The sequence below is a fragment of the Musa acuminata genome, chromosome BXJ1-8 (genome assembly GCF_036884655.1).
Source record: "Musa acuminata AAA Group cultivar baxijiao chromosome BXJ1-8, Cavendish_Baxijiao_AAA, whole genome shotgun sequence".
Lineage (NCBI taxonomy): Eukaryota > Viridiplantae > Streptophyta > Magnoliopsida > Zingiberales > Musaceae > Musa > Musa acuminata.
The window spans coordinates 729696-838249 of NC_088334.1; the positions used below are offsets into that span (position 1 = coordinate 729696).

The window sequence follows — 108554 nt, forward strand, 5'->3', positions numbered from 1 at the left end:
ATGGTCAGTAAAGGAGGAGGACAAGTGGTCCAGTGCAGGCAAGTAAGTTCAGCTGAATGATATGATGCTTCTCTCACGGTCTCATGTATCCTTGTCACAGAATGATGACACATTACAGTCCCCTCGTCATGAAAAGAAAGGCCTAAGCAACAACGCCACCACTGCCTATTCTTGGCGAACCTATGCATCTAAAGCAAGCTCAATAATGGAACAATGTAGAGAGTATGGGCAAAGCCAAGTGGAAGCCAGAGGGGGAGTTCAGTGCTTCCCCTCCAAACAAGTCCTCGAGCCTTCCTCTCCGTGGTGGCACTCTTCTATGGCCGTCAGGACGTCTCTTACACAACAGCCACGTATCATAAGTCCAGCCTTTTCTCTCTCAAGAAAAAAAGAAAAGAAAAGAACGTGTGTACGCCAATCGCTAATCCGTGTCATTAATGGCATGCTAAGTAAGCACGATCAACTCGAGAAACTTCACGACTCAAAAAGCATGTGTCGTCCATCGATTACCAAACAAAGCTTTTCCGCTTGCCACGGTTAGTGGTTTGATATGTGAGAAGAAACACAATTCTCAGCCTCCGAGGCTGACAAGGCTGCCAGCCGGAGTCACTAAGAAGTCGTAGTTTCGCTCAAGTATGGGTGGAAAGGCAATTATAATTCGAGAGTTGAATCTGCTACCTGCAGCATTCCATGAATTGTGCTACATGGAAACCTTAAGCAAGCTTCGTTCCACCAGGTCGTCAAATCAGATGATCTGCTAGCTTTCGTGCTAAACGCTTAAGATGGAGCACGAAGAATGCTTTTTTAGAGATTCCGAACGCTACTTGACATTTTTGTACTTCTTTTAGACAGCCATCCAACAGTAAGATATACCTCAGGAGAACACAAAAGCCATCTTCCAACATCTCCTGATTTGATCATGGCGCCTTGCTGTGACTGGGAGAACAAAAATTCTATACCCTTTCGATCCCCCTCTAATGGAAGGTGGCCATTAACTTCTGGTCCGTGGCGAAGCCGAATTTGTTCATGGATTATCACTTCACAGAGTAAAATGCCAAGCTGGAATCGCAGTGCCTGCCTTCAACTGGCAAGTCTGTTTCACAGGTTCACCGCGGAGAATATCAACGGAAGTTCTTATTGTCTAAGAGCCAGCAAATTGTTTTGGACTCGGCGCGGCATCTTTTGTTGGTGACAAAGAGAATGATGTCAGTAATAGGAAAGATGAGATGGGATTTGCGGGAATATGCAGGTCCTTTTCACATGAAATTGTGAGGACCAAAATCACAAGAATCTTCCCAGTTGTGAGGACTAATGCCTGTTGCCACAATATATGGAAGTCTACAACTGCATGCTTTCGAAAGAAACAAAAGCAGCAGAAGGGATAAAAGAAAAAAAAAATAAAGAATGACTTACTGCTTCCTTGGTTTTGATCCTACAAATGGTTTCATGGTTATTGGCTAGTGAGCAAAGCTTCCTCCCAACTGAAGATCTCGATAGGAGACCTTCCGATCCTATCTTTCTTTTCTTAGTTTTGCAAGGAAGCTATCCCATTTTCCTCGAGATCTCATCCTCCTCATTTCCTAGCGAAAGTTAGCCGCGTTTAATTAGCTTGTATGTGAGATCCTGCAATTAAGAAAGAACGTAGATAATTTTGGAAGACCTTAGATTCTAGACTAAAACCAGTGAAAAAGATAAGATAGCTTTATGGATGAGAATATGATGGGACTATATACCATTATAGCCAAAACAAATCTCCATCATCTTCCTACTCCAATTAATCTTTCTAAATAAATGACTCGATGCTTGCTTTCATACTAATCAAGCAAACACTAAGGTGTAGAGGAGAGAACAAAAGGAACAAGTCTGTGCTTCTTGTCCCGCACCACGTCGAAATAGCATAGTGTATATGGCTTCGAGGATAAGAAAGTAAACACCAAAGAGATAAGAGGGCACACCACCAGGTTTTGGCGGCAGGAAGAAAAAGGCTCGCAATTCTCCTGGCAAATTCTGGTAAGATTAATGCCGTGGGTAAATGGGATGGACAAGTATCATGTCCGAACCAAACTCGCACAGGAATTGAAGAAAGTTCAAGCATTAGACACTGGCTAAAAAGTATTTGACAGTGACCTTTTCCAGTTACATTTTTGGGCTTAATATGAGAACAGTATTTGTCTGTTTATGATAATGACAGTATCAGTATGGTCTCAACTCAAATCTGATTATGTCTTCAATGTCTGTTTACTGTTTAAACATATCAGAATTTTGAATTTCCTTTTTAAAACATCAATATGATGATATCTTTCTTCACACCTCATGGTTCTTGTGGTTTGTTTAGCCTCACATACAACAACAACCATCGTTTTCCTTCTTTGTTTCCATCTCCTTTTTCCTTCTCATCTGAACTCACTTGTGGACCAAGCTTAGAAACTCTCTACGTACGAGCTACAGTAAGAAAAAATGTGTTAGCAATTGATTCCGACACAAGTGCAGCCTTCTATGACTTGCACAACATGTTTTCCTTGGCTTCGTTATTGTCATGGTTGATGGTAGCGTTGCTTCACGACGACTGAGCTAACAACTAAAAATAGACTGCTTCCCTAGTATTAATTTCATTTAGTTGAGACACTATTCGAATTCACTTCTCTAACTGTTCATTTCTATGATTATATATATTTTAAGTATGATTTGTCTAATATCTTTATGATAGAATTAAACATGTCCAGATATCATAAAGAGATTCATTATATCAAGAGGTCAAATGCATTAGACTTTCTGATAGAAGAATAAATCAAATTTACCATTGATTCTTGAAAGAGAGACCTCTGTGTGAAGAGTGATTCATACTAAATGTAATGAATATAATGTACTATATAAGCTCCATGTGTTAGATCATGAAACATATAGTTGTCTAAGATTTTTGAGTGAAACATGAAATATTTTCATCTTGTCATGTTCTTCCTCGCATTTCCAACACAAAAATGTCCTTTTTTTGACGTTGACAGTGACATCAAGTTGTGACATTCGATCTTGTTTCTGCTTGCTGTTTACAAGTTTTATACGTGCGATGCCACGACTAACTGCAGTTCTAGACAGTGACAACCTGTGCCTTCCCACTCACATGTGTGAAATACCAATGCTCATCGCCCCCCCAGCTCTCCTATAAAATGGGCCTTCGACCTCATGTTCGGAGCCAACATACACACAGCAATTGAGAAGGAGAGGAAGTGGAAGACGGTTCTTGTCTTTCTTCTTCTTAGTAAGGGGGGGAGAGGGAAAACCCTTGCTCGTGCTTCATTTCTAGAGCTCTCCTCGACGAGAAGATGGCTGGCCTATCATTGCAGCACCCTTTGCCTTTCGCCTTCGGCATGTTAGGTGATCGCCCTTTAGATCTTCTCACCCCCCTTCACTCTCATCATATCATGCTTCTAGTGAAGTCCTCCGAAACAATATCCGAGTCACCCATCTACCAATCATTTCTCTCTTGCCTTTTTTTTCTTATGCTGTTCATGTAGATCGTCATTAAGTTTCCTCGTTCTTGGTCGCTCGGCTGTTGTTTGCCTCGCTTCAGTGGGAAGTCAGTATCGGGTTCTATTCATTCGGCTCTGTCTTCTTTCTGAATGTAGCTACATAAAGTTAGGATCGTGTGATGCAGTGAGGCAGCCACAGTAGAAGTTCTGGAAGGGGAATTTGGTGCATGCACTCTTGTGAACTACCTACTCTTCACAGTGCTGCATGTGGCATCCGGCAGTGATGCAATGCTCCCGTCATTCTCTATTTCATTCAGTAAAAATAAATATTCGCAAGCCAACCACAACTAGATTTACTTTTGCTATTGCTTCTCTATATCATGCTTTTGACCTATTTCCCTTGCCAAAATCCTAGTGAGTCTATGCATGCGGATCATCATATTTATTCTGCTGCTCCTTCATGCATACATAGCAGCCTTTTGTTTCATGGCATATTACTGACAGCTACGAGATTTGCAGGCAATCTCATCTCGTTCATGGTGTTTCTTGCCCCGATGTAAGCATCACCTCTCGAGTTCTCTTATGTTTCTGTGTGCTGATTCATTTGTGTGTGCTTGCTTGTAATCTGACGCCATCCTCACCCGTTATACGCAGTCCTACGTTCTATCGGGTTTACCGGAAGAAATCGACGGAAGGGTTCCACTCGGTGCCTTACGTTGTTGCGCTCTTCAGTTGCATGCTGTGGATCTACTATGCGTTTGTCAAGACCAATTCGATGCTCCTCATCACCATTAACTCCTTTGGGCTGTTCATCGAGACAATCTACATCACCATCTACCTCATCTATGCCCCCAAGAAGGCTAGGGTTCGTGATCACGAACACATACATCTCTATATATAAATTCTGAAGGCTCTAGAAATTTAATCTTGCGCTACTCGATCTTGAGTTGCAGATCTTTTGCATCCAAATATTCGTCCTCTTGGATGTGGTGGCGTTCGCTGCGATCGTTCTCTTGACTCAGCTAGTCTTTAAAGGCTCCAATCGCGTGACAGTTCTCGGATGGATCTGCGTTGGCTTCTCCATAAGCGTCTTTGCTGCTCCATTGAGCGTCATCGTAAGATCTGAATCAGTATCTCGTTCGACCTATTGCCTCGGTGCAGTCTTTCTTTTCGACTGACGTTCGAAGCTGAATCCAATGTGCAGAGGCTCGTTATCCGCACCAAGAGCGTGGAGTTCATGCCATTCTTCTTGTCCTTCTTCCTCACCTTGAGCGCGATCGCCTGGTTTGGCTACGGTCTCTTCACCAAGGACATATACGTTCAGGTAACAATGAAGCCGGACGTCGCTCTTGTTTCTCTTCGTTCTTGCTTGAACACTTGGTTCTCTCGGCAAATGCAGCTTCCAAATGTCTTGGGGTTCGTATTTGGGATTGCACAAATGCTGCTCTACATCATCTACAAGAAGAAGAAGAACGTCGTGGTGGAGCCAACGGTGCCTGAGCACATACTCAAGATCGCGGAGCTGATCACGACCCCAGCATCGGAGTTGCAGGTCAGCATCGAGGAGAACGATCGCAAGAAGAAGGCCAACGAGGACGGTGAAGGCGTAGACAACGGAAAGACGGCAGCAGCAGCAGCAGCAGCAGAGGAGGGGATTGAGATCAACGCAGTGTGAGGCATGCAGGCCGGTCTCGAACGAAGATACAAAGAACATTGAAGATGTCATATTGCATCACCCCCACTCCTTCCTTTTACCGATTCCTCTACTTCATAGGCGCCTTAGTTCTTGCTTCTAAAGATTATGTGTCCGACTACTTATATCCCCAGAAGAAAAACAAACCAAGTGTAGTGTGTCCATGTATCATCATCGCAATAATAAAGTGCCTGCCTTTTCTTTCTGCCATTAACCGGATTGATACCAGCGCTATCTATCTTAACTCCACCTTCTGTGAACGACGACATCTTCTACCGCTTTCTTGGAAGAACAAAGAAGCTGATGCAAGAGGCAACGAGGCCTGCCCAAATCATCAGCTTATCTAGCTGAAAATTAGCATGCATCGAGTTGGCAGATGAAGGTGACAAGTGCTTAGTAGCACTCTCTCAGTGCTGACATGATCTAACTATGTGTCCCATCCCCCGCTTGTCATGGTTCTCACCAAGCACTGTCCTAATATAAACTACGATACGACTGTAGTAGTTTATATTCACCCCAACTAAGACTACACCAATGTGGACACGAACACAGTCGTACTCTTCTCGTCGGTGTCATCTTTAGTTTGGTCCAAACGACAGGTTGACCTTGGAACTTCTCAACGAAACGAACGGAGCTGAGAAGTCTACGGCAGGCACATGACCTTGCGTTTTGACTTGTGACCTCGCCACATAATTACAACACATCAAGACGGACGCGTGCACTCAACCTTTAAGAGGGCTTCATGCATGAAAGGTTGACTCCGAAATCCCCACTCGCCTGCAGTTTCACGTAGTGCTTCCAATTTGAATTGGTTTCCTGTCGTGTCTAATATGTTTCGCATGACAAAAACTTTTGCCATATGATTTGTCAAGTAGTAAATTATTACTCGCATCGTTTCATGCGCGATTTGATGAGAACTTCCTGCAAGTATTGCTCGATAAGTTTGAAATGATCAAGTCGAAGTTGATACATTAAACCGTGCAAGTTGAAGACCACCTTCTTTTATTGCTTGATACGTTTGAAATTATCAAGTTGAAGTTGATGCATTAAACTGTGCAAGTTGAAGATCACCTTCTTTTATTGCTTGATAGGTTTGAAACGTGAGACCAATAATGCCACTTGTGTTGTCGGAAATGGCCAATTCCTCGTTGAACTTGTGGCTGACTTTAAGGAGAGAGTGTTAAACTCGGCTGGCAAATTGCGGCTGTTCTTTGAGTGTTGAGGCTTCTTCTACATTCTAATCCTTCTGTCACCGGACATTTTTCCTGTACGAGATTTGGACGAAGACTATCGAGGAGTATATTCCTTTTTCTTTCTACACGAATTATTGAGAAAATTATTTTATTTTATTACTTTTTATTCTCCTCAAATAAATGCTCTGTCTTTCTGTTTTTCCTACATATTTGTTGTCTCCAAAATGTTGGTAGCAATAAGAATATTATGTTTTGTACTTTCATAGAAACGCTGCAATCATATTAAACGATAATACAATTGATGCAGATGTCAATTTGCATTTTTATTTCTAAACTAATAAGAATATCTATTAGAGACTAAGATTAGTTTATATTAGATTTTCAATCAATTAAAATATCTTCATAGATATGCCATAAATAATGTAACCATATTTTTTTAGAAATATTTAAATAAATGAAAAATGAAACTTTAATTGTAAAAATGATAGTGTGAACCAGCATTACAATCATAAACTTTTTATCTTGATCAAACAGGGTGTGAAGATATCTAAAAGGTAAATTACATTAAATCCAATACAAAAATAAATTATTTAAATATAAAAAATAATTAATTTATCTGACATAATTGTCCTGATGCATATAAAATTTTTTGGAGATAAAAAAGAATCCTTTTTTATTCATCAAAATATCATTAGGTAGTTCTATCCTAAGGAGTTTTTGTATCCTATTATGAATTTTAAGCTCAGTTTTTGATGAATAGGAAAAGAAGGAAGTAAAGAAAAGATACATGAGAGGGGTGGAGAGAGAACGAAGAGTGTGAGCCTTAGGAAGAGTGAGCACCACCCAAAAGAGAGAGAGAGAGAGAACAAAGATCAATGGACATAAACTCTCTCTTAGATAAATAATTAAAGCTTAAATTAAAGATATTCAAGTAAAATTAACTATATTTATAAAATCGAATTGATTTTATTTTAATCCAAAAAATCATGTGATCAATTCGATTTTTTTTTATAATAATAATTAATCCAACAAGTGAATCAGACCTATTTGTGATTTGGATTGGAGTTTCAGTCAAAGAACAAGCCAATCAACAAGCAAACCCAACAAGCATTGATCGATCCTTGTGCTTTGATGTTATACAAACTCTTAAAAAGAAACAAATAAAAGTTGATTAAACCTAATATAGTCTTGGATCTTAGATCATAATTCATAGAGGGAACTTGCATTTTCCTTCCTCATCACGTCTTTCAACTAAAATCCAGATTACTCGGATAGACTACATTTCTTTAGAGACTCCAAGCTAACACACTCATTATCCATATAATTAATTATTGCAGGCTATATGGATTTATGTTATGTTTATACAATTTTATGCTATTTGTCAAATGCCTAAATCATTTTGCCAACAGATAACAATTCCAACCATCACACCTCTTTAATGTTGTGCTCTATCCATAGTTCTTCATAAGCACAATTATCAACTTGCATGACGCCTTACAAGTTAAAAAAAAACAACAGATACTAAGATCTCATACGAAATTTAGACAAAAAGGAATTGTTGACAAAGTTGCAGATGCCGAGGTCACAGAAAGCGTTACCATTTGGAAATAACAATAAATGTCATGCCATCAAATTATGTTATAAAAATAAGAAAATTTTAATGGTAAAAAAACAGTGTATCAAATTATATAGGTAGCAACAAATTCAATTTCACTGTATCGACCGGTATTTACCAACATGCAGATCGATATTCCAGTACGGACCGACCGAAATCGAAATGAATGATTACAGTACCTAAAATTGAAAACTTCAGGGGCTATCCACCGTAGAAAGCTCTGTAGCAATCAAATTTCTTGGGTTATCCACTGTTATTGACGGTTGAGAAAAAGACTAGACGGGTCTGTTGGTCAGCTTAGTTTTTCTGTTGACTTAGTAGCTTTACCAACCTCTAAGAAATAGAAAAGCAATTCCACAATAATGAAGAAATTATTTGCTATGAACTGGACAGCACTAGTCTATGTGAAGTAATCTAATATCAGAACTTTGCAGTGCAACATTCCAAGCAATGAGCTGACACAAGTATACACCAAAAAAGCCAAACAAGTCATCTACTGCAGCATTCTTTCTCGTGTACTAGAAAGGTCAACTATGGAAGAAAGAGTCAGGTTACACGGATGAGTAAAACCATCACATTATGATGAAGACACAAGTCATCATGAAGATCACAAGCCATGCCAAAGCAGGTGGTCTTCAAACTTTCTGAATACACCTCCATGGCATGGGCGGTGCTCGCCAAGCAGTGCTCGACGGCACTCGATGGAATCGTAAATCTATTAAGACATGACACACATTGTTTGGAAGCTGCATTGGTCTAAGCAGAAGAATCAACCGACAAGATGATAAACTCATAAATGCAATTCATAATATTATCATCATTTTTTTAGGTAATTATAGTCTTGAGTTGGTAAGGTATGAGTTGTAGGATAAAGTTAAATAAGCAAGAGGATGAAGATCATCTAAATGGCCGAAATTTCTAGGAAATTAATTACAGTTTAGGTCAGTTGAAGGATAAAATGATCATAAATAAGTTCTTGATCAGTGGTGTTAGCATCTATTTGAGTGCATTAGCAAGAAGTTCTCCCGGACCTGATTTTTGTGACATGCTTCGCATTGATTACAGCTATAGAGACACAAAAACATGAGACTAAAATAAGAGATGATTACGAAAATTCTCAATACCTTCTCCGTGTCTTGCAAAGATTGGACCATTAAGAGACTGCTTTCCTTCAGCTGTCGTGCTAAGCCAACCATATCGTCTGTCAAATCTTCTTGAAGCTTTCTGTTCTATGAGAAAATGACAACAAAAGGTTCAAAAGAAATTTTCTATTATTAGACAAAAATATCAATTTTAAATCTGGCTGTTAAGTGACTGGAAAAGGTAGTCAAAACAAGTGAATGGGCCCCTGGCAACAAAATGACACTAGGAAAACACGAGCCTACTCTGTACCATCATCTACTGACAACCAGGAAATTTACCAAGAAGTTCAAATTTTCCTACAGAAAAACCGAAACATAGACGCACCTTCCCACTCTAATCAAAGACTACAGTTGTTGAGGTATAAATTATATACAGCACTCATCGAAAAGTAATATTTGCTCAACAGACAATTTTTGATAAGGTAATCATGTTCTCCATAATATCACAAAAGGATAAATTGAAGGCCAAATCTAATTTTCACTCAAGATGTATAGTTCTCACTAGCATGCATGCATTGCCACAATGAAATTTATCACTCAAGATAGCAGAAACCAAAACACAACATATGTATAAACAAGCACATAATACACCTATTTTTCTCAATGCGAGTCAGTGCTCCTGCATCCAACTTTACTGGCATCGTCGAATCCCTGCAGCATTGTCGAATCCCTGCAGTAATTATTTTTATTTAAATTTTTAAATTTTAATTCAACTAGGAATCTTATTCTGAGTCATGCTCAGAATCAAAATTCAGAGGTAATCCATGAAACATTGTCTTAAATTTGTTTTGTAGTAATATAGATAGTAACAAGAGGAACTATATATATTTTAATTTATGACTTAAATACATATTTACTGTTTTGTTCTTGTTGTTGTATGACTTTTATATATTAAATATTTTTTTCTCTTCTCTTGTCTACTTTTCATTTCTTTATTTACCTCTCTCTCTCTCTCTCTCACAGAAGCAGTGGTAGTCTTCTTCTAATGACTACTCTCCTTATTCTACTTCATTTGTTTGCTTCTTTATTAAAAATAACATTGGTGGAATAAGCCAAACCTACCAGAATCAACCAAAATTGGCTGATTTCAGCCTGAAGTGTCAAGTTTAGTCAATCTCATCTTATTCTCACCCTGTCTATAAAAGTATAGCCAAGTCAAGACTCAAAACTTGAACCAGCAGCTATGTTGTATCTAGTAGACATGGCAGTGGGGGAACAAAGTGCCAAGTCCAAGCATCAGTAAGGCTCCTAAATTTAGATAGAAGGTGCCTCTTGGGTTAGCAAATGTGAAAGAAAGAAAATTATCATTAAAAAAAGATAAGCAAGATAGGATAAGCACATGGTCTATATGGCATACGAGACTAGTGTTGGATGGCTATGGTACGTTGGGTAAAAAGAAGCTTAACATGCCAATATTACATTGGTATGATCGATATACAGCATACTGGTACAAGGTTGACTAAAAATGCACATTCAGTTACAACCTTAAAAAATTATGAAAGTCTAATGGGATAATATGAACATATTTGAAAAATAGCTGTTTAACAGAATTTGATAGTGAAGTGTTAATGCAAACTAATTTATGTAGCTATATGTGGAAATTGTCAGCACAAAGGATAAAAACTAATGGATGAATTCAAATTTTTATTAGCTTAAGAAGAACCAAAAGAAAGGTGTAATATATAGTAGTTCGCTGTCAGTAACACAAAATACCTAGAAATGATTGGTGAAATAAAAAAAACATTTTCTATAACAGGAACAATGTAAGCAACTTTGCAACATTTTAGATGACATGCATTATGTTGGTGCTAAGATTTGTACAGACATAGCATGCTATAGAGCCATATCTATGCGTTCATACATCATATCATACATGGGTTTCAACATGCAAATATGCAATAAATCTTCAATCTGAAACTGAATCAATCAACATACTTCAAGGAATTTTTAGGAACTAATCCAGGTATGCCTTTGGGCTTTGACAATAAGGGTTTGAGATCTCCCATCGAGCTTGATCTGTTGAAAACCTTAATTTTGCACATAAGTTGAGCTTGATTTCTGTTGTAAGGTCAAAAATTGCTGTTGAATGAAGATGTGAAGCTTTATGCAACTTACGCTACCTAGTTTAGCAAACTGGAGAAAATTTAAAAGAGATATTGGTATCTGGTTTTATGTTGCAAGTACAATAAAAATTTAATGCAACCTTTTCAATAATGCTCTCCCTAATGAGCTCTCTTTATGCTATCATTTGCCCTGCACGACTTTCCCTCTTCTTATATTTCTGATTGATGACTTCTTCTTTCTTTTTGAAAATACTATGCTTACTCCTTTCAGCCTCTGGATCCTATAGTGACCATCTTGGTGTACTTATTCCTGCAACTCTATGGTACAATTGATGCCTCAGTTTGCATCTCAGTATTTGCACATCTCGGTTGATAAATATACTTAAATTTCCTCTCCAATCCATGCTATATTGAAGGCACTAACTTCTTCATGAAAGGCCTACAAACAGCCTGGCATTTGACTTAGTTTTCGTATGCAGTGAAGTCCAAGAAAAAAACTTATCAATAAAAAATCTAGAAATGTCTGCTTAGATGGTAAATATGAAGTAGAAAAGGAAGCCATTAAGAACAGCTAAATATACCTCGATGCTGCTTATGGTGGAGTCTCAACAGCTAATTGCTCTAATTGTACCCTTAGTGTGATAATATACTGCCAAAGTTAATGAATTTGGAGATTTAACCAACACAAAACAGAAAAAAAAGATTGCTATAAGGTTGTTGAATTGTTAAACCATATGCAAATTTAAAATCTTAGGAACACCAGGAGAGAGATATTAGTTGTTCTCTAGAGGTAGCCTCTTTCTAGAGAGTGATTAATATTCCTAGTGTGCAATAGCATGGCTCTAGCGTACATCTAAATATGATGGATGAATTATCATGACAACTATAGAAGTTGGTCTGTCTGAGAACAACTTTGGCGCATGAATCAACCGCCTCACCAGGCTGGACGAAATACTTACATGTACGAGCTTTGTTTGATTCTGTTGTCTACGAGCAGCTTCCAACAATCTTATCAAATCGATTTCAGTCTTGCTGAGACCCATCGCGAATACCTAAGAGCAAAGAAACACATCATAAAGAAAGGGTTGGTACCAAACTATTTAACAAGAACGATGCAAAACTGAACTTTGACGAAGGAAAAGAACTTTTTTTCTCTTGAAATCCTGCATAAAATGAGGAAAATAGCATCAATATCTCTGATCCAAGATCGACGGAACAATTACCCAATGAAGGGTTTCAAATAGCAATAGAGGAAGGCTCTCAACTGAGCAGCAGACGGATGCAACTGACAGCAACCAGAGAAGTTTTGGTAGGAGAAACCCAAAGGTTTTCGCTTAGGGTATTCTTCGCACAGTACAAAAGCAATTGGTGGAATCGCTCTCGACTGAGGTCTTCTCGCCGATGCGAGAGCAAATCCCGCAGATGTTACCTTTGATGGGACGCTTGCTCAGTCCATTTAATTTAATAATTTGGTAACTTATTTATTTATCATCGTGTAAAATCATTATTTCTATAAAATTAGAGTAAAATCTATTTTAGTTCCTATAATTTTTATCGTGGATCTCTTATACTCTTATTTTTTACTCGTATCTAAAATAATATTTATATTTTTAAAATATAATTTATGTCAAATTTAAATTAACAAACGTTAGAATTTATTTACGTAGCATGTTCACTCACAATAAATCATTAACTTATATAAGTCTAAGTTAACAGACGGGAGGAGGTGTCATCATGGAAGCGACTATCAACAGTAACATCGAGCCGTTATTGCCTAACAAGGTGTCGTACGCACGTAATCTCTCCCATGTTGACGACAAGCTTAAGAGTTTTCAGTGCTACCTCAGGTGGATGTGTGTCAATGAGTTCGATACTAAGTATACAGTGGTCTCCTAGTCTATCTTCCTTCTCCTAGCCGTCTTCATCCCCACCACCTCTCACTTCGTCCTCTCCTGCACCCCAACCTGTCGTGCATATAATATGGTGATCCAACTCCTTCTCACCTCTACCTCTGGTCGCTTCTACCTTTATCTCTTCGCGGGAGAGATGACTTACAAGATATTATAGTTTATATATATAATTTTTTAAACTTAAATTATATATAATTATATTAATAATTTATTATGAGTTAGCATATTACAGATTTTAACGTCTGTTAACTATTTAAATCAACTATTTTGATTTAAATATTATGAGTCAGTATACCACGTAAACAAATCATAATGTCTGTTAACTATTGTGAGTCAGCATACCACGTGAACAGATTCTAACATAAAAATTATCAACAATAATCACTATAATATTATCAAAATATTTAAATCAATCTCGATAAAATTACAAAAGATCATGATAAACTTGCATTAGGTTTAGTGTACGGTATGAAACCCAATCCAATTTAAGCATGAGGGGAGATGTTAGAATGATTGTAAGATTGATCATAAGAGAAGCTTACGGCTGCGAGACGTAGAAAACTTTTACGATTTCTTGCACCAAACCCTTATAAGAAAAGAAATATTTAAATACTATTTTTAGAACAGTTTTGTATTTTCTTGTAAAGGTAATATACCTTTAAAAAAAAAGAAAAAGAAGGAAACCATAAAGCATGCTTTGAAAGCAATCTTCAGTGTCTAAGCTTCGAATGCCGGTCATAACTGGTCAAACCCAAGAACCACATCAAGCCGGATCGGCCGACGCAACACGGTCCGGTCCAAAATAGTCACCTTACCCTCCTCACGTGACAGGTGAAATGACCCCCTTTTGTACCTTCCTTTCGAACAGCTTCCCGTGAATCTTTTGGGGATCCAAAGTCGAGCATCCTCAAAAGAAAAGAGAGCAATTCCTTCAGTGGCTTGAGTCCACTAAAACACTGTGATCTCTGCCTCCCTACCTTTGAGGGAAGAGAGAAGAGAGAAGAGATAGGGGAAAGAGAAAACAAGCAAAGAGAGGCAGAGAGAGAGAGAGACACGAGATGTTCCTGTGCTAAAGACAGCAGCTGCACGTACAATATATCTTCTGATTCAAATTCTTTATCAGCGCCCCGCAGGACGCAGAAAAGCTACTGTCAACATGTGACCCGCAGCAAGCTTCCAAATCAATCACAAGCCCCCGTGAAGCAACACCCCTCACATGTCCTTGTTTCCTTCGCTTGGCAATCCTCGGCTGGCTTCTCCGATCATATGAACCGGAGTGGTAGATCTCGAAGAACAAGAAACCTCTTGCTTTGTCCATCACACCCCCCGTTCGCCATGAATCCAGCGACCCTGGTGCTCTTGTTTGCGGCTCTTTGCACCGATTCCCTCTCCGCTGAAGCTCTTCCTCATCGCATTCCTCACATCACCGTGCTGGGTGCAGTCTACTGCGATACCTGCGCCTACAACAACTTCTCCAAGAACAGCTACTTCCTGCGAGGTAAAACTTGCAGTTAATCCGATGCCATGTCTCGTTCCCTCCTGCGTACGTCATGTGCCAGCTTCGTTCTCTTCTGGATCCCACCACCAGGTGCCGAGGTGCAGATAGACTGCAAGTTCGTCGCCAACTCCACGTCGAGAGAAGCGATGTCGATCACGGCTGACAGAACAACCGACAGATTCGGAGTGTACAAGCTGGAAATCCCCCCGGTGGACGGATTCGAGTGCCGAGAAGGGCGGGAGATCAAGTCCATGTGCCGAGCCAGCCTGAGCAGGAGCTCGTCTCGGCGCTGCGACGTCGCGGGCTTCAGGAGTTCGACTGCGCACGTCGCCGTCAAAGACAGGGAGAGCAACGTCTGCTACTTCAACCTGAACGCATTGAGCTATAGACCAGCCCGGAGAAACGTGCCGCGGTGCGGGGCTAAGGAGGCGGCCATGTCGAGTTTCGCAACTTCGTCCTTCATCTTTTGGCCGATTTTTCCACCATTTGGAATTCCTTGGCCAAGTCTCCCGTTCCCCTTCTCTCCGCTGCCGTTTCTGATCCCACCATCGCTTCCCTTCCCCTTCCCTCACATTTCGTTGCCCGATCCATCCTCTCTTCCTTTCCCCATCCCATCTTGGCTTCTTCCTTTTCTGAAGCCACCGTACTTTCCCTTCCAGTTTCCTCCCATACCTTTTCTAACTCCTACTCCAACTCCAACTCCGACTCCCCCTTATTCCTCCGGATTTCAGCCTCCAGCTCTCGTTCCATCATCAAAACCTTGACGCACCTTGTCCTCCTCAGAGAGGTGTCGCAATCCGGGAGAAACCAAGCACTAGTTAGAGACATTTTTGGAGGTTAATTAGCAGCTTCTTGACGAATTTCTTTCTACTTTTTTTTATCCGAGGACAATGTGTGAGGTAGCTGATCATTTGGGATCAGTAAATGAAGTCACTGGGTGTTGTTGAAAGAACGTCTGTGGTCTTGCGATCAGCTTTGCTTCTCGGTTGACACCGCCAATATCTCAACTCTCACATTAACCAAGAAAGTATGTAATGAATGCTCAGTGAGAACCCCATAATGAATTAGAACTGAAAGCATAATACGACTATAAACTTATGATAAGATTTAGAACGACAATGAACTAAAATCTACAGCCGATAGACAACGATAATGAATTTACAAGTATGCTTTGTGAACTGAGAGTATAAAATACAACTCAAAAAGGATAAACAGATTACCTACTAGTGTTATGCAATGTACACAGACTTCTCATGAAGAATGAGAGGAGGTGAAGATAGATAGAAATGAGCTTTTCTAACCTTCAAGTCTGATGACCTTCCCTTTAGGCATCTGGTTGACATGGAATGCGGGATTTGATCTAATCCTTTTCCTTGCATCCAGAATGTGGTGTTAATAGAACACGGTTTAAAGGACGCGTCGTTTGGGAAACGCTTTTAAGCTTGAGAACAGAGGATGCGTGGGGAATGAGTCAGATGCTTCTTTGTTGGGCAGATGGCCCATTATTCAGCCATATGGGCCTTTAATTATCCACAGCCCATTTTAGTTTTCTCTCTTTTCATTTAATTTAAATCCTAATTCATTTAACTAATAGATATGACGGTTAGAAAAAAAAAAAAGGACAACAATGACTATAAAAAAATAAGAGAAGAAGGAAAGGAAATAAGATAAGGATAATACAGAGGTCGTTCTCAATCATTTAGGCATTGTTCTCAATATCATATTTGTAGTGAATTCTTACTGTGATTACTTGGGAAGATTTTTGATATTGTGCATAGTTACGTAATCTTTATATCCCAGTTATTCTCTTGTGATTGTTGCTTGAGTTTTGGGCAAAGATTTGTATATTTATTATTTTTATAGTGGATTTTTTTTCTGATTTATCCTTGGTTTTTACCATTGGAGAAATTTTTCACATAAATATTGATGTTCTATTTTATTATGATTTTTATTTAATTCTGTTACGATCTCCTTATATTTATTCATATATAATTTTTTTTATTTATCACATCATCTTCTTCTTTCTCACTTCCGTATTCGAATCAAACTTTAGTAGACAAGTTCATGAATCTTTTATCATTCGTATATTAAGTAATCAAATTGGAGTCTTTAGTGTATCGTACCGATTCGACAAATTTGAATCGAATTAATGACGAGCAATTCGAGTTTGGGTTTCGACAGCAATGTTCCTTACTTCTCTTCCCCAATTTATCATCTGTCAATCTGACTTTTTCGTCAAAATCTGTGACATAATTAGCTGGCTTCATTTAAGGTATATTGTCGTAGACAACCCTATTAATATGATGAACAAGCATTTATCTATCTATCTATCTGTTCCAGCTCAACAAGTGTCAATGAGCATTAAAAACCACCAGCATGACATGTTTTTTTATATACTTTTGCATGACCTTTTTTTCTCACGAAAGAAAACAAATAAATACATGGCGGTGTTTATAGCCACGCCAACCATGGTTTATGGTTGGTAACCGAGTGCGTGTGAGTTGACAAAATATCATATTCATAAAAAATATAATCATATTTTTATCATATAAAAATTTTTAATACTAAGAATTAAAATCAAATAATCATAAATTATCTATATGTAATTTATGATTATTTGATTTTAGTTTTTAATATTATATATATATATATATATCTTTATCTTTTGATGTCATTTAGAATATATTTATTTGATCCGTAAGCATATATTCGAAAGTTATTAGGTAAAAGTTGTGTAAGGACTTGAGCCTGATGGGCTAATTAATCTATCAACTTTGTTTAATCTAAACCATTGACCAAAATGCTTAAGCTAAAGTTGATAATAGTATACTCATCGTATCCTTATAAGTCAATCTTAATCTTACCCACTTTCAACGTAGGATTAATCGAGGGTGTTACAAGTTGGGTTCTAAGAGCCTTGAAAAAAAATAAAAAATCATTTTTTATAGTTAAAATCATACTTTATAGTATTCAAAAAAAATAAAAAAAAAATATCAAGGGCTTGAGAAATTAAAAAAATTATAGGGTGATAATAATAAATAGAAGTTTTTTTAAAAAAAAATAATAAAAATAATGATAGATAGTTATTTAGATTTTATATAAGTAAAATATGTTAATTTTTTAATCATTTAAAGGTATTTTTTTTGTTTTTTTGGGGGGTACAATCTTCGTGACACTGTCTTGGCGTGTTCCCACACATCTGCCACCCGCTCGGCATTAAAAGCCTCACGCAGCGCCTCATCAATATCCCACCTCTCAAACCACCCTCGCGTCTCTACATATCCATCTCCTCCTCACCAGTTGCTCTCTCACATTAAACGGCAGGCCCATCATGGCTGGGATCTACTCTTCCTCCCTCCTCTCCTGCCTCCTCCTCCTCCTCCTCTTGTGCATACTTGGTCCGTCCGCCTCAGACGACTCACTGCAGGACAAGTGCGCATCGGACATCACCAAGTTGCTTCCCTGCCAGGACTACGCTAGTGGCAGCAAGGAAGAGCCAACGAGCGACTGCTGCAGCTCGGTGAAGGATATCCGCGGCTCCCAACCTGTTTGCCTCTGCTATGTCATCCAACAGACGCACTCCGGCTCCTCCGCCTTCAAATCCCTCGGCCTCAAGGTTGACAGGCTCGTGCAACTCCCCACCGCTTGCAAGCTTGCCAACTCCAGCGTCAGCGACTGCCCCAGTAAGCCACACTATACCATTTACGAATCCTGTCCGTGATACGATCTTGCTATGTATTTATTATTAGCATGATCAGTTCCTCAGAGCATGATTCCTGCCTTGTGATGATATGTTTAAGAGTATCGGAAAACCCTCAACTTATCCGAAACATATTTAAGTCGAGTGGCAAGATCTATCATCTTCTTTAGGGTTTTAGTGCTTCTGGATGCAGGTACAAGTGTCGTTCCTTTGGTTGGGACTGCTTTCAGGCTTGATCTACTTGCCCTAAATTTAACATCCGACTTCCAAATTAATCAAACTATTCCCTTTCATATAGTTCTTTATTTGCACAAATGATAAGTGGTAAAGATGGATTTTAATGCTAATGGTCTTTGAGGTGATCTTCTCTTTACCGATTAATGTGAGTTAGCCCAGGTAATTTGACAACCAAAAAATAATAATAAAGTAAAAAAAAATAAAAGCAACAAGAACATCAGATTTACATTTATGGATATGGACGAAGGAGGAACAAATCAGTACTATAAAAGAGGGACTATTACAATGCTTTAGGAAGAAGTTCCTAGGTTATAAAACACAAAACTATTAAACAAGAAAAGCCTAAAACAAACAATTAGATTTTCTTATGATGTATCTGATTTTAAAACAGGAGATACCAAACTTGATTTTTCTGATGTGAGACTATTTGAGACTTGCCAAACTAACAATTAAGCTAAATAATATCTCCTCCTCGATTATTAGATATGGTTTTGTATTATCAATTTTATTAAATGAGTTTGATAGAAAAATTTTCGAAGAAGATTCTTTATATGTAAAAATTATTAGACAAGATTTACAATTTTTAACCTGTGATAAGTGTGTCTATTTTAGTCAATATTTTAGATAATTTGTGGCACTTGGAAAACACGAAATCAAGGAATCACACAACTATGTTGCAAAGATCTTTAAGACTTCATTGGAATATTATTTAGTTAACGCATCAATCGAGGATTTTGCTACCAATAATGACAACAACAGTTGTTGACATGGATGTTAATTTTGCTCCAGTCTTGCAGCATCGTGTATGTTTGGTCTGCATCTTCCTTCTCACTCACTCTCTTGTGGTCCTCTTTTTTGCCAGAGCTTCTCAACTTGTCTCGGAGCTCACCGGATTACTCTATCTTCACAAACATTACGACAGGTTGGGTCTCATAAGATCTACACACCTTTAAGGCTAATCCCAGCAGTGGCTTCAGATCAACTGCATCAACTAAACTTCCTTCTCTTTCATGTTTGTCACATCGCAGCTAATACCACCTCCAGTGGATCAGCAGATGCGGCACCTTCAAAAGCATTCATCCACAGCATCTGCCTCTATGGAACCTTTGCGATTGGATTAGTCACAGCTACCTTCTTATCTATTTTATCTTAGCAGCTGAATCAGTTCCAAAGATCTTCTTAGTCGTTCATGTTGTTGTTGTTGTCGTCATTCAGTTGTTGACGTTTCAGCCAGAGCAAAACAATCCGTATTTGTTCAGATTCGGACTTGGATTATGACTTTTAGGAAAAAAGACTCTTCGCAGCAGTTGATTATATATTCTTACAGCATATGTTTTCATGTTTCAAGTTGTGTGCAATGAATGCATGAGCATCAGAAGCTTGTTTATCTTCCTCATATTTCCTTTAAGGCACAATTCCATGTTGCAGAGATGTTATGAATCAAACAAGAGCAAGTTTTTTGCTTCTTTCTTTGGGTTTCAATAGTTTTCTCGATGCTATACTATTACTCTCCTAGCTTTCTTGATGCTATATACTATTTGGCATGTCTTGTAAAACATAAATCCCTTAAAACGCTTATCACATTTGTATGCTTCGATACAACAAGCATGTGAACTTTAAATGATCATAAATCATATACTTTGGAATACTTGGTGGGTAGTTTGTGAATCCTTACCGTGAGGAAGTCGTTTAGATGTTGAATCTTGATAATGTGCTCTTGTCACTTGACAATACTCTGTAAAACATTATGAGATGTTTCTTTCTCCAATAATATGTTTGTTAGTTACATTCACTATTGACACTTATAATGATATATACTTCTGTGCACCAAATAAATGTCAAAATTATCGAACTACAAAGATGATATTTTTCATTCATGCATCAACATATCTTTTTTAAATCACCAATATCCAGTAACCATATCGATGCTTCACAAGACATTACTGGGACTTCATCATTAATTAATGGAAAATGTATCATTCATGATTTGATAGGTGAAGAACCTCATGATATAGTTGACAATGAATGCAATGCACTCTATCACTCAAGTTGACAAAGTGATTTATAATTTTAATGCAGACAAGTTCTTAAAACATAGTTCACACTATGGATAGACTTTGACATGTCCTACCCACTTTGTGACTGATTTATTGACGACCTTCTATTCAACCGAATAATCTAAAAATCGATCCGCTTTAAACAGGACTTCACAAAATGACAATAATCATCTGCCTTAAATATGTAACCAAAAAACAGGTAGAGTGCCGTACCTGAAATTGCATCCCTTGCATACAATAATACATCAAGTGTCATATAAGTAGGACTTTAAAAAGATTGATCATAAATATTATGGCTTTACAAAATGGTTACCAATAAACATCTGCCTTCAATAAAGCATTTAAGGCTGGATTAGGTAGTGTTTAAATAATCATCCACCTGAAATTCTAAAACGTTTGGATGTAGTGTTTAAATAATCATCCACCTTTCTATAAAGTGTTTTGAGATTCTCAGTAAATATTGCTGGATTAGCTAGAATTTCAAAAGCTCAGTTAAAATCTAACTATTCTAGAGTCAAGTCTTTCCTAGATTACAACTACCAGATAAAGTAAATCAGGGCAGGCAGTTTATATCTTAGAAATAGCTCAAATCCTGGAAAATAAAAATAAAAAAAACTAATTATACAGTCAAATAGAGTCATGCTAAACCTTGACTTTTCACATTACATCATAACTAGACCTTCTAGAAGGTCTTCAGTGATTCAGGACTTTGGTTATATCACCAGTTCAGCCTCCAACCAAAAGACAAATGAAAAAATGGACAGTATCTAAATAACAAGGATAACAAGCATATGTCTCAACTAGCAACATCGCAAGATAGATGAAGATGTCTACAAAGTTTGTAAAACTAGCATTACTCCAACAAAATCACAAGAAACATATTCTTCAAGTATGACAAATAAACTCCAAGTAGATAGCATGAGGCATTCACGCATGGCATGGATACATAGTATCCTAGACATCTACTTCTCAGGAACAATAACTATTTTAATGTCAATGTAGCCTGTTTTATGGATGATTACTTCAAATATGAATATTGGGAAAGAAACTCAATTAAACAGAAAATATGCATGGCTAACAAAACTCTTGGGGGCTCTAACCTAATCTTTTCAAAGATATAATGAATCTCATAAGCAGCAGAATATTCATGAATGGTAGGGCCATACAGTCCACTTCCATTTTGTAAATCTGGGAACAAAGACAGTAAAAACAAAAAACCTTTTTATGCTCTTCGGGTACAAGGACACCAAAAGGTTCAAACTGAGATTAACAAAACACATTAAAGAAAACAACCTTTGTTCAACGTAAGGTTGTAAAGCAATTCAAAAGAAACAGAAGGAAAGAAGGGTTGAAGATTTCTCTAAAATTTTTTTAAAAGAATTGAAACATGATCGATGCGGTCTTCGGAGCTGGTGTACAACACCACCCTTGTAAAGCAAACAGCATCTACAACAGATTTCCAACTACCTACCAACGAGTAATAAACAGAATTTCTCTTTAATTGATAAGTTTTATATTTCTGTTACAGAAATATAAAACTTACCAAGATGAAATGGCAGAGCACCACACAGCATGCTTCCTTTCACAACAGTATCATAAATGATTACTGGGTATTAATCTCTTAGAAATTATAAATGTTGTCAAATTTGCTTTAAAATAAAGACTCTTTTTTGTAGTAATCCATTTTAATTAAAGCTCTAATTATGCAGTACTATTTTGATGGTTTTCTATACAAATTACTTCATAAAGCAATAAATTGAACAGATTCAATCACAAAGTTTCTCCTAGTCACAGTCGTCACTTATAAATCATATAAAGACCTCTGGAAACATTATGAATATCACAAAAAAATCTTTAAGGACATAGGACAGAAACAATGCAGAAGCCATTTCTGTTATAATGTCACATATGCCAATGTAATCTAATGGGCCATCGAGGCAACAAGTATATATTTCAATGTAATCTTCGACCTGATCCTGGCCCCATGGGAAAGAAGGAAAATTTATAAATACAAATGGAAAATAGAAAGCAGTGGCATTTAATATACAGCTATGTGCAAGTCATTTGAGTATGGCCCTGAGCTTAGCAGTCTAGAAGCTCCAGCCTACAAAAGAAACACAATTTTGAGCTTAGACAATTGCTTATTAGCTACAGGCAGGAAGTATATACCTAGTATGTCTGAGAGCTATCTTTGCATCCTAACAAACTTCTGGTCAGAGTTGCTTGATAACAACCATCACAGATTATCTCAAAACGATCATTCATCTTGCATCTTAGTCGTAGTCACCACCAAAAAAAAGGTTGTGATACTATCCAGCTTATTATAACTTTGATATTTATGACTACAGCTTATCTATCTGTTCAGCAGCTTTCATTACTGCATCTGTTTCCACCTCTGTGACTGCTTGAAGAAGCTCCAAAGGAGTTGCTGCTGGGTCCAACTCATGACAACCTTTTGGAGCATTCACTGCTTCTTCACCTGTCAGTGAATAAGATGGCACTTGATGTGAAAAACGAAACATCTCTTCCTTCTGTATCCTTTTTACTTCCTTAGGATCCAGGTGACGGTGGAACACTGTTTTAAATCCAGCCACTTTCACTAAGGGGGATACAGTTACACCCAGTTCTTCACTATAGTCCTCAAGTACTTCAACCATGTCATACTTGTAAATGACATCATCAGGAGTATGCTCATTCCATTCCGGGGACCAGTTTCTATAGAGGACCCAGATTTCACCTTTCTTGGGAACTATTTTGATAACACCGCGAGAGCCCTTTTCCCACCTAACCTTGTGAGAGAAAATATTAATTGTTTCATTGACCTCATATTTGCCCACCCTGAAATCACCACAGGTTTTTGCAAAACCAGAAGCAATCCAATTTAGAGATCCAAATTCGCTGTTGGACTTTGAAGTGAGAAAACTCATGCACACTTTGAAAGGAGTGAAGGAAATAATTTTCTGAATCAGTGCATAATGACGAGGCATACCATCTTCTTCATCATAAGTGGCCCACACCTGATCACTTTCAAAAGATTTTTCTGAACGATCATTATCAAAGTCATGAAAATCTGAATCAGGAACATCCATTGACGTCGGTTCATTAATCTCATTATCTGAATCACCAGGATGTTCATTTATTAAATTCTTCTCGCCAATACATTGTTCGGCATCATTCTTAGATTTGTTCAACAATTCCTCATCAGTAAAATCACCATGAACCGAATCCTTTATCTTTACTTTGTCATCGTTGCTTGGCTTTTGTCTATTTTTTTCACTTTCTTTCTCTTCTTTTCTTTCTGTGGTAGAAGAATGCCACTCTCCCAATTTGCTATGAATTACTAACTTCGTCTTCTCGATCAGCATGTTTTGGATGTCCAAATGTGTAATATGCTGACTGAACTTGTTTTCCATAGCACTCATTCTAGATTTGGATAACTCTACAGAAACTCCATCGACACATTCGACACCAGAAACACCATTATGTTCCTTGCATACCCCTCCATTATCATTCCCAACATCATCACCATTGCCCCTTCTTCTTTTGTTAGGTAGACTATCACTGGAAGCAGCATTGCGCTTGACAGAAGCAATAATGTTCCTTTTCATGGCACTATTCTTCCTGCGAAAAGCCTCTGCTCTTTTGGCTGCAGCTTGTGCCTCTTCACGCTCTCGCCTGACTTTCTCATATGTTTGATGGACAACATTTGCAGCCTGTGCAGCAGCAGTTGATGAAGCAGTTGCACTTGCAACTCCTGCTGTTCTGGAAAAAACGCCCCACTGGAAGTTTTGGTTATTATATGAACCCAGATTTGCTCCATGTTGAAATACAGAAGCTCTCATGCCTGAAAAGCTAGAGTTATTTCTCCCAGGACCATACACATTTTTGGTGTTATGGCTAGAATTCTGGTGAAACTGCCGAGATGCAGCCCAAGAAAAACTAGGTCGACTTGTGGGAAGCACGGTCTCCGATGCTAGGAAAGGTTCATGACAATTTGGGCAAAGAAGCTTGTGATTGAGATACAGACGGAGATATTCATACTGCATCTTGCAGCGGTTGCAAGATGTCCAGAATGTATTGGATTTTGGCAGCTGAGATGAAGGATGGGCTGTAGCTCGAGCTGCATTACTGCTATTCTTTGGGCCTCGTACCCTTGATGCAGCACTCTTGGCAAAATTATGGAAGCCATTGCTGGTCTTAGGAATAGTGTAATTTTTGGCCTGAGAGTACCTCTGACAGTATCCTTTAACATTAATCTTCTGGTCATAGATCATTCTCCTTGACTTATCTGACAGAACAGCCCACGCCTCTGAAATAAGCTTAAAGGCACCTTCAGCACCAATTGACTTGTTCTTGTCAGGATGAAGCTGGAGAGCCAACTTCCTGTACTGTTTCTTCAATGTGTCTTCGTCTGCTGAGGGATTTAAAGATAGGACTGCATACCAGTTCATCTCGCCAAACACTTTGCTCTCCGAAGCCAGATAAACATCTAACGTTGCCATCATTTGATTGATGCCCTCCAATGCAGGAAAGAGATTCTGTGCCTTGGTGGCAAATTTCTTGGCACCTGATATATCCTCGGCCATGAACTTTCGTTCGGCTATCTCTTTCGCTCTGAAGGCCTCATCTTTATTGCATTCCATTCTGGAAACTTCTTTACCTGACGCAAACCTTCCTCCCTATTAAATCTCACCACCTAAGGCCAATTAAAACGTAGTGTTCAGCTCCATAGCAGCTAGAAAACATTCCTTAAGAACATACTCTCCTCCGCCTGAACAAAAGGCAAACAATGAGAAACACAACTGAAAAGCACGAACACAGCATCGCAGGATTTTCAACCATGAAGTCCTACTGCCCGCCAACATTCATCCTAAATTTAACAAAACGAAGCCAAAAATTTTATCAAAATTCAATTTTTAATTTATTTTTAACAACATTGTTGCCGCTAGGAGGACGTGCACGAACCCCAAATCCACTGACATTACGAAGAATCGAAAGATTTTGAGTTGAACCATCTTCGTGCCTACCAGAACCCTAGCGTCGACAAACTCCAGACTCCCAAAACACCACAGTCAAACATGGAAACAACCGTCAAGTACAAAGCAGAGGAGCAAAGGCAAAAGCTTCAAAAAGAATCCGACAAAAGGCTTAAAGAGCAACGCATGGTCAGAGCCTAGGGTTCCGGAAGCACGGAGCAGCGATCACTTAGTAATCGGTTCTCCCAGAAGGTGGGACGCAGAAACCCTAGACGGCTCAATCTCTCGCCACCGGGCGCGGCCGGAAGCAAAATTTGGATCAAAAGCGAACTGCAGTGGAGCAGAAGCGACCGAGACGTTACCCGCTTGGAGAACTCCCATTAATCCACGGGAATTTGAATTGCGAGGGCTGAATGAAAGCAAAGCAAGCACTTCTCCTATTCTTCCCCCAAGTCGAAAATTGAAATACCAACATGCCCAAGAAGAGCAAAGGGAAGAAGAAGAGGCATTTCCTAACTCAACCCCAACTGAAGTTAAATATTAACCCTAGTTGTGAAGAAAAGGAAGATTCTAGAGAAACATTTAATAGGTATCTATTTTTAATGATAAATAAAGTTGAAGTGCATCTATTTTCTATTTTAGTATTTAATTTTAAAGCGATGAAACACTTAATACTCATTTCAAGCACAAAATAATATTTACTTTAATTATTAAGCATACCCTATAAATAGGTCAAAAATAACGTTGGCGAGTGGAACTAAAATAATTCCGTTTTGGTCACGTGTTGTCCACGTGCGAACAAACCTTGAGCCTCACTCACCCTTGTAATTTTAGGTGGAGTTGAAAGCTCTTTTATGGATGCCCTTCATGTTGTTCACAGATCTATTTCTATCCTTGATGATAATAAAATTGGTTGTTTGATAACCTAATAATTTAGAAACTTACATTTGTGAATCATAATTTTTCTCTTGAAGATGTTCAAACATCTTATATCAATGATTACTCCTCTCATTTTGATATTAATATTTATAACAAAATTATTATAATTATTATATCAATGATTACTTTTCTTTGGAACATAACTTTTTCAAGCACCTTTTTAAGGAAAATTCTAGAATCTTTTTTGAAAATATCTTAACATTCCATTTCAGTATAGAAATGAGTGATGGAGGATGACTAAAAAATAATAATAACAAAAAGATATATATTTTTAAAATTATATGATCTTGAGGGCCCTTGTAGCCAAGAGTTTTGGAGTCAATGAAAAGCTATGAATAAGGTCAAATTTAACTATGCTAAACCATTGATCTTACTTATTCTTAGGTTGAAGCTTCCTCCTATGAAGGGTTGAATGAGGTTAGGTATGCTCCTATCAAATAGGGTAAGCCTAATTTAGGTTGGGTTAGGCTGAATATTGATATATTTTATAATTATATTTAAAGTGGCTTATTTATGCCTCATAAATATTCTAAGTAATCTGACCAAGCTTCATGCCAGATGTGATGGGATTTGTTAATTTGGTTTGTTAACATTACCTTCTATAATTGTTAATAGATAGGAGAAAAAAAGCTAATTTTTAATTGAGATATAGCACTGTGGGTAATAAAAAAAAAGATGAGAGTATAAAATCTTCTTATTATTCTTTTTTTTTATGATCGTATTATTTATATTTTCTGATATTATGATAATTTTCGAGCAACTCGGATAGCTTTTGGGGTAATTTTTCTATTTACACGTGTTATATTCGGATTATATTCGATCACATATTTGATTTTAATTTATTTAGTTAGATATATTGCTTGATTAAAATATAATGATGTTAAATATGTTATGCAATATATTTTATCTCATAAACTTTAGATATAATATCTCTTATTTATAATCTTTAATGAGTCATTATGTAGATTTCTTTAACTTAGCACAAAGAAAACAGTTGAAGCCACTCATACAAGTAATATATATCATAACTTAAAGATTTGTATACATATAATAGTTAAAATTTAGGTTAAAAAATATAATTCAACACCAAATTCACTTCACAATCTTTTAGATTAAACTAAGTGAGAATTATATCTCATAAGGCACTTCATTGATTGCATATTATGAACATAAAATAACACTTTCATCTTAATAATTATAAGTTTTATGTGGTATGGATCAAAATCAGGAAGAGGAAAACTCAATTAATTTCATTTGTTTAATTTTACCATTAAGCTCTGAATTAGATACAAGTGAACTTGATCAACACACATTTAATCTCTTAATGAGGGCTTATGATTAGATTATATGTTTAGGTACTCATCCTTCATTTTTGGGCTTCTCTTTTTATTTTTAATCTGTCTTCTCACTTCTAAAATTTAATTTACTAAATTTTTTTTCTCAAAGATGTTGAAAGAGTGTCATTCATTATTTTTCATAGGATTTTTTTTGTCTATATTTTTGGTCGGAGGCTGTTGTAGGAGGAGCTTTTAATTTTCTTTCTAATTTAAAAATAAAGGAATAGTGCAAGAGAAAATTAAAACAACTTAACTAAAATATAATGGACAAAAGACAAGATACTCTAACTAAAGAAGAAGAGAACTCAAGGCTTCACACCTCTCCACTTGTTGAACAAATCCTAAATGCTTAGACAATAAAATAAAAACCTATTTATGCTTTAATAAACTTTGTTTTGATGTCATGAAACATAGTAGTATAAGAGTATATGAGATGTTTAATCAGTAATATTTTAGATTAGAATCCAAAGAAAATCTTATTTAAAATAAAACTTTAGTCCATTTCTAATGTACCAAAAAGCATTCTAACTTTTTGACTACTTTTTTTGTTTCATATTATGATATCGTCCACGTAGCAATAGTCGACAACCACGTAGGTGCCAATAAGGAAGGTTAAGACTGACACGGTACTTTATATTAACATGATATCTCGGATCCAGGCAAGACGATCGTCGGCTCCCACGCTATCCGATGCTATATGAGATGACGTTGCATAGCACAGAATCACTCCGAAAAGCTTGGAATGGCTCTGCACCAATCTGTTCAGTACCAACCTCCGCTTGGACTACTATACGTATTCGAGATCGGATCTGCTAATTCCTCGATCACGACATAAGGTTCGATGACAATTTCCTTGTGCTCGTTCACGTCCAGAAGAAATCCTGAAACTAATGTTCTTCGTTTCAAACATGCACAAGGAAGATGAATGAGCATTAAGGCAACTGAATTCTTCTTTTCAATCTTTCTTTAGAATTGCTTGAGTATGTGTAGAACCTAATATCAAACTCCATAGCTTTTATAAAGTCAGCACTGGTCAAACTCCGAAACAATAATATGCTCTTTCAGCAGTACTGAGTGTGTGTATATATATATATATAAAGGGAGAGAGAGAGAGAGAGAGAGAGAGTATTACATGTGCTTCATCACAGTGCTGACTCGCGATTTCCATAGAGGTGGGCATACACGACTTTGGTCCTGTAAACCAAAATGCTGCTGAAGACAACTGCAACAACGCAGAATCCTGACATCAACAGAGAAGAAAGAAAGAAGCACGCAGTTCCGTCGCACGTGAGTGCCTTCTCCTCGCCCAGACTTGCTCCGGTGAGCGGCGAAGCCGAGTTGTGGTGCATGCGAGCCTGTCTTGATGCTTCGTAGTCGTACATGCCACTGACGATGACGCCGGAGAACACCAGCGAACCAGCTGGATTTGCCACCGTCAGAAAGTTGTACAGTGCTCCGAAGTTCTTCAGACCAAACAGCTCCGAGGCCGCCGCCGGCACGATCGACCAGTGAGCGCCGTATCCGAGCCCGATGAGCAGCGTCCCGACGTGCATCGCCCCCGGCCAAGCCAACGCAAAGCAAAGATGGCCTACTGCCATTAAAACTTGAGCTACTGCCAGTGCCGCAGGCCTCGGGTACGCGCGATCCCTGCTCAGATTCACAAGCGTAAGAGATGTAAGACCATAAAATTACGAGCGAAGCATTGTGGAATCTGAAGAAGAGCAACATTTCAAGAACTAATTGAAGAAAACAGCAGATGAGAAGAATTTTATTGCATTGACACCAGCAAGTGCAATGGAGAAGGCATTACCTGACGATAACCTCAGACACATAGCCTCCTCCAATTCGTCCGAGGAAGTTCCATATGCTGATCATGGAGACAAAGATGTGAGTGTCCTCGTACCCCAGAGACTGGCTCATCTGCCCCAGGTTATCGATCACCGTCAACCCGGATCCTGACCCCAACAACAGAGAGAAAAATAGCAGCCAAAAGTCTGCTTTGATCAGCGCTTGCAACAGGAAAAAGTCCTCCCCCCTGTGCGGACCTCTTCTCCTTCTCACCCTCACGGCTCCTTCTGCTGCAGCTTGGAAAAGCCTTGCCTGTAGCTGCACGATTCGCTTCTGCCTCTCCGATTCAGGGAGCGAGTCGATTTCCATGGGCTTCTCGTCTTCCACCTCACTCAAGATTACCTCTGAAGGCCTATCTGATCCATCTCTTTCTCCTTTCTGATGCTCTGATAAGAGACACTCACGAGCGAGGTCAGGTTCGTCGGGATAGAAGGTCATGAGCACAGGTATTGCAACAGGGACTGTGAGAACAGAGAGCAGTATGAGTGTAAGCAAGATCGTAACAGCTGGGCTCAAGTCAACCATATCCTCGAGCAGCATGACACCCATTAAATAAGCAGCGAGGAGCAAGCAGACACTATAGATGAAGGTGAAGCTCGAAGCATCGGAAGACCGCACTTGTTTGTGGCCTCCAACAGGTCTAACGATGAACATCAAGGCGATCACCACCATGGCTGGCCCAACTGCGAGCATAAAGATCAGAGCTGCGTGATCCGGTGTGTGTACGATGGCGTAGATTTGGGTTATAATGGCACCACTCAGGCCTGCAAATCCCTTCAGAATGCCCACGACGGGTCCCCTGTTCTTGGGGAAGTTCTGCACACAAGAAACTAGAGCAGCAGTATTGTAGTACGTCTCCCCATTGTTGCCAACAAAGATGAGGATGCACATCTGCATCAGGAACACCAAACATACATCAACTCGACACACCAGAAATCAACAAAAGCAGCATGATCGATAAGAAATAAAGCATGGTACAGTTCGGGAACTGCAAGTGCAGAAGATTTCGGCTATCACAAGAACAGCATCAAAGAAATGGATTGATGAACGTAAACCGGCAAAGAGTTATTCAGATTATGTTCACCAGGAAGAACATGCGGATCTACTGAAGAATTCAGATAGGATCAAATTAAGAATCATAAGATATGTTTGGCAGAAAGGATACCGAATCTGACTTACCACCCACAGAGGCAAAGCCGGCACTCGCCCTGTCACGACGAGCCAAACCAATCCGTAACCGATCAGATTCTGCAGCGCGCCGATGAGCAGAGCAGCCCAGAGGGGCAGGACCTCGCAGAGGGTGCCGGCCAGGAACCCGACGCTGTCACCGAGGTCCTTGGCCACTCCTAGGCCGGCGATCTGGCGCTGGTTGTATCCCAGGGAGCTCTTTATCACCGGTGAGATGCTGCCGAACAGGTAGCCGATCCCTGCCCAAGACTGCATCCACATTGCCGCCACAAACACCAGCCATCGGTTGTTCAACAAGGACTGCAGCCTTCCGCGGAACCTGCTCATCGTCGCTCACCTCAGTAAGCTGAACGAATCGAACCAAAGATGAGACCTTTGGCCCTTATCAACGGTGCCTGGACCAGAGGCAGCAAGGGAAAATGATCGAGTCGGATGCTATCCTCCTTTTTCGTATTCAGATTAGTTATTCTTTTCTTTCCTCCTCGGTCATTGCATTTGATAGCTTCGGAAGAGAAGAAATCCGGGTGAGAAAAAAAAAAGAAAAAAAAGTTGGATCCTTTGCTTCGTTTTATAAGCTCGAACCTTTTCCTTTTTCTTCCTATTTTTTCTACTTTGTACGTGATCGAACAAAGAGTTCGCAATCGAGTAAAAAACAGAGGAAGTTTCGGAAAAAAGCTCTACTCTTCTTGCTCAGAAGGGATAGCTAATGTGAAGAGTTTAAATCTATTACAGGCAGAATATAATTCCTTTTTGCATCTTCAACTATTTCATCGGAACTCGCTATATCTAATCCAACATTTCCAACTTATCTGTTTCACCAATTCCGAACCACTTCATCGTCGTTGCATCCGAAACGTGTTACCACGTCCAGTTATAGCAACAGAGAGAGAGAGAGAGAGCATCTACTTGTCAGTGCATGCTTGAATTGACAGGAACAAGTTTGCCTGTGAGCTGTGGCGATATGATCCTTACACCGCTTGCTCCCTCTTGATTACATCGCACAAAGAAGCCACCTGCGGCTTCTATCCACGAAGACTAACATGCCTCGGCTACTGTGGAGTATGGAGCAAAGCAGTACCGCTGGAGTGAGTTGTGTGTAGAAGCTTGCGCAGCAACGAAGCCGTCTGTAGGGCACATTAATGGTCGAGGGATTCGGTACTTTCCTCGCTTCGTTCTCTCTAGCCTGGGTAAGACGTAAACGGAGAATAGCAAAGCTATTTCTCGGTGAAGATGATGTCATGCACCCACACCCGGGTAAAGATGATGACGATTGATTGAGGTAGAATATGGCGGCGGAGAGATACGCCTTTGCATCAAATCACGAGGTGGTTCGGTGATGTTTGGCTTTAGCATCACAGGGTATGAATGATCCACTGTATTGTTTTGGACTATTTGTCTGAGGATGACACACTAATGTTATCTCTTCGTGATCTTGGCAATCAAATTTTTTATTTTTGTAAATGATTATCTTGTGATCATTTCATCATATTTTATTTATGTTATTTATTAAAAGAGATCCCGTTAGGATTTTTTTTTTCTCGCACATCGATGAGACGATATATCTCATGATTTATTATATTTTAAGTATCAAGTCTATCATAATTTTAATTTATTAAGATTCAAGTCGAGCTTACGGATTGAATATCAATATAAATGAAAAGCACAAGATATTAATGTAGATCATACTCACTGTAAGTCATTTGATTACATCATTTGATTATTCTTACTCTATGTACATAAATATTTTCAACAAGCATCACTCTATTTTTCTCAACTATACGGTATTCATTCGATCTTTGATGAGTACGACTATATCGATAAAACATTAGTTTTAACGTATATACTTGTATTTAACTTTTAATTTTTTAGTAAAATCGTATGAATATACCCATTATCCAAAATGGATAATTCTTTATGTATTTATGAGATTACAACAACAATGGTGTTGAGGATAGTAATTATGATAAGACTAGGCTGACGTTAGATGACGTCTCACGCCTCGATCGACGCGATAATACCTGATCAAATGGACTAGAGCGTCGGCTGAGGCGCATTAACGCATACTCAGGCTCGGTTCTTCACACCACGTCAACACCAATGTCAGACGCTACCAGCTTGCCTCCCTGCAAGCGGGCACGTCAGAAAACAGTAAACTTCCCTATAAATACCTTTGCATTCTGAACGGGAATGAGGGGAGACACTAAAAAGACTTCTTCATCTGAAATCCCCTTCACATGGACTAACTTGATCGTCGGATGGGTCGGGCCGAGCACCCCGACCCGACCTTTATGCAGGTGCAAAGACGACGGCTTCCCGCTAGACACCCTTGCGAGGAGTCGCCTCCCGGAGGAAACGATGACCCCGTCCCGATCGGACCATCGCTTCAGACCACCTCGGCGGATCCGAAGGTCACCTCAGGAAGATCCCACGTCATCCGAATCCGAACCAAACCACGTCGATCCCGAGGTCACGGCTCAAGGTTGTTTACCACAACAGATGGACTGATCAAATATTAACTCATCACATAGTATTTTGGAAAGAGATCGAGCAAACTCTCGGATGCAAATTCACGATTCATAAAAAATGTGCCGTGATATATCATTCGTGTGCTGGCCAACACCATGAAGACTCCGAACGAGTAGGACCAGAACACAGGTAACCCATCAAGTATTTAAATTGATTGATGTATAGTAATTACACAGGTGTCGTATCATTGTTGCTATGGTCACATGAAATCTGGATCAGACACTTTTCATGGTTTGCATTAATCAGTACCACTAAATTAATTGTAGTAGAAATATGGTGGAACTCTTAATAATATGAACGAAAATAGAAAACAAGAAGAATAATAATAATAATAATAATAATAATAATAATAATAATAATAATAACTATATAGTTATTGCGTTTTACAATCTCTTTCTGAGATCATAAATTGCTGGTAACAATCAGCACTTCACCAAATATCAGCAACATGCAATTATTTATGCTAATATTGGCCGATGCATCATAAGATGGATAATTATGGAAGCATGGTTATATCTAAATGAACAACCAACAGTCATCCAAGGGAACAACATGTTTTTTTCATTATTCCACTTTTCAAGCATTAGAAGACAAAAAAGAATTATATTTTACAGGTAAATAAGTAAACACCAAACAAAACCAGGCAAGAAAAAAAAAAAAGGATAAAAGAGAAAGAGGAAGGTTGTTAAAATCTTTTACTTCAATTTGATATGTGTATCTTTCTATTTTTTTTATTAATTTTAGGTGTCAATTAGGATAAAGACATGAAAAAGATTTTAATGCATATTATGGGTAAATAAAAGAGCAAGGCTATTAAAATTTTTTACTTAAATTTAATTTTTTATATATTATATGACTCTATTTGATACCAAACTTATTATAACTCTAGCAATAATGTCTAGAAAGAGACGCTTGCTTATCAAACACGTCGATCCTTATCAATGTAAAATTATTAATCTAAATTCAGTGACATCATCGTTACATCATATATAATCTTTTTCTCTCAAATAAAATCTCTAATTGGTACAATGATTTAAAAAAAAAATTAAATCGACTTCACCAAATCAAACATCTCATTTTTAAGTTTCTTGATAATAGATTTTGATAGGGAATTTAGAAATAGATAATATATGTCATGTAATGACTTATTATATTTGGATAAGAGAAAAAAAAAGTCAAACCAACATAATATTATATATATATATATATATATTAAAATAGAATGACTGGTACATCTTGTATTCCCATTTGTGTAGGAATTCATGTCATGTAAATGTGATCAAAACATGGAAATTATGGCCAACAACAATTGAGAATATATATCAATTTTTGCATTATTTTTGCATAATTATGGGTTGAAATCTTGAATGGACTAGAAGAAGACTGATACTGAATCAAATATAAGACGAGCATTAAAGGGATTTCAAAGAAGATCAAAAGATCTAATTGGGATAGGATTCAAGATCAAGAATGTTGAACCATCTAATTAAATATTCAAATAGAAAATTAGGATATAACTATGGTTATCATTTATAAAGCAAAAAAAAAGGAATGGAATAGATATCATACCCACGCGTGAAACCGAGAGAGAGAGAGAGAGAGAGAGAGAGAGAGAGATTCTTATCTCCACGTCGTCAAAGGACTGCCCCCACAAAAGACGGCTTTGTATAAAACTAGATAAATTTCGAGTTCACATCAGCAAATTAAGCTCATGCGTAAAACTGAGCTAATTATATTATTATCTCTTTTATAATTAATTTTTTTTAATATTTTAATTTATTTTTATACTTAATATTTTAATATTTTACTTTCGTAAGTATAAGGATGTTAATATAACTGATACCAGTTGATGGAGATATAAAGAGGAATAACCTTTGTATATGAACAAATACTAGAAGATCAAAATACGCAGCGGAATAAAATGGAAACACAATCAAACAGAACACCAAGATATACGTGAAAAACCCCTTCAATGTGAAGGGTAAAAACCACGGGGCAAACTAGAGATAATCCACTATGAGAATAATGAATATACAAATCTCAATCTCTTACCCAGAACCCTAGCAACAACCACAAGAGACCCCCCTTCAATGTGAAGGGTAAAAACCACGGGGCAAACTAGAGATAATCCACTATGAGAATAATGAATATACAAATCTCAATCTCTTACCCAGAACCCTAGCAACAACCACAAGAGAATAACTGGGATACAAGGATCACGTCACTGTCCACAATATCTAAAACCTCCCAAGTAATCACAGCAAGAGCCTACTGTAGATTTGATCTAACCTGAGATGAGAACACTGCTAGATGATTGTTAGGTTAAGAGGGGTGTGGGCTGTAGGCTGATAAAGCCCACATGGGCTGAATATGGGCCATCAGCCCAACATCGAACGTATAAAGATCGAAATATTAAAAAGACTAATTACGAGAGATAATCTATAATTAATTTGATAAAAATATATCTATGTTGGATAAGATATTATATGACATCCTAGTGACACATCGAAACATGTCATTGATATATTAATAATATGTAATCGATACCTCATCATCATATAAGAATTTTTAATTAACAAAGAATTAGTAATGATCGATACCTCAACGATATGCGAAAGATCAAGATAAATATTGAATAATTAAAAGATATTTACACTATATTAAATTTTGAACGAAGAAAATAATTATCAATATTAAATAATCGAGTATTTCGAGACTCGAAAACCAAAGAAACGATTTGTTTGCCATTCTCCAGTAAAAGTAAAAGTGAGTTGCCAAAAAAAAAAAAATAATGTTTTATTTATTTATTTATTTATTTATTTAAATCCTCTTAATAATTTCATTTGACTGTGCGAATCATGTGAGGTTTAGTAGGAAACGCTTCCATCGACTGGGTTCCACAAACAAGATCCTCCTGGACCCCATCTCATCCTGGCTCCTCAGGACGCCACCTCAGCAAGAATCGGCGCACTTAGAACCATTTGTAGAGAAACGTGGCTTCCCATAGTCGAATTATTCTTATTTTATTTGGTAGACGGCCCCCTCCAATGCACCAATGATATATACCCGAGGTAGTCCATCTCTCCGACTCCTCCGCTCTATGCGTTTCGTTCCTTTTTCAAGGTTGGTGTTAGGATTCGTGCTTCTGATCCGATCCGGAGATGCGTGGCGGCGACCAGCAATCACGGCTCGTCTACGAACTCTGTGCCCTCCTCCTCGCCGCCCTCCACTCCTCTCCCCATGACGCCCCTGCCACCCTCTACCCGCCCGGGCCGGTGTCGCCAGCGGGGTTCGCGTCGTTCCTCCTCGGGGCGTCGCTGGCGATGATGCTGGGCGGGTCCCTGACGTTCTTGATCGGGTTCCTGCTGATGCCCTGGGTGATCGGCCTCTTGATGTTGTTGTATGTCGTCGAGATCGTCTCCAGTTTGTCCGGCTTGGGCAGGGCGATCGTCTGCCCGGATGCCCCCCTCATGGCTCAAGGAAGTGTCAGGTATATATCGATTTCTTTCTATTCTTTTTCACATCTTTCTTTGTTTCTACGATCGACTGTGGTATCTCTTCTTATTTGCTTCTATTCTGCCCAATTTGTTTGTCTCCGTTTTACTGTTTATAAGCTACGTCTTGAATTGGAAGTGTTCTGACCTTTGGTTGGATTGTTCCATAATATGTTCACTGAGGGTCTAAAATCCTCTTTTCGTATATGGATAGTGTTAGTGTCAATTTTGTTCGTCAACTGGAGATGATGAAATTTATCCAATCTGTATTTTTGAATATAGTCGTATGAATCGGGAAGAGTTCCACTTTAAGATAAGGAATGATTTGAGTTCCATCACTTGAGGCGTTAGGATAAGGAGTTCCACTTTTAAGTCGTTAGGTGACTTGATCGGAGGTCAGTCATTTTGAGTTTGAAAAGGGTTCAGTCATCTGATCTCCGCTCGAGTCCTACAAAACTCGTGGTAAGGGCATGTCCAATAATACCCTTCTAAGTCAATTCGTGGGGTCAAAAATACCAAGGAGAGTTCCAGAGTTTAGAACATGGAACATGTATTTGTCATCGATTATAGAGTATTAAGTGTTTTAATGCGCATGTCATGCTGATATGGCACACCGGGATTTACTAGCTAATCGGATTCTGTGTCGAATTCAGATTGACTGTGAAAAACTGACATATCATTTAGCGCTCCCATTGCATTTCTGGGTATAGGTTTATTTGTGCCGGAGTACAATATTTATCTCGGGATCCTGATTGTTATTGCTTGCATAAAAAATGGTTAAGAGGTGTCTCAAATGCTTTTGTCATGGGCAGATCCATCGTGCTCAAGAGATGCTAGTGCATCGATCACATCGAATGTATATGTATGTCCTAAGGGGACACATTGCACATTGTAGTTGCCTATTTTAGTTATAGTGAGTGCATTGGGCACTTTGGATTCTTTTGTTTAAGATGGACACATTAGGTGCAAGGAGATACTTTGCCCGATTATGACACATTGAGGTGCTCCAAATTCTTTTGTTCGAGATGTCCAAATTGGATCAATTTTGTCATCTCGAGTTGATGGCTATGCTATGGAATTCTGCAAATCTTATTGGAAGATACTGGGGATAGTTTCTATAGTGCTTTCACCATTTTTCATGAATATGTGATGTTGCTTGATGATTGGGTTAAAACTTTACTGATCTTTATGAATATATCAATGATTTTAGACCCATATCTTTGTGCAATGTGAATTAGAGAATCTTGACCATACCATTGCACAAGGATCTAAAAGAATCCCAAATTTCCTCTTTGGTAAAGGGATGTTGCTTTCATGACCAAAATTGATCCTAGCAAATAGAAAGAAACTTTTGATGGGTGAAGAGGAGGGTTTTGATCTCTTAGGCCTCAAATGTGATTTTTTTTTTCTTTTAAAGTTGTATAGCATTTTCCTTTTGATAGTGAAGAAATCTTGTAGGAGGTATTTGCATCTTGTTTTTTCACTGGTGGTCTTCTACAATCTATTCAAGAACATTGAAGTCCCTGCGTAGAGCATGCATCTCCGGATACCATTTAGACGTAACTCTATCTGCAATCTTCTTGAGTAGGGGGGATAATCTTAACTGGATTGAAGGCAAAAGAAGAGGACAAATGTCAATAGTAATTGAGCTGACTATAACGTGTCGTTTTATTTTTATGCTTTTATATGATCACAATTTGATCTTTAAAACTGTTCTGTATGACATCAAGATATTTTTAATGAAGAACTCTGATATAAGAGATTTTAGAAAAAAATAATGTGACTTTGTTCATAAAGGTGGTTATAACTCCCATAGGTATAGCATTAAACAAGTTATATAATACTGAGAAAATATAATGAAATAATAATTTCAATATTCCAATTATTAAGTATACTATAATGATTTCCACAATGATATGAAAAAAAATGTAGGAATGGGAGCATCATGACATTCAATGAATTAGTTGGTACTAAAAATGTCAAATATTGTAATGAAATTTCCATTGGTGAAAAGAATTTGCTACTTGAATCACAGAAGATGTTTTTTGACCAATAACTACGTGAAAACACATTATATCTTATTGTGCATTGGAACCCATGGCTGTGGACTTGGATCCATTTCTATGAAACATATTCTTTACCAAATGAAACCCTCGAGCATATGAAAAAACTGGAGAAATGCTTTCGTTGTTGCCGAATAAGAAGTCACTGTGCTTTAATTATCTCAATACTTGATCAGATTTAAGTATTTGATGGTTTTATAAATTTTAAATAGTTCTTAAACCTTCTGTTTTCACAGTAAGTTTTTAAGATTACAAGGTATGAAACCAATTCCTGATTCTTCCTCTAGCGACTGCAATAGCAAGTTATAAATGTACAGATTTGTGTTGGATCGGCACAGCATAAATAGGAAATTGATGGAATTTAATAGTTTTGAAATTTTATTATGAGTTAGCATCTAAAGCTTGTGATTCTAGGGTACACTTGCAAGAACCAAGGACTCGTAAGATGGCAGAAATATTTACAAATTGAACACAAGTAATAGGATCAGACTTCATGTTGTCTGGTATTAGGTGGACTAGGTAAATCAAGTCAAAATCTTGATAAAGTGGTTAATTCTGTCTTATTTTTAAAATTCATTGATGCAAGAAAATCCTTATCTCATAGGACAAAACCCCATGAATGACCCCACTGAAGAGAGAGCGCATCTACATATATCCACAATCTGAGGCAAAAGAAGTAAAATATTCAAGCCGAGTAAATCTGGAAGAGATGAATAATTATGCTTACAGCATGAGCGAAGCATCTTGCAAAGAAATAGACCCACAGCCTGGGTTAAATATAGACAAATCCCTACGAAGGTAAATTTGGATCATCACAAAGGCAAGAAGAAACATTAAAAGGATTTATTGAGTAAAAAGATGCAAATGGTCACATTTCATCTGGTTTGACTTATGTGACAATGCTAATTACAGGAATCAGACATCATGAAATGTGATTGGCTGATCACCTTTTTGGTATCAGTAATTTATGCTTGATAGACAGTCAAGGCTGTTACCAAGTGATAATATTTAGTTGACGACAAGTAACACTGTGATGATTCCATTAGTGATGGTATGTGGATTATGTAATTGATAGTTCTGTGATTGGATCTCTTTTTTGGGTACAATTTACTTGCTAGATTGTTGTAAGTGTCATCTTGGAGTACCTAATAAGAACCCAAAGTAACTGTTTTAGAGGGTGACTTGGTTAAGAGACTTGGTTCTGTAGTACATTGAGTTCCCAAACAGCATTGTTGGTTACACCTGAAGCAGTACATCTGAATAACTCGAAAATGTATCAACTGATAAATGAATTAACATATGTTTGATTTAAGTTTGTGAAAAAAATTTCAAATGCAACATGTTCTTTTATTTCAATTATGTGACAGCTAAGAAAAAATATAATAGACTGATCGGAAGGCTTTTATGTTTGTAGTCCGAGGTTGTGTGCTACTATGATGGAGTTAAGGCTCCTAAAGCAGATAGCATCTAATTTTTTGTGACTGAATCTAAATGATTTAGTTTGATCAGTGTTTTTACTACATGTGTTGCAATCATCTGCACTGTTGTGTTGTTTATTGAACTGCAAGTGGTACTTCAGGAGGATAAATGAGTTCAACCATACATGTCTGTAGCTTCAGATTTAAATTGTGAATATTTAATGGCAGCACTAATATCAGGCCATCATACTGTTGTACCACCACGTCTTGGAGGAGAAAAGAACAATTTGTGCAGATATTATAAAAATGATAGACATCGACATGGAGTAAATGATTGCACTTTGCATTAATCAAGCGGTGTTTAGAATTGCCTAGGATTTGAGGCATAGATCACACTTCAGAAAACAGTCATTAAAGAAAAGGTCGGTGATGATTTATCGGTACAACTTTTTTGACTTCATGGTTACTAATGCATTGGCCTTTCATACGGGAAGGCTTGCGATATCTTAGCCTGATCAGGGAAAGAGTTCTGCATTCTTGTACTTTATTTATTTATCAATATTTTTCTCATTCATCTGATCTTCCTGATGATTTGGAATCATAATACAAGTAAAAGGATTATCAAAATGAAAATAATCAAATTTTCTTTTTGATCGAAAGGCTTTTTATTCAATAAAATAAGCATAGCTTGCACAAATGTCCTCTCGGCATGCATTTGTTTTCACATGTTGGCATTATTTGACTGCTGTGGCATTATTGTTTTTGGAATTCCCTAATTGTAATATATTTATAACAGACTTTTTTTCTTTCTTGGGCAGATCAACTATTTTCGAAGCTGCCAATTGATTAGATTTAAAACGACAACTGATTGTAGAATAGCCTCTCTTAGTTCCTGCTGGATGCCGGTAGTTATTGCCGGGCAAGCATGGATGTGATCTGTACAAATCGAAACCAGTCATAGTATCTGCTCTGCCTGGGCTGATATATTTGTCCTTGTGTTCTCTTAACTACCATGTAACAGCTATTGCTCCTTTGCTATTTTTTTTTTGTTTTTTGGAAAACCACTTCTGCACTAGTTGGTATGTAAAAAGTTGCACCTTTTTTTTTTTATGTTTGGAAAGGAAATCTATTAAAGCTTAGGCAGGGGCAACAAAACCAAACAGGTCAATCAAACTTTCTACCCTTGGGTTCATCACAAATTAGTTAACCTATTATGTGCACCTTGGTTCGAACTATAATAATTAGCATTGACTTTAAAGAGTAAGCCCAAAATGTGTTCAGGTTTTTGGGTACTTGAATAGTCAGTCTTCTTACAAAAATTGATTCATTCTATATCCTTGATGATATACCTGACACTTAAAAAAGTAAATGATTCAAGATTAAAAGATCCATCACAATGGATGTTATATTTGCAAAACCTTGCTAGTTGAATAGTCTCCTGAGTGAGTATACATCAACTCCCTTCAAGCTTGTGAAGAACTCATAGATAGTCATCAAGGGTTTTCACACTGGTGTAATGGTTGCGATGGTGGTGGTTCTCATTCCGGTTTATCTATCGAAAGTTCCCAAAGAACATTAGCTACAGCAACCAAGAACACCTCTTTCTCAATACTATCATTCCTTGAGCTTTCCACCAACTAGTGTCCAATATACCAATTATCAAAATCATTAGTGTCTAGGTGTAGAAAATTTGCTAATTTATCCCACAATTGTCTTGCAAAATGACACTGAAAAGGATATGGTCTTGCAGATAGGGGCATAGTAGTAGTATTTGTGAGCAAAGAATGCTAGCAATCAATATAATATGAAATAGGTAACATATTCCACATTATCTTCCCTATGAATATTTTAATCTTAATCTTGGGGGTAAACCTTTACGTTCCACAGCATCATCCACCTAACTTAACTAGTGATCACTCACGTCTTGGGATCTCTCTATTTATTTCTATTTATGATAAGATTGGTAAGGGATTCATATTCAAGAAGAATCATCCTAAGGTTATCATGAGTGTTAATATTCCCTTTTAAACCAATAAAAAGATAGGGAAGTAATGTTAGTCTAACTAACACTATTATAGGCTTTAGAGATGTCAAGTTTTAAGATAACAGGAGGGATTTTGTTGTGCGACTTGAATAGACTATATGCTAACTTATTAGCAATAAGAACGTTATCATGAATATTTTTGTTAGAGATAAAAATATATGAGGTTTAGTCAATAAGTTTATCAAGTAGGGGTGGTTTTATTCTATTAGCAAGTACCTTAGAATTTTATAGAATCATATTGCATATGACAATAGGTATAAACTCCTCAACTTTGAAGTAATTGACTTTTTTTTTTTTAAAAGTATAAAGACAAGATAAGTTCTACCCAAGCATTCGGAATGATTCAGAATGGAGCCATGCTCTTGAAAATTGAAAACCAAAAGACCGGGAGTCATTGATTTTATCCAAAAAGCTAAAGTAAAATTTAATATTAAAACTATAATGGAGTTTAAGATGTCCTTTTATTAGATGATAAGTTGACCTTCACTGTTCAGAATTGAGTAAATAAAGTTTTTATGTTTTATATTCTATTAGTGAGGGCCTAGACCTTCATTGTTCAGAATTGAGTAAATAAAGTTTTTATGTTTTATATTTTATTAGTGAGGGTCTAACCATCTCACATGTGTGACATTATATATATATATATATATATATATATATATATATATATATATGAATCTATGCAATGAGAATTAGATCGTGATGAGATCCCAATAATAAGAATGATTCATCTTTAAATATATATTATAAATAATTTTGATCATAGGTTACTCGAGAGGGTCATCGTGATAACCGAATATACTAGTATGTTATATATCCGTGGAGGTAGCTAGTCTCATATCTACTTATATGGAGACACTAGGGATATAGTACATGTGTTCATTGGAGAATGAGTTTATTGATTGATCTGCTCACGGAATGCTGAATGGTTAATGATATCTAATTATTATATAACGATTATGTTATCTTAATGGTTAATGATATCCGTCCATATCTTTTTATATATAATCTCTTATGAATTTGGATAAATTCTGTTCCACTCTCTTTACATCTATCGTAAAAAAAAAAAAAATTAAAGCTCTCAATCTTTTTAATTTATTTTTTAAGAGATGAAATCCTTAATTTACAAGGAATCCTTCTCCTCCAATTGAAATGTTTTTCAAACATAAAAATCCTTTTTGAGCCAATCAAATTTTACTTAAAAAAGAAGTTGCTGCTAGTGAATAATTCCAAGAATACACCACTCAATCAAAACATCATCCGTCGCTTCACCCCAAATGGACCAACACAAGTGGCTTTGAAGTCCACCACACCCAATCAGCCACGTCCTCGGTTGCTGAATCTATCCAACTAAGCCATTGAAAACCTGAGCATCGATGTGTTCCTTTCGAAAGCAATCAGTCTTTGGACGAAATTAATTCTCAGCTGCATATAATATAAATATAATAATCTTATTATCAGAAACATAAAAATCATGGCGACAACGAGAGCGACGAGATGTTGTAATCCTATGCAAATCGATGGACCAAAAAACGGAGAACAGTTGTAGTATGCCATTTCCTTTTCATGGCAGGGATGCATGTGAACACATTTGCATTAGTTTCTCCGACGAGGACCGTTCCCTGCGTCCACTTTCGCCCTAACGGGTCTGCTACGTATCCATGATAGCTACCTTCTCCTGCGAGTTTGTGTTGCAGCTGTCCTCGTTGAGGTTTCTGCGTGCAGCCCTTCCCCCACATCTCCTCCGCAACAGGAACGTCTTTTGTCTCCCATCTCGTGAGGTGGACATTTCTGCATGCATTTGTCATGCTGTGTGAACGAAACATCAGATTCAGCCAGAATATTTCACTGGCTCTCTTGCGGCTCTTGCGAGAAAGACGAGTACTCGATGGACAATTATTAGCACGGGTGCGTACAAGAAAATTTCTGAGGCACTTGCGACAAGGATGAGTGCTTGATGAGGACCCACCTCATCCTCCATCATTAGCTTGGCCTAATCGGTGGAGTCTGCTCTCACACGCAAGATTAAAGTCTAAGTAAAACAGTGGTAGGTTGGCACTGAGAACTGTGTTTTCTTTATCATACATCCGTTCTCTCTAAACGAACGTGTTTTGAGGAAAGCAATGAATCCGGTGAGTGTGATGATAGATGCAATCATTTTATTTGCTCGTCGTCGTAGAGAAAGAATCCTAGAAATACTAGAAAAAAAGAGAAGAGGCTATGCCACATTGCCACTTGTGTTTAGAGTGAAGGATTTGAAATATGTGCATATAAATGAGGAAGAAAATGATGAAATAACTGCTCTTTTCTGCTTATTTTATTTCTTTTATGCTCATCTTTTAGCATGAGGTTTTCCTGCTCCAATATTATAATTCCTAGTGTGAGAGGAGATTTGCTCGAGATGCTCCAATCTTATAATTCATCTTCATCAAGATCGATGTCGGATGAGGTTCTGATCGTGATCCTTTAGATATTATTTAAATTAAAAGAGAGGAATGATCCAACCTCATTGACTAGGTCTTGGTTTACTTATTATTATAGTCGATCCACTAGCATTTATAATTAGGAAGACTAATTTGTGTAATAAAAAAAGTTTTAAATATTTTTTATTTAGATTTTGATGACTTGATGGACCGTAGACTTTTTATTTTTTTTGTTGACTAAAATGCTATGTGTCAGTTCTAATACGAGGAGACGAACATTTCCCTAATATTTAATATCCGGAAGTGTTTGAATGAAACTTAATACTTGTTGTTCATCATGAACTTAATTGATTTTACCTAAATTATGCGACATATTTACGTGTCCATTTACAAATGTTAATCTTCCCGAAACTTTCTATGATCTCTTAGAACTTACAAAAGAGAAAATGGATTAAAAAAACATTTCATTCGCTATCAATAAATAATAATTTCAATAAACACTTTATAATCAATGTAAATTAAATTTTACAAGTTCTAAATATTAGTAAAACAAAAGATCCAAAATGATACACTATATAATAATCCATCTATTCATTCTTCGTTGTTCTCGTAGGTCAACGTCAACATCAACCAATTCCTACAAACACCTAACTACTCTTCGACTAGGAAAAACCAAACAAACCAACCAACGTAGGACTTCGTTGGATCTAATGGCCAATAAAAAAGTGTTAACAAGGAAGGAGACCAAGTGTGAGATAGAGAGAGATGACGAGGGCTTTGAGTACAAAACAGTTTGAAGACTTTTATTTCCTTCTAATCTAATCTAATCTAATCTAATCTAATCGGTGACTTATGGTTAAAATAAACTCCTCAAGTATCACGTTGGCTTAGAGATAACTAAAACAAATATGCACAATATCCGTGATAGAAATTTAAGAATCAAAATACTTATACGTAAAACTAAACATATTTTAGGTTTTTCTACATGTTAATAATCTTTTATTTGAGTATATGACAAATACTTCCAATTTGAGCTCAAGAAACTCTTATTTTCATTAATTCCCTTCAAAAGGACACTATGTTTTATATCTATACATTCTTGCTTGATATAAATAAATTAATTGTTAACCATGATTGGAAGTAATTAATCAACATTTTTCTGACGCCATATTGAAACGGATTTTAATAGATACACTTCATTAACATTTGTAACTCCAACTATATATATATATATATATATATATACCTTAATGCAAATAAATTGGGGTATAAATATGCAAATTCTAAAATTGGAAAGGATAAATACGTAAAAAGGAACCCATTATAATATATGGAAGTGGTTGTGAAGTAACAATCGTCAAAAGTTAATGCTGACTTGGGTAACCATCCACTTGTCGACTCTCTCTGTCTCCCGCCGTTTCTGTGTTATTTCTCAGGTATACGTATTAAATTTGTATTTGTTTGAGACCCTTCTACCGATGCCGTCGTTCTTTCGTCTCTCTGCTCTGCCCCTTTAATTCACGTTTGGAAGATCGAGAGAGAGAGAGAGAGAGAGAGAGAGGAAGAGAGCGAGAGGGGGGGCGAATTTAGTTGTTTTGTGTTGGTTTCTCCTTCCTCTCCGCGGTTCTTCGGCGCTTCCCCTTTGCTTACTCACCGAGTCGGTAGACCACTGTTGGACTCCGCCGTTGTTTCTGCCCTCGGGATTTGATTCCTTTCCCCGCAGCTTCAGCTCCCCGCGATCGGATCTGAGGCCGACTCCCGGAAGCCGAGGATGGGTATGATCCAGGCGGGTATGTTCCAATTTCTTTTTCTTTTCTCTTCTCTTTTGCTTTTAGGCTATGGCTGCTCCTGTAGGTCTCTTATTTCTGCGACGAATAAGAATTTGAGTGGAGTTTGGTGGATAATATCGGAACAGGAACTTAGATTCTTCTTTGTGAATGGTTTGGCAAAGATCTTGATTCCTTAAATAACGTCGGTAAACGTCCAAAATTTCGACTTTGTGACCTTTTTGCGAATTGGTGCTCATCTAGTTCGCCTTCTTTTTCACTGAACCGTGGATCACGGAAAAAATGGTCCTGAAAATTCAAGCTATGATCGTCCTTCCGAGACTATGGATGTACTTCCTAGTTCTGCTTCTACTGCTTTTGAAACGGTCAATGAGTACCTAAATAGCTTGAATTTTGCATGTCTTTGAATCTTTTCTACTTATATTAGGGGATCGATTTCACTTTGTTTCCTGAAATTTGATTTGTGTCATTGACATCAACCTACCTGAGTCGATGCAGTTTATCTCTGTGCATCAGCTGTTGTAATTAGTAAGTGACAGAATGCTTATGCGCTGGACGGTCAACTGGGGGAGAATACTTAGGTTGCTGAAATGTATAACATGTGAAGTCAATTAAATCATCCAGCCATCGTGTAAACATTCCAACAGAATTCTGACATATGGGCACGGTCAGTCTAGGTTGGCACTTTTTTGCTTCTTGCATCCTTCACTCTTTGGGGACTTCTGTTCATGCAAGCTGATTGACTACGTACATATCATCAGCATCTCAACAATTCTTTTAGATAGGTCGAGGATGTCAAGTCAAATTAAGGAACAAGTGAAATTAGATTCATAATTTGTGGAACATTTTAAGTATTTTGTCATAATTAGTACGAACTGACTGAATATTGGGATTCTTCAAACAAATATAAGTTGTTTTCTCTCGTGTTGTTACAGGATTTGATATAAATAAGTTAAGTGAAGAAGCCCAGTCCCGGTGGTTGAAGCCTGTAGAAGTTTTATATATTCTGCAGAATCATGAAAGTTTTAAGATCACCCAGAAGCCTCCTCAGAAGCCACCTAGTAATGCACATACTCTTCCGTATCTTATATGTACATTATGATGATGTGCTCAAATAGGGTCATCTTCTAACTACGTCAGCACGGTGCTGATTTGATTTCTTCTGACAGGTGGTTCTTTGTTCCTTTTCAACCGTAGAGTGCTTCGTTATTTCCGTAATGATGGATACTCATGGCAGAAAAAGAAAAATGGTAAAACTGCTCGTGAAGGCCATGAGCGTCTTAAGGTATGTGTTGATAGCCTTTTGATATATTGATGCTTTTTTTTTATTTTATTTCAAGTTCTACGAGAAGTGTTTTTTTCATAATAGAGCCATAAAGTTTCTGCAGAGTTTAGCTTGTAGTTTACCCTTTACTGGTCATGCTTAGCTTGTCTCCTGTGGTATAGCTGTTTATTGAAAAAATAATTTATAAGCAAAACTGTTACATAGCTTAAAGATTTAGCATCTCAGCCCAAAATTTTATCTTCTTCAATGCCGATTTAAAACCTTGTAGAAAATAGAAATAACTTGGATAGTGCCACCATATCTATTACCTTTCAATGAGGTAATAGATATGGGAGTTAATTTCAAATATACCTATTAATCTTGCAATGAAGGTATGGAATCTTTTAGACTGAAACAGGTGATAAGGACCTACAACTCAAAAATTAACATGAAATTCAAGCTTATTGAATTATACTGAGGTTTCCACAATGAGTACCTCCATAGCAAGGTTTCGGATCTCGACCATACCAGTCTGAATCAGTATTTACCGGCATGATCAAGTATTAGTGTTAGAATATATAGCTTAACATCAGCATGATACTGTTTATCCTTGTTTTTGTTATTATTTTATTCAATGATATCACACAATATAAGTTAGTATACCGGTATTGGACCAGTCCAATAGGAGTATCAGATCAAGATTTAAGTTCTTTCTTCATAGTATGAAACTTATACTCAGAAAGTAGTCAGTACTCAGCAGTTATAAAATCGAGTTGTGTGTTTGGCACTAGTACCATTTTTAACATATCACAGAACTTATTACAGTTCTTGTTAGTTTCCTTGTCCTTTTTGAAAGAACTAGATCCATATCCATGTTATCATCTGGGGTCAAGTTGTTATTCATCTTTCTTCATTCTTTCTGATGGAAAAGTTCTGATTTAGTTATAATTTTATTACCATTTAGTTAACAGCAGTAATACTACTGTTCTTGATGTGCTTTTTATACATCGTTCTTGTTATATGTCCTTTCATGGCTAGGTTGGGAACTCTGAAGCAATAAATTGCTATTATGCCCGTGGAGAGAAAAATTCTTGTATTCAGAGGAGGAGCTACTGGATGCTGGATCCGTAAGATTATCAACTCTAAGTACATCTGGAGAACTAGAACTATTACTATTACCTCTCCTTTTGTAATTCTCATCTGGATCCTGCATCATGATAATAATATCTAATTTTAGCATAAATAGGATCTAATAATATCTGATTAGCTATTGCCTATTATGAGCAATCTTCCCTGAAACATGAAACAGTTGCCAAAGATTTAGATACTAAGTAGTAATGAATACAGGTCCATTTTTGTGATAATACTAAAGAATGCCTCATTCTATGTTTGGTATATTGTGTCATATGAGGTTGGACCAGTCAATATTGATCCGTTTGGTCAGTATCTGAATCCCTAATGAATATCAGATGACGTAGATGCATTGATATGTCAAATCTTGAAAACTTTGGTATTATATGACGTATATCTGACAGTAAAAAAATATATTTTGGGCACATATATTATAATGACAAATCTTGATGTTACTTAATGCTGTTAAAAATTTGTAATTGCTTATCATGATAGATACTAATAATTAATAATGTGCCATCACTAATTCATTCATTATGAAAGAAATGGAGATATATTTATTAAAGAATATAGAGAAATAGAAAGTATGATTCAGTATCTAAATCCTTAACTTATATTGTATGATAAAGATGTATTGATATGTCATATCTTGAGAAAATTTGTTACTAGATGACATTAATCTGACAGAAAAATATTTTAGGCACATTTATTATAATGACTATGCTTGACATCACTTAATGGTGTTAGAATATGTAAATGCTTATCATGATAGATACTAATAATCAATAATGTACTACTACTGTCTCTAATTTATTAAAGGATGAATCAATATGTGAGGCTCATGTCGATGTGGAATCCGAGAATAGTCAATATACACAATTTTATCTCTATATTCATAAAGAGATTATTTCTAAAATAGTGTGATAAATTAAATATGTCTGTACACAGCCCATCCCTAATTTATTCATCATGAAAAAATTGTGATATAATTCTTGAAGCAAAGATTTTAATTTCGAATAATACCGTCCGTACTGCGCGGTACGTACCGGTCCACCAGTAAATTGGTACACGAATCGCCTACTACCGGGCGGTAACAACCTAGCTACTCCTTGGCTGCGGCGAGGGAAGAAGAAGCGTCGAGGGAGAAGAGGGAGAATGTGCTAAAAGAAGAGGGAGAATCGGGAGAACCTCGATGCTTTCCGATCCGACACCACCCTCCCCCGACGATCCTGATCCAGAAGGTAATGGAGAGGCGATGGCTTGGCTTCTTCCTTGTCGAAGGCTGGAGATACCTGCCGCCTTCGTCGCGTTCCTCGCCGAAGGCCGAAGGCGTTTGTGGCCTTCAACGCCTTCGCCAAACGTCGTAGACGAGGAGAAGATCTGTCTTCTCCTCGTCTGACGCGATGAGGAGAAGAAAAGGAGATGACATGGCCGAGGCAGCATACGCCTCCTTTTTTTTAATATTATATATATATATACACACACCGGCCGGTACACCCTAGCATATCGGTCGGTACGCTTGTACCGTATTGCATCGAGCAAAGCTTGAAACATCGGTACGATACGAAATTATGAATTTTGTCTTGAAGAATATGGAGAAATAAGAACTTATAATGAGTAGATAGGACCATTATTTTTGGATGCATAATATAAACAACATGTAAACAATCTATCTAATCATATGCCCGTCTCATCTATACAATAAAAAGCTATCATATAAGAGAACATGGTTCTCCCAAGAAGTATCTGTGAAGTATTCCATAAGTATCCTATCAATGCAACAATTATGGAAAATGAAAAGGATATTTTGAGCAATATAAAAAAGAATGCCAAAAAGTTTCATGTTGGACATTTATGGAATATGGATATGACAAGCAATTTGAAACGATGGATAATGAGCATGTATGAAGGTTAACACATGTAATTACTTTTGAATTTATTTTCCAAAGGCAGTTAGTAGGCTAACTTCTAGAGGATAGTAAAAGGATATTTATTTTAAAGCATATATGAAAAAATATATAGGTGCCGAAAGTGTATTTTTTTGTTAAACACCCAACTTGTCAGAAATACTATGAATTTCCTCCATAGAACCTTAGTTATGTAAATATTTATAGAAGGTTTTATTCATTGATCTCTATAGCTCTCAACAGCACATTGTCTTCCTTGTTAGTTACAGCAGTTTTCGCTCTAGTTTCAAGTCCCCGTGTCATCTGACGCGTTCTATATTTTGTTAATCTTCTACTTGTGATTTTTTGATATGAAGTAAAAAAGTGGCAATTAAAGAAGAAACAATATAATTACTTTGCATGCTTATATTCTATTTACATTATAAGTTAGTTCTGGCCTTTTAACCCCCAAATAAATCCAGTGTTACTTGGACACTCAACTGGACCTGAGATGTATTAACTGTGTTGGATGTGGATCCAAATGTTGGATACTCATCAGTCATGACTTAAATTCGATTTATAAAGTGAAGGAAGTGGACTTGTTCAGCATTTAAGCTTCTTTGAGTGCCATCTCAAAAGATTTCACATTCTCAAAACATTGATACAATAAGCATCATATACAATCCATCAAAGTGATATCTTTTTAAGCTGCATTGGATACTCAATTATATGTTTGAGTTTCTCATTTACTTATCTTTTTAAATCTCAAAAAATGTCATGTGCCTGTGAATATAATCCATATTCTGATACTAATTTTTGGAATGTGGATTATGGCTTCATGACTTTCCACAGACATCTTTGAAGTGAGAGGATTGATAGATAGTTCAATGGCTCTTCAATATATATGCATCTTGAAGTCTGTGTTGACCGTTGATCATGGCTGACCAAGTTCTCTAGATATCATGTTAATAGTGGATTTTCTTTTTTATTTTATCTTCTGCTTCAGGTTTCTCCTCTCTGTAAGGTCAACTGTGGAGTTGTTGTTCTGCTAAGTATATTTTTTCCTTTTTTGTTCATTGGAGTGATCAGTTGCAATTTTTGGTTCTGGAATTTAGCTTGGGTGTGGATGTATATAATTCTGTGTACATTCACTAGTCCTTCAGTATATAATTTAGCTTGGGTGTGGAAATATATAATCATAGCCGAATTTGCAACTGTGACAACATCCTAGCATAGCCGTTCCTCTTTATTCTGGTAGAAGTACCAATCTTTTTTCATAATTGTATTTTATTTTCACTATATATGCTAGTTTACATCCCATGGTGGTATTGTGATTGAATTCATGGTTGTTTCCTTCATACTTCACTAAGAATAAATAACAAGATAGGACTAAGAGCTTTACTAAGTTTGAATAGCAACTCAATGGGTAACAGCCTGTGGTACTAGAACAAATTCCTTTCTATTGAAGTTACACTAGTTGGTTGAACTGATTTATTGTCTAAACTTGATCTGGTTTTGCAACCATATTGCTGTATTCACAGAATTTTTATAGTGTGTTTACTTGTGTTCAGGGCCTACGAGCACATAGCTCTTGTACATTACAGAGAAATTATTGAGGTTTGTTATATTTTCTGCACATACTTTTTTTTTCCGTTGTTTAAATTATAATTTTCTGAAATGAGTAAGGTAGATGATAATAATTTATTCAAAAAAAGAAGCGAGTGAACTTAGAAGGGGTCTCAGAGTAAACACTTCCTCATAGGAGGCAATCAAAGATCAAAATGTCTATTCCTCAAGCATGCAGCTAAGAGACAACCTATCCTTTAGCACTCTCCTTGGAGACCTATTTTCACATTTTTCTGTGAACCTTTGCATGAATTCTGAAATGCTACTTGATCAGTTGGTTATGCTCTTCAGTTTTCAATTGTTCTACTTAGTATTGGTGGTGCTACAGAGTATCAAATAAAACCTGGTCAATCCTGTGAATTTGAATTTATATAATTAAATTACTTGACAATTGGATTAGATTTTGAACATTATATGATTATTTGTATCTTTGTTTTTTCATTGGAAAAGGTGGCAGGGCAAATGAAGTTATGGGTTCCGTAACCAACTAGAAAAAATATATTATTTTTATCCTATACAAACGGGAATGAAAAACAGGTATACCTTTTCTAGAAATATGGATGAATGGAAGTTTCACTCCTAAGCGAGTACTTTCCGATGATTCTTATGATTTAATTGGTTTATTTATCTCTTCTCTGCATGAAGAGGAAGAGGATGTTAATTCCAAAAATTATAAAAACAGTATACCCCTTTCAAATAGGTTAACTAATCTAAACAAAAACAAAAAAGAAATTCCATTGAAATTTATTTTTATAGACCAATTAGAATTACCTTCTAGTAATTGTTTCAAAAGTCCAATATACACAAATTCTTGGACCTTTTGAATAAGAGTAAAGAAGATATTATGAGAATTGAATATTTTCACATAGAAGATGTAAAAGAGATATCAGAAACTCTACAAAAGCATTTTGCAATTGATTTACTTAAAAATGGGTTTTCATTTAAAATCCATTATAATTATTTCATCTTCTTTTTCTATTTTTCTTTTTTAATAAAAATATAAGGAAATATTTATAAAGAAAAAGAAGAAAATTTGTTTTTAATCGTTTTGGCACAAACCATATTTTTGTGGAATGATCATAATCAAATTAATGTATCTAAGGAAGAGGGATTTATATGTGAAAACAAAATGTGAATGACTTCAAAGCTTTCTAGCTGTAGCCCTCAAAATGATTATGAGTACAAAATGTGAATAACTTTAAAGATCTCCAGTTATAGCCCTTAAAAAGCTTCCTGAAACGTCAGGTCGAAAGTATATCTATGAGATATCTGAACGTTGAGTGCAAGCAAAATATTTTTCATTATCGAATGAGTTGAGGGTTGAGTCTACTATCAACTGGGCTGTCATCATGAAATCTATAAATTCATTTTGATTCTCGAATTTTAAAATATGAATACAGAACTTTCTAATAATGGTCCTCAAAATAACTGGAAAGATATTAGATTAAGATCAGCTTTTATGAAGATTATTTAGAGCTCTTCTGTATTCTCTAAACTGAAAGTCGAGTGCAAATTTTCTTACATAAATCATCATTATTATTATGGTTCTCATTCCCTCTTTGACGTTAGCATGCTGCTATGAAACAATGTTTAGTTGCAACATCAAGTGATTTAACTATAGTTTTCTGTGCAATCTAGGGAAGAAATGTGCCTGAATCAACCTCAAGCATCTCAAATGAATCTTCTTTGACATTGAGATATGGTACCAGTGTCAGTAATGATCAAGCACAATGTTTTCCTTCTCACACTAGTGAATTTAATGAACCTTGTCAGAATTCGTGCAGTCCAGGGTCAGTGGAAGAAGTTAATTCTATATTTGATAGAGGAAGTAATGGAACAACCCTGTTAAATGGAATGGAGAGATCAGAATCTTGTCACGAGTTACGGCTGCCAGAGATCAATATAGCACTGAGAAATATTGAAGAGCAGTTAAGTTTAGATACTGATGATGAGGATAGTTTTGTTTGCTCCAAAACGGAACTACTTCGATGCAGCAATCAAAACGTGGAAACACATGGTTTACAGATTCTGAATCATGAAACAAGAAACCCCCAAGAGGAAACACATCGAAATTCATTTGATGAATTTAAACAAATGTCAAATGGTCATATCGAAGATAGCATGCATAATCTGTTGAATAATTCAGGTATGTGTTGTTTGATCTAGTTGGATAAGTTTTGATTGAAATTTCTCTTGGTTAAGGTAGGTAGGTATATATTATTTGGTGCTTGATTAACTTAACTAAAGAAAATAGTTCTACACAAAAAGAAAATTTTATCAGAATTTAGGAATCAATCCTTTTGCCCTTTATTAACTTAGTTTAAACTTTAAACATTTATCAGTGAATGATTTAACTGCCCTTTATGATAGCTATTCAAATTTTGAATTTTTTTTTTATACTAGTCAATAACTATTAGCAGTTGATAGTTTTCTTCACTATATGAACTTGTTGCCGCTTTTAGTTATATCTTTACAAAGAATGAATTCCCCAATCATGAAAATTTTATTTAACCTACCAACTAGCTAATATTTGCATATTATAAGCTTCTGAGTTTGACATTGGCATTTTATACCTTAAAGATGGTCTAGTTCCATATGATCGATGATGGTTTTGTTTTTACCATTGAGCATCAGATAATCTTAGATGGCTTCATGGATCTCCGTTTCAGCAAAGCTATTCTTCTGAAGCAGATTATTATGTAGCTAACCACAGTTGTATGAAGCTAGGGACGGATGAAGCTCCCATTTCAGCTGAAAACAGTGCATTTGCCTCCTACCATTCAGATATATGGTATGAGCAGAGTCAATTTGAAGTGCCTTTTGGAACAGAACCGAGTTTGACTGTGCCACAAGGACATCTGTTTACTATACGTGAAGTCTCTCCTGAATGGGCATTTTCTTCTGAGAATACAAAGGTATTGATGAAGTCGATTCCATGACATTATGTAATGTTGTGCAAGCATGCTAGGAGTTGGAAATGAAAAATCAAGATCCACAGGATATTTTTCTCATTACAATTGTGGTTACATATATATGATGATAAGTATTTAATTTAATCATGTTTAATTACGTCTAATTGTACTAACAATATGAAAGGGCCTAGATAATGAAATAATGATGCAGAATATGCATAGCTACTTTCATGATATCTTATGCATGAACAAATTATATGGCAGGAAGTGTCACAACCTGGGCTTGATGGCCTAACTGACCTATCAACTTCGTTTGGTCTAAACCATTGACCAAAATAATTAAGTTGAAGTTTATAATAATACACTCATCATAACTTTATAAGTCAATCTTAATCTTGTTCACTTTCGATATGGGATTAATCGGGGGTGTTACAGGAAGTGTCTCAATATGTAATAAGTTTATTACTTTATAATGTGTACTTTTAAATATTCAATTTTGTATTAACATCTTAAATATAGTATAATGTAATTCAGATGTAAGAAAATATGAAGAAAGATCTAATACATTTTACTTCAATGTTTTATTTATGACCAAATTTTAATTTTTTGCTATTATGACATATTCCAATTATTCTTTATTTTGTATACATAAACAATTGAGCATATGAAAAATATTTGGAATTGCTATCCTTTTCTACTACCAGTTGGTTTGAATTCTCATCTTTAAGAGAGTAATTTGTTAGATAATATTTCTTCATTTCATCTCAACTGGATATCATAATATTGCAGGTTTTAATCACAGGAAACTTTCTTTGCAGTCCTTCAGAGTGTGCATGGGCTGTATTATTTGGAGATATTGAAGTTCCACTTGAAATTGTTCAGGATGGTGTTTTACGTTGCCGGTCTCCACAGCATATGGCAGGAAAGGTCAAACTGTGCATTACATCTGGCAATGGGAAACCCTGCAGTGAAGTGCATGAATTTGTATTTCATGAAAAGCAAGAAAGAACAAGCTCCAGTAGAGCCTTATCTCCAGCGGATGCAATAAAAAGCTCCAATGAACTCTTGTTGCTTGTCAATTTAGTGCAGATACTTTTCTCTGGACATAGTACTGTAGTTTCTCAACTGGAGCGTGAACAAGAAGTCAATCCTTCATGGGAGAAGAAAAGACTGAAAAATCAGTTGGAGTTGATCATTGAATCAATCCTAGTTGAGTCAGAGCCTCCAGAAGTGATAATAAATTTAGTTCTGCAAGAACTATTAAAGAATAAATTGCAGCATTGGTTAACATCCAAACATGAGGGCAATCCTGATGAGGGTTCTGTGTTGTCCAAGCATGAGCAATGCATCATACACATGATCTCTGGCTTGGGATATCGGTGGGCCTTACACCCAATTCTTAACTCTGGCACGTGCATAAACTACCGTGATTCAAATGGATGGACTGCACTTCACTGGGCTGCTAGATTTGGAAGGTGACTGAAATCAATGAAATTATTGATTCCCTTAGACTGACCTAGAAATGACATAGTCTGTCAAAATAATTTAAAGGAGAAGATATTGACCTAAATCATAAAATTTCAAACTAACCTCTAATAATTTTGCAGGGAAGAAATGGTTGCTGCACTGCTTGCTGCTGGTGCTTCAGCTGGAGCAGTCACAAATCCAACCTCAGAAGATCCAGCTGGCAAAACACCAGCTTCTCTAGCTGTTGATAATGGTCACAAAGGTCTTGCTGGATATCTTTCAGAAGCTGCACTAACTACTCATCTTTTTTCTCTTACAACTGAGAAAACAAAGATTTTGGAAGGGTCTGCTTCTATGGAAGCTGATAGAGGTGTGGACAACATATATGAGAGAAGGGCCCACTTGCAAGGTGGGACGGAGGATCAGCTTTCACTAAAAGATTCATTAGCAGCTGTCAGAAATGCCACTCAAGCTGCAGCCCGTATACAAGCAGCCTTCCGTGCCTATTCTTTCAGGAAGAATATACAAAAAACTGATATACTTCAAGGCATATATGATATATTTCCTACAGAAGTCCATGGACTTGCAGTTGCATCCAGGTCGCATAAAACTCTTTTTGGTTATCATGATCAAAAGTTTGATAAAGCAGCTGTATCAATTCAAAAGAACTATCGACGTTGGAGAAGACGCAAAGAGTTCATAAAACTGCGTGTTAATGTTGTGAAGATACAGGTTATTGAACTTTTCATTTTTATCAATTCATAATTGAGTTATCACTTGCACAAAATTATTGAACATAATTTTTATCCGTGGAAGAAAATTATGTTATTTGTGTGTGTGTGTGTGTGTGTGTGTGTGTATATATATATATATATATATATATATATATATATATATATATATATATATATATATTGTAAAATAAATATGACCAGATTATTTAAAGTTCAAGAATCTTAATTCCTGATATTAGTTTGCTAGAGAGATTGGCACTTGGAGGTAGTAACTATGGAAATATAATTGTTTGTAAATCAAGTCAATTATAGTGCATCTGAGGCATGAAAATTGATCCTTGTACATCATACTTTTTTTTATCAAATACCAAGTTCTTAAACAATGTTGTACCTGAGTTTAGTGTGCTCACAAGTTTTCAACCCATTGAGAAGAAAATTAAAACTGGAATCTCAAAAATTCTTGCATCTTCAGGTTGGACAGAGTACTTGATGGTTTTTTAGAACTTTTAAAATCATTAACATGGTAAATTATTTTAGTTAAAAGGATGGTGAGTATATACTAGTTGGTTGCCCTTTCATTAAACTCTCAGGGAGTATGTGTCACTTGGTGTCGCATTCATTTTATTTTCTGTTTTCATTGGCAGACTCATGTAAGAGCTCATCTAGCAAAGAAAAAGGAGAAAGAATTTCTTTGGAGTGTTGGTATACTAGAAAAGATCATGCTAAGGTGGTATAGAAAAGGAGTTGGCTTACGAGGGTTCCGAGCTGAACTGGAACCCATTGATGTGGAGGAAGAAGATGATGTAATCAAGGTTTTCCGCAAACAAAGAGTCAATAAAGCTCTGGATGAAGCTCTATCAAGGGTCATATCTGTGGTAGAGAGTCCTGAAGCACGGTTGCAGTACCGCCGGATGCTCGAAACCTACCAACAAGCTAAGGTATAAAAGTTAATATTCATATGACACCATATGCTTTCCCAACTGCTGTAACAAACTCCAATGTGGAGGTGGTGATATACCATTGAACCAGCATGAAGAATGAAAGGTTCACATATATCATGTAGTATGAAATTTTGCATTGGCCATTTCTATTGGAATATTTTAACTATACTATCGGATCTTAATAGCTTTGTCAAAAACCAGGTGATTAGCTTTGACATTGTGATTGCAACCAAAGCACTAGTGTCTGGGCTCTATTAGAGTATATAAGCCACATGTTAATGTGGATTTGTGCTAAGCAAATAAGCAGATTCTGTTTTCTCTTGCTGTTGTTTTCTTTATTTAATTTTCAGTTGAGACAAACATGTCCTTGGAGGTCTTTGGTTGCACAAATCATGAGCCAATGAAACTGAATAATTCTTAGTTGGGAATCGAGAATTTGAGGTCCAGTTATTGGTTCTTATTTCCTCCAGAAGAATCCTAGGAACACTTTGATGGTTCTCAAAACTGTCATAGGGATCCGATTTGCAAACTGGTTGGCTAGGTTAGCAGAAGATAACAAATATACTAGGGTTTGGGTTGGGAATCCTCCAGCAGAGCTGGACTTTTTGGTTCACTCAGATGTGAACGATGATGTTTTGCATAGTTCTTCCTCTTTTGACTAAAGTTTAATTTTTTTCCTTTTGAAAAAAAAAAACTGTCATAAATGTTTTATTGAAACTATTGTCTACATATTGAAAAATGTAAAGCACCTTACGGAGCAAGTAGCGAAATACAAATTCATGACTGCTGCTTCCCATGTTCTTTCCATCTATTGGTTCGCATATAAGAGAGCTGACATCTTATTACAAAGTTTTCATTTTTACCCAAAAAATTAATTGTGTTGTTGGCAGCGATATCTATGACAACAGTTTATCTTTTTGTGGTCTGTACATGGATGATAACTTATGCCTTTTCCTTCTCTTTCTGCGCAGGCTGAGCTAAGTCAGTGTGGATAATGTAACCACAGATAACTTTGAGCGTGGAAATACCATTACAACATATTTCACTTACCCGAGAAGATCGACTGAAGTTGATCAAACATGTAGATATCAGTGTATGTAATAAAAATGGCATCTTTGTTCCCCAGCAAGGCAGTAAGCTCTTCATTTTGTTAGTGCAAAATGCATTCTAGTGGTTGTGATGTGTATAACTGTTTACATCAACATATGTTTGCTTGTTAGATTAATCTTTGTATTAACGATGTGTATATTTATGTTCTCTCAATTTGTATAACCATTCTACAAAAATGGATTGTAGAATATTATAACACTTTAAGTGATATAGAATATTATCATGTGAATTTGTCTCTCCTATCCTCTTCACAACAGTATCAGTTAAAAAGACTAGCTTATAGTAAGTACAAGATTTAGATGGTTGTTGTTTGGAGATGCCAATCTTCTCAGTATCTTAAGATTTCCTTATCATTCAGAACTTCATTATCTGGCTATCATATGTCCTTTTCCAACTATTCAATGATGTGAACATTCATAATTGTGGTTCTTAGAAAATAAATTATTGCAGGGATGGAGAATGAGCTATGCCAGTTAGAAAATTAATTTTATATTTTGAATGCCTCACTGAATTCCTTTTTTTTTCTTCTTCTTTTCTTATTTCCTTTTTAAGTTTCCTTGAATGTGAACATTGAAGAAAGTACTTAGCATAAAAACAAAATTAAAGGAAAAAAAAACATGAATCACCACTAAATTAACAAAAATGTGTTGAGCTAGCAAACAAGATTTAGAAGAGGGAAGAATCAAAGCAGCATGCAGCAGTACAAGCTCGGATGACAGACATAGGATGCTGCCCTTGTTCCTGCTCTTACTTAACATGTAATTTATGTGGATGTAGTTGGTGCCAACTTGTTATAATTCTTGTGTTTCATGTCTTTTCAGGTACCTCCAACGAGTAAAGCACAAAGTTCGGATGAGAGATCGATGTCGAGCAATATGATTCCTTACATGCTTCAAGCAACAAAGAAAGAGATGAGAAATAGTCAAACACTCCCACATGTTCAACTTGCAGGGTATATCTATCTTTTTTAGTATATACAAATGTTCTAAGATGGTGATTGATCCAATATTTTTTAGGAGGAGATGTTCTTTGGATTTGTGGAGGGAAGCATGACACCTTCTCCTCTAGTAGTGCTCATTTTCATGCTTCATTTTATTCTCTTGAACATGATACTTTATCATCGATCACCAATACTTACAGCAGACCACATGATAAGTTTTCTAGGAAGCAACTATCACAAAAAATAATAATAATAAATGCCTAGAAAACAACCTTCCATCGAGAACACCAACATCCACCTTAATTATGATTAATTGGTCAACTTACTTCTATCCCTTAGTAGGTGGTTTGACATACTATCACACAATGTGAATAAGCAACTGGACTTTAGTGATGGATATTTTGGTTATGTGACACTGATTTGAAAGTTGCATTTGAGCCACCTAAAAATTTAAGAAATAGTTTAGTTAATTATTTGCATAAATTATTATGTATAAACATATTCTTAAAGGGATGAATTTGTTTGACAATATTTACTTTTGTATCATCTATATGTGATATTAGTCTATAACGTCGATGGCTTCATGGGTGTGTGTTTCATCCAAATCCTGATAGTATGTCTAAAGATATGAATATCTCATTGATTTTTAATTATATTTCAATCTAATAGTATAGTCTTTAGCATCACCAAGTGAAAAATTACAGGATATCAAGGAGATTTGAAGTAGTCGAAACTTCAATATGTATGCTCCTTTTTCTTAGAGAGCTAGTCCATAAGTAAAGGTTTTCCAATACCAATAGTAACAGAGATGAAAATTTTAAGAATCTACTTAAATAGAGAATAGTTGAATAGTTTTACCCAAATTAAAATTATAAAAAAAATTGCTCCTCTCAAATTGAAAATCATGATCCTAAGATCAAAAGAATTTATTTTGAATTCTAAGTCTCAAAGTAGAAAATAAAAAATCCAGCATCCATAAATAAAATTTTCAAGAAAATAAAAGTTTTACAAGACTCAATTCTTGAAAGTGTGGACGAGAGGTCAAGAACAAACAAAATACATTAGTGAATTCTTCCTTACACATTTAAATTTTGAGAACTTCTAAAACAAATATGAAAGTTTATGGAATAAAAAGTGAATAATACGATTAATGCTCTTTGTGTAAAGTCTTTTATGGAATAAGACCTCGAAATTGGAATGAACAATGAACTCCATACCCTTTATGCATAACCCTCCTGAGTGTTTAGTGGACGAGAGGAGTAAAAAATTATAACATCATCCAAAGAAAGGCACACGAATAACATTACAGTATCACACGAGATGCATCCGTGCAGGATAAGAGGTGTGACCATCCATCGAGACCAATAAAATCCCACTTAGAGGAGATCAACGATGAGCAACAATCAGTGATCACCACAATAAGTAATGAGGAACCTCTACGAATAGCAAAAAGATATAGAAGAAAAATTATTTTTATTTATGAATAATTAGATTCAGAGGCTAAAATTTTAAAAATTATTTAATAATAATAATAATTTATTTAAAGAACTTATAAATATGGTAATTAAATGAGATGTGATAATTGATACTAATGGTGAAAGGAGAGAGAGAGAGATTCTGAATAAATTTTTACTAGAAAATAAGAATAAAAATTTAAATAATGATGATTTATATTAATATATTACCTTGTACACATCTCAATGACAAAAAAAATCAAAATTCCTATAATTAACCACACATTGTTGGAATTTGGTTTATGACAGGACAATATCACAAAGAAGCAATTCTTGGTAGAGTTTTCCTCAAACAGTAGTACTAAGGAGTAGATTTCCTAAACCATTATATTTTACCAAATTATTTCTAATTAAATTTAAATTCCACATCTATTGTATAGATCTTGTCCTCATCAATAATCTAACAATCTGATAAATTAAGAAGAACATGATTCCTCAATCAGTGCACTCACCAATTCCTAATCGACAGGCCTTAAAGTATCTATCGGATTCATCAAAACAAGATAAAATAAAAAAAAACACAGAAACATATAGGAGAAAAATAATTGCAAAAAACTAAATTTCATCATAATTTAAAAGTCATAAAATATCGATTGCCCTCACTAAAATGCCTAAAATATATAATAACTGTTTCACTTCCTACACATGAAGAAAAAAAAAAATATCCCAATCTAAACAAAACATATCAGAAAATTGTCATGCTTTTCCTGAGTAATTTGCGGCCTTTAACAAACTCTTACCCAAAACAATCCAAAACCTAACTTAATTCACCTTCTCCACTCTAATTAATTAACACCAGCAATAATTATATTTGGAGCTTTTCAAGTGAAATCCACTGCCCATTTCAGAAATCCAACCAACTTTTCTAGTTGCAAAAAATCTGGCCACAGATTCTCTTACCTGAGTTAGTTACAACCGTTTCGATTCATCGGCTGTAACCGCCACAGTTAATAGATTCTCAAATCTATCGTTGCATATTGCGCGGAGATGGTCTTTGTTCTTGCAAGGATACTGTTAATAATATATGGATGGTCTTTTATTTCCTTTGGACTAACACAAATTAAGCCACTAAATCTGGCCTCCCATGGTGGAATCTAAGACGACAACCTTCTTGCCTAATCCTAATGAGGAGTTGGTCAAGACATTAATGTGGTAGGGGTGGATCAAAACTCATAGGTAAAAGCTTTGATTTCGTTGTTATGATTCTGGTGCGACTTCAATCCTACCGTGTTTCCACCACCAGATGACGCCCTTCTTCCATGGAAGGCAAGTTTCATGTTGGTGGTATCTTCCTTTGCGGGAGGAGTCTACTCCGAGTCGTCCACGTCGGGATTCGTATTTTCAATACAAGTCATAGATACGATGGTTGCTTCTTCTCCGCCTATAAGAGCGCCTTCCTTAGCCGCTCGCCTTCCCCTCGGCCTCGCTGCGAATTCGCAAAGCGACGATGAACACCAGAAGGGCCTCCCAATGCCTGAGACCCCCAACGCAGATCAACGACCACGCGGCGTGCAGGAAGCCGTGCAAGAGGAGGCGAGGGCCGCCGACTCTTTCGCAGGGTCTGGAACCCTGCGCCCGGAAACGGCCGTGGTCTTCGGCCGTGCCGGCGCCGGCAGCGACGGAGGAGGAGAGCGTCGATTACTTCGACGGGCTTCCGGATGATATCGTCGTGTCCGTGCTCTCCGAGCTGAGCTCCTCCGCTGATCGCCCGTCGGATCTTATAAGCGCCCTTTTGACGTACGACTACTGATCTGGCTCTTTTTTCGCTTCTCCGACATGTTTGATAGGCTAAAATTTGAATCTTTGTTCGATATTGTGCATACAAAACTGATTTTTGTAGTATCCTGCGGCAGGTGTAAGAGATTTCATGTTCTGGGGCACCGCCCTCTGGTGTTGTCCAAGGCCGGGGCCAGCTGCATCGCCGTTCGAGCCAAGTCATGGTGCGATTCGGCTCACAGATTCCTCAAGCGGTGCGTGGATTGCGGGAATCTCGAAGCGAGCTATGTTCTTGGGATGGTATGTTTCTCGGTGAACTTGTGGTATTGGAAGTGAAGAACGTTTGGGAGTTGGATTCAAGTTTTGGTTTTTCTTTGGAATCAGATTCGGTTCTACGCTTTGGAGAACAGGGGGAGCGGCGCGGCGCTGATGGCCAGGGCGGCGATCGGATCGCACGCCGCTGCGCTGTATTCGCTGGCGATCATCCAATTCAATGGCAGCGGCGGGTCCAAGACTGACAAGGATCTGCGAGCTGGCGCCGCCTTGTGCGCCCGTGCGGCGTTCCTCGGACACGTCGACGCCCTCCGGGAGATCGGCCACTGCCTCCAGGACGGCTACGGCGTCCGCCGAAACGTCACCGAGGGCCGCCGCTTCTTGATTCAGGCCAACGCCCGGGAGCTCGCGGCCGCCGTCTCGTCCTGGCCCGCGTGGCAGGAGCAACGCCGCCAGGCCACCGCAGCGGCGGGCATAACGTCGCCAGGGTGCTGCCCGCTCCTCAGCGACTACGGCTGGAGCTTACCGGCCCCGGAACCGCATCCGGCGAACCAGTTCCTGGCGGAGTGGTTCGGGGCGAGGGCCGGCGCGGCGGGCGAGGGTCTGAGGCTCTGCTCCCACCGTGGCTGCGGGCGGCCGGAGACGCGGCGGCATGAGTTCCGGCGGTGCTCGGTGTGCGGCCTCGTCAACTACTGCTCGAGGGCGTGCCAAGCCCTGGATTGGAAGCTGTCGCACAAGGCCAAGTGCAACCCGACGGACGGATGGGCCGCGGTCGAGGGCGGCGCTGCCACCCACTAAGAGAGAGAGAGAGAGAGCAGTGTTCTTGCCACTTTTTACATGGCTCTTCTTTTTTTTCCTCCATCCATAGGATTAAGCTTACTCCCAATAATTCAGGTTCCATCAATCTCTCAAATATTATGGCTGTTCTAATTCAATCTGAGGTTTCCTTATGAATATATTGCGATCCCTGATTCTTAAAAGGATCACCATGCTGGAAGCAAGATTAGAGTGAGAGAGATTGCATTCTCATATAATTTCCACAGATAAAGTGAAGAAGCTTCCCTAATTCAAGATTGATTACTGACAATTCATGACATCTGCATGTAAAAAACAGTGAGGTTAAGGAGACGGTGGAGCTACAAGGAATCCAAAGCTGGAAGAGAGATCAGCATCCAATCAATATTCCCACAACCTCTTCTTCCTCCTCTCCTTTAGTTATTGAGGTTATTGTTGGTGGTCAAAAGAAAGAAAAACCAAAAAACAAAAGGTGGGATTTGGTTCCCAGCCAGCTCAAAAAGCCAATCCAACTTCCCCATGGTCTTCCTTATCTTATCCCTCAGTGAATTCAGCTCCACCAAAGGGTCAGCAAGTGGAGTGGTGATGCTTCTTCTACTTGTGGAGCTCAGTGATGAACTGATGGGATGTGAGATGCGAGGGTGAGCACTGACGCACCCACCCTCTTTCAGATTCTTTCCCACCCACCTTCCCGTGTACTGTCCTCTGCCTGGCTGCTTTTTTCCTTCTCTCGGTCCTTGTGTTCTCTCTCGTTTCCTTTGGACTATTCTCGCATGGCGATGCCACCAGTTTCTTTCATGGATTAATTACAGAGAGAGACAAGAGGAAATGAGTTGCATGTTCTAATAGGCCTACCGTGTCAGAAACTTTATTTTATTGGGTATCCTATGTGAAGCATACTGTTGACTTTGTCTTCCTACTTAATAATAATGGATTCTAGCGTTTTAGGTATTGGCATAGAAATCTAAAGGCTGTGTGACAAGATGAGGGCATAAGGTGGAGGAGGATGGAGGAGGGCGTCCAAAGGTGGGAAGGTGGTGGTCAGTAGCAACACTATCATGTCGCACACCATGACATGAATACTGTAGTTGGAAAGAGAAAGGGGAGTGTGTGTGCGTCTCTCATGCTTCTTCTGTTCCGTGGGGTTGAGTTACAACATCCAAAGTGCTGCCACCCATTCATATCTCAAAGTCCTTGATGAACACAAGCCATTCATCACTAGCCAAAGTACCTTGATTGCAACCATGAACAGTAAATGTTCTCGTCACTTAATTCTTGTTATCTCGAGGATAAGAATTTTTTCTAGGGTGCATTTGGTAACATGAAAAATGGATCAAGGATTGAGAATTAGAATTGGCTTTTTTTCATCATTAATAAATCCTTTTATCTTGTATATGCTTAGACTAATAAAAGGTCCATAATTACATAATTTTGACTTATAATTTGTAAGGGTGATCACTCTCAAATTTACAATTCACTGTCATAATCTTTATATGATCATACAAAGAAAACGCTCTGATTATATAATGATTTTTACACTGAAGGAATCCCAAGACATTTATGTATTAGAGATATTTGTGATTCAAAAATTAAAAAAAGAAAAAAAAATTATTAGAGTGTTTATGAAAATCTTCAATTATGTCACACATAATAAGCAATTTATCTAATTTCTTTGTGGAATAATAGAATACCTTTTGAAGGAATATATACTTAGAAATGTACTACACAATATTGAGTTCCTACTTAAGCTTTCAATTGTAATTATATGCAACATATTTCTTTTGTAATTTTTTATTCTTAAAATCAAATTAATCTCTTGAAAGTTACATAACCATTATATGGCTCACCTGAAAACCTACATTCGTGTAATTCCCATCCTAATTTACAGTAAAGATTCAATCTTGTTTTAATCATTAAAATAGATACTATTGTGATTCATTGATTAATTAAGAAGATGACCTTTTTCCAAAACAAAAATAAAAAAAATCTAAGGTAAAATTAAGCAAAGAGAATGTGTTTTTCTTCGAAAAACACACTAGAAAAAAAAATCATAATCTTTTATCTTGTCTCCATTTTTGTTACAAATTATAAATTATGTAACACGACAATCTACTAGCTTATCATGTTGCTTTACTCCATCTTTATTTACATCAGGCTATATAATTCAGGTTATAACCATATGGAAAGAATTCCCTTTCTTCCCAAATACTAGTCAGTAGCTCCTTGAGAAAAATAATAATAATGATGATGTCATTTGAATTAATTTCAATAATATAACTTTTTCTATAGTTCAACCAAAACATTCAACATTAATTATATACTAAAGATCATACATTTTAGTAAGAGAACAAGAAAACGACTAACGCAAGAGTTAGTGTGATGGCAAGCATGAGAAGGTAAGAAAGATCTCAACGAGCATGAGTAATACTTTGGATGAGGGGGATTTAGTGGCACCAAATTAATGAATGAGAAAGCGACATATGATATCTATAATGATCATTTAGTTGTATCACTCACAAATCTCAACTATGTCATTTGATGTTACAACTCAATGATCAATTTCGAACATAATTGTCTATCTTGTCATCGATATATCTCAAGTGAAATAGTGCTCAATTACTCACTTTATATAACCCATATGAGAGACCTATCAACCTAACTAAGTAAAAGGAATGTATCTCCTCAATATTATTCAGTTATCATATAAAATTTCTCCTTATGTTTATCTGTACTTTTAGGTACTAATTTTGTTCTCAAGGAACACATAATTTGTAGACATCTATACTCTACCTCAATTTTAGTTGCCTCGACAAAAACCAACTCTGTATCTTATGACGAAGCCATCTTGAGTCGACTTGTTCCTATTTGTTTAATATTTTGATTTGTCATATGTCTCGGATTGATCTTCAAAATTGGCTCCATCCAATGATTTTTAAGAGAGGTCAATTATTTTTATTGTAAAAGATTTAACTAATAAGATCTTAAAATCTTTACCCAATATAGTGCTTGCTAAGGCTGAGATTAGTGGTGATATATAGTTATTGCATATCCAGTTTACAAACAAGATAAAAAAAAAAAAAGGGTTTTAACATAATAAATAAAACTTGGAATTCCTTATTCTCATGAATGGCAATTGCCTCTTTCTTCTAAGCAAAGTGAATTCATCATCAAGGCAGAAACTTTTCCATTACTAAGGGGGACCAACAGTGCATAACTTGCATGTTGTTGAGCAAAACCATTCATCTCAATCTCACAAGTAAACAAACAAATGCCTTCCATGCTGATTCAGTCACTTTTGTTCCTTTGATACATCTTGTAAACTGATGCCATAACAAAACCATCCACCAGAAAGGATGACCAACTCCCATTTGGGTGTTAGTAACACCACAGTTGGATGCCTGAGCAAGATCTCCTCCTTTTTACTTGCTTCAAGCTGAGTTCATTGATGAGACACAGATCATAGCTATCAGATTATTATTATTATTGTTTAGGCAGGCAGATCATTGTCTTGGTAAATCCACCTGATCATTTAATTTTTGGTGGTCAGGTGAGCTCAACAAATGGCCACCAGTTAGCCTCCTGAACCAACCATACCTACCAACCATCTACTGGTCTTTGTCCTGCAACAGTAGGTCAGTCATGAGCTACCACCCCTAACCTATCGTTAACTAATGTTTTGGCCACCCTCTCTCTTGACTCCAAGCGTGATCATGGGGTCACAGGGTTAATGGCCTCTGCGAGGCCAATGGTGGGTGCAGTTCTGTATCCTCCTCAGTCCTATCACTGACTTGGCACTGCATGTTAAGAGCAAAGAGGGAAGGACCAAAAGAGATGGCATCTCCGAGTTGTGTCACCTAAACTTAGAGCCCAAGAAGGACCCCATGTCATGCAAGTCTTGTTGCCCAATTAATCACCTTCCTTCCGGGTTCATCCTTGGAGTGAAGGATCAATAAAGACCCAAGTCAGTGAGTTTGGTGTGGGGGAGGAAACCAACACCCCATGTTGCACACCAGCAAGCCTTTACTGTCACCCGAACCACCACCTCATGATGCTCTCATGGTGTTTCCACCATCATTATTAGCCCTTTCTTCGACGGACCGCCGTGTTCCCGGTCGGGCCCGATGGATGCCGATGCCATGAGGAGGCGAAGTTATATTATGACCTGTTCTTAGAGTTAGCTTTGCATGGGAGCATGATACCTAATCTTCCTTTATGGTGTCCCATAATAGCATGCTGAAAGAGCTTCAGATTCAATGCTTCAGACTCGCACAGGATCCTGCACACTCCCATGATTCCTATTTCCAGATTAGAGTAAGGGAGTAGGTGTCCAAATAATGCAGCAACCAGTGACACTTTAGTTGGCTAACAGACCTTGAGTTTATTGGAAGGGATGAAGATCCTCGTGATCCAACTAAACACAAGTATAAACAAAACGATGGTTGTCATCAGAAAGTCTGCAAGCTTATTATTGCCACATAATGTAGTTGAATTCTGCAAATGGAAACAAATCATGTATCTTGCCCAAGTAAAAAATTGATATCTTATTCCGACTGCAAGCTGGAGATCTGCATTGCAGAAATCTTCCGATCTGTTGAAGGTTGACTTGAGATCTTACTCCACCGGCGCTTGATGTTGCCAATCCCAACTCCACAGGCCCCATGTCAAAAGTTCCACTACCTAATGTCTCAGTCGCGAGGCACTTCCGAAGGTCGAAGAGATTTCCCGCTCTTCTTGTGAGAAGAAGAAGCCAATGGAAATCTGGGAAAAGAATATATATATATATATATTCTCATAGTGTTTGTCCAGAATTTAGCACTTCTCTTTCAAGACATAATAGTTTTTCTGGCAAAAATGAAGAACAAGAAAATAAAAGAAGGGAAGTGAGAAATTCTAACGATGATTGATATATAGTTTTTTGTGTCTTCCATGTTCTTGAATCTGCTTCTAATGTGTCTCTACTCTTTGTTTTTCTTTTCGTTCTTTTTTCTTCTTCTTTTCTCGTTTCACACCTTTCGAAATGAATTTATTAACTACATATAATGGACTTTTTACTCTCACGTTGGAGCTAAATATAAATCTAAAACTCAAACTAAGAAAAGTATATGTTTTGATGTGAATGCTTTGGCTTGTATGTTGATTACAATCGAAGCAGACTCATCTGGATTTAGTTGTAATCTATCTAAAACTGGGTTGGGTTGGGTTGGATTGGATTGGATTGTTCTTTATTCGGGTAATCGGATCAAAGTTGTGGACCCACTTCACCGGTATGCGGTCCAATTAAGTGCCCGGCCCAATAATAGTTGTTCGGATCGGGTTATGAACCCTTTTTGAGTCGGATCGAATAGGATCATTCGTCATTGGGTCGTCGGATCAAAGTTGCGGATTTCAATCCAGTCGTCGCGGATTGGGATCTGTTATCACTTGATCCATTTATGTGCCCAGCAAAACTAGGCCCGCTAATGGCACACAAAAATAAAAGTCATGAGAATCTAGTCGGATCTCGGGTTACATTGGTTGAACCAAAAGGTCAACTAGTTGGACAGGAGATTTAATATTCTTAAAAAATAAAAATAAAAATATATTTCGATCCTTTAAATCCAAATCATCAATGGTCGGACCGGTTGAGATCCGATGACCGATTTTTGGGGCCCACCAACCCGTTCGGTCCGGTTCAGTCCTGTCCAGATTTAATAACCAGAACAAAACCCTAAGGGTCATGGTGCTCTGGTTCTCTTAAATCCCCTGAATCCAACGCAAGCCGATGGAAGGGCTTGTCGTCGCCGAGTTCGTCATGGAAGACCGAGAGGAGGAAGTGCCAAGGGTAGCGGAGGAGCAATCGGAAGATGAGGAGGACTCGTGGTCCTCCGAGTCGGAGGTGGGAGAGGCTTTGGACTGGCTGGACCTGAGGGATGGACCAGACGGAGAAGGCGCGTCGGCCTCCTTCTCGCTCGCGTCCTCGCATCGCCCCAACGCCCACGGCGGCCTCCTCTCCCGGCCCCTCCAACCCCTTTCAAACCGCAACCAGAAATACTCCACCCACATCCGGGCTAATCCTTTAGAGGTGTCTTTCGGTCTCCCTATTTTGAGTATATTCTTTCTCTTCTGTTGATCGATTTGTTGATGGAAGCATCTCCTTCGTTGGCAGAATGGTAAAACTTTGTATTTTTATGTCGTTTGGTTGAATTTTCAGTAGAACAGTTTAATTTTTTCCCGACAAATTTGCTTTCTCCAAAGTTATGGATGTGATCGTTCGATTATGAAGAAGTCCACAGCTTGAGGTTGCCTGACCTTCAATCTGCATGTGTTGACTTTTTGAATTAGTTTATTTTCCTTTTTTTGTTTATTGTACTATTTGGTCTTGTTTTTTAATTTTAATTTCTGTAACGCAAAATGTTTGTTTAGGAATGGGAAGGAAGAACGGACGTGGGCATGTCAAACTCGGTGACAACTGCAATCAGGGACAGTGTTCGAGATATGGCGATAGGTAGAACAAAGAATACAGAGAAAGCTGACAGGGCTACTGTTGAGCAGGTTAGTGTTTCGTTACTTTTTTTTTTTCTAGAGAAGAATGTAGTCTATATATCTAAATTTGAATTTCAACATTTCAATTTCGATGTCAACAAATTGAAGTTTTGACAATTTTTTAAGCAAATGCTTACTTATAGGAGGCAACCCTGCGTGATTTACTTTTCCAGGAAAAGAAAGTCTATGATTTGTTTAAGTTCTTCAATATTTAGGATTTTGATCATCCAGTTTTGTAAAAGTATTGTGCTTGAAGCAATGGAAGGTGTTTGCAACTGTGACCTCATGCTTTCCCCTTTTTATGTGAAATATCAGGAAAACATCATGTTACATGTTCACAACATTAGTTTAGAGAAATATAGCCGATTTTACTGCTTTTTAACTATTCAAGTGACTTGTGCTGATGGCGTCAAGACATCACTTAACTTTTGAACTAGCAAAAGGGTCCATTTCTTGGGAGTATTTTCCTTCGACTGTTGTTCACATTTGGTACTTTTCAGTTTTGTCTATGGAAGGAGAATGGTTACTGTTATCTGGTTGATGTAGAACTAAAATGGACAACATCTTGGCTTTTGGCTGGTTTTACTTCTCTTGAATATGTTGTTACTGCCATTGGATTCTTCTGGGCAAATTATCAGTTCATTTGTCATTCTGAAACCTTGTCCTGATTGGTGCGCTGGATTCTTTCACCTTCTATTGCTATTCTGCTGATACTATGTGTGGAGTATGTCTTCGTGTCTCAGAACTTGCATATAATGCCCAATCAACTAACTATATCATTTCAACTTTTTAAGAGCCTTTCATTCTTCTTGATATCTGCACTTGGATTAGCTATCTCTATGTCTGTCTTGAGATAACATCTCTGATTGGCAGGCCATTGACCCTAGAACTCGCATGGTGTTGTTCAAGATGCTGAACCGTGGAGTCTTCCATGATATTAATGGCTGCATATCTACTGGAAAAGAGGTATGTCTTTAATCTTGAAACTTATAGTATTAAAATTTGATTTTTTTTTTGTGTTTATTTGGATAAAAAAGGAAACAGATGGACATGTAGAACTTTGGAATTGCTGCTACAAGACAGAAACCATAGTTGCAAGATCAGATAGGTGTCAAGTTCGGCTAGGGACAATACAATCGATATCGACAAAATCACTCAACTTGAAACTAAAATTATAAAAAATCATAAACTGGCAAAGTAATAAAAATATCAAATATAATTTGGAAATAGTAGAAATTCTTGTACCCCCATATTTCCTGACTTTTAGAGAAGACATTAGATCAAAATTTAAAAGATAAAAACTGCCCAAAAGATTATATAAAAAATATTATATAATAAATCATTACAATCAATAATTATTTGTTCATAAACCATTCATATTAACTGTATCAGACAAAGACATATATAAAAAATTCAAAATTTGTGCACCTATAGCTTATTATAGCAATGGACTCTGCAGTTGCTTGGATGTCTCTGAATCACAATACAGATAAAGATAAAGCAAAGACAAGAACAAAATTCCTTGAAAAGAGTGCTTGTGGAAGCTGAAATTTATCATGAAAATGTATGATATTTCATTTGTCTAGTATGGAACCTATTTCTTTAATAGGTTAAAGCTACTCTTTGTCCTGCCCTTTCCTCTTCCATTGCCATTTTCTCTTTATTTATTAGTGATGAAGAATAAGCCTCACAACGATGGTGGCAAACCACGTTTTATGGTTGCAATGAATAGAGAATGAATTAATAACATCCTCTCCTTTGTTTCACCATGATCTAGGTTTCGTTTTTGACCTTTTCCACCTTGACTCTCTCTTTCTTTTCCTTCCCTTTCACAGCTCTCCTTTTTTCTTACTTTGAGACTGTTGAATTGCTTAGAATTGGCCAAGACCAGTGTGTTTGACTGATTATAGGTGATTATGTCCGATTTCCAGCTATAAAACCAAGAATGGTTCCGTAATGAGATATTACAAATATGGATTAGGCATATCATATATGATGACTATGATAAAAACCTAGTAAAAGGATTGACAGTCTGTTTATAAATAATCTTTCTAGTTCTAGAAATCCTAGATAGCATGACTTTTTTTTTACACAGGCAAATGTTTATCATGCAACAAAAGCTGATGGTCAGGAACTGGCAGTGAAGGTGTACAAGACATCTGTTCTTGTTTTTAAGTAAGGAATATCTTAGACTGAGATCTTGTTACATTTGAGTTTTATTTTTCATAGTGCTTTTTCTTTGCGCTGAAACTTCAAGAAGGTTCGGTTTTGGTGGTCAATAATAATTTCTGATTGGTAAAAATGTTCCTTTGTATGATCATAGGTATATTCAGTAATTATTAGCTATTTTTTTAATTCCATATGAGAATGATAATTAGATTATGGTGCTCAAGCTGAAATGTTAAAATTAGGAATTTTTGAACCATTCTCTTGATCTACAGTTTGGATGCATGAGCCATGAACATACACCTTGAAATATCAAATGATTTCTTCAATTGCATCACTCTTTAGATGACAACAGTTAATCCTTAAATGATACTTGTCTAGAGATGCAGATATTTAAATTCGACATTGAAATAGAATGGCACATGCCATAAGTGGTGTTGACACTAAGGTTTGCCATTGCGCACAAACTGGTATATATTGGTCAATATTTGTCACAAGACATGGATCGCCTTTTTTCAAGCAATCCAAGTCCATTACAGGGTTTCCCACCTTGATAGTCCAGTGCTTTTATATTTTTTATTTAGTGCTACCTCTCTCTCTCTCTCCCTCCCCATCCCCCTTTCTCTCTGCTTGCAATTTCTCTTGCCTCATGCTCACCTCTCTCGTGTTGCTTGCTGCTCCTACCACCCACCACTGTCAGCCCACTGGATGCTCCGCCTCCTCCACCCTTTGATACTGTGGTATGTACTGGCATTATGTGTCAGAACCATATTTTTCAGGCCATGGACTGGCACAGGTTTGGTATTGATAAGACCTTAAAGTCTTATCGTTGCTCTGATACCAATTGATAAGACCCTAAAGTCTTATCGTGGAAGAAATGGGAGAAAAGGGAATGATAATGATCGCTTCGAGAGGATCGACCTCCTTGATCGCTTCGAGAGGATCGACCCTCCTTGATCACTTCGAGGGGATCAGTCTCCTAGGGTTTGTCCACAGAGTGGAATAACATTTCATTGATTGATTGATTCTCAAAAGAAAGGGTTACATCACTATTTATAGAGTTCCACCTAGAGTCCAGGACTTGGACTCTTAATAATAAATAAATATTAAATAAACCTCTATCTGACTTTAACTAAACTCAATAAATAACTGAACTAAACAGACTCAATAAACATTATTCAAAAGCTCAGAAAAAGGGTCTTAACAGTTCCTCCCTCTTCAAATCAGTCTTGTCCTTAAGGCTGAGTAGCATCAATCTCGGGGAGCTTCTCTTTCAGCACTTTAGTCATAGATTATCTGCAACGCATCACAACCCGTGGATCAAGTAAGTATGGTATCCACTTTTTGATAGTGTAAGCAACAGGTCGGTCTTTCAGTGTAGTAATTGTTGCAAGAAACTTCTGGCATTGTATAATCAATTTTATCTTTAAACCTTTGCTATCACAAGTGAAAATCCGTCCATCAACAATCTTTACTTCGAATCTGTCATAGCCTTCAATGTGGTGGGTCAATCGGTCAACCGTCTCACTGTCCATAAAATTGTTAGTGCTACCAGTATCAATCAAAACTATAATAGGCTAATGCTCTAGAGTTCCGCCAACTTCTATAGTTTGCGGGTTAGAGTAGTCGGCTAATGTATACATTGTATGTATGGTAGGTTCAACATCTTCATTAGAATTTATACCTTCATGATCGGAGTCCACATTCTTAGCTTTCGGTTCCTCTCCAATTGGTTCAATCATCAGAAGTTGTCCTTGTTTACATCGGTGCTCCATACTCCATTTTTCATCATAGTACAAACCCCTTCTTGATCTTTCCTTGCTAATTTTTTTCTCATGTAGATGTGCAAATGAGATCGCAGCTATCATAGTGCAGGGTTGACGAGCCTTAACTTCATACCGGATCTCTGGAATAAGCCCTTCAATAAATGTATCCAGAAGTTGTCGGTCCAACCAATCTCTAGCTTGATTTGACAATCTTTCAAACCTACTCTGATATTCTAACACTGTAGAAGTCTGACGAATTTTGGCGAGCTAGCAATCAACATTCTCACATTTGGATGGACCAAAGCGAACAAGAAGCCCTCTTTTAAACTGCTTCCACGAAGGAACTCCGTGGAAAGTTTCATACCAATCGTACCACTAGAGTGCATCTCCCTCGAGTTGGATTGAGGCCACTTCTACCTTGGATTCTTCTGGGGTTCTGTGAAAACGGAAAAAAAATTTCTGCCTTAGAGATCCAATTGGTCGGATCTCCATCTTTCCATCTCGAAAATTCCACCTTCATGTGTGAGTAATTTGTGTCACAATCTTGGGGCCCTTTTCTTGTATTTTCAGATCTGTGCAACGTATAACTTGAGCCCCCATTTTGTTGAAATTTGCTGAGGCTCTCCAGTAGGCTCTTTTTGAAATCATTAAGTGTTTCTTGCAGTCGGTTCTCAATTCTGATTTTCAATGCTTCCATTTGTGTTTTCACCGAGTTATCAGTGGCCATTGCGTAAGACTGCAAATCTGTAATCTCAACTTTTATTTTTGGTGTCGGTCAAGGGCATCAACACTATTGATGCGAAGTTGCCGAGGAGGTGGACGCCGAGGGCAGTGCTGCGGTCGCTGCGTTGTAGGAAGAGTAGCTGCCCTGTTTCTATCGCTGCGTGGGGTGAGAGCACTGGGGTTGGAAGGCGACTGCGTTGATGTGGCTGCAGTTGCTGCGACCCAAGGGGCGATCGCCGAGCAGCGGGGTTGAGGCTATGGTGATGGCAACCTGCGGTGATGGTGCAGCTGGGGCAGCGCCGCCAAGGGCTCACTGCTGCGGTGGCTGCGACGGCATCGATGGAAGGCATGTTGCTTTGTCTCTGTAGCACTGCGGAAGGAGGCACTGGTGACGCTGAGGGATCGCGTCCGGTTGAGGAAACGACGATGGCTGTAATGGTCGTGGTTGCCTTGGTTTGATCACCGCGAGTAGGGATGGTCGAGCGATTGCAGCTACGACCCAAGGGAAGGCAGCAATGGTGGCGCGGTTGGGGCAGCGTCGTCGACGGTAGAAGCGACGAGGGGGTTGGTCCGTTGGCCAGGAAATAGCGACCGTGGCCCTTCTCGCTCGAGCAGGGTGGAGCAGCAAGGTGGGAAGGCTACTGGTCGGGGAGCAGTGGCGACGGTGGTCGCTGCCCGGAATGCAGCGACTACGGTGGGGCTGGCCAAAAGCAGGGGAGGCAGGGGCCTCTTTCGACCAGATGGGCTTCAAAGGGGAGAGGATGTGGTTGTGGCGGGTACGGCGCAACGAGGAGGGGAGGTTGCTGGCTGGGGAGTGGCGGCGGCGGTGGTCGAGCGGCCGAGAAGCAGCGGCGACGGTGGAGAAGGAGGAGTCGGCGGTGTCACGGTTGGGAACAAGGACAACCGGTGAGTTGCCCTGTTTCTGTCACTACGGATGTAGAGCAAGGAGGATTGGCGGCTGGGAGGCGTGCGACGGTCGTCGCACGGTGGCTGGCAGCGGTGGTGGCTCGGCAATAAAGGAGAGGGGTGGTGTTGAAGTGGCCGAGAAGCAGCGGCGACGGTAGAGGCAACCGGCGCCTGCAGTAGCAGAGGGACCGACGATTACTCTGTTTCTATCACACCACAGAAATAGCGATGTCGACATATCGCACGATCGAAGCTGCAACCAAGGGAAGGCAACGATGGCGATGCGGTTAGGGCAGCGTCGTCGACGGTAGAAGCGGCGATGGGTGGTCCGCTGGTAGGGAAATGGCGGTCGCGGCCCTTCTCGCTCGAGCGAGATGCGGGTAGCGAGGAGGCGAGGTCGCTGGCCGGGGTGGGGCAGCGGCGGCGGTTGGCTGGGCAGCAGCGGCGACGGTGGTGGTCCGTCGGTCGGGAAGCAGTAGCAACGGGTGGGCTGGTCGGAAGCAGGGGTCCGGCAGGGAAAGCAAGGGTGGCTGCGGCTTCTTCTTGTTGTTCTTTTTTTTTTTTTTCCAAAGATGAAGCTAACTGCAGCAAGGGGGCAGCAGTGGTGGCGGCTGCTGGCTGGGCAGTAGCGACGGCGGTGGAGAAGGGGAAACGATGGTCGCTGACCAAGATGCAGAGGTTCCTTCTCGGTTGAGAAGGATCGGCGTTCGTGGTTGCTGGCTTCACCCTTCCTTACACAAAAATTTTTATGGTAACACTGCAGCAAGAACGCCAAGGATCGCCGCTCTGATACCAAATGATAAGACCCTAAAGTCTTATCGTGGAAGAAAGGGGAGAAATGGGGATGCTCTAATACCAAATGATAAGACCCTAAAGTCTTATCGTGGAAGAAAGGGGAGAAAAGGGAATGATAATGATTGCTTCGAGGGGATCGGCCTCCTTGATCGCTTCGAGGAGATCGACCCTCCTTGATCACTTCGAGGGGATCGACCTCCTAGGATTTGTCCACAGAGTGGAATAACATTTCATTGATTGATTGATTCTCAAAAGAAAGGATTACATCATTATTTATAGAGTTCCACCTAGAGTCCAGGACTTGGACTCTTAATAATAAATAAATATTAAATAAATCTTTACTTGACTCTAACTGAACTCAATAAACAACTGAATTAAACAGACTCAATAAATATTATTCAAAAGCTCGGAAAAAGGATCCTAATAGGTATCTGAAATGGGAAACTTTGGTTGACACATCTATCAAGGAGAAAAAAATTCTTATATCAGCAAAAAATGAAGTTGTAATGACTATATAAGTATTCATAAAGGAGTGATTTTTCTGATTCAGATGGAAGCAACCTAGTCATGGAACAAATGAGCTGCCAAATATAGACTTACATCATTTACTAGGATCCAGTAATTGCCTGATTGTTTGAATATAGGATAGTGTGTTAGTTAATGAGGTTGTTTTGATACCATTGCCACATTGTCATATAGGTGAAAATGGGAGCCATTCATGTACATAATTGTTTATGGTGTCTCTTGGATTTACCTTGTAATATTTGAAGATTCCCCTTCATGGTCATTCATGATTATATTTTCATTGTTTGGCTTCAAAATGGTTCAGTGTGCTATAACGTGCTCTGCTTTTAAATCTACGTGAACTGTAAGATGCTTATCGTGTGATGGTTGATAAGCAGTTAGGAGAAGAAATTGAATTTTTTGGTATATAGTTTCTGTTTACATTTTATATATTGACATCTGTGTAGGAGGCACTTCTATGAATGGTTTAGAACCAAGATATAGTTTGAAGTACAGTCATCTGTGCACAAAGCCTCAAAACTATTGTAAGCACTTACTATTTGTCATATAACAGCTCTTATTATTATTTTCTAACTGCAGAGATAGGGACCGATATGTACAAGGGGACTACCGTTTCAGAAATGGTTACTGCAAGAACAACCCTAGGAAAATGGTAAAGACTTGGGCAGAAAAAGAAATGAGAAACCTCATGCGGTAAGAGCCTTCCTATGACTGTTGATATGTATTATTCTATTTAGATAAATTGTGCACTCTCTTAACCATATATATAAAAAAATAAATTAATTAAATTAATGATGTCAAAGTAACAAAGCAAAATCATGTGGATATTCCCTTGTTACTTTGTGTGTGGCATGCTGCATTGCGTCATATTCTAAATAAGAAAGAACTAGACAAGATGCATAACATGAAGCGGAGGAAATCTAAAGATAGCTGTGTGATATTTTTTTTTGCAGAAATTCATTAATTAGATTTAGATCCTAGTTATGTAATAATTTTTTCTGGACAGGCAACTCTATAGCTGTTTTATTTATGAATGCTCCTCTGTCCTTGTAGAGTAAAAGCTGCAGGAATTCGATGCCCGACACCATTGCTCTTGAGGCTTCATGTTCTGGTCATGGAATTCATAGGTGTTTATATTTTCTTCTGATTTTTTTTCTTCTAAAGTTGCAGTTGTCAGAATGTCAAATCTCTTCTTTTATTATTATTTTAGTGCTGCTATTATGATATCCCATTTGCTTTTCATATTGATTTATTATTTTTTAGTTTGTTAAATATCACAAACATCATGAATAATTGTAATTAATCCTAATTTGTAATGCAGGAAAAGCAGGCTGGGCTGCACCTCGCCTTAAGGATGCTGCATTGTCTGAAGATAAGTTGCACGAATGCTATGTGGAGGTATCTGTTATAATCTGATGTTTCTGTATTATACTTATCAATTGCTTCACAACATAGAGTGTATTATGGTCTAGCTGTTGCTACTAAATGCCACTTACAACTTTTTAAACAAGCTAACAGTGGTTTTAGAGAAGCAACAAACTTAGTTGTTTACATGGTTCTTATATTTGATCTGCAATGTTACTTCTTAAATTCATGGAATATAGATGTGCTTTTGATGATTGTGCTGATCATCAAATTTAATATTTCCTAATCTAAAAGAAGCTGCAGGCTAGCAGTTGTGAACATAATTATCACCACTCATTTTTCAGATTATTACAACAATGCGAACATTGTACCAGAAGTGTAAATTGGTACATGGAGACTTAAGTGAATACAACATACTTTATTTTGAGGTAAGTAGTTTCTGTTCCATTAAACCATTCTCATTACCATCCTAAATTAGTAGTAAACCAAGAATATTCATATTTTCCTTCTTCTCATTTTGTAGGGTCACTTGTACATAATTGATGTTTCCCAATCAGTAGACCTTGATCACCCCTGTGCTCTGGAATTCCTGAAAGAAGATTGTGTTCATGTTTCAGTTAGTAATATGCTTTGATGAGTTGCCAAGCCCCTTTTGTGCCTGTCTGATATTTTAGAATTGTGCTTTTATTCGTGTTGGTTGCAGGATTTTTTCAGAAAAAATGGAGTGTCCGTAATGTCTGTCAAGGAATTACTTGACTTTGTCATTGATGCATCTATTGCTGATGAAGATGTGGATGATTATCTAGAAAAGGTCCTTCTATGCCCTATATAGTTAATCTTTCAAAAATTGCCGAATCAGTGCCTTATCATCATCATGTTTGTGGAATAATTTCAGATTCAGCAAATGGTTTTAGGAGGAGAGACAGTTAACCAAGATGAAATTGCACCTACTGTGTTTGTGCAGGTATCTTATCATCCTTTCTTTTTTTTCCGATGCTGGTATTTTATGAGATCATGCAAAGCATGGCATTAACCAAGCAAGTTCTTGGTACTGATATTTATAATTGCTGCTTAGATATCCCTTTGGCCTAGATTAGTCAGAGGCCCAAATAATCGAATCACCTTTGGCCTGTGGGATAACTTAATTTAGGTGCAAATATATGGCTCTTCCTATTTCAACATAATTTCAGTAGTAGGATTCATGATGATTTTTGTAACTCTGCTGACTTGTCATTACTTTCTTGTGGGTCTTTATTACTCGAGATATTCGACACTAAGACTATCTTCACTTCCTGTTGCCTGTTATTCGCATGTTTCACTATTTCAAGACCGTTGACTATGTTAAAAAGTGTGAGGAGGATCTAGTTCAGATGGCTATGCTCCAACGGCCGTCGTTGGCATATCAGCTGAAAGCAGAAGAGATTTATGATCAACCTTTGCTAGGATTTGTACATACTAGAAATGAATGTAACCAACAACATCAACAAATCTCAGATAGAGCAAATGGTCCCTCAAATTTGTTAGAGGATAAGCAGACAGAACGACCTATGCAAGACACTGTTGAAGTCGGAACCGAAGATGAATCGACGTCTGAAGAAGATACCGATGGGGATGGTTCGTCGTTTGAGAGCGAGAGCGAGCACGAGATGGGCCCGGAGGAGAAAAGAGCTGCTCGGAAAGAACACAAGAAGAAAGTGAAAGAAGAGAAGAGAGAACAAAGGAAGAATAAAAAGTTTTCCAAGGCTGAGAAGAAGCGGCGAAAGAAATTGGCTAAAGCCAAGTGTCGAAGGTAACTTCTAAAGACAAGTATAACACCATGCAGCGATCATTCCTCCATGTTTTTTGGTAAGAGCTTGTGTTCCATGTGGTGTTATGCTGAGCTGTTTATTTTTTTTCCCTCTTTGGTAGAGCATGGTTGTATAATTCATGACTTCATTGTTTAACGGCCATACACTCCAAACAGGAGAGTAGCCTTGAAGTTTACTATCTAATTGTGTTATCTTAGAATGTAACAACACGTCTGCCGGTTGAATTGATGGCTCATATACAGTTCTGGGTCAGCAGGTTAAAGTTAGTCCACTTGAATGGTTTGCTTAGGCTTGCATAACAATGGGAACCACTTCACTCCCTTTTTTTTTTTTTTTTCTGTGCACTCATTTATTCAATTTCAAATCTTGATTTGGGAACAAGTTTAAATATCCAGACAAGTTCAATCATAATCGATGTTGGGAACTCTTTTTTTTTAAATTAATCTTGATTATTTTGATATTGTATTAAATCTCATATTTCGATAATAAAATCAATTGATAAATTTATGAGACTAATATGTTTTTTGAGATAAGTGATGTAGAAAAATATTTCGATTGATACTAAAAGGCCAATTGTTAAGCAAGAGAGTCGAATGTTATGTCAAGAATTTATTAGATTGAAAATTAGATGTCGACTTGAAAGATTGATCAATGTGTCAAAGATCGAAGTTCGTGCTAAAGTTTTAGGTATTGTATCAGAAGGATCATATATTATGTCGAAAGATTGAATGTTGTGGAAAAGTCAGACATACAAATGAAATGAACGATGTACCGAAGGAACGAAGTGTTAGAAGATTGAATGTTGTGGAAAAGTCAGACATACAAATGATGTACCGAAGGAACGAAGTGTTAGAAGATTGAATGTTGTGGAAAAGTCAGACATACAAATGAAATGAACGATGTACCGAACAAAGTGTTAGAAGATTGAATGTTGTTGAAAAGTCAGACATACAAATGAAATGAACGATGTACCGAAGGAACAAAGTGTTAGAAGATCAAACGATGTGAAACATATGACAAATGAGTGATTGATTTATCAAGGTCTTGATCGAGATCATTTTGAACCAATTAGAATTAAGCCAAAACACATAAAACGAGCTTATTAAAAGATCAAACCAGCAGCCTAAACTAAGCCTAGAACGTGGATATCACCTAAGGACGAAATCCTAACCGTGTTGCTTTTTAGATCTTTTTGGGAAGACTCCGAAGGAGTGGCTTGGAAGGTGAAAGATCATGAAAAGCGCTTATGGAGGATGTCAGAGGAACCGAGCCTTCAACATCCATTCATAAGTGAGAGGATGAAGGTTATGGTAAATGGTAGGGCGAATGAGAAAAGGGAGAATTAATTAGGTTAAGCGTTGGACAGTTTATCGGTGTTTATCCTTAGGAAAATGCATTGTTAATGTGCCTTTCGATGTAGATTTGAAAGGCCTTTCAATGGTAAATCGAGTTTTTAATTACCATAGTTAAAGTAATCCTACTTTTAGGTTTCAAGAGATAGAATCTTACCAAAAAACATTTATCATCTAAACTTTGATCTCATTGAGTTTTATGTCTTCCATGTTGAGATCTCAAGTTACGAGACAAATACTTTCTAATTTTTTCTTCAAAGGCAACATTCAATTGACGAAGTAAACGCATCCACGAGAGGGGAAGTCTAGATGTAGGGTTCTCAGATGGGGCAGAGAAGGAAGAAGGATATGATGATCAATTTGGTAGGAACAATGAAATGCTTCGAAATCGGTTGGGAAGGAAGAAGAAGGTGGAAGTAGTAGTAGGTTAGAGGTATGTCAGACAAAGTAAACTCTCTTTTTCTTTTTAATTGCTAAAGCATGAATGCATGTTATCAAAGAAACGAATAATATCAAGTTCGATCACTTAATGAATAATAGTCTTAAATTTAGACAACAAAATATCCATATTCCAAATCAACATTTATTACAATCAATTGACAACTAACATAAAACTATATCAATAATGATCTTAATCAAATTTCAATGATGATGATAAACAAAAAAATTTCATATAATAAAAATTAAATATTCAAGACCTACAATTTTATTGTTGTTATTGCAATATTTTAATCGATCTTTATTCATCCGATCAATGGTTATCCAGCCAAAATGATTGGGGTACAAATTACCCTTTTTTAAGACTGAATAAGAGGAAGGAAAAAAAAAAAAAAAAAAGAATACCACAGAGTGGGTTGGAAACACCGCACTAACGACCAGAATATTTTGGAAGCATTTATCAACTTAGGGTAAGCAATAGTTGTTCATGGCCACTACTGTTTCACCAGCATTGTCAGTCTGCTGTATTGAGATTACTCAGAAATGCCAAACTTCGGCATATTGCAAATAGAAACCTCTCTTCATCAATATGAAAAAAACAAGACAAATGAGCCTACTAAAGCAAATGATGAATTGGACTTGAGATGATTTTTGCCACAAGGGAGCAGCAAACTAGAAAGCTGCACCCATTAGTATTCTCCAACAATCACATTAACACTGCCTTCATGTTCACTTCATGATCAATTAGTATGGTAGAATCTTCCCCTTGCAGATGAATAAAAACATCTGACATCTTTACCTTGGAGGCGGGGGAGGACCATGTGATTTGGCCAATCCAACCCATACGACGATACCAACCGCAAGAATTACCCAGCCAAGTATGTCGTACTTAAGGTCACTGCTCTTCTTCTTCTTGGGCGCCTGAGATTTAACAGCAAGAATCAGAAACTGCAAGCCTTGATATCAAAGTAGGGGCTCCGTAAATGAAAGTTTAGAACAATTTGTCGAGGAACTTATTTCTGGCGTACATCATAACACAGAAACACACTCATCAACCCCAAAGCAAAATTCAAACAAGGTTGTTCTTACTAAACTTTCATGAGTGTGTTGTTTGAGAGGACTAGAAACTGGAGCTAATCTCACAAAACTTGAGCAATCCGTTTGAAAAAAAAATTAGAAGGGGATAGAAGATTCATTTATACTAACTCAATTCAACATAAAAGGACCCCTATCAACTCATTTATACTAGCAAATAGAATTTTTCTATAAAAAAAATAAAACAGAGATTATGTTGAAGTCATAACATGCTGTCCAAATCTGGTCCTGGTTAACTGAATAGAGACCGAATATGATCAAAAATTATTTCCTAATATCCTGATAAAAACAACTCTCTCTCTCTCTCTCTCTCTCTCTCTCTCTCTCTCTCTCTCTCTCTCTATATATATATATATATATATATATATATATATATATATATATATATATATATATGACCTATAGCTAATATCATATGCCCCTAACTTCTAAATATTTGACAATATCCAATTGTTTAATTAAATATTGCCCAGTTTTCTTTATTTCTTTTATCAGCATAGAAATGGCTCTATTAATCCAATCATGATTGCAAAGACACATAACATAAGAAAGCAACATCTACTCCCCACTTTGTCATTCGATTAAGCTTCGAACTCACTCATGATACTACATTAGTTTTGACGCATGTTTTGCAGTGTTAATGTACAAAATTGACCACAAATTTGAGATCACCCTATTATTCTAACTCCCAGTTGCTGGTAACAAAAACATGAAAAAGTGCAATGTCTATAATATAATTCGCTATTGGTTATATTTGAATTTGGATATCTCCCATGAAAGCAATGTACATCATCAACCCTCCTAAGGCCTTGTGTTGGTGGGAGCCTTGGAATTGGGCTGCCCCTGTAATCAGTTGGGTCCTACATACACATAACTTGACCTGACCCAGAATATATGCTACAGGAAATGCTTTCTTTAAACAGGATGAAAATGACGGATCTTTTAGAAAGACATAAGAGCTTGTGCATGTATTCTAGAAGAAGAAACTGCATGTCCTTCTAGCGGATTGTATTTGGACATAAGAAACTGCATGGGCAGTCTGGGTGCATATTGGTTAAAATCAAATCTGGATGTCTGTCTTAAGCCCAAGTGAACTAGGTCCTGTATAATTTGACCCATTAAAAGAGAGAAATTTTAAAATAAAATCATGGTGAGATTTATCAAAATAAAGTCTTTCGTAAAAAATTATAGTCATGGTAATGCTTTAAACAAATCTAAATCATCAAAAATAGACAAAGGTAGTAGGATATATCAGTACTTGTTTCACCAGCAAAGGATGAACTATTACAAATTTGCACATTGAAAAGCAAGATAAATCAATTAAGAGAAATACACACATACAAGAAAGATGGCTATTAGCAGAATTTACCAGACACCAGACTGGTGTTTTTAAACAAGGGGGAATTCAGCAGCTTTAAAAAAAGAATAAATCATATCATTTGCCCACCACATCAGACCTCACGTAAAGAACTAATCTACATGTTAAAGTACTCAAATGTGCAGCATAAAAGCAAAAACATATTACTAAACATGAAAAGTGTTGAAGAAAGAAGAGAAAATATCAAGCAAAGATGATACTGCATTTATCTAACTAGCAGGCTGACATGCTAAAATGAACTACAAAAAAAATATTTTCTTCAGAGGAGCACAACAGTACCTTCACATTTGAAGCTGAGGTTGTTCCCTGTGAAGCCTGTTGACTTGCCATCTGCTTTTGGAGCTCTAGATGTAATTCAGGTGCCTGAGGAAAATGTTTAGGCTACCTTTCAGATGAAGATTGTGGGATGATACATATACTGACTAATCTAGAACATGAAATAGCATTTCCTCATACCCTATAAAGTTAGCCATACATCTCTATTCAGTTTTTATTTCTCAATAAGCATGACAAGCAATCTCCAACATGCGACAGACTGATACAATCAACAATCAGAATAAAGTATATATTAACAGCATCTCCAAATGTGGAGTTTCTAACCAATAAGAAAAACAACCACCGAAATTAACAAACTTAACAATGGGTGAAAGAGAAGAATGGAAAACATGACAAGTAAATTTATATCTAGTTCTGAACCAAAGAATTTTATTCCATTATCAGAAGACAGAAACCTACCATTGTAAAGTTCCATATATCCATAGATGTGCAAAATAATTAAAAGACAAATTCAAGGCAACTTGTTAAAGAAAATTAATGTTGGAATTATTTTAGAACTTTAGAGGGCTCTATAATACCATAAGTTGTTGCAGAGATGAAGAAAGAAGCCAAATAAAACTAATCTTGGGCTTTATTGGAGATTCTAGGGCTTTACCGAAGATATAATCCCTGCAAATAAATTTGATCATAATTGAAGATCAATACAAAGAAGAATATTTATCAATCAAGTCCCAACAAAAGGTAAGATTGTTTGTCAAAACAAATCTGAAAATGTATCTTCCCCAAAGAAGCCAAGAAAATCTGATTAGTATGTTGGATATATTTCCTTGATTATATTCTTTCCTTATCCTTCTTGTACATTGGGTATCTATAAAAGGGGGGAAGGTATTGTAACATGGAATATAAAATACTGGCCAAATAAATGATATTCTTTGTCTTCCCGCATTACATGTGGGTGGCCTGAAGTGATATCCTAAAGCCAGAGGAGATCAGGTATTTATCCCTGATGGAGCAATGACATCATTGACATGTGTTAAAGTCCAAGTGTAAGACTTCCACCTTAGCCAGTTAATCCATAAGCCAAATGAGTGATAGTTATCTTTTGTCTCATGTAATTTTCCTTTTTCTATCCTAGAACTATAAAATCCTAGGAAAATGAATATCTGCTTTCGTCCAAGAGCTTTCCATGCATCGTCCTGCATTATATTGATATCAAAGAATGTCTTTTGAAATCCTTCCACAGCATTTTGCCACATCATGTTGGTATAAAGTTTGTAAATTATCCAAGATATACTGCCATTGAAGCTGATCCACATTTCAATTACATGAACCTGAGACGTGTTCCTGCTCTATAGAAGGGTATGATGAAGGAGGTATTTTACTTTAATGTTCAAAATAATTTTATTTATTTAAGTTGCTATAGGACAACTGTCTCTGAGCTACTTGCCAGAGTTGGACTATAGAAGATGACCGGAAATACAAATCTGGTTAAAGATATCTGGCAACAACAAAAAAGAAAGTAGCTAACTAAGAATCTGATTAAACAACTAGCAGAACTCATTAAACATCGAATCCTTTTGGCTTAGTAAGCTAAACTAGATCAGCATTGCAAGTAACAGATAATAAACGATGAAAAACCTTGCCTATTATGGAATCTGCTAGGGTGAAAGTAGGTCAGATTACAACTTTACAAAATCAATTCATTCCAAGTGGAACCGGACAGGGTTAAAAAAAATGAATTTTCACCACATTTCATATTTGTACCTAATTTTGCTACCTGAAAGGCTGAAACATTTTGATATGAATATGGATTTGGGTTTGGGTTTAGTTCTACCCATTTATGCATATCAAAATTGGTCCTACCCAGTCCCCACATAGCAGAAGTCATGTGCACCAACCTACCCTTTTTATCTAGATATCTAAATGTTGAAATATAGTTCAAAGGGTTAAATAAAATCTACAGCGACCAAAGCAAAATATTCTTGTTTGATTTTTTTTCTAAGCACAATATTCTTTCTTTTCTCTGTCTTCCTTTCGATCGTTTACAATTTTCCTTATGGTTTTTGTACCCAATAAGCATAATTCAGAGGTTTGAACTAGTATCCTACATATTGGCTGGGAGTGTATAAAATTTCTCTCTAGCACTTATGCAATAACTATCTCAAATGCAATTTAAATCCAGATCTATAATATATCTGACTCATATCCATATATGTTTTAAAAATACAAGGTCAAAACACTTATATCCATCTAGTATGGCTATTAGAATTTATGCAAGATGAAGTGGGCGGACATGGTTCTTCTGATATTCGATCTGCATCCAGATTGTTTTTACCCCTAAATCCACTGGATTAAACAAAAACGAAATTCCTTGAATAATTTTCAAAACATTAATGATGAATTATTATGATTAAACAAATGATGAAGTTGCATGGAATTTGCGTGGTAAAGATCGAAGCAGGACATCCACAAGAAACATTCTCCCATGACAGAAATTGTGTGGAAAGTTGAAGTATGTTCAATTGTAGATATCACAATGAGATACCACTTTGAATTAATTTGTGTACATGTCTATAAACAAGATTCTAAAACATGCACTCATTCCAAGGAAACACATATTACCAAAATTTATCATGTCAAAACTGACTTGTTCCCATGAGTATTCAATCATTAATGACAAGATCCAACTACCAAAAGACATCTTATATTCAACATTGACAGTCCTGCATAATATACAGAATATTGGTCATATCCAACTGCTCGCGAAAGAAACAATAGGATCAATATTCTATCCCTGAGAGAATGGCTACTAATTATATGCCACTGAAGAAGAATTTAACAGAGAGCTTCCACAGCAATATACAGTCTTCAATATAACATATGCCCTTTCAGTTGCTTCCTCTAAATAACAAGGAATATTTGTTTACAGAAAAAAAGCAAGAACCTATAGATGCCACCGTTGTGCAATGTGAATATTAGAATCAGTGGTACAAGGATGGATAGAGAGAGAACTAATAAAATGTTATTAAAAGGAAATTAAAAAGATTTGAATGTTCGTAATTAATTAGGGATATTTCCATATTCAACTGACTTCAAGAAGTTGGAGTATTAAGGCTTGTTATTGTTGTTGTAGAAAAAGAAAAAAACAAACTATATAGTACACATTTAATGCTTAATTTCACACCTCAAACTAGTTTGTGCTATTTTAAGTAATAAATAAATAATGACCAGGTATCTCAATTGTGCAGCATTGCTGAGGCACATTAGCTCATTTCCTACACATGTTTGATTCTCTCTCTCTCTCTCTCTCTCTCTCTCTCTCTCTCTCTCTATATATATATATATATATATATATATATATATATATATATATATATATATATAAATATAAAATAAGGTAAGATTTTACAATTCCAGCATAAGAAGGATATCTGGTTACCATCGAAACAAGAATTGTTTTTATCACTGTAACTCATACAAGAAGCCAGAACCACTGAACATAAGAGAAAAAAGAACTTCATAGAACCAACTATCCTAACCGATGGCTGACAAGAAAAAAAAAAAAGCAAATGCTGAATAATATAAGTAAAATAATTCTGTGAACCAATTGACACAGTATTGTTTCAGTATATGCAATTGATTATATATATATACCTTGGATGACAAATCCAGCGATTTAAGATACAACTCGTTTCCAGGATCCTACAAGAATTTGAAATCTTAATGCACCAAAACAAGTAGAAATACTTGAGAGAAATGACTGGATTGGACTATTTGTTTGTGCAAGCGTTACCAACTCCAGAGCCTGTTGGAAACATTGAGTTGCCTTGTCAAAATAACCCATAGCTGTCTCGCGATCCTGTGTGAAGAATGCATGAGAAGTATGGGCGTTTCCCAAGCACCACAGAGTGTCATGCTTGCTCGGATTCACCTCTAAGGCTGCCTCCAGTTTTGATATAGCATCTGCAAAGCACTCAAATTCGTGAAGCAGAGATTTCTCTTCCCCCGAGTCAAGTTCGCAGAAAACTACTTTCTTATCGCATCTGTCAGGACGAATCTGTTCGAACATCAATATTACGAACCTTTTACCATCTTTATAGAGTCGTCACCGCTCTGAAACGAGGACAGCTCAAGAAGCGCTCCTCCCCACCTCGTGAGATTCTACGAGAACATAAACGTGATTCCATTACCAAGAACTCCGCAAGGAACAGTCAGGAACACACAAGAAATTTGGTCTCGGAAGCACCAATTAAGTCGAGACAGCAAATGACACCATCAAAACCGATCATTCCAAGCGCCGAAAGTCCCAAACACACGGGCAAGAAGAAACGGAAAGGAAGGAAAGGCGTCGCGACTCACATCGGCATCGAGGGGGTTACTGGCATAGGCGGCCTCCGCAGTCTTGCGGGCGTGCTCGAAGAAGAGGAGCCGATCGAAATCGTTCTGCTGCAAATCCATGGGTGGCAAACGACCGAGAGGAGCAAAGGCGGACGCGAAAGATCACCTGAGCCGCCCCCCTCGCGTGAGCGCAGCAGCTGTCAAGAGGGGATTAGGGTTTATCGAATGAGCGGCGAGAGGTCAGAGGTTTAGGAAGTTTCCGGTTACAATTTCAGTGGGGCCGATCGTGACGCCACGATGACGGCGGCCCGCGTCGGTTGGGTCGGTTTATGAACGGTTATTTTTCCAAAAAAATAAATATATTAAATTATCGATATAAATTCGAAAAGAAAGAGTTGACGACATGTACGAGCTTTACTCGCAGTGGTGTTTACATCTCTACTAATCTGTTCGAAGCTAATCACATTACATCTCTACTAATCACATTAGCTAAGACAACAATGAATATATTTAAGATTTTAAATTTTGTTTATAGCAGTGAGAGTTTGGCAAATGATTTGGTGATTATGGTTTTTAGCCTCCTTTAGGATAAGACACCATACATTGTACTGTTCACACATATAGAAGAACATAGATACAATAATAATAATAATAATAAGATCAATGCATATCCTAACATTAACATCGATCATCAAAAGGACGAGATGCAAACAGAGTAAAAGCCCTCATTTCATCCGTCTTCACGTGAACTTTCTTCCATGTTCTATGAGGCCGAAGACACTCGTTCGTACGTCAGTAGATCAAATTTGTTCTCGTTAGAGACGTCGATGACTATGAACCGATGATGCAAAATCTCCCTTCGTAGGATGAGAAGAAACCTGAAGGAGTTGTGGGAGGGGGCAAAGGGACTGCATTACAAATCGCAAGGCTTTTGAATGAGACCTGCTATGCTTCTTCTTACCCTCCTCTCAACAGCAAGATGTGCAACAAGAAAAGCATGAGAACCATCTGGATTCTCCTGCAGCCGGAGCTTCTTTTGGTGTTCCGGTCTGCGGCGGGAGCTGCTCTGCCTTCTCTGGCTGCAGTGGGTGTCCAGGTTCCCCCTTGAACGAACCACTTTTCCTTTCACCTGTCAATCTGTCTCAACATTCTTTAGTTTGATCACCCAAATCTAATTCCTATTTCACAGCTTCATGTGCAGCGTAGTGTCAAGAAGGACGAATTGAAGTGCATGAGAAGAAGAGATCGTACATTGGAAACGCAAAGGATTCAGCTGAGCTGCGAGATAAGCTGGGCGGCAATGCTGTTTGCTCAGCTGGACGCCGCTCCTTGTGAGCATGTTCCTCGGCGTTCGCTGCCTCCGCTGCGGCCTGTAGCGCACCACTTTCCGCGTGGACCGAGTAGGATGCCATCGGACTGACGACATTCTCCTTGGAGAAGCTGGAGTTCCCTACATGGATGCTGAACAACGACTCGTTGGAGGCCACACTCCACTCCATCGGAGTCGTTGACTTGGATCTTTCGAAGATGGAGGAGGGAATTCGATTCGGGTCGGCCGGATCTGACTTCTCCATTACCTGAACCGGAGGAGACTGCCCTGGTTCGAGAATGTCGGATTGAGGTAAACTGATGTCGGTAGGATTTACAGAATCATTTGCACTTGTAGCTGCACCAGCTTGAGTTGCTTGTCCTCGAGGGATGTCTCCATGTTCAGGCAGTGGTGTTGACATGGTGAATTCAGCTTGGTCCGACCGGAAGAACTCCTCCTCCTCCGATGACTCATCAGAAGAGGTGGAAGATGAGCAAGATGTTTCTTTCCTAGTGTAGGCTGCGCGTGTTAATCATCCTCGGCGACGGTGATGTCGATGCGCGGTTCCTCAGTCGAATGTTCTTTTGCTTCGCCCTCTGACCTTCTATTTTTATGGCACAGCACACTACTCTCTCTGCACAAGACATGAAATAAGAATAAGATGAGGTCAATTAACAGATTCAATATAGCAGAAATAATGTGCAATAAATAAGAAGATAAATCTCCAATGCCATTAAGAATCATATCATGCTTGACTAATATAAATACAGTATGTTTAGAACATACGTTGACAACACCAAAAAGAGTTGGTGAATGAGCAAAGGAGATTTATTTGTCTTCGACATAATCTTGGAGTGCAAAAGGGATAGATCGAAAACAATGGACTTCTTCAATCCTCAAATCATTATCATGAAATATTGCTCAAGAACAATCCTGAAATAAATGATTGGAGAATCCAAGACTTGAGGATCCACAACAATCTTAGAATCGATCTCTGTCGAATTAGCTAGCTGCTCAGGAAACAACAACAACATCTCTATCGACCCTCATCGCCTTTCAAACAAATCGTTAGGAAACATAAGCATGCAAACGCAAGTTTCTCCATCATGCAAAATAAGATCAGATATTATCAAAAGTGCAGCGAATCCATGAAGAAGAGAGAGAAAGAGAGAGAGAGAGAGAGAGAGAGAGGGAGAGGTAAACTGCCATTGTACGAACCTTCAGATTTAGGATCAGAATAAGGAGTTGGACGGTAAAAATCACAGCTTTTTCGCTACTTCTCATTCTTCGTTCGACGACAGGGAACGAAATGGGGGAGGGGGGAGCGATAGAGGGGAGGGGGAGGCCGAGCGATGCTTCCGGTTCTGCTCTTGGGGATCGGATCCAAGATCACTCTGTAGATACATATCTTACAAAATAGTTGGTTGATCTGATCTCATGCTCGTCTGTCGATCTCCAACCGTCGGCTGCGGTAGCGGGTCGCCCGTAGGCGACCGTCGTGTAGCAGATCCGCTGCGGGGCCCACGTCAGCGGGAGACCCGTGGGACCCGGACCTCCACTAGAGAATTTTAAAGGTCGCAATAAACCCACACGATGAGAATATATATATATAAATGTTCCTTATTTGATCAAATAAAATCAATTTTATTTTATTTATGAAAAATTTCACTAGTTTCATATCTAACACATTCCTGATCCAATAATAATGAACATCAATATGTTTGATTTTAGTATAATATATGGAATTCTTACTAAGATAAAAAATATATCACAATGGATGATAATATCTCTGTCTTGCTTCAACTCTAACCTGAAATGACTCTTGAATGATTGAAACATCGTAACATACTCTTTCTTGTAGTATGTTATGATTTAGAATCAAGAGTTGGTTGTTCTTGAAATTTAGATTTATGATCCGGACTGACAATGATACAATTTTGATGTTCTCCATGAACACTATAATCACATGTGGTCGAGCGATTTTAGTATATAATTTCTTCAATTCAAACATGACTAGTTGGAATGAATATAATCTTGACAACTAAAATCTCTTTTTCCTTTGTCAACTTCGCAGTTGACTTGGTTGCATTTCATTGGTCAATCCAAGTATCTACTTGTGCTTCATAAAAAGATTTTGAATCTTTGGGAACAGTAAATATTGTATATTCACTAGCAAAGTAATTTATGTAAGGCTGATCTATATTGGTAGTTCAGCAACCAACTGTAGTTGCTCTTGAGGCAGCATCTATTCTTGCTAATTACCAACCTCCAAGAGAAGAATTTTGACACCTATTCTTGAGGTTCTTGGACATCCCCCCCCTTTCATCATGAGTACTTTGTTGTGAGGAGGTACCTTTGATCATTGTAATAAGAGAATCCTCTGCAAGAACTTGGGAGCCATTTCTCATTCATGAGATCAAGTAACCTGCAGTCTGTACCAGAGATCATCCATTATAACATCATCTTAGCTTCAGTGTGAGTAGATAACCACTTCTTCCCTTTTTGCAATCATAACTTTCCAGCATTCATTCACAAAATAATTTTTTAAGCCTTCAGTATCTGATCTATCAGCAGAGATCAAGTTGAAATAAGAGATTCAGAATGTGTGTCACATTCTTGAGAGCAATTTATATGTCTGAGACAAACTTTAGCAAAATGCCACATTGCCACTAACTAAGCCAATAAACGAACTCCATGCAAAAACAGCCAAACAATCTGTCTGAACCAATGACGACCAAATTGTTATTACAGCTCTACTTTTCTTTAAAAAAAAAAAGTCTTCTACTACTCAAAACATTCACAAGCAGCAAAGCATCACCTGCCGGCAAAAGCCTTCTCATATTACTCCTATGAACCTCCCCTTGAACCCTCTAAATATAGCAAGGCTTATGTAAACCCTTTCTGACATGTAAAACAGTATCGAATTTCCTGCATCTGATTGTGGCGTTGCCTGGAAGATCAATTCGCATAGTAAATTATACAAGAAAAAAAATATCCTTCATTTATCCGATTGCTTGTTGTCTACATATGGGGCACTATCTGAAAGTGCTTCAGTTTATTCAACTGCTCTTGATCACTTTAATACAACCGGGAAGAAAACCATTCTGATGTTACAGTAAGGGAGAAAAAATTGTTCACTCATCTTGGAAGAGCTCAGTTGGAATCTATATCATAAGCTTATCATCACGTATTGCAAATTACGGACCAATATATGTACACATGTAATCAATGTATACTTCGGCCCATCAAGTGCTGAGAATTTTTAATTCCGCCAGCCAGTGTAGACTGTCATCGTTTTTTACTCCACCAGTCCGGGATTTTTAATCTCCTGTTCCGATGTACTGCAAGATTGGCTGCGGGAAGTTTATGCCGGATTTGCCGCCATATCATGTTCACAGCATCTTCCTCTCTAGTCGGGTATTGGAACTCATAGTGGTGAGAGATATTCTTCAGCCTCCTCCACATTAATATCCACCTCTCTTTCTGGATCTGCCGGAGCTGACCCACCATGTAGCCAGGCCGAAGGGCTTCTTCCGCAGAGAAGAAAAGGGAGAATTCACTGTAGTCAATCTCATCCTCGAAAGGCAGCTCAATCCGGTCACTCACAATTACAGGGACACAGTGACTTACGATGGCATCAAACAGACGGCATGACGAAGGAGTGTCCCCAGCAGGGTGCAGACAAAACTTGGATGACCGCATGCCTTGTGAGGACTGGTAAATCAGAAGCAAGAGAAGTTAAATATATTTATTGGGAATAAACACATAAGGGACTTCAGAAATCCATCAAACTACAAAAACAATGATCATAGATATATTTTTGCTAGGAAAAGCATATAAGGTGAACAAGATATGCTACCAACAGTTTTTCACATGAGAACCAAATAAAAGTTCTAATAAAAGTGCAAACATGCCATGAATACAAACTATAGCTTAATCTTAGTAACAGGATATGGGCAGAGATAAAAATCTAACAACAAGTATTTACAATAAGAAAGGACCAAATCATTTTTTCTATAATATATACTTCATACACAAATCAGAATTACACTGTAACAGAATAAATACCCTCATACATCAGGAGCTTACCAGCCTAACTAGATTAAGGACTAACAACTAAGGTGAATTAACAGTCCAAATGTAGTTACCAAAGAAGATATAACAAAGTCTGCAGCTTACTGCTTTTATGCCTTCGCCAGTGGCAAAGCTATCTTCATACAGCACATCATCATATTCTTTCAAAATCTTTGCTAGTTTGGAACGAACAATTCCTTCCTGTACAAATTGCAAGAAAATTTAATGATAAACAAACATAAAGGGCTAAAGAACCAACTTAGTCAGTAGAGGCACACTGAAACTGATGCAATCTGAAAATAATAATAAGACTTACATCCTTCCTAACTGTTCTTCCTCGAAAGAAAAGTAGAGTAGGACGGGTTTCAAATGGATCAGGAGGATCATCTTCCAGATAAGAATCCACGACATGCACATAAGGTCCAACAACATCTTTCCCAAGGAAAGCTAAATTCCTGGGATATCGCCCAAAATCTGCCACCACAAGAATGGATGCATTCACCTGATCCCGCAGAAATCTGAAAGCATTTGGGTGATGCATGGGGATTACATGGTCACGACCCGCAGAGCGTTCCCAATATTTGGATTTCCTTAAAATATCCAGGAGGTCAATCTGCATACAAAAAGCATATAGGAGATTACAAGAATTTCTTTTCCAAGGAATAGTACTATGATAATGATAGAAAATCAAGCAGTATATGGAATTGATATAGGCTTCTATCTTCTTTTCCAATAACACTAATATCATCTATATGAAAACTTAGGACGAAGATATCACCTCATCTGGATCAAAGAATTATGAATGAAAAACAAGTCATAAGCAATTAAGCTTTTGTTTGTACCTGCCAGCTAAGGAAATTCTGATTCATAAAGAATATTGAAAAGAGAATTCAACACATCAAAATAATAGCATATTAATTACCTAACATTTTCTACCTTCTCATTAGCATTGCTGTGTATGAGGCATACTGCAGAAAACAGGTAAAAAGGTCAAATCTCAAAATTACACAGCTGACTTAAATATTGTTTAAGCATTCATCAATTAGACTACTGAGCTCAGGTTCCATAAGATAAAACAAGGCTCAATGCTTCTGTTTTTCAAAATATCATCACTAATGTTAAGATCATGCAAGTTCTCAAAGACAAATTTGACTTGATCCATCAAAATGTATCAGATACAGTTTCTTCAAATTAAGGCACAGATAGACTTTGGGTCCTAACCACATATTCTGAACAATAAGCCTATAATGGAAAAGTTCAAGGGCATCCATAAGTGCTTAGTTTGCAACAGGCATCTTAAAGGTGTGTTGAGTCTTTTGAAACGATAAGGCTGAAGAAAATGTTCAAACTATCAAAATGATAAAGCTTGAAGCTCTGCAAGGAGCTTTCTACATGCTTCGTAGTTCCTAGCATTGCCATAGTCACATACAACACAAAACCAGATGTCTCAATACTACAACTTAGTTCCAAATCACATTTTATCCTAAATATTAATTCTATGATTTAACTTTTACAGTCGTGTAATCATATTACACTAGATAAACTTATCCTCAATTTACTCTAATGGTATTATCCAATGGCCCAAAAAAATTTCAGCAACTAAACCAAACACAAAACCTTGCTTAGGACAATGTAAACCTAAACCCAAAAATTCCAGTAGAAATTAGCAGCATAGGAACCAATTCCAGTTCCAAATTACTGTGACCAACAAACTGTCGCTAGGAGGAACTCCTTTGGGATTGAAGGCTAGAGCAAAACACTTTAGTAATTTCCAATCTCATTAACGAAACCTCCTGATGTAAAAGGTAGGACTTGAGTAAATCACAAATCTAACAGACTATTCTTGGAAGGGTTTTAACTAAGGTTTTAAATCTCAGTCTGTCACTGTTTCTATAATCCACTAAATCAGTAAGGTACCAGTGTCTGAGGCAGCATAACATCGAATGCCAGTAAAATAAGAAATAAGAAACTGATACCGACAAGTATCAGACTATATGCTCCGCCACTGGCCCTTTATTCGAATGATAAAATACCGGTCCATCGGAAACCCATATTTGAAACGTTGGTTCTAACATTCTTAAAATTCAAAGCTTCATTTAAATTCCGTAAGTGTCAAGTGTCCTGTTCTTAATGTTCAGAACTTTAGTAGGTTCCTTGAGAATCAAGTAACGTGAAGACGAAGATTCTAATTGGAAAAGAAAAGGAAGGCTAATATAAAATAAATTTAAGTCGGTTCCCGATAGATACTCGTTTGTACTTTACCCAACTATCAAAGATTGAACAAAAATAACGTAACAACCACTAGGAGTCCGATGAATCTCAAGAAAAATTGGAAGACACAAAAAACCGAAGCTTTACCTGCAGCTGGCGATCAATCTCAGTATCCGGATCAGTCATGTTATGCCCATGGGTATTGAAACTAAGCGACGAGAAGAAGGGCACGAAGAAGACGTCCGCCTCCTCCCCATCAAGAACCCTAACCGCCTCGGCCCCCTCCCGGCTCCCGCCAGGCATTAGCGATACCATCATCCAGTACTCCACGCTGTGCTGCTTCTTGAGCCCGGAGGTCTTGGGCCACGGCGGGAACCCGCCGACTCCCTCCGCCGCAGGCACCTCCCGATGAGCGCCGCGACCGAGCATCCCGAGGTTGAAGCGGCGCGGCAGGTCGTACATGAAGACCCTAAGAGGAGGCGGCCGGGCCCCGCCTCCGATGTCGGAGCAGCGGGGACGGAGGGAGGCAGAGGATGGGAGGGAAAAGGAGGAGAAGGGAGATCGGAGGTCGGAGGAAAAGAAGACGGAGAAGGAGACGAGAAGGAAGAGGAGTGCGGCGACGGAGGCGATAGCTTTGGTGTTCGCCATGGGAGATCCCCTCGCTCGAGGTCCGTGGATGGGCGAATTGGGGGGAGCTGCATTAACGTGAGCATGTGGCATGATTATAGCGTGCGACGGGACACGATGTCCAAATCGCTTGCTTGTTGTCATTGCACGAGTGTTTTTGTTGCCGGAAGCAAAATAACTGCAACAAATCGCCAAGAAAACAAAAGTAAATTGCCAAGACTGTCTGTCTGAGAGGAGACACGCTGATGGGTAAGTGTTCAACGGTCGATAATTTCGAATAATTCACAATAATTTTATTTACGGATCATTTTGCCGCCTACTTACTAAAATCGTATTTATTATAAGTTATTTTTAAAATAATTTTAGATTCAGCAAATAAATCATTTCTTTTTGTGCTTAAAAACCCTACTTTCCATATTTAATAAGGGTTTAGGACTTGAAATCTCAATTGATAATATATATATATATATATATATCTCACTTTTATATTTTTCAAAAAGGATTCCTTCTTTTCTGGAAAAATAAAATACCTTTAAGAAAGTGGATTTTTCATCAAAATCCAATTTGGGTTAGAGCAGTGGAGTAGCATTACACAATATTTTTTAATAGAATTATTTTGGTTTATAGTATTTTTTTTTATCGTTGAACATTATAATTAGATAATGTCTCATAATTTTTTATAAATTTAAATTAATTAAGGCTAGGTTATACCCTTTTTCAGTAGGATTATAAAGTTCTTATTTCAGTAATTAAAATCACTATAACCCTATATAAAAACATTATAACATGTTCAATTGAAACAAAAAAAAACACTATAATAATATTTAAAAAACATTGTAATCAGTTTGGTTTAACATCAAACCAATTTGATTGATTCGATCTAGCTGGGCTTCGGTGGAAAACTCAAAACATATTAATATAAATTTCATATGTTTATATTTTTAAACGTTATATGAGAAAAAAAATATATCAAAATATAATATTTTGAATTATTAGATCATCATAAAATAAACTAAAACTTATAAAAAAAAATAACCCAATTATAAGACATTTAAACACTAATTCGCTTAACGTTAGAAAATGATGTTTAAGAGGATCTAACAGAGTATTACAAGATGATTTAATAAAAGCCCGAGTTGACCACATATCAGTAGCTGTCAAAAGAGTAAAGAAGTGCTCCATTCGAGGAAACATTGCCATCAACCACTCAGCTAGATACATCAATGTTATGAGACGTTCAAATTATGTTGGCAGATCAAGAATCAAGGAAATGAAGACAATTTTGTGAAACTTTGATAACCTCATACAAGCTAGATTATAACTCTGTAAACAAAAACCAGCCACCCAGAACTCCAAATTACGAGAAGTTCAAATTATGTTGGCAGATCAAGAATCAAGGAAATGAAGACAATTTTGTAAAACTTTGATAACCTCATACAAGCTAGATTATAACTCTGTAAACAAAAACCAGCCACCCAGAACTCCAAATTTTAGGCAAGCTTTGTTAGCTAGACTTCAATGTAATATATGTCAGAAGCCCAATCAAACATGCTCTCGATACAATATCATCACAGAATACTTAACCTTTGGTGTGCTGAAAATGTCAACACTGCTTCACAGTCCAACAAAACAATGCTCGGTTTATTCATAACATATCTGGGCTTCCAGATTTGGCAGTCAACTTGGGACTTAACCTGTATGTCTGATATAAAATAGCAAAGTCTTCCAACCAATGCATTAAGCACCACCTCAGCTTGCTTCGATATTCTTACAGACAGGGAGACAATATGACGATGAACTGGCAACGGCATGCAACAAGATTTGCAATTATGATACTTGATCAGGTTTTAAAAAGCAATTATCCACCAGCAGCTGCAATCACAATTAGATTTTTCATCCAGTAAAAGTGGTGTCTGCTTCATTCTGATCAGCTGCTTCAAGGCTGCACAGCTTCGAGAAGCTTCTCATAGACTTGTCTTGCCGATAAGTCCTCAATCTGAAATAAGCTGCAAACTGTTAGAATATGCACCACATGAGCTTTATGACTCAAGTTCTAAGTTTGATGCATGTTTGCACAATTCAACAAAAATTTACTTGCAATTCTTTTATTCAAGTGAGACGTGTGGCATTTTAAATCACAAGTCAAATCGCCTAGAAATGGAAATGACCGCCACCTTTATATCTGATCTACTAATAAATGAGTAGACATCTGACAGCTCCAGTTGCAAGCAACCAAATGGTCCGATTACATGTACTCTGGTATTCCAAAAGGTCTTTGTTATTAGAAATTTTATACAAGATGGTTAATGAGATTCTTCCTGCATATTTAAAGCTCACAATATGATTCGCTGAAAGTAGCAGCAGACATCAAGAAAGTTATAACTTACAATGAGAAGCTTTGATTTATTGTTCCAACCTCTCTGAAGGGTCATTTGACTCAATCTTAAGCCCAACACCTGTTCAGGAAGCAACTCAGGAATGAATTGTATTTCAAATAACAGAAATCTTTATAAGAAAAGTTAGGCCAATAAGATCATCTGATGATATTTAAGCATTCCAAGGTATACTGCACACGTGTGTTTGTTCGTATGTGCATGAGAAAATGAAGCATAGAAAAGCCAACCTTGCCCATGAATTCTAACAGCTCACTATTAGCTTCTCCTCTGGCAGCTGGAGCAGCTACAGTAACTCGAACATCATCAGCATTAACTCCTGATGAAAAATATTAGTAGTTCAACATGAGTTGGGACTTACTCTGAAAGTTATGGAACATGTTCAATGAGGACAAGATTTTGGATATGGAAAGCTTTTTGGTAATCCAATGCAAGAGCAGGTTCTAAATATATAGCATAGAGAAGCAAAAGCAGAAAATTAGAGTACAGTATACAAATACATGTGGGTTCAAGTCCTGACACATTATCCCCCTCTGACAGCCAGTAACCATGTTATATTTTACATCATCCAACTGCAGTCAGGATATCATGGATAAGAAGCAACCCTGGGCAGTTTACTAGACACCAGTAGCAAAGATTTAAATCTCAAATTGGTTCTATGAATCTAAGGATCAGAAGAGTAATGGTACACCAGGTGGTACACCAACCAATAATGCCCCATATCACAAAAAATCAATAAAAAAGAAATGCTGCATAGCAGTTGGTATGCATGGTATTGACTGGAATTTGAATCCGTCTATAGTAAATTACATCAACTAAAGATCAATTTGGATAGAGAAGAAAGACTTAGTATTCTTGGCAAGATGCATTTCTTCTTTCAATTCTTTTAAAATTTAATGTCAACATTTTTAATAATCATTGAGTTGTACGACTTCTTTTCCCTCTGTTTATCAAAAGCCCTATGTGGAGGTTGAAAACACACCAGCAAGATATTAAGCCACTAGAAGAAATTATACTGTTGTGACCATAGGGAAGAGGATAATGGAAAAGGGTTCAATGAATGTAGACATTAAGGAAGCAGATGATGGAATCAAACCTTAATACTATTATAGATCTTATGGTTTCAAAATAGCTTACCTTTAAACCCCTCAGTTTTGGGCATCCCATCAATGAAAAAATGGAATTTGGTACTCCAGATCATAGGGTATACCTGTTTAATGGACTGAAAATACCTCAAATTTCAGCAGAAAATTAAAAAACATACTGTCATTACTATGATACCAACAGGTTTGAAGGACCAAGAAGGAGAAAAGAGGTAAAATAGAAGAGGATAGACAAAGATGAAGAGAATTATATAAGGAGGAAGCATCAACTTGATGGAAGTCTAAAAGGTTCTCCACCAACAGATGTGGGGCCTGCCTCAGTGACTTTTACCTGCACAAATAGGTTATTGACACTAAAATATCTCTCAATTTAGTCTAAATTATTGATGCTTGCCCATGACATCCGTATCCCTCTTTAGGCCACAATAAGTTGGTCAAAATTTGTTTCACATGGGTGGTGCTTAAATAGGTGCTCCACATCAAAAGCGCCAAAAGATCATTCTTCTTTTGCTTAAGAGGAATCATCTCTCTAGTCGTGGGACTGCAAATTTGTGACACTAATACAACTCAAAATACAGAAAATAACAGAGATCATGCCCAAGATCAAATAATAGTTAACCTCAATGACAATTAACTATATGCTGCATCGACAACATAGACAAATACGCAAACAAGATATTTACTTGTTATTGCTGAACGTTGAGCACGGTCTTCTACTTCTATTGCAACTTGAACAAGACCACCCTCCAATTGGGATATGCAAGGGGGAACAGGAGCATCCTGCAATTATTTTGTTTATGTGGAAAAATGCTGTTACAAAAGGATGATGAAAACTAAAACATTGTGTTGCTTCATGCAAATTATTCACAATGATCTCAGAGACAGTAAATTTATCTTTAATAAAAAATGAAACAAGCATGCAATGTCATAACTACCAAAAGGACACTTCTCTGAACACAAAGTAACAATATAGCCTCCATCAGATGTAAAATCAAACATGACATGAAAGTCAAACTAAATTCGAGTTCTGGATTCACCTAAAGAACTACAGTATAAAGACGTACAGAATGAAAATTGAAAAAGACGAAAGATTTGCTACAAAGAAACAAAACAGTTTCAAGGTTGTAAAGAAAATTATAATTTTTTTGACAGATAAGGAATCAGACTACAATATTAAAAAGCAAAACCAGGTATGGAAATAAGTATGTTAATTTTGCAAATCAACAGTGTAACACTCACTTAAGAAGACACTACTATATATAAGTTAAGTTCCTAGTTTCTTAGCAGACTTATCACGTACATAAACACTTCAAGATAAAGATGAGCTTAATCTTCGCCAAAAAAAAAAAGATGAGTTGAATATCCATGCCTAATTCAAGATTATAAACTAAATGGCACAAAATGCAGTAGACAAATTTATTCTGCATATGTGCAGCAAACAAAATAAAAAACAAACCGCATAGGATGAAGAAAAAAACAGAACGTTCAGCAACCAAAAATTCAAATGATTATATCAAGCTGAATTATGCAAATATGGAGCTACGCATCATAACAAGTAGGTTCAAAATTTAATCAGATCCACCCTCCCAACGAACAGGTTAGTGACAGGTTGGAGAAAATCTTTTAGACCAAAGCACTGCTAGAGTTTGAGAAATTTCAAAAATCATCCAGCAAAGAACTTTTTTTCGTGGCTAGAAGAATATTAATAAAGATTTTTTCTATCTAGCAGTTTGAACTTTCTTTGGCCTTTGTTTTTTTTTTCATTTCTTCCATTAATGAATAATTATTTCATGAAAATTTAAATAAAATCTAAAATTAAATTCCAGGAAATAGGCTTGCCTGGATTAAATTAAGCTGAACCAATGTCATACATTAACCAGATTGATAAGTGGACAAATGATTCTGTTATGTTCAGGTTGCCAAATGAACGCACTAGTTTGAATACTTCAGAAAATGATGGTATTCGACTTATAACAAGTGATATTAGACTCCATAAGGCTGATATTATACAGATTTAGGTCAAAGATTCAAAGGTATACTTTTAGGTGTTTATTCACTATCTGTACAGATCATGTCTTTGAATGAACATAAGCACTCATAATTTCAGATTATGTTATGATCATTATATTAAACAGTTTATATGGGTACTAGATAGAATAAAAAATGACAAGACATTCACAAAATCACCAAAATATCAAAAAAGTTCATAAGAAGTGCCAAATAAAGCTTGAGATACTCAAAATCAGCAAATCTAGCCCCAAAACATTGTTGGATGTGGTCTGGATTTTCCCAATGTCAAAATCACCCGCATCAGTAGCACATTCTTATATTTTGGAGATTCACAAGGAAGCCCCATCCATTCATAACTCTCAAGGCCTGATTATGTGATGCAGTGAACAGTATATTTCGTCAAAAAACATCATTGTTGTCCAAACAGTAAAATTTGCTGTAGCTGACCAAAATATTAAAGTTCAAGATCAACCGTGGCTGTAACCATCCATTCTAGACCCATCCAAAACTTAAAAACTTGTCATATTGAACAATATTCTAGGATTTCACTAATGGCATCACATTTATATACTCCAATAATATGACATACAGAGCAAGATAGCCAGAGAAATAAAACTGACATATATTGTAAGGACAAAAATAAAAAATAAAAGAACCATTACTAGTGGTAGGAATAAATATGTCATAACAAGGTAACTAAAAACTTGCCTGTGGGTTTGTTTCTGCAGCAACTGAGCTCAGAGCACCGTCAACAATATAAATGAAAGTGGCATGCTCCAAAGTTTCTTCTGAGCGGTAACAGACAAAAAGTTCACAACCAGTACAGCTCATGCGAAATTGCTTTTCTAATTTTCCTTCACCACTGCAATGAAGATCCATATGCTCCATAAGCTCATGATCATCCATATAAAAAAAAAAAACCAGAGTTTCAGGTATTGACCAGCAGAAGCAAGTCACAGAAATATTATACTCGCCAAGAGAATAGGAAGCCACCAAAACTTATAACCAAGGGGAAGAGAATAAAAATGAACCCAATCACTACAATGAGAAGCGTTCCATTCTGTAGGGGGATCAAATTTATGAAACATTAACAAAAAATAAAAAATAAGTGGACTGGCATAAGAAGTAAATGATATAGATGCCTCACACTTAGAATTTCAAACTTCAAAGCTATACCATTATTGATACATTTGCAAAAAGCCAAATCTATGCAAGCAATGTTAAGCTTAAAATTTTAATATTCTACTTAAGATTTTAATTAGTGTGAAAAGTAAAGTTGATAAATTAAGACTGCAGAAAGCACATACATCATGGGAAAACCAGTAGATAATAGGTCCTCAATCAAAGTTATATATGTGTCGTGCAAGACACTTCAGATTTTCATTTAGTATTCATGATATATAAATATACTGTTGTTAGCCCCTTTTGGATACATTCATAGGTCTAACTTTTCTGGTTTCTGTTGACAACTTCATTGTGAAGCTAACCCACTGAAATAGTCTGTACTCCATTAAAGTGGTAGCTTAGTCTAGATTTCTCAATTATAAGCAAGTTTAAGATATGCACACAAAAGTATCATCCCAGTAAAAATACAGACCAGTAAGAACTATGAGATAGAATAATAATCGTTAAAAGACACAGAAATCAAAGTACCGTTTTAGAAGAATTTTTCCTGCCTCCTTAACATTGAGCCTAGCAAGATGTTTTGTCTTATCCAGCACGTGTGCTTTGTCAGTCTTGCGCTTTGGCATTTTCTGCAATTGAGTATCTTTATAACAAACACATCAATATAGAAGACTACCAACAATTTGATCTAATGGGAAACTGCAAAAAAAGAAGGGACAATTTTCTATGATATTTTAAGTTTTAACAACAGGTGGATTTGAGAATGGGACAAACAAGAAATTCGACAGCTGAAATCGGTTTTAGATACAGGAAACATGGAGCACCTTAGATATACAGATTATAATTTTATACATTCGTGTCAAATTTATTTTCTTTTGACCATTCCAATGCCAAGGGAATTGTAGATGATTGCTTGTTGCTAAAATGACCTTAAACTAATAAAAACACAAAAGTCATGCAATATTCCTACTACTTTAAATGGACTTTTATGTCGTCTAAACTTCTCATTGCTAGTAATTTAGCAATAGATGTATAAAACTCCAGTTAGGTTTAAAACAAATATGATGCAAAGATAAGTTTTGTGTGCCTCTTTTTTTGACCTTAATATGCTTTGAAGTTACAGTACCTAGGGAGACAAAAACATTTTTACAAAGCACATGGGCTCTGGACAACAGTCATCTAAGAGTTATTCATAGGTAAATTGGCAACATACTGTAAACAAAGAACTAGTAAAGTCACCACATTAATCAAACAAAAGTGTCAACATGTACCCATCACCCCTTTGGAGAAACAAAGAAGAATGAAATTACTGAGTGATTCTTTAAGTAGACAAAAGCTCTCTGAAGAAATTACAAGATTGGAGGATGTGATATGTTGTTCTCTTACTTTTTGACAAAGATAACCAAGCTACCAACAAACTTTGGATCCATGCCCAATCCCCCAATATAAATTTCTCTAAATATAATAAGCTAAAATTAGTTACAAAGCCATATCTATTTTTAGCTTTGGACAAACAAGCTTTTTCTCAAAGTACACATACTTCCAATAAAGCCAAACTAGTGTGCAAATGCACTGGTCTGCCCCTCAAACTCCAAATCATTCAGCACACTCATTTTTACCTTATGCATGCCAAAGGAAAAGTACGTCAAGAGCCCAGCAAGCCGAAGATATCTTGCTTCAAGGGCCAAGTCAGCCTAAACAAAAATGTAAAGTACTTAATCACTTGTAGCATGAAATGGATGTAAAAATGTCTTAGCATGAAATAGGAGACAGCAACAAAAAGTGATAAGAATCCGAAATATGGAATGCTACAAGCATCAAGACATTCAAAAGAATCACTTGCCTTCAAAACCGAGAGCCCATGTTTTCCAATAGAATTTCAAGTTGAACACAAGAAATTGTACATCAAAACATCACGAATCGTCAACAAATTTAATACGTTAGAGAGGAACATAATTATCCACACTCTTAATTTCTTCTTCACCATCCATTTTCGACATCGTTTATCAAGAAAAATAGAACTTCTTTAGGGAACAAAATATGCGAAACTCATCCATTTTCCACTTCGTTCAACGAGAATAAGCTCTCTTAGTGGGAGTCGTCGATTTAGAAGCAGAACCCAGACTCTTGGAACTAAAATGAGTGGTCAAGGGCGATGAGGATCGGAAACCCTAGGAAAAGAGAGCGAGCGAGGAAGTGAAAGAGCGGACCAGTGATGAGGACGTGGGAACTGCAGTGCTTGCAGTAATAAACGAAGAGATCGGAGTTGGGCCCGTCCGGCGCCGCGTCCTCGCTCGAGTACGTGTGCGTCGTCCGCTTCGGCATTCTTCGTCTTCTCTCTCTCTCTCTCTCTCTCTCTCTCTGTGACAAAGGGAAAGGGGGACGAGCGAGCGGTGGGAGAGGCTTTAAAGGATCGAACCGGGCCGAGGCAATAGAGAACCGGGCCGAGGCATTGACTCTTTAATTTTTTTTATTTCTTTTAATAATATTAAAGATTATTATGATTGAATTGAAAGTGGATCGAATGTTTGTATTATAATATTTTTATATATGTCTTTAGGAATTACAGAAAATATGTTTCATATACTAAATAAATTCTTAAGAAGCTAATAACTTCTAATATTATGTGAGCGATGATTTTAAGGCGAAGATGAATGATAAATATTTGTTAACCTTCAAATTATTGTATAAAAATAATAAGTCCTTAATATGCCTTCTAAGCAAGCAACTATCAATTTTTTATTTGATTTAAATATCCACTCTCTTACTTCTTACATTTGTAAAGATTAATATATATTTACTAGACTAATTATGTTAATTTTTACAAGGTAATTGAAGAAGTTTGACATGCTTCTCTTGCTAACCAAAGTGGATAATTTTGCACTGATATATTTATCCTTGTTCAAAAGTTAAAATAGTTAAAGCAATACTAAACATATGGTCATGTAAGTTTCTCAAGAACAATTCTTCTTTACTTTCCTCTATCAAAGCAAAACTTTATGCTATTCAAAAATGATCCTTTGATGAGTCTACCCATCATATCGAGTAGCTTCTAGGGTAAGTTGTAGTGGTTATTGGAAGAAATATTATCCTTTGCCATGAGATTATGCATAGCTATCAAATTAAAAATGAAGCTCCTAGCATGAGTTTGAAGATAAACTTACACAAAACATATAATCCTTTGGTCACTTACCTAGTTTTTATGGATGATCTATTTATTTTCTCTATATTAATATATCTTCAGCTGCTATACATAATATTCTCACTAAGTTTGCGGAATATTTTGGACTTTTTGTATATCTACATAAATCCAATATTTTCTTTG

The 108554-nt window shown here is 37.4% G+C and overlaps 13 protein-coding genes across 22 annotated transcripts; 7 read left to right on the forward strand and 6 right to left on the reverse strand.

Moving 5' to 3' along the window:
• Window positions 1-3203: 3203 nt before the first annotated feature.
• On the forward strand, window positions 3204-5367 carry LOC135588886 (bidirectional sugar transporter SWEET14-like). Its single transcript, XM_065081232.1, has 6 exons — window positions 3204-3369; window positions 3984-4020; window positions 4119-4329; window positions 4418-4579; window positions 4669-4788; window positions 4864-5367. The coding sequence occupies exons 1-6, from the start codon at window positions 3318-3320 to the stop codon at window positions 5137-5139; spliced, it is 858 nt and encodes a 285-aa protein (XP_064937304.1). The 5' UTR covers window positions 3204-3317; the 3' UTR covers window positions 5140-5367.
• Window positions 5368-14114: 8747 nt separating this feature from the next.
• LOC103994167 (proline-rich protein 4-like) lies at window positions 14115-15530 on the forward strand. Its single transcript, XM_009414492.3, has 2 exons — window positions 14115-14578; window positions 14669-15530. The coding sequence occupies exons 1-2, from the start codon at window positions 14347-14349 to the stop codon at window positions 15340-15342; spliced, it is 906 nt and encodes a 301-aa protein (XP_009412767.2). The 5' UTR covers window positions 14115-14346; the 3' UTR covers window positions 15343-15530.
• Window positions 15531-17840: 2310 nt separating this feature from the next.
• On the forward strand, window positions 17841-19862 carry LOC103994166 (non-specific lipid transfer protein GPI-anchored 1-like). Its single transcript, XM_009414491.3, has 3 exons — window positions 17841-18261; window positions 19378-19437; window positions 19544-19862. Exons 1-3 carry the CDS (start codon window positions 17910-17912, stop codon window positions 19666-19668), a joined length of 537 nt encoding a protein of 178 aa, XP_009412766.2. The 5' UTR covers window positions 17841-17909; the 3' UTR covers window positions 19669-19862.
• Window positions 19863-22557: 2695 nt separating this feature from the next.
• LOC135680480 (uncharacterized) lies at window positions 22558-26045 on the reverse strand. 2 transcript variants are annotated; one of them, XM_065194398.1, is made up of 2 exons: window positions 25911-26045; window positions 22558-25343 (listed from the first exon to the last, which is right to left on the reverse strand). In XM_065194398.1, exon 2 carries the CDS (start codon window positions 25213-25215, stop codon window positions 22915-22917), a length of 2301 nt encoding a protein of 766 aa, XP_065050470.1. In that variant the 5' UTR covers window positions 25216-25343; window positions 25911-26045; the 3' UTR covers window positions 22558-22914. The 2 variants fall into 2 exon arrangements, with proteins under 2 accessions (XP_065050470.1, XP_065050471.1); XM_065194399.1 differs by having other exon boundaries at window positions 22558-25268; window positions 25911-26019.
• Window positions 26046-28932: 2887 nt separating this feature from the next.
• LOC103994406 (protein NUCLEAR FUSION DEFECTIVE 4-like) lies at window positions 28933-31387 on the reverse strand. The gene is made up of 3 exons (XM_009414726.3): window positions 30852-31387; window positions 29635-30563; window positions 28933-29471 (listed from the first exon to the last, which is right to left on the reverse strand). The coding sequence occupies exons 1-3, from the start codon at window positions 31185-31187 to the stop codon at window positions 28967-28969; spliced, it is 1770 nt and encodes a 589-aa protein (XP_009413001.2). The 5' UTR covers window positions 31188-31387; the 3' UTR covers window positions 28933-28966.
• A 5073-nt stretch (window positions 31388-36460) lies between these two features.
• LOC135680481 (uncharacterized) lies at window positions 36461-41471 on the forward strand. The gene is made up of 2 exons (XM_065194400.1): window positions 36461-36876; window positions 41180-41471. The coding sequence occupies exons 1-2, from the start codon at window positions 36548-36550 to the stop codon at window positions 41205-41207; spliced, it is 357 nt and encodes a 118-aa protein (XP_065050472.1). The 5' UTR covers window positions 36461-36547; the 3' UTR covers window positions 41208-41471.
• Window positions 41472-46293: 4822 nt separating this feature from the next.
• On the forward strand, window positions 46294-60785 carry LOC135680482 (calmodulin-binding transcription activator 4-like). 5 transcript variants are annotated; one of them, XR_010515461.1, is made up of 12 exons: window positions 46294-46618; window positions 47551-47676; window positions 47785-47900; window positions 48918-49006; window positions 52468-52513; window positions 54161-54668; window positions 55157-55437; window positions 56224-56909; window positions 57042-57633; window positions 58280-58573; window positions 59548-59669; window positions 60508-60785. XR_010515461.1 is itself a non-coding variant. In XM_065194401.1 (11 exons), exons 1-11 carry the CDS (start codon window positions 46600-46602, stop codon window positions 59569-59571), a joined length of 2781 nt encoding a protein of 926 aa, XP_065050473.1. In that variant the 5' UTR covers window positions 46294-46599; the 3' UTR covers window positions 59572-59915. The 5 variants fall into 5 exon arrangements, 4 of the variants coding, with proteins under 4 accessions (XP_065050473.1, XP_065050475.1, XP_065050476.1 ...); XM_065194401.1 differs by lacking the exon at window positions 60508-60785 and having other exon boundaries at window positions 59548-59915; XM_065194403.1 differs by lacking the exon at window positions 60508-60785 and having other exon boundaries at window positions 55250-55437; window positions 59548-59915.
• A 2563-nt stretch (window positions 60786-63348) lies between these two features.
• LOC135680483 (F-box protein At5g50450-like) lies at window positions 63349-65085 on the forward strand. The gene is made up of 3 exons (XM_065194405.1): window positions 63349-63877; window positions 63994-64156; window positions 64241-65085. Exons 1-3 carry the CDS (start codon window positions 63588-63590, stop codon window positions 64925-64927), a joined length of 1140 nt encoding a protein of 379 aa, XP_065050477.1. The 5' UTR covers window positions 63349-63587; the 3' UTR covers window positions 64928-65085.
• A 5561-nt stretch (window positions 65086-70646) lies between these two features.
• Window positions 70647-81771, forward strand: LOC135680484 (uncharacterized). Its single transcript, XM_065194406.1, has 12 exons — window positions 70647-70985; window positions 71327-71455; window positions 72320-72412; window positions 73542-73621; window positions 78907-79020; window positions 79381-79454; window positions 79649-79725; window positions 80037-80120; window positions 80216-80308; window positions 80396-80503; window positions 80588-80656; window positions 81021-81771. The coding sequence occupies exons 1-12, from the start codon at window positions 70686-70688 to the stop codon at window positions 81483-81485; spliced, it is 1686 nt and encodes a 561-aa protein (XP_065050478.1). The 5' UTR covers window positions 70647-70685; the 3' UTR covers window positions 81486-81771.
• Window positions 81772-83721: 1950 nt separating this feature from the next.
• LOC135680486 (mitochondrial import receptor subunit TOM20-like) lies at window positions 83722-90611 on the reverse strand. Of its 2 annotated transcripts, XM_065194408.1 has the most exons (6): window positions 90399-90610; window positions 90122-90200; window positions 89833-90002; window positions 89694-89741; window positions 86043-86126; window positions 83722-84211 (listed from the first exon to the last, which is right to left on the reverse strand). In XM_065194408.1, the coding sequence occupies exons 1-6, from the start codon at window positions 90495-90497 to the stop codon at window positions 84086-84088; spliced, it is 606 nt and encodes a 201-aa protein (XP_065050480.1). In that variant the 5' UTR covers window positions 90498-90610; the 3' UTR covers window positions 83722-84085. The 2 variants fall into 2 exon arrangements, with proteins under 2 accessions (XP_065050480.1, XP_065050481.1); XM_065194409.1 differs by lacking the exon at window positions 89694-89741 and having other exon boundaries at window positions 90399-90611.
• A 734-nt stretch (window positions 90612-91345) lies between these two features.
• On the reverse strand, window positions 91346-92312 carry LOC135588854 (uncharacterized). The gene is made up of 2 exons (XM_065081205.1): window positions 91629-92312; window positions 91346-91514 (listed from the first exon to the last, which is right to left on the reverse strand). Exons 1-2 carry the CDS (start codon window positions 92105-92107, stop codon window positions 91346-91348), a joined length of 648 nt encoding a protein of 215 aa, XP_064937277.1. The 5' UTR covers window positions 92108-92312.
• Window positions 92313-94724: 2412 nt separating this feature from the next.
• On the reverse strand, window positions 94725-98673 carry LOC103994158 (probable arabinosyltransferase ARAD1). The gene is made up of 4 exons (XM_009414479.3): window positions 98119-98673; window positions 96077-96373; window positions 95866-95961; window positions 94725-95400 (listed from the first exon to the last, which is right to left on the reverse strand). Exons 1-4 carry the CDS (start codon window positions 98617-98619, stop codon window positions 94975-94977), a joined length of 1320 nt encoding a protein of 439 aa, XP_009412754.2. The 5' UTR covers window positions 98620-98673; the 3' UTR covers window positions 94725-94974.
• Window positions 98674-99991: 1318 nt separating this feature from the next.
• LOC103994157 (UPF0235 protein At5g63440) lies at window positions 99992-107600 on the reverse strand. Of its 4 annotated transcripts, none has more exons than XM_065194411.1 (8): window positions 107440-107579; window positions 106849-106923; window positions 105758-105872; window positions 104813-104966; window positions 102778-102874; window positions 101222-101310; window positions 100986-101054; window positions 99992-100594 (listed from the first exon to the last, which is right to left on the reverse strand). In XM_065194411.1, the coding sequence occupies exons 3-8, from the start codon at window positions 105853-105855 to the stop codon at window positions 100535-100537; spliced, it is 567 nt and encodes a 188-aa protein (XP_065050483.1). In that variant the 5' UTR covers window positions 105856-105872; window positions 106849-106923; window positions 107440-107579; the 3' UTR covers window positions 99992-100534. The 4 variants fall into 4 exon arrangements, with proteins under 4 accessions (XP_065050483.1, XP_018686369.2, XP_009412753.1 ...); XM_018830824.2 differs by having other exon boundaries at window positions 105758-105858; window positions 107440-107573; XM_009414478.3 differs by lacking the exon at window positions 106849-106923 and having other exon boundaries at window positions 107440-107600.
• Between the last annotated feature and the right edge of the window lie 954 nt (window positions 107601-108554).

Bases quoted from the DNA above. Each gene is read 5' to 3' on its own strand.
- LOC135588886 (XM_065081232.1), top strand. From the start codon at position 3,318: ATGGCTGGCCTATCATTGCAGCACCCTTTGCCTTTCGCCTTCGGCATG. The intron at 4,580-4,668 runs GTAAGATCTGAA...TCCAATGTGCAG, and splicing joins CTGCTCCATTGAGCGTCATC to AGGCTCGTTATCCGCACCAA. The intron at 4,789-4,863 runs GTAACAATGAAG...CGGCAAATGCAG, and splicing joins CCAAGGACATATACGTTCAG to CTTCCAAATGTCTTGGGGTT.
- LOC103994167 (XM_009414492.3), top strand. From the start codon at position 14,347: ATGAACCGGAGTGGTAGATCTCGAAGAACAAGAAACCTCTTGCTTTGT. The intron at 14,579-14,668 runs GTAAAACTTGCA...TCCCACCACCAG, and splicing joins GAACAGCTACTTCCTGCGAG to GTGCCGAGGTGCAGATAGAC.
- LOC103994166 (XM_009414491.3), top strand. From the start codon at position 17,910: ATGGCTGGGATCTACTCTTCCTCCCTCCTCTCCTGCCTCCTCCTCCTC. The intron at 18,262-19,377 runs GTAAGCCACACT...CTTTTTTGCCAG, and splicing joins CAGCGTCAGCGACTGCCCCA to AGCTTCTCAACTTGTCTCGG. The intron at 19,438-19,543 runs GTTGGGTCTCAT...GTCACATCGCAG, and splicing joins CTTCACAAACATTACGACAG to CTAATACCACCTCCAGTGGA.
- LOC135680480 (XM_065194398.1), bottom strand. From the start codon at position 25,215: ATGGAATGCAATAAAGATGAGGCCTTCAGAGCGAAAGAGATAGCCGAA.
- LOC103994406 (XM_009414726.3), bottom strand. From the start codon at position 31,187: ATGAGCAGGTTCCGCGGAAGGCTGCAGTCCTTGTTGAACAACCGATGG. The intron at 30,564-30,851 runs GTAAGTCAGATT...TTCCTGATGCAG, and splicing joins CGGCTTTGCCTCTGTGGGTG to ATGTGCATCCTCATCTTTGT. The intron at 29,472-29,634 runs GTAATGCCTTCT...GAATCTGAGCAG, and splicing joins GTGTCTGAGGTTATCGTCAG to GGATCGCGCGTACCCGAGGC.
- LOC135680481 (XM_065194400.1), top strand. From the start codon at position 36,548: ATGCGTGGCGGCGACCAGCAATCACGGCTCGTCTACGAACTCTGTGCC. The intron at 36,877-41,179 runs GTATATATCGAT...TTTCTTGGGCAG, and splicing joins ATGGCTCAAGGAAGTGTCAG to ATCAACTATTTTCGAAGCTG.
- LOC135680482 (XM_065194401.1), top strand. The intron at 54,669-55,156 runs GTATGTGTTGTT...ATTGAGCATCAG, and splicing joins TAATCTGTTGAATAATTCAG to ATAATCTTAGATGGCTTCAT. The intron at 57,634-58,279 runs GTTATTGAACTT...TTTCATTGGCAG, and splicing joins TTAATGTTGTGAAGATACAG to ACTCATGTAAGAGCTCATCT.
- LOC135680483 (XM_065194405.1), top strand. From the start codon at position 63,588: ATGAACACCAGAAGGGCCTCCCAATGCCTGAGACCCCCAACGCAGATC. The intron at 63,878-63,993 runs GTACGACTACTG...ATCCTGCGGCAG, and splicing joins CTTATAAGCGCCCTTTTGAC to GTGTAAGAGATTTCATGTTC. The intron at 64,157-64,240 runs GTATGTTTCTCG...CTTTGGAATCAG, and splicing joins CGAGCTATGTTCTTGGGATG to ATTCGGTTCTACGCTTTGGA.
- LOC135680484 (XM_065194406.1), top strand. From the start codon at position 70,686: ATGGAAGGGCTTGTCGTCGCCGAGTTCGTCATGGAAGACCGAGAGGAG. The intron at 72,413-73,541 runs GTATGTCTTTAA...TTTTTTACACAG, and splicing joins GCATATCTACTGGAAAAGAG to GCAAATGTTTATCATGCAAC. The intron at 79,455-79,648 runs GTGTTTATATTT...TTTGTAATGCAG, and splicing joins TCTGGTCATGGAATTCATAG to GAAAAGCAGGCTGGGCTGCA.
- LOC135680486 (XM_065194408.1), bottom strand. From the start codon at position 90,497: ATGGATTTGCAGCAGAACGATTTCGATCGGCTCCTCTTCTTCGAGCAC. The intron at 89,742-89,832 runs GTAACGCTTGCA...AAATTCTTGTAG, and splicing joins TCCAACAGGCTCTGGAGTTG to GATCCTGGAAACGAGTTGTA. The intron at 84,212-86,042 runs GTACTGTTGTGC...GTTAAATCTCAG, and splicing joins CCTCAGCTTCAAATGTGAAG to GCGCCCAAGAAGAAGAAGAG.
- LOC135588854 (XM_065081205.1), bottom strand. From the start codon at position 92,107: ATGTCAACACCACTGCCTGAACATGGAGACATCCCTCGAGGACAAGCA. The intron at 91,515-91,628 runs GTACGATCTCTT...ATGTTGAGACAG, and splicing joins GAATCCTTTGCGTTTCCAAT to ATTGACAGGTGAAAGGAAAA.
- LOC103994158 (XM_009414479.3), bottom strand. From the start codon at position 98,619: ATGGCGAACACCAAAGCTATCGCCTCCGTCGCCGCACTCCTCTTCCTT. The intron at 95,962-96,076 runs GTAAGTCTTATT...CAATTTGTACAG, and splicing joins GAAGAACAGTTAGGAAGGAT to GAAGGAATTGTTCGTTCCAA. The intron at 95,401-95,865 runs GTAAGCTGCAGA...CTGATTTACCAG, and splicing joins CTGGCGAAGGCATAAAAGCA to TCCTCACAAGGCATGCGGTC.
- LOC103994157 (XM_009414478.3), bottom strand. From the start codon at position 107,554: ATGCCGAAGCGGACGACGCACACGTACTCGAGCGAGGACGCGGCGCCG. The intron at 101,055-101,221 runs GTTGGCTTTTCT...CTTCCTGAACAG, and splicing joins TGTTAGAATTCATGGGCAAG to GTGTTGGGCTTAAGATTGAG. The intron at 100,595-100,985 runs GTAAGTTATAAC...AGCTTATTTCAG, and splicing joins ATAAATCAAAGCTTCTCATT to ATTGAGGACTTATCGGCAAG.